General features: G+C 36.3%; 1 protein-coding gene across 4 annotated transcripts; it reads left to right on the top strand.

The window, feature by feature from the left end:
- Positions 1-2,090: 2,090 nt before the first annotated feature.
- Positions 2,091-90,833, top strand: CENPC (centromere protein C). Of its 4 annotated transcripts, none has more exons than XM_026508981.4 (19): positions 2,091-2,369; positions 6,981-7,027; positions 13,517-13,587; positions 13,927-14,021; positions 19,274-19,379; positions 23,949-24,234; positions 25,177-25,389; positions 27,979-28,502; positions 35,665-35,856; positions 42,158-42,449; positions 50,148-50,291; positions 51,438-51,520; positions 66,376-66,435; positions 75,628-75,732; positions 76,485-76,613; positions 78,088-78,183; positions 79,886-80,040; positions 86,947-87,037; positions 87,912-90,833. In XM_026508981.4, exons 1-19 carry the CDS (start codon positions 2,352-2,354, stop codon positions 87,980-87,982), a joined length of 2,778 nt encoding a protein of 925 aa, XP_026364766.3. In that variant the 5' UTR covers positions 2,091-2,351; the 3' UTR covers positions 87,983-90,833. The 4 variants fall into 4 exon arrangements, with proteins under 4 accessions (XP_026364766.3, XP_026364767.3, XP_057165835.1 ...); XM_026508982.4 differs by having other exon boundaries at positions 2,101-2,369; positions 50,151-50,291; XM_057309852.1 differs by lacking the exon at positions 66,376-66,435 and having other exon boundaries at positions 2,101-2,369.
- The last annotated feature ends 22,508 nt before the right edge of the window (positions 90,834-113,341 follow it).

Raw genomic sequence — 113,341 nt, 5'->3', positions numbered from 1 at the left:
TTTATTATGAATAAGGCAAATTTTAAGTTTTAATAGCAGTTGTGTTACAATTTCTAGAACAAATTCATTTTTAGAGTGCCATTTTTAAGGTCTAAAATATTCTTTAAAATAGTTTTAACAATTACCAATTTAAAATTGTCTCATAGAATCCTAAGTAACTAAAAGTTTCTAGTACCCCTCAAGTTAAATTTCTGGATACTTTATTTCCCATATATACATCTAATATACATACTTCCATAGACTGGTACACATACACACATACACACACACTCCTTACCTAGGTTAAGTAGTTGTGATGGAAAACTTCAAGATTTAGTCAGTTCATAGAAGTTCATAAGGAGTGATCTGGATGCATTTTGGTGGGAAGGTTTTATAAACATCAGTCAATTAACTAGCAACTCTATTTTTGGATGCTAAAAACATGGTGGAGCTATTAAATAGTAGGACAGATGCAGAGGGAACTAAAAAGTTTGTTTGGGAAAAGTGGTGTCTCCATAACTTTGGTTTTCATAACGGTGCTGCTCCATTTTCTCTGTAGAACAGACCAGTTCATCACCAACACCCCTTGTGCCCGGCATTTTACACCATGTCGCGTTTCTCAAAATACCTCTGAGAGTCACTGTCTCCAGTGGAAATCATTTTACATGTGGAACTTTAACACATGTAATTGAGCTTGCTAAAATTTCTCACTGAGAGGTAAAAAGAGTGTAGCGATTAAGTGCTCAATTCTAGAGTCAGAACACCAGGGTTCATCCCCAGTTTTGCCCTTTAATGGTAGTGCGATTTGGGGCAGGTTACTTAAACACTGTCCCAGTTCTGTTGTCAGTAAAATGGGGGATATTAGTCATCTTCTCTTAATAGGAATGTTCTAAGAATTAAATAAATTATTGCATGGAGAGCATTAAGAGAAAAACTTGGCATACAATGTGAACTGAGTAAATGATAGTTTTTATTATAATCTATTCCAAATGTGAAAGCAGCAAATTATATTATGTGGTCTGATTGGCAAAACTTCTGCTAGATCAAGTAAAAAACTCCGTAATAATACCAAGCATTATTTATTGAATTCTTACTACATTCCAGGCATTTCACTTAGATATCAAAAGGAATTAATCCAATATCTCAGCAATTTTACAGACATTTTACAGACAAGGGACTTGAGAAAGAAATAGTTTAATTGACTTGCCCACTATGGCAGAATTTGTGGAGTAGAATGGAATCCAGCCTGATTGCAGAGTTAATATATAGCCTCTCTTCCCTACCAAAAATAAATAAAAAACTCTTAGCAGGTGATAACATTTGTTAAATCATTACAAGTTTAAAAAGCTTATTAGCTCAACTCTTGATTAATGAATTTATTCAATAAGTATTTTCTGTTTAAAATTATGCAAATTTTTATTAAATCACAAAAAATAGAACACAAGTTTCATAGATTCATAAAATGGTCAAGTCTTCAGAGCATCTAATTTAACTCTTCCATTATATAACTGTATTAAGGAAACAGCCAGAATGGTGCCACAATTTGTCCTGGATGAGATTGCTAATGGCTGAGTAGATTTCAAGACTCCTGATAAGGACTCCTTTCAGGACATTATACCTAAATGATATATATTTACCTAGGTCATTTTGTTGGCAATGCTTCATGAAAATATTATCCACATATTTGAAAAAAGAATACATGGTCATCATCATTATTATATTATTATTACTTTCAGAGTTGATGCATAGATGCGCTTGAAGTGGTTGACAAGTCTGCACAGTGAAATATTTCTCTTCAAACAACTGCTGCAATTTTTACCTCTTATCCTTCCAAGTATTATTTTTTACTGTATAATAGAACCCTTGACAAGTTTTACATCGGGCTCATCGGCAAAGGCTGCTCTCGAGACGGTGTCTAGCTAAGTAAAACTCCAGCTTTAAGCTCAGTTTCCGCTTGGCTGGGCAGCGAAGGAGGATCAGGCGTTAAGAGAAAGGGAGGGCGAGGCTACGGGAAAGATGGGGCGGGGCTTCGGTGGGCGCTGCGAAGGGCGGGACTGTTGGAGCGCCCAGGGAAGGGGCGGGCCCGTAACGGCTTTCTATTGAGTTGCGACGCTCGTTTTGCGCATGTGTGGACCGTTTCAAACCGCGGAGTTTGTTGGGCGCGGAGCCTGTGAAGGGCCGAGCCAATGGCTGAGGACCGTCGGTAGCGCGCTTAGTGGCTCGCAGGTCCCTCGATTTTGCCGTCTCCCTCCTCAGGAAAGCTCCTGGGGAGCAGTATAACCGCTCCTCCCGCGACTTTTGTCGGTGCTAGGCTTCTTCGAGTTACCGCCCGCGAGGACTTGTGTGCCAGACTCCCGGGGCCGGGTCGGAACATGGCTGCGTCAGGTCTGGTAAGTGCAGGCTCTTGCCGCTTCCGGCGAACGCGAGCTCGGCCGCACCTGGCACGGCGCTCCGGGCGGGGGAGAATTAAATGTTTACACGGTGCTTTGGCTTCTTGGAGATTTCAGTGGGAAAGCTCGCGAATTTTTTGAGATCAACACTGATCGTATGCCGATAGCTAGAGTTAATTTCCTTGTATTGTTTCCTCAGGGTTTCTTTTAATTTCGGTTGTCATGGCATCTTTCTCTTCAGAGAATTTTGTGATTTCTGCTTTTTTTGGCCTCTTACTTCTTAGTCACCCAAATAATTTTCTGTCCATAGAAGTATTGGGATGCCTTAAAAGTGTGGACTTGATGGTCTGGAGAAGCAGACTATTTGTAGATAGGTATCTGTTATTGATAAAGTTTTCTGAAAGGAGCTGTTAAAAGGTGCTTAAGGTGGGAATGACTGAAGGGGGCGGGCACTCATTTTTTGTTTCCGTTTCTGAACTCCCTTGGTATTCAGTATTCTATATTTCACACTTTGCTTATGGTTTCTGTATATTATAAAACCCATATCAGCCCCTGCCCTAGTGTATTTTCTACCTTATCTCTCCCCTTTTAAGAAAATCTTCACCAGTGATCTCCCATTTATGTAAAGTTATAAATGTATGCTTGTTTGCATGAAGATGTATAAAAGGATGCCGCATACTTTTTACTGTGAGCACATACATTGTTTACATTACGTAGAATTAAAGGGAATAAAGCCATTGTCATTGAGGAAGAGGAGGGGAATAAAATTTACCAAATGCCCACGGTTCCTTTTTTAAAAGAGTTTATATTTTTAGAGCAGTCTTAGGTTCTTAGCAGAACTAAGCAGGAAGGTGCAGAGATTATCCATATCCCCTTTCCCCCACACATGCCTAGCCACCCCTATCATCAGTATCCCCCACCAGAGTGGTACATTTATTACAACTGATGAGCCTACATCAACACATCATTATTGCCCGAAGTCCATAATGTACAATAGGGTTCACTCCTGGTGGTGTACGTTCTGTGGGTTTGGACAAAATCTAATGACACGTATCCATCATTATGGTATCATGTCATGAGTATTTTCACTGCCCTGTATATCCTTTGTGTTTTGCCTTTTTACTCCTTCCTTCCCACACAGCTCTGGTAACCAGTCATATTTTCACCATCTTCATAGTTTTGTCCTTTCGAGAATGTCATATAGTTGGAATAATACATACGTAGCCTTTTCAGATTGACTTTCAGATTGGTATTACATATTTAAGGTTCCTTCATATCTTTTCATGGCTTGATCATTTCTTTTTAGTGCTGAATAATATTCCCTTGTCTGGATGTACCACAGTTTATCCATTCACCTAATTGACATCTGGTTGCTTTCAAGTTTTGGGAGTTATAAATAAAGTTGCTATAAACATCTGTGTGCAGATTGTTGTGTGGACAACTCCCTTGGGTAGATACCAAGCAGTACGATTGCTAAGTCATGGTAAGAGTCTGTTTAGTTTTGTAAAAACCGCCAAACTCTTCCAAAGTGGCTGTACTATTTTGCATTCAAAAATAAATGGGAGTTTCTGTTGTGCTATATCCTTACCAGCATTTGGAGTTCTCGGTGTTCCAGATTTTGGTCATTCTAATAGGTACAATGGTATCTCATTGTTTTATTTTGCTTTTCCCTGATGACTGATGTGGAGCATCTTTTTGTATGCTTATTTACCATCTGTACATCTTCTTACTTGAGGTGTAAGGTCTTTGGGCCATTTATTTTTTAAGTGGGCTGTTTGTTTTCTTATTGTTGAGTTTGAGGCATTGTTCCTATATTTTGGGTAATAGTCCTTACCAGATGTGTCTTTTGCAAATATTTTCTTCCAGCCTGTTGCTTGTCCTCTCATTCTCCTTTTTAATTTTTTTTTTAAACCATGATCAGTGTTTTATTTGGATAAATGTTGGCATGGATTTAAAATCTGTGATTGATAATAGCATCAGTGATATTAATAAATATATTTCCTCATTGTGATCTGTGCCTTTCTTTTATGAATTTCTTCTTTCTTGAGGATGTTGCTGTTCAAAATTTGGGAAGCTTACACTGGTTGAAATTAGTCTCAGTTCTCATACTGACTGCATTTCTTGCTTTTCATGCCCTCAGTCAACCTTCTATAATCATTATCCTTGTATATCTCACCTTCTTTAAAGAAAGACATTTTTATCTTCTAAGTTTTTGGTCTTACTTATTTGGCATATCGAAAACATAAAAAAATGGTATTTGTGTGGTGTATAATGTACTAGACAAGGCTCTGGGAAGAATATAAACTAGCTTATTACAAAGTTTCTGCTTTCAAGTTTTTAAAAATCGAATAGAGGTCTTCATCTTGTTGAATAATTCAATCTAAAAACCTTTAGGTGGGGCCAAGCAAGGTAGGGGGTCCTCGTGGGTGGGAAACTACAATGGCCCAGAGTCCTGTGTTGGAGCCTGAGTGCAGTCAGGAGGGTGGCTCATCTCAGGATGTCAGAGCATGAGTGGGGTAAAGAGAGTGTTTATGTGTGGTGGGGTCATTTCTATCCCATTTGAGCCAAGTAAAAGTGAGGCTCAATAAATATTTGGTATTGATAATATTTTTTAAAGCATGCTGTTCATCCTATTACCCGGTTTTCAACTAGAATTGATTTTACAATTAAAAGATAGGACCCTAAGTATCTCAGATACACTCTCGACTTCCAAAATCAGCATGTCTCTGTGTTTTATTTTCCCTGTTTTTCCCAGTGATGGGGTTGCTTCCTTGTTGGATTAATGATTTTTTTCTTTCTGGAAGCATTCTAGGATTTTTCAGAAATTTCACTATTATGTCCCAGGTGTGGATCCTCTTAAATTCATCATGCTGGCTATTTATACCCTACAGATTTAGGGAATTTGTGTATTTTCTTAGTGTATTTCTCTTTCCTTTTTCTTTGTTCTTTCTGGAATAACAGTTGGTCAGAAGTTAGATTTTTAGATCTTCTTTGTTTGATTCTTTCTCCCATTTTCTACTTTCTCTTCATTTTTTGTCTTTTTTTTTCCCGCTCGTAGAGATATCCTTAGCTTTTTCATAATTATTGCATTTTTTATTTTAGGCATTCATGCTTTTAATTATTAAGAATTTTTCTTGGTCTCAGTGTTTATAGTATACCACTTTTGTTTTATGAGTCCGGTATTTCAAATCTCTCTTGAAGGTACTAATTAGAGTTTTGTTTTTTGTTTTTATGTTTTCTTTCTCTCTCCCTTTTGTTTTTTAATAGAAGCCTAGTTGAGGGGCACCTGGGTGGCTCAGTCAATTAAGCATCTACCTTATGCTCAGGTCATGATCCCGGGGGTCCTGGAATCTAGTCCCACGTTGGGCTCTCTGCTCAGTGGAGGGCCTACTTCTCCCTCTCCCTCTGCCCCTCCCACCTGTTCGTGCTCCTCTTTCACTCTCCCTCAAATCAATCAGTCAGTCCATCTAGGCACGCCTGGGTGGCTCAGTTGGTTAAGCATCTGCCTTCGGCTCAGGTCATGATCCCAGGATCCTGGGATAGAGTCTCTCATTGGGCTCTTGCTCAGCAGGGAACCTGCTTCTGCCTCTGCCTGCCCTTCCCTCTGCTTGTGCTCTGTCTCTTTCTCTCTGACAAATAAATAAATAAAATCTTTAAAAAAAAAACTAAAAAAAAAAAAATAGAAGCCGAGTTGGCACTCAATGTTACATTACTTTCAAATGTACGACACAATAATTCAACAGGTTTATATGTTGGGTATGCTCTTCTTTCTCATTCTTGGTTTCCGTTTTCTTTTCGGCCTTTTTTTTTTCCATTTTTAAAATTTATATCTTGATTTCCCTGTGTTGTTTAGGGACTTTTAAATGTCTGGTGATCCATAGATGCTGGTGATATTTAAGACTGAGACAATAGAATACAATTTTTTAGATTTGTGTGTTTTTTTTTTTTTTTTAATTTAAATTCAGTTAGCCAGTTAGCTCTGTATTTATGGGGTAGGAGATAGGGGGTTTGTTTTTCTGTTCATTCCCTTTCTCACTCTTTCCTCCTTCATATTTCGAGTTTTCCTAGTTCTTCATTGTTATGGCTTTTTCCTGGGCAGATCAGCTTTACTCCTCATCAAAAACTAGATCCTCCGAGCTTACTTTTGGCTGCTACTGCTTTTATTCTGTTTCGTCAATTAACATAGTCCATTTGTTTTCCATCTTCTAGAAATTTGTTAAGTTTGTTTGTTAATAGATGGTCCTGTCTTCCATTCTCTTTTTCATTGTTGTTTTATGTCATTTTAGTGCTTAACTATTTTTAAGAGGGATCTGCCTGCAAGGAAAGGAGATAAGTAGATATTACTAGTTAACCAATTTGAATTATTAGAAGGACAGTTAGTTGGGATTTTGATGGTGGAAAAGGTATGGGGGCAGGTGGAAGAAAAGGAGAAAGACGGAATAAATCCCAGGGTGAGCAAAGATTTTGAAACAGTAGATACGAGGTAAGTTCTCTTTCACTTGATCCAGATGAATTCCTCTTTATACTATAATGGGCAATTACCAAAACTTGCTGAATGAATAAATGAAGAACTTAAATTTTCACCAGTTGGTTGATTTACTTTTCTTTTAGGATCATCTCAAAAATGACTACAGAAGAAGATTTTGCCGACCTCCCAGGTGAGTTATATATTTAAGCTTTTAAGGTCACTTTTATTTCTGTCTTCAGAAAGTGATTTTTAAATGAAAAGGGAAAAAATTACTTCTAATATAATGATTTCCATGTCCACTGATAAAGTATAGTCTACTTAGTGATTTTTATATTAACAGAAATATTAATGCAAGCTGTGTAGTGACTTAGCGGCAGTGAGAAAAGAAATTCAGCCGATAAATTATGGATCAGGAAGAGGCAGTCTTAGGGGCGCCTGGGTGGCATAGCGGTTAAGCGTCTGCCTTCAGCTCAGGGCATGATCCCGGCGTTATGGGATCGAGCCCCACATCAGGCTCCTCCGCTGAGTCTGCTTCTTCCTCTCCCACTCCCCCTGCTTGTGTTCCCTCTCTCGCTGGCTGTCTCTATCTCTGTTGAATAAATAAATAAAATCTTAAAAAAAAAAAAAAGGAAGAGGCAGTCTTAGTTCTGAATAAATGATAGCCATGGGGAAAGCACTCTAATTGAATGGTAATATTACAAAGGTGCAACTTATTTGGTGAGGCTAAAGGATAATGTGGGTGTAAGTTATAAAAAGGCAATAGTGGATCTTTGTAGTATGGAACTGTTCAGTATCTTGACTGTGGTAATGATGTCTGAACCTACAGATGTGATATATTGCACAGAACTAAGTACGAACATAAACGCGTAAACGAGTACGGTTGACCCTTGAACAACTTGGGGATTAGGGTTGCTGACCCCTATACAGTTGAAAATCCTCGCATAATTTTTGACTCCCCAAAAACTTCTAACAGCTTACTGTTGCCTGGAAGCCTTACCAATAGCACAGTCTACACATACTTTGTATACTGTATATTATATACTGTATTCTGTAATAAAATAAGCTAAAGAATAGAAAATGTTATTAAGAAAATCATAAGGAAGACAAAACACATTTACAGTACTGTACTGTATTGATGACAGTAAGTTTTTATTGTCTGTTTACAAGAGGAATCGTCTGTTATTACCTACATTAATATAGTCTTATATGAAACAAAACACTGTAGATGTTATATATATTACTAGCATTAGACATCAGACATGAAAAAATGATGTGAAAAAGATTCCTGTTTATTTACAGGTATAACAGGTATTGATAAAGCAGCAGCAATATGATTACTTTATGGTAGCCTGGTGTGATCAATATGATTTATGAATTGTTATAAAATTTTTACGGCATATGGTATTATAGTTGTATTCATAATATAGTTTAGAAACATTGTTACATTTTTATAAAACCCCTTACCTATAAGGAGAGACATATTGTATGGTAATATAATTCTTTGAAAGGAAAGTTATAAGGCAGTGAGATAACACATTATTAATTTTATATTAAATACCACTCACCTTATGCCTATGTAAGGATAGGCTATCCACTTCCATACAAGTTTTGCCCAAGATGTTCTACACAATGAATACGTAGACGATGATGATGACAACGACAAAAATGTCTTATACATTTTGCCATATGGTTACTAGATTTTCACATGAAGACATACACATATATGCAGTTTATTAATGGCATGCTGATTATTTACTGTTCATTAAGTGGAGGTGGATCATCATGAGGATCTTCATCCTCATCATCTTCACATTTAATAGGCCGAAGAGGAGGAGAAAGAGTTGAGGTGATGTTGTTTCAGGTGTGGCAGAGGCAGAAGAGGTGGAGGAGGTAAAAGGAGAGATAGGCATACTTGGTGTAACTTAATGCAATTATATCATAATTTTTGTCTGACTTTTGCTTTTTCGTTTCTCTAGAATTGGTTTTATATGGTACCAATCCTTCTGCTGTTTACCTTAGTTTCATTGTCTGTATGCCTATATCATAGAAAGTCCCTCTCATAAAAGAAGTCAAAAGCAGTCTTGAGTAACTGGAAGCCTCTATCAGATTGTCTGATGTCAGTTTGTTTTCTGGTGGTGCTTCTACATCTTCTTCCACATCATCTGGTACTGTTTTAGAAGCGCTCATCTGCATACAGTCATCTTCTGTTAATTCCTCTGGTGTGATGTCTGTTAGCTCTTCAATTTCTCCAAGATCCTTATTTTGAAACCCTTTTTTGCCATATTCACAATCTCTTTGATGATTTTTCTTGATTGGCTCTATCATAAATCCTGTGAAGTCGTATATAACATCTGCACACAGTTTTCTCCAGCAGGAATTTATTGCTTTAGACTTGATGGTTTTCATACCTTTTCCATAACAGTAATGGTATCTTCAATGCTGTAATCCTTCCAGACTTTCATGATGTTGTCTCTGTTCCATATTCCATAGCATTGACAATCCTTTCTCTAGAGAACCATGTGTAATGAGTCTTAAAGGTCCTTATGACCCCCTAATCTAGACGCTGAATTAGAGAAGTTGTGTTGGAAGCAAGTATACCATTTTGACTCCTTCAGTATTGAACTCCTGGGGTTTTGGGTGGCCAGTGGCATTGTTCGATATCATAAGAACTTTAAAAGTCAGGCCTGTACTGGCAGGATACTTCCTGACTTCAGGGACAGAGCATTGATAGAACCAGTCCATAAGAAGGGTTCTTGTTGCCCAGCTTTCTTGGTATAGTGCAACCCATAACCTGGCAGCTGGTGTTTATCTTTTTCCTTCAAAGCTGGGGTTTAGCAGCTTTGTAAAGTCAGTCCTAATTATAAACCTGACTGAATTTGCACAAAACAGTAGAATTAGCCTATCCTTTGCTTGCTTCTCTTCCTTATTAATAAATGTCCTTTATGACATTTTTTTCTAGAATAGGACAATTTTGTCTGCATTAAAATCTGTTTAGGCAGATTTCCTTTCTCCTCAGTGATTTTCTTTTCCTTCCTTTAAAAAAAAAAAGCTTTATTTATTGTAGAGAGAGAGAGAGAGCGCATGTGTGTAAGCAGGGAGAGGGGCAGAGAGAGTGGCAGACAAGCTGACTCTTTGCTGTGAGGGGAGCTCGACTAGGGTCTTGATCCCAGGATTCTGAGATCATGACCTGGGTCAAAACCAAGAGTTGGACTCTTTTTTTTTTTAATACCAATTTACCATTTTATCATTTATTTTTTTTCTTATAATAATATTTTTATTATATTATGTTAATCACCATACAGTACATCCCTGGTTTTTGATGTAAAGTTCGATGATTCATTAGTTGCGTATAACACCCAGTGCGCCATGCAATATGTGCCCTCCTTACTACCCATCACCAGCCTATCCCATTCCCCCATCCCCCTCCCCTCTGAAGCCCTCAGTTTGTTTCTCAGAGTCCATAGTCTCTCATGCTTCATTCCTCCTTCTGATTACCACCCTTTCTTTATCCCCTTCTTCTCCTACCGATCTTCATAGTTCTTATGTTCCATAGATGAGAGAAACCATATGATAATTGTCTTTCTCTGCTTGACTTATTTCACTTAGCATTATCTCCTCCAGTGCCGTCCATGTTGCAGCAAATGTTGAGAAATCATTCTTTTTGATAGCTGAGTAATATTCCATTGTATATATGAAACTTGACCACTCTCTCACACCATACACAAAGATAAACTCTAAATGGATGAAAGACCTCGATGTGAGACAGGAATCCATCAAAATCCTAGAGGAGAGCATAGGCAGCAACCTCTGTGACATCAGCCACAGCAACCTTTTTCATGACACATCTCCAAAGGCAAGAGAAACAAAAGATAAAATGAACTCGTGGAATTTCATCAAGATAAAAAGCTTCTGCACAGCCAAGGAAACAGTCAAAAAAACTAAGAGGCAGCCCACGGAATGGGAGAATATATTTGCAAATGATACTACAGATAAAAGACTGGTATCCAAGATGTACAAAGAACTTCTCAAACTCAATACACGAGAAACAAATAAACAAATCATAAAATGGGCAGAAGATATGAACAGATACTTTTCCAATGAAGACATACAAATGGCAAACAGACATGAAAAAATGTTCAAAATCATTAGCCATCAGGGAAATTCAAATCAAAACCACACTAAGATACCACCTTACGCCAGTTAGAATGGCAAAAATTGACAAGGAAAGAGACAATTGTTGGAGAGGATGTGGAGAAAGGGGATCCCTCCTACATTGTTGGTGGGAATGCAAGTTGGTATAGCCACTCTGGAAAACAGTGTGGAAGTCCCTTAGAAAGTTAAAAATTGAGCTACCCTATGGATCCAGCCATTGCACTACTGGGTATTTACCCCAAAGATACAGATGTAGTGAAGAGAAGGGCCATATGCACCCCAATGTTCATAACAGCCTTGTCCACAATAGCTAAATCGTGGGAGGAGCCGAGATGCCCTTTAACAGATGACTAGATTAAGAAGATGTGGTCCATATATACAAGAGTTGGACTCTTAACTGACTGAGCCACCCAGGTGCCCTTTTTTTTTTTTGAGAGTGTGTGTGCAGGCAGGCATGCAAGCAGGAGGGAGGAAGGGGCAGAGGGAGAGAGAATCTTAAGCAGTCTCCATGTCCAGCATGGAGGCCAATGTGGGGCTTAATCTCATGACCCCGATATTATGACCTGAGCTGAAATCAAAAGTCGGAAGCCCAACCAACTGAGCCAGCCAGGTGCCCCTTTAGTGATTATTATTATTTATTTATTTATTTTGATAGAGAGCTCACAAGTGGTGGGGGCAGTGGATGGACAGAGGGAGAAGGGAGAGAATCTTAAGTAGACTCTGCACTGAGTGGGGAGCTCAATTTCATGACCCCAAGATCATGACCTAAGCTGCGGCAACTGGGAACTCGCCTGCTGCCTCTTGTTCGACAGAAGGTTCTTCTCATGTTATCTTGACTTTTTTTAAAGCCAAGTCTCTTTCTAAATTGTCAAACCATCCTTTTCTGGCATTAAATTCTCCAGCTTTAGATCTTTCACCTTCCTTTTGCTTTAAGATATCTTACAATAACTTTGCTTTTTCTCAAGCCATATTAGAATCTGTATTTATGCCTTTCTTATAACAAGTCCTGCAATCCACATAAAAGCTGCATTTTCGGTACATGATAAAAAGGTATTTTGCAAGATGCAAAGTTTTAGACCTGCTGGCATAGCTGCAAAGGCAGCTTCACAAATTTCCTTTTCTATTTTTACAGTAATCCTTATGCTGCATTTATTTATCTTGAAATGGCAGGCAACCACAGCTGCAGATTTCAATCTATGGTATATATCAAGTAATTCAACTTTTTCTTGTAATATCATGACATCTCTCTGTTTCTTGGGAGCATTTCCAGCATGACTAGTGGTACCTTGTTGGGTTCTCTGGTGTTATTCAGGGTTTATGGTATTGCACTAAACATAATGAAAAATGGGAGAACTGTGAGAAATCACTTTTTACTGCAACCCACAATTTACTGGAGAAGATGAACTCACTCAGAGATGATTAGTGTTAGATGGCATTTTAAGGGGTTACTCACTAACATTTGAGCTCACCACAATAGCAACAGGAGTGACTATAAAATTATTACAGTAGTACAGCATGTAGTATGGTTAATTTTACACCATTATGATTTAAACTGCATCTTTACATTTGTTCTTATCTCTTGACTACAAATACCACCATGTATGTTCTGTGTGGCTAAGTTTTGATAAATTTTAACTTCTAATAATAGATTTGTGTGTATCTTATGGTAGTAAATGATAGAATAGACTAGTATCTACATGTATTTTATGCATTCATGATATACTTAACTTTTTGTTAATGTTTGTTTTGTATTTCTAGGCTACGTGGCTCGTCTGCGATTTTTTTCTAATTGTTGCAAATATCCAAAAAATTTTCCAGTATGTTTACTGAAAAAAATCTGTGTATGAGTGTACCCATGCAGTTCAAACCCATATTGTTCAGGGGTCAACTGTATATGTAGAACTGGAGAAATCTGAATATGATTAGTGGGATTGTATTGATATCAGTATCCTGATTGTGGTAGTATAGGATATTTTTACAAAATGTTACCATTGGGGGGAAATTAGATAAAGTGAACAAGGGATCTCCTCTATATTATTTCTTACAACTGCATGTGAAACCACAATGAAAAATTTATACTGATTCATAAGCTGCTGTTAAGGTTAATAATATTAAATCAAAAATGCATTTGAGAACTTGAAGGGAAGACTGTTACTTGGAGCTGTTAGGACTTGTGATCATAGAGTTTTTATTAAAGAAGTGTTTTAGTACTGATTGGATTTGTTTAAAACCATCTATATTCTTGTTTAGATACAGCAATAGTCTAAAATGGCTTTAGATGTAGCTCTTCAATTAAGGAATATAGTTGTTAATGTAGATAACGACATACTGCTTCAGATACTTTTCTTGAAACTCTTGGACTCGCAAGTACTTGTTTTGTCCTCAGATAGTAAAGGTGGTATTTTTCCCATTAAGTAAAATAACATTTTATAATTAGATATGACATTTTCAAAGTAGATGGTAACATAAATAGCAGATATTTTCTGGAAATGATATATAACATTTTCACTTCATTCCTTCTTATTAGAGCACCTGACATTAATACGAAGCAAGGCCAGAACATACTGGAAATCTTACAAGACTGTTTTGAAGAAAATAGTAAGGCGTTCTCAAGATGGACTTTGGTGGTTGGGTTGGATGAAAATATAAATTTGTCATATTAATATTAAATTCAGCAAATGCATTCTACATTTAAATATATGTAAAATATTTTCCCAGAAATGTTGAGTACATGTGCAATCCTTTATGTACTTCTTGTTACACTGAGGATAATAGTAGCAAAAATGAGAATAATTTGTCATTTCCTTTACTTAATTTTAAACTAATTGTTTTTAAAGAGTTGACAGACTTCTTCATATTTCATGTAGGGCTTCTTTTAATTGTAACCAAAAGATTTTATACTGAATTTATTTAAATTTTTTTTTTGCTTTTTTTAAGGTCTTGCCAATGATTTTAGCACAAATGCTACAAAATCATTGCTTTATTCAACACCTAAAATAGGAGACATTTGTATTCAGTCACCAAGCAAAGAGGTAAGTCAAAAAGAAGAGCTGGTATAGCTTTAATATTTTAATGAATGAAGCATTACACAATATAGTTAAGTCTATTTTAGTTGTTTTTAAGTCTTATTCTTAAAAGGGAGTCCTATATTCCCACTCACTTTCTTTATAATTTAGAGGTGTTTTGTGAAAATTTTGACTTGACGTTTGAAATCGGAGGTCTGGGTGTGGAATTATCAAATTAACACAATCATTTTTCACCCCTCCTAAAATAATAGTTGAATTAGGTTTTTAGGAAAGTGGGCAACTGCTGAAGTTCCTAATCTAGGTTGGCAAATTTGGTTATTTTCTGAAAACAAAATTTAATCTATTGCCCTAAGGAGAATCAGTCTTTTATAAAAGGTTATATCTTAAGAGGATAGGTTGACCTAACTCTACAAAACAGCAAACTTTCAAATAGAGTTTGTGAAGCTAATGAATAAAGACAAGTTATTCAAAAGTACGATACAAATTGGAGAGAAAAATTATGTAGTGCTAGAAATAATATTCTTTAGAAACTTGTATAAACACCTAATTATATAGTTGACCCTTGAACAACACAAAGGTTAGGGTTGCGGACCCACCCATGAAGTTGAAAACACACTTATAACTTTTGACTCCCCAAACACTTAACTACTAATAGCCTACTGATGACTAGAAGCCTTACTGATAACATAAACAGTTGATTAACACGTATTTTGTATATGTATTATATACTGTATTCTTATAATAAAGTAAGCTAGAGGGGTGCCTGCATGGTGCAGTTGGTTAATCATCTGACTCTTGGTTTTGGCTCAGGTCATGATCTCAGGGTTGTGAGATTGAGCCCCACGTCAGGCTCTGAACTCAGCATGGAGTCTGCCTGAGATTCTGTCCCTTTCCCTTTATCCCTCTCCCCCCCTCTTTCTCTAAAATAAATGAATAAATCCTAAAAAAAAATAAAGCTAGAGAAAAGAAAGTGTTAAATTATAAGGAAGAGAGGGGCGCCTGAGTGGCTCAGTCGTTAAGCGTCTGCCTTCGGCTCAGGGCATGATCCCGGTGTTACGGGATCGAGCCCCACATCAGGCTCCTCTGCTGGGAGCCTGCTTCTTCCTCTCCTACTCCCCCTGCTTGTGTTCCGTCTCTCTCTGGCTGTCTCTCTCTGTCAAATAAATAAATACATAAATCTTACAAAAAAAAAGTTATAAGGAAAAGAAAATAGATTTACATATTCTTTCTATAGAAAGATAGAAAGAAACCTAATCTCCTTTTAGTCAGATTGGAATAAAGTTGTGAATTGTGGATAAGTGGACCCTCACAGTTCAAATCCTTGTTCATGGGTCAGCTATATATAGCTTTTTGGTTTCAAGGAATGAAAACAGATCCATTTCTTTCAGAATTGAGAGACCTTCTTTAATGTGATAAATTATATAATACTGTTTTTTGAAAGTTAAATCAACTTTAAGTTTTCTGGGATAAATTTGACTTGGTCATAAAGTATTAACCTTTTTTGATTTAGTTTGCTAATATTTGAAGTACTTGCATCTATGTTCATGAACATTATTATCTTTTATTTCTTTGCCCAAAATGTTTTTATAGGGCTTTGGTATCAAGGTTATGCTAGAGGTTTCACTTCTAGGTAGGATGGGACAGATTGCAGTAGGCCAACATTTCTGCTGTAAAAGCTAGTTAAAAAAAAAAAAAAGAATGAAATGCAAACAAATTCTATTTTTAGAGCCATGGGAAGCTGTGGAAAGAACAAAGGCTAGATAAAATTCCAAAGAGAGAAGAATCTTGAGATGAGTTGATGATTATTAGTCATTTTCTTCCCTGAGAGTATTAGCTCAATTGGTGCAAAAGCTGAGGGTTTTTTGCTGGCCCACACAGAGAGAGTCCATGTGGGAAGGCACAGTTTTTGTCAGCTGTGCTGGGATGGCATGACAAACTGGATTCCAGGGATGTTCCAAATGGATAGGCACTTTCCTTAAAGAACATTTGTAAGTTCTGGGGGTGGCACAGAATCCTGGACCAGAAAGGTGGAGTGAAATATATAGTCTTGCTTTGCTAAGAAGGCAAAATCCTGTTGCAGGCCGGGGGCCCACCACAAGTAGGCACTTGCCAGATTTTGAAGCAGTCTGAGGCAAGAGGCTAAAAAGTTGAACAAAACCCCCCAAGGGACAGGACTGATGTCTCCTAATATTTAAGGGCTAAGGTGACTCACCTGGCTCTCAGTTTCCCAGGAGACCTCATTCTGAAGAATAGGGCAGACTAAAATTTCATCTCAGACTGACCCAGCTCAATCCTTGACAGTGTGAAGATCTGTTCATTTCAGTCCAATCTGCCTAAAAGGAGATTTCTATAAAATGATTTTGGAAACTCTGCTTTTTTTTTTAACTGAGCTTTTTGTTTTGAGATAATCATAGTTTTATAAGCAGCTGTAAGAAATAATGGAGTGCAAGCCCATGTACCCTTTACCTAGTTTCCTCTAAAGGTAACATCTTGCAAAACTGTAGTGCAGTATCACAACTAGGATATTGACAGTGATACAGACACGGGGCTCAATCTCACAACCCTGAGATCGTGACCTGAGCCGAAATCAAGAGTCAGACGCTCAACCGACTGAGCCACCCAGGTGTCCCCGCTTTTAGTGATTTGAAATTTCATGATATTCCTTGATGTTAGATTCCTCTAACTCTTCTTATTAAGATTTCTTTTTATGGTTTCTGTTTCCTGCAAGTACCTTTTTTGCTTACTTTGTTTATTGCCTTTTTGTACTAGAGTCCGATGTCCAGTGAATCTTAGTGGTCTCTTCATAGTTAAGAGTGGAAAACTAAAATGGTGATAGGAAGTTCTATTTGCATAGTAAAATTTGTGCCTTGGTAGATTTTACTGTGCTATGATCTGTCTGGGCGATGTCATTGTGAATGTCCGGGTATTAATATCTACAGGTTTTTTTAAACTTGGCTTGATAGGTTTTTCTGACAAATGTCTCCTGCTTGGGAGTCTGATTCTAACTACAAATGTTCTCAGCCAGGTGGGGCAGAGGGAAGGTACAATTTGAATGCTTCCACTTAATATCTCTGTTTTTACTGTATCAGTCTACCTTAAGCTGGTGTGAGTCTATAGTCTCTCTGATCCTGAAATTCAAGAGAGTAAGCATCTAATATGCCAGGATTGGAAGAGGAGAGGCTCTGTGACTCTGACTGCTTCTTGTACTTACTTTTAACAACTTCTGTTTGTAGGCCTCACTTGGAACCCCTCTTTTAGAGGTGCCTTACACATCCCATTAATGATCTTATCATTTCCTCCATAAACATAAATCTTTCTCCTTCTGCGTTTTCTCCATTGCTAGCATGTTTCTGCTCTCTCTGGACTGATTAGTTGCTGCTGATCTGCTTTCCAATGTAAGAAAAGTTTGTTGACATCTCCCATCTACTCCCTTCTCTTTCTCCTCATACTTCTGGGTTTATACATTTTAAAAAATCCTAATGAGGTTTTAAGAGGAATAGAATATAGTGAAAGCTTGCTTTTGTTTCTTTATGTAATTGAGTTCCATAGTGTATTCACTGAACAGCGGTGCAGTGGCTTCCTTATTTATATGTACCCCTACTGGTAGATTTGTTTCCATCTATTCATTATTACAGTGATGCACAGTGATATACATCTTTGTTCATGCCTCCTCGCGCACATGTTGTGAACTGAATTTCTCTAGGATGTGCACATTTCAAATGAAATTGTTAAATATTGTCAATTTTTTCTGCAAGATGGTTTACCAGTTTTCTTTCCCACATGCAATGTATGAATGAGCGTTCCCTTGTCTAGATTTTTAAAATTTATGACTTGATATATTTCAGATTTACAAAAGAAAATATATATTATGTAAGGTATTAAAAATAATATAAATGAACACTTCTGTACCCATCCCTCAGTGTAGGAAATATCCATACTTCTGCAGCATCAATGTGTCCCTTTTTGAACCTGTTCTTCTGCCTCTTCTCCCTGCATAAAGGTAACCACTATCTTGAATTTTCTGTTCATCATTCCCATCCTTTATTTTAGTTTTACCATTCCTCCCCTACCTCTGACAGAGGTCCCACTATTATCCACATGTTGGGTGCTTCACTAGAAGGACTCATGAGACTCATCATATAGTTGTATTTGTGACTGAGATTTATTATAGCCATGTAGTCAAGATACACAGCCAGATTGGTAAAGGAAAAAGACACATCAGGCAGAGTCTGGAGGAATCCTTGTCAGGCTTTCTACATTCCCAGCAGAGTCCGACAGAGTGCACTTGTTGCTTCCAGCAGTGAAACGCGTACTGTCTTTCTGCCCAGGGAAGCCTTCTGAGGCTTAACCCATTTTTACTGGGGGCTGGTTACATAGGCACCCTCTGCCCACCACGATCCTATACTCCCTAAAGGAAAAAAAAGCAGGTGTTCACTATAAATAACATTTTTACACAGTCTAGGCAGCTGGCATAGTAGGCACAACCTTATCAGCTAGTAATGGAGGAAACCTTCTGAAAGCCAAGTCCCCAGGTACCAGCCCAGGGCTAGCCCTGTAAGCAAGTTCTTTAGATGATCAGCCCTGCTATATTAACTCCTCCATTGAGTGACTCTCTAAAAAATATATATATAGTTTCACATGCATCTACTTTGAACTTTATGTAAGTGTGATTATGACATATTTCTGTGACTTGATTTTTTTGGTTAACAGTCATTTATTTCTGTTGTTGTAGTTTAGTCATTTTACTGTTGAATGCGTGATGTTGTTATAGGACGATACAATAATTTATCCAATTTACTGTCAGAATAGGTTTTTTGCGGGGCGCCTGGGTGGCACAGTGGTTAAGCGTCTGCCTTCGGCTCAGGGAGTGATCCCGGCGTTATGGGATCGAGCCCCACATCAGGCTTCTCCACTGTGAGCCTGCTTCTTCCTCTCCCACTCCCCCTACTTGTGTTCCCTCTCTCGCTGGCTGTCTCTATCTCTGTCGAATAAATAAATAAAAAAAAATCTTAAAAAAAAAAAAAAAAGAATAGGTTTTTTGCTGTTCACAAGCAGCATTGTTTCCGTGTTAGGTTATTTGAAATTTTAACTTTACCAGATAATGCCGAATTGTTTTCTAAAGTAGTTACTTCAGTATGCAGCCTTACCAGCTGGTTTATTGTTTTTAAATACTTGGTTTTTTTTTTTCCAATTTAAAAACAAATGTATTTAATCAGAATTACTAATTTTTAATAGATCTAATGTTATATATCTTTTAGGCTCAGTGCCAGAAATCTCATCCGAAGTCAGTTCCAGTTTCTTTAAGGAAGAAAGAAGCCTCTCTGCAGTTCATTGTAGAACCAAGTGAAGTTGTCAACAGATCAGGTCAGTGGCATCCCCATGGATGTTATTTGCTTAATATAATTAAAAAGAGATGTTGAAGGTGTTGCATGTGTTGGCTTGAATGACAAACTCACGGGTCAGCCTAGGCAGAGTGGTCAGTGTTTGTTTTTTTTTAAACATGAATAATGAACTTTATTTGAATATTCGCTTCTTTGTTTTAGTGGTAAGAACATTGATTATTAGGATACGGTAAGAGACATTAAATAAGAATTATTAAGGCGCTATAGTTTTAAGAGTTTTCAAATAGATGTCTTTTTTTTTTAAATAATAAATAATATCTTACATAGTTTCTGTGGATCAGGAATTGAGAAGCAGCTTAGTTAGATGGTTCTGGCATGAAATCTCTGATGAGGTCAAGATGTTGGCTAGTGTTGCAGTCATCTGAAGGCTTGATGGGGGCTAAGGATATATTTCCAAGATGACTCATGTGCTGCTGGATTTGAGCAGGAAGCCTCAGTTCCTTCTCACATGGCATTCTCCATGGGCTTCTTGAGCATCTTTTTTTTTTTTTTTTTTTAAACTGAGGTACAAGTGACATGTAACATGTTAGCTTGAAGTATACAACATGATTTCAATATTTGGATGTACGTGGTTAGTGTTCATTTCCTCTCTTATTTCCTTTAGTTATATGTTGCTGCAACTTTTAAAAGTTTATTTACATTTTTTAAATTAGAAAAGTCCTTCATTTGAAGTAAGCCTCAAAGATTTAAAAAAGTAAAACTCCTAATTATTATTCCCATTGTTCTGCTGAGGTAACCTTTGATGAAAACATATATAAATGTATGCATTCATGTTTGTGCATGCTTTCAGAAGAGGCTTTACAATTTTCTTATACACCAGCAATGTAGGGAAGTACCTTTGACTTCATAGATCATTTACTATTTCTTTTTTGCCAGTTTGATCAGTATTACATGATCTCATTGTCACTTTAGTGTCTGTATCTGTGATAGCCTCTGAATTTGAGCACTTTTTAATATATTTGTTGGCTATTTGAATTTCCTTTTATCTGTCTGTTCATATCCTTTGTCCATTAGTTATTTCTTGTTAATGAAAGGTCTTTGAATTGAGTATCTATAACTATTGATCTGTAATTAGTGTGACAGATATTTTTCCAAATGATCCCTTGACTTTTACAGATTTTGTTTATAGTATCTTTAACCATATGATGAGTAAGATTTTTTATTTTAATTGTCAGATGTGTGACTTTTATAGTTTTTGACCTTGTTTTGGTTAAAAGGTCTATTTTATTCTAATGGTATATGTAGAATCTTAGATTTTCATCTTTTTAAAAAAAGTTTTTATTTAAATTCCAGTTTAACATACAATCTAGTATTAGTTTTAGGTGTATAATATAGTGATTCAGCACTTCCATACAACACCTGGTGCTCATCAGAGGTGCCCTCCTTAGTCCCCGTCACCTATTTCACCCATCCCCCTACCCATTTCCCCTCTGGTAACCATCAGTTTGTTCCCTGTAGTTAAGAGTGTGTTTCTTGGGGCTGGGTGGCTCAGTTGGTTAAGCATCTGCCTTCGGTTCCGGTCATGATCCCAGGGTCCTGGAATTGAGCCCCACATCAGGCTCCTTGCTCAGTGGGGATCCTGCTTCTCCCCTGCCTGCCACTCCCCCCTACTTGTGCTTACTCTCTCCCTCTCTTTCTGTGTCAAATAAATAAATAAAATCTTAAAAAAAAAGGTCTGTTTCTTGGTTTTCCTCTCTTTCCCCTCTACGCCCCATATGTTCATTTGTTTCTTAAATTTCACGTGTGAGTGAAATCATATGGTATTTGTCTTTCTCTGACTGATTTATTTCACTTAGTATTATACTTTCTAGATCCATCTGTTACTACAGTTTGTTTTATTCATTTATCCATTGATGGATATTTGGGTGCTTTCAACTTTTTGTCTGTTGTGAATAATGCTGCTGTGAATGCGAGTGTACAAATATCTCTTGCAGTCTCTGCTTTCAATTCTTTTGGATATATACCCAAAAAAAGGAATTATTGGATCACATGGCAATTGTATTTTTCATTTTTTGAGGAACCACTAAACTATTTTTTGAAGTGGCTGCATCATTTTACATTCCTACCAGCAGTGCATAAGGGTTGCGGTGGCTCCACATCTTCACCAACACTTGTTGTTTTCTGTGCATGTGTGTGTGTTTTGTGATAATAGCCATCCTGATGGGTATGAAGTAATATCTCATTGTGGCTTTGATTTGTTCATCATTGTCATTAGGGATTTTTTTTTTTGTCATTAGGGAATTTTAAATTAAAATAATAATTAGATACCACTGCACACCTAAAAGAATGATTAAAATCTAAAAAACTGGTTTTCCTTGTAACTCATTTCTTTGAGAGTTTAAGTCAATTTATAATTGATTGCTAAAACATTTTTATGATGATGCTTTAAAATTCTTACTAAATTTCAACATTCGATTCATCTTGTCTGTTTGTGTCCATTGATCATATCGTTCTTGTTCAGGTTGTGTTTTTCTGGTTTTTGGTATAATCAGTCATTTTGATTGTATTCTTGACATTTTGGTTATTATTTTGGGAGACTCCTGATTGTATTTAAATTGTTTGTTATAGTATGTAGTTGCCTTGTTTTGGTTAATATGTAGGTTCTTGCTTACTTTTGTGGATTTTATTTCCATTGACAGTTAAGTGTTTAGAGTCCTAACCAGTGGTATTTTGGTCTGTTTCGTTTCCTTATGCTGCTGAGATTCCTCATCAGTTCTTGCTGGTGCTGTGTCAGATGAATGGAAGGTGCTTTCCTGAGTACCCCATGTCCTCATTCACTCAAATGGGGGTTGGGGTCAGAAGCTGTTGGATCTTCTTAAATGACTGAGTAGAGGACAGGATGGGGGAGGTAGCGTTCTTTTATGTTCTTCCTGCCTTAGATTAGACTGCCCATTGGGGCCCTCATTGTGAAGTAACACCTGGGTTGTCGATACTAACAGTGGGTGAGACTGTTACTTTGGTCTGTGAAACAGTGGCTGGGGAGGTCAAAGCCTTCACTACTTTGCAGCTGTTTGTGGATCATATGACCTGCTGTCTTTGATTGTTGAAGTGGGGACTGGGTTGGTCCAGGGACAAGGTTAGTCTAGGACTTTGTTCCTCTGCTATTGCTGTCCTGTAGAAATTATGGAGTGGGGCCTGGCATGGCCTAAGGCTTTGCTGCTCTTACAAGGCCACGGCAGAATGGAGTATTTAGTGGCCCAGGTTGTGGAATGGGAGTTGGGGTTCCCCACTAGGTCTCTGTTGTGTTTCCCTTTTCTAAGTCTTTTTGCCAGAGAATGCAGGGTATTTTTTTCCCCTATGCTTGTTTGTGGTTCTGGATTGCACACCCCTCTAGATCTCAGTCTGGGGATACATGGGAGATAAATGGAAAACCCAGAGGATTTACTGTACTGTCTTTTGTTGCTTAAGGCTTGAGGTTCCTAGCAAATATACCTCTTTCCTTCCAGCTTGTAGAGTTCTGTTATTGTTGTTTGATGGATAATTACCAGGAATTTAGTTTAGTTGTATTTAGAGGGAAAAGCAGAGAAAACTAAGTATGCTGTCTTGTTCCATAACCTTCCAAAAGCCCCTTTTTAATTTATTTAAAATTTTTAATCTGTGCTTTTTTTTTTTTTTTAAAGATTTTATTTGAGAGAGGGAGAAAGGGAGAGTGTGTGTGTGGGGGGGAGAGGGGCAGAGGGGGGGAGAGAGAGAAACCCAAGCAGACTCTGTGTTCTATGCGGAGCCTGACTTGGGGCTTGATCTCATCACCCTAAAATCATGACCTGAGCTGAAATGAAGAGTCAGACGCCTAACCGACTAAGCCACTCAGATGCCTGTAATCTTTGCTTTTTAGTAGTATGAATCAATATGAATACTCCCCAACAGTTGTACTTTTTCTTTGATATTTGAAGGTAATAAGGCTTAGAGAATATGTGTATTCTTTATATATATATATATATATATATACACACACACACACACACACACACATATAAAGGTACATATATATGTATGTATATGTATATAAACTTTTATGTCTAAAGAGTATTTTTATATGTATACCTTTACATATATATACACACATATAAATCTTTTATATATCTCTATACATATCTGTTATGTCTCTATATGTGTATATATATATGTATAAATATGTGGCTGTCTAGCCACCTTACTGGTTTACTGACTCTTAACCTAAAGATTAAATCTCATAATTTCTCTAGCATTACTTCATTATTTTAGCTGTGTATAGATTTATTTAAATCTTGGGTAAATTGACTATGCATAGAATTGTGAATTTTCTGTTTGAAAATTTTTGTCATTTCAAAACTTCAGAGCATGGAACAAATACGTCTTTATATTCATTAATTTCATGAATTAGAACTTTTAAAGCACTTACGTATTTTAATCATAGGTCTTTGTAAACTTAATGAACTGTGAGTCTTATGAAAACTATTTCTAGTTATTGCTGCTGAATTTTAAAAAGCACATTTGGTTCTAATATTATTATTTTAAAAAATTTTAATATCTTCATATAATTTTCTTCTAGTTCAGGGCCATGAAGTTCATCAGCAAATTTTGGCAGCTGATGTTGGTTCTAAAAATACACCTGACTTGAGAAGAATGTCAGGTAAAAAAAGAAAAGATCATCACAGTGAAGCCCATGAGGAATTATACTTATCTGTTGGCTCACCTTATGTTCTTTTGGATGCAAAAGCTTGTATATCACAAAATGCAAGTCCATCTATTGCCCAAAAAAAAGAGACCTACACTTCTGAAAATTCAGTAAATACATTGTCTTCAAGTACAGAGATTTCTTTTAAAACCAGAAAAAGGTGAATTTTTATTTATTGAAATAATATGAATCCTACATAAAAATTTTTAAGTTAGTTATTAATTTATTAATTTATTTTTAATGTATTTTATGGTAAGTATTAAGGAATATTAACATGAGAAGGGCATAACAGTTCAGTTTATATTCAGTTTATATTTAATAAGGAAGGCTTGAAGTATACTTCAGAGAAGTTTATCGGTAAACATTTCTATAATCTATGGGAAAAAAGTATTTTCTTCTTATAATATGTTTTCTGTAACTTCCTAAGAGTATTTTCTCTATGTCATTTGTAATTACAGTGGTAGGTATATATCGGGTCATTTATATGTAGCAAAGAATAAGTATTTTGAGGATAAGTTGTGGTAAATTCATGTCTATTTCTTGGGGCTCATTTTGGCCTTTAAGAAGCAAAGTAGATCATTCAAAGACCTTTGCTATTGGGGACTTTTGCAGTGAGTATAATTAATGTCTGTCTAGTGTCTTGTGTAATTCTTGGAGCCAAGGAGTTAAGTACATTCTAAGATTTTGCTGTTCAAAATGTGGTATGCAGCTCAGGATCAAGAGCAATGCATTATCTGGCAGCTTGTTAGAAATATAGAATCTCAAACCCTATTCTAGACCTACAAAATCAGAATCTACATTTTAATAAGATTCTTCAGATGATTCAAAATCATACTAAATGTTTGAGAACTAGTCTTCTATGCTACAGATTTCCTTGGTCTTTTCTCTTACTTTTTTCCATTGACAAATGAGAAATGTAATTATCCTGAGCAATTGCCTTGTGTATTTTAAGAGATTTCAAATCAGAATTTATGGGCTTTAAATAAAGGCCTAGAGAAAAATTTTATAAGTGCTCTGTATTATTACTGAAAGGGAGTTCAGGAAAACTCCTGACTTAGCAAACTGTGAGAGTATTCAGCTTGCCTTCTTTTTAACCTTTTAGGTTAAACTTTGAAGATAAAAATGCGTTGAAGAAAGTAGAAATAGCAAATAAAGTATCAGAAATAGAGGATAAAATATCAGAAGAAAAAGAGAGGAAATCGTCAAGAACATCTGAGAAAAGAGTACCAGATTCAGAAGATGAAATTCAGCCACAAACTAAAAAGAGTTTTTCAACATTATTTTTAGAAACTGTAAAAAGAAAAAGTGAATCCAGGTGAGTTATTAAGCAACTGTCTTTTGAGACATTTTTCTTTTATGTTCTGTGAACAATATCAAGGATTCTTAATGCTATTTAACTAAAAGTTCATCTTAATTGGTGCAAATTTTAATTGCAATTATGCCTAACCCTAAGGAGAGTGTAGTTTCTTACCAGCAAATCACCCCCAAAGCCATCATTAAATACTTACTAAATTAAACGTGAAAGAAAGTTTATTCAGCATTCATTGCTTTCATTGCTTATTCAGTGCTTTTGCTCATTAGCACTTTCTAGTCTGTATGATATCAAAGAATGAAGGCAGTATTTAGAAATAGAATTACGTCAGGGTGTATTTCACTGTTAAGAGCTTTAAATCTTCTTTCCTTTTCTTCCGCTTGTGTTAATAAAAGTATAGTCCTAAAATAAACTTTAATCTGTTCTTGCCTACTTAAAAACCTTCAGAGGTTCTACAGTGTCCACACAGTGATTCTGATCTGTAGCTCAAATTGCAGTTAACTATAATTAATGGCAGCTAGGGATGGGAACCATTGGCCTATAGAAGCTTCAGGTTTGTCTGCTGGTATTTATGGCCTTTGTGTTCCCTAGTTAACTGTTTCTGCCAACTTGGTCATACACATTTGCATTTGTCCCTGTTTTGGCATACCATTTTCCCTTGTCATATGCCAGTCTCCTTTTTCTTTTCTGGTGACGTCTGCTTCCTGGTTCATGGATGGCTGTCTTCTTGCTATATAACCACATGGCAGAAGGTGGCAAGGGGGCTTCCTGAGGCTTCTTTTATGAGGGTATTAATTCTATTCATGAGTGTTCTACCCTTATGACTTAATCACCTCATAAAGGCCCCACCCCCCAATACCAGCCCATTGGGGATTGGGTTTCAGTTTATGAATTTTGGAAGTATATAGTCATTCAGTCTGAAGCAAGTGTCAGCGTTGTTTCCTAAGGATATCTTCAGTTTGAATAATCTTTATGTTATGGAAGTCCCTTGAAGTAGAATAGAGGAGCAGATTTAGAGACTTCTTTTATTTATTTATTTATTTATTTATTTATTTATTTATTTATTGACAGAGAGCGAGAGCGTGCACAAGCACAAGCAGGGGGAGTGGCCAGCAGAGGGAGAGGGAATAGTGGGCTTTCTGACGCGGGGCTTAATCCCAGGACCCTGGGGTCATGACCTGAGCGGAAGGCAGATGTTTAACCAGATGCTTAACCGACTGAGCCACCTAGGCACCCCTAGAGAATTCTTATTGGCTGGTTTAGGAAGGCTTAATTTTTAAATTCTTAGCATTACTTCTTTATATATAAAAACTAACAGATATAAAATTATGAGTTATATACAGTAAAGCACATTAAACCTATTTATAACAGATTGGCTATTTCTTTAAATGTTGAAAAGTAACATTTCTGTTTAAGCATTCATTCATTGTGGTTTTCTGTTTATATTGACTTTGTTTTTCATTAGATTTTCTAGAGTTTTCTAATTAAATAAACTTGCAAAACTCTACCTATTAGAAGATAGTGTATTTCTTAGTGTGTGTGTGTGTGTGTGTGTGTGTGTATATATATATACACACACACGTGTGTGTCTGTGTGTATGTATGTGTGTGTACTGTTTTTACATTATAACAGTTATCAAGGGTTTGAGATTAGGGAAGTAGAGAAGGCATTTTCACTTCATAATCTTTTTGTATGTCTTAATTAGTAAAAAGACAGAAAAAGCAGACACAATGGTTAAGCATCCTTACTCAAGCGGAAAAGGCAGAAACAGGAGTGCATATGCTAGCTTTAGAATTTAGGTGTTTACCCTGAGTTTTTACTTATGCATATCTCACTTCAGTATGTGGTTTGCTTGAGGCTGTTGCTATAAAAAGGAAGGGAATGCAAGAGTCCATCAGATTACTATCCTTTAAATAATTCCTTCCTTCTCTAGAAACCTTTCCCAACTAATTGGAAGAGATGCTGTTTAATCCCAATTTGCCTGCCTTTCTAAATACTTTCAATTTATTTCTATACCATGATTGTAATATTAAAACTTTTTTGAAAACGTATGTGAATTATTCAAACTTGGAATGAATTTTTACATAATATAATTTAGTGCATAATTTAGTAGAGTTTTCTTAGAATATTAGACTTGAAGATGTTTTGGAAATAACCTTGTTTTGGATGTGAAGAAATCTGGCCCTTAAGAGACATCTATACGTCTAAACAAGCATATAATTAGTATAACATATATAATAATGGCATGCATTTTTGGACCATCCGTCAATGTGTCTGGGCCATGTTTAACACATTTCTGGGTTTTAGCTGTTCAGTATATATAATGGGTTGGGTGGGTATTACATTAGTTGATGTCTAAGCTTCCTTCCAGCTCTAAATTTCTGTGATCTCGTTAGTGTTAAAAATGAGTATAATCAGGTATTATAGAAATGTAAAAGAAGAGGAGGATTTTCAAGGTAAGGGAAAATTGAGATGTGCATTGTTCTTTAAAAGATACATAGATTTTATTTCTTACATAGATTATTTTCTTCACAAAGCAAAGGTAAAAACTTTATTTTTTGAGCTATTATTTATTATAACATCCTGTTTTAGTCCTATTGTTAGGCATATAGTGACTGCTCCACTTCATTCATCTCCTTCAAATGACCTAAAGTTGTTAGAGGATGAATTTATAATTGATGAATCAGAGAAAAGTTTTGCCAGTCGATCTTGGATTACTGTACCCAGAAAGGCTGGGCCTCTGAAACAATGCACAGTATACCCTGCAGAGAGCTCTGCACTCCTTCAAAGTAAGAAGTCAAGAGAAAAACATCACAATGTATCACCTACAACTTTGACAAGTGGCAAATATTCTGACACAGCTTACCCAGTAGAGAAATCTCAGCCCTCTGAACAAAAAAGACTGGGTAGGAGTTGTGCTTTGACAGATGAACTAGAAAATCGTGATAGATCTACAAAATATGAAACGAATTATGAGAATGTAGAGAAATCATCTGGAAAGCAAAGGACTATAAAACAAAAACAGAGAAGAAAATTTAAGGACAATGTACTTGAAGAACAGATCGATATGGAACAATCTAAAGATAAAAATATAAATATGTCACATATCACCCAAGGTAAGTTACAGAGAAATTCAGACAAATATGGAAGAATGTGAAGAGATAATAAATGTTGATATTTCCAAAAACAGATGCTGCCTGTGGGTAAGTGTTTTATATTAAGTATAACTGTGAACATTATTCTACCACTTTATGTTTTTGTAATATTTCTATTTAGCTTTAGGAAGTAGGCAAGGTAAACCTAAATTTATAGACTGTTTTCTAGCATCTCTATTTTACATGTAATTCAATTCTGAGTTACTTGAGTTTTGTGTAGCTTCTAAGGTGGCAGCGTATATAAAGGGAAAAGTGAAGGGAAAAGGCTTGTAAACCAGATGGTTACCAGAATATGAATAGGACATCATATGTTCTTTGAGGTTTATTAAAATATAAACTGGGGGGGAAAAAAAACCCCAAGATAGTATGGGGCTATTTCTTATAGGGTAAAACTTCATACTGTTCTGTTCCTTCATTTACTCATTTATCTAACATTCAGTAAATTGCCAGACACTGTATTAGGCACTGAAATTACAAAGATAACTAAGACACAATTATCACCATTAAAAAAAATCAATCTAGTAGTGTCTGTAGACTAGCAGATATACACATGTGTTCGCAGGATAATAATAGAATTACAGAGAACAGTTATCTAAGTAATATCTCAATAGATCTTTTTATCTTGGATCACTATATTATTTATCATCCAAACTGGGACACTTGAGAATGAGAGGAGATGTCAGGACAGGAAACATAAACTGGGATTGTCTCAGACAAAGTTGGAGTATGGCTGCGCTCTTTATGTCATCATTGTAGTGATTGAGGTTTGTAATGATGACACTGTCATGAAGAAAAGATTCATTTACGTTCTTTGTACCACTTTTTAAGTAATAGAAAGGGTAGTTATTCTTACAGAATTTCTTTGGAATACATTAACAAATGTATTAGATGCTTTATTTGTACAAAATATAATTTAATCCTTTTTGACAATCCTGTAAGTTAGGTGATGACACTCAAGGTTCAAAAATACTGGCTCAGGATCTGTCCCCTCGTTAGAGCCTATATTTTTTCAGCACTATCAAGAAGTTTTGAAATAAGTGAAAGTGTTTTCGATACTGATTTGAAAAAACTATTAGCTAACCAGAAAACTTTCTTCACTAGAATTGTATTTGTACTTAGAGGTTCTAGATGACTATAATATAATATAATATAATATAATATAATATAATATAATATTGCTGATACAGAAAGGAGAAAGAGTATATATTAAAGCATAGTATTTAAGGTAGTTTTTATGAAAAGAAATTCCACTTTAGTTATTACTTATTCAATTATTTTAGCTTTCTTTTTGTGTAATCTACAACATAGACTTTATATCACCTGAAATAGCTGTCAGACTTCAGTTTTGTCTGTGTGTACCTTTGTGTATTTGAAAAATTCTGCTTAAAATAAAGGGGAAAAAAGCCACCTTTTCTATTTTTGGACCTCTCTTTGTAAATGTCTGACATGTCCCATATTATTATTATTTTTTAAAAGGTTTTTGTTTATTTGAGAGAGAGAAAGCACGAGCAGGGGGGAGGGGCTTATGGGCGAGGGGTAAGCAGACTCCCCACTGAGCAGGGAGCCTGGCAAAGCTGGTCTTGATCCTAGGACCCTGGGATCATGACCTGAGCTGAAGGCAGATGCTTAACCGACTAAGCCACCCTGGTGCCCCCCATATTATTTTTATTGGATTTCTTTCTCTTTTTTCTTTTCTTTCTCTTTCTCTCTCTTTCTTTCTTTCAACTTCCTCATTAGCAGCTGACAATTTTAAGAAAATATAAAGAATCTGACCAAAGTGAAGTTATGTTATAGGAAAGTTTTTTTTTATTAGTCCTTTAAGTAGAATATTAATTCATAAAATTTAAAGGTTTAAATTTTGCTTTATTGTAAGTTCTTAGGAAAAAACATTGTATCAAGAAAGTATACTTGATACAAGTATACTTATTAATTATACTTATTAAGTATACTTGATACAAGTATACTTATTAATTATAAATGTTAAGCATTTATTAAGTACCTGCCAAATTCTTCACACTGATTTTCAGATATATTAAATTCTTCTTAATCTAGATTGGTTAGTGAATATAATGTCTGATTAATTACCAATTGTATTAATTTTCTGTCACTGTCATAAATTACCACATACTTAGTGACTTCAAACAACACACATTTATTATCTTGTAGTTCTATGGGTCACAAGTCTGAAATAGACCTCACTGAGCTAAAATCAACGTGTTGACAAGGTTGCTTTTCTTTCTGGTGATTCTAGGAGAGAATCTGTTTCCTTGTCTTTTTCTAGCCTCTTGAAGTTGTTTATATCCTTGCATCATGGTTCCCTTCTTTCATCTTCAAAGCCAGAAATACCAGCCTTCTCACATTTCCAGATTCTTTTGCCTCTTCTTCCATTGTCCTGTCTTTCTGACCACTACTTTTAAGAACACATATAATTAGATTGGACCAAGTCTAGATAATTCAGGATAATTTCCCTATTTTAAGGTTTATACTGTTAGTCAAATCTGCAGAGTCTCTTGCCATATAAGGTAACATTTTCACAGATTTTGTGGACTAGGGTGAGTACATTTTTGGAAAGATATTATTCTGCTAACCATATCGGTTTTCAAAGACTAATATAAAAATAATTTAATTCCAAGGGTATTTTTACTTTGAAGATATTTTTTCTTTAATTCAAAAGGCACTTGACAAATTTGGAATGCCTAAACTAATGGTTTATGTTGAGGCAGTGAACTTTTCCACGTCCCCTGTCTCTTAGGCTTCTCAAAGTGGATGTATTAGAAACTAAATTCTTCTAAAATTGCTCCTTCTTTAGTTTTCCTATCTTCATAAATGGGACCATAGTAAATTTAGTAGCTCAGGAAAGAAACCCAAATCATCTTTGACTCCTCTTTAGCAACCTGTGTAAAGTTTGACTTTCACATCTGTAGCTTTCATATCTGTTACTGCTCTCTATTCCTCTTGCTGTTCTCCTTGCCAAGTTAGAGTCATTTATTTCTTAGATTATTGTAGCAGTTTATGCACATACCCTCTGTTTTCTCTCTACTCTCCAGATTTATCTCCTGGTTACTTTATAATGAAGTTCTTCCAGTTCCATGAACAAACTCCTGTTTCAACTGTGGGCCATTTAAATTGCTGTACCTTTTGCTTAGAAGAATTTTCCTAAATGTTCTCTTTCCCCTACCAAGCTTTGTACTCAGTTTAAATATCACTTTACTTGATTATTACTCCCTATCCCAGTGTGTTCCTATATATGTTCCAATAGCATCCTTTTTATTTTATCAAACATATAATTACTTGCTAAATTTCCATCTTTCCTTCTGGCAGTTAGACGAAAAGTTCTATGAGAACAGGAGCTATATCTGTCCTATTCCTAAAATATCCCTCAGATCTTAGCCTTAGCAATTATCTCTATGGGTCATTGGAATACATTATTATTAATGACAGAAGTATTACTCTATTTTGGATGAATAATTTTGCTGTGTTTATTAAAACAAGTCCCCCCTTGAGAATGATACTCCTTTACATGTAAATATGCAAAATTTGATATGCATAATAGGATACATAATATGATACCTTTCTACAGTAATAGAAATGTATCACTTCTAGGTCACCTCTTTTTCTGGCCATTGCCCTACTTAGGACATATGTCCCCTCAGTTCTAAGTCAGCTCTCTCCACATACCATCTGTTCATACATCAGTTGTATCTTTATGTGTTCTTATTTATTAGTTTTCTAAATTGTTTGTCATTCGGTTTCTGATCTTCCCTGATCTGGAATTATTTTCTGAAATAATTAATTGGTTTGTTTTCGACTTTGTATGATATTCTTTTTCTGTGTCACTGTCTGAATAAATCTTTCATGATAGTGTTTTCCTCCTCAGATTCTTTTCCACTAAATTATTGTTCACAATAATTTTTTTTTTTAAGTTTATTCATGAACATGGGCAATTTCTGTCATCACGAGCACCTCTCGTTTGTTAGAACAGTTCCTGAGGGGGTGCCGGGGTGGCTCAGTTGGTTAATTGTCTGCCTTCAGCTCAGGTCATAATCCCGGGGTTCTGGGATCAAGCCCCACGTCGAGCTCCTTGCTCACTGGGGAGCCTGCTTCTCTCTCTCCCTCTGCCGATCCCCCTGTTCTCTCTCTCTAATTCTGTCTCAGATAAATAAATAAAGTCTTTAGGATACTTTTGATAAGATAAGGGAAAGAAAAAAGGGGGGAAATAGAAGAAAAGGAGTTGGAGAAGAGAAATGAGGGTGGACATACAGGAGGCCTGAAAATGATGCTTACTGGTGAGGATTCTTGCAACTGTACAGATAATTCCTTAAACCCACTAATCAGTGGCAATCATGTTGAAAATTCTCTGTCTTTGCTTTAGTGTTTTGTGAACTGACCTTTTATTATTATCTATATTCATTCCCTAAAATGTGTTCTTTATTGTCGAGTTTTTGCTATCTGTGGTGGCTATTCCAATATCTTCCATTCTCATCACTTCTAGCATATTGATTGATTCCCATATTAAGCACAATATTGGTAAAGTATATTCTTTCTTTTTTCATGCCTGGTTCAGATCATTAAGGCTAATATTTTTCTTTTACTCCTTTTATAAGCATAAATCATTCTCTTTATCTCAAATTCAGAGTTGCCAAATCTTGTAACTTATTCTCAAACTGGACTCAGAGGGTTATACTGCTGTAAGGGATCTCAACATAATTTGTCTCATTTTCTATCTCTCTACTCCTTAATCAGATTTAACTGGGAGAATGACTAAAACAGCAGAACAGTACTTTTCAGACTTGCATATGCATTTGAATTCCCTGAGAATTTTCCTAACATTTTGATTCATAAACTAGCTTAGTAGATCTCAGGTGTTGCCCAAGATTGATTGATTCTTTCTCTCTCTTCCTTTCTTTTCTCTCTCTTTGTCTTTCTTTCTTTCCCATTTTCTTTCTTTCTTTCTTTCTTTCTTTCTTTCTTTCTGTCTGTCTGTCTGTCTTTCTGTCTTTCTTATTTGGAAGACAGAGAAATAGAGCAAGCAGAGAGAGGGGGAGGGACAAGCAGACTCCCAGCTAAGCACAGGGCCTGACACTGGATTTAAGCTCATGATACTGAGATCATGACCTGAGCCAAAATCAAGAGTTGGACGTTTAACCAACTGAGCCACCCAGGCACCCCAAGATTCTGTATTTCTTAACAGTCTCTCCCAGGTGATGCTGAAACAGCTGATCTGTGAAGTGTACTTGGTGTATCAAAAACTTGGATCCTATCTAAAATAGCTTATGCTGGGAAATACTTTTGCCAATTTCATTGTCCATTATAACATTGGTTCACCTGAATTCATATTTCAAGCCTATGTGCCAAACACAATGATATATGCTACATACTGTAAAGATGACAAGATGTAGTTTTCATTATAGCCTAATTAAACGCTAGCTAATTTCTGATGCTGTAATATTCTGATTCTCCTGTTTTTTTGTTTGAATTCCTTCTATGTCTTTATGGATTACTTTTCCTCATTTCATCTACAGATTTTGGCGATTCTTTCCATATTCCCCATTTAATAGTTTGCCCTTTGCTCTTTATATTCATGCCTTGAGAAAATTATTCCTTTGCTTTAGATATCATCTTCATCTGAATTATTTCCCCAAATTTACCTTCTTAGTGAAAGTCTGGTCTTGTATTTCCCATATTTCCAGATTTTAACCTGTGTTATGATCTCCTTTCATCTTTTTAAGAAGTTCTGTATAGTTTCATATTTAATTATGTGAGTATATATAATACCTGCTCTATTGGTCTTACATACTTTTATGTATTTGTTTACTCCATGAATATTTCCTACTTGATATGAATTTAATTCCTTCTTTGGACCAGAAATCTTTGTCTCAGTTGCTTGATAAATGATGGTTTTGTTTTTTTTTTTAAAGATTTTATTTATTTATTCGACAGAGATAGAGACAGCCAGCGAGAGAGGGAACACAAGCAGGGGGAGTGGGAGAGGAAGAAGCAGGCTCATAGCAGAGGAGCCTGATGTGGGGCTTGATCCCATAACGCCAGGATCACGCCCTGAGCCGAAGGCAGACGCCCAACCGCTGTGCCAACCAGGCGCCCCAATGGTTTCTTGATTTATTTGATGATCAAGAAAATTTTCTGTTCTGTTTACAAACACCTAATATTTTAAACCTATTTCTGAGAAGAAGAAATTTTCCATTTTGGTGATTGTGCCCCTCTTAGCTGTAATATTTGTATTGAAATATCTTGTATTTATTTCCCTGATTTTTTTTCTCCTGGTTGTCAGCCACAAAAAACAACTAGAATTGATTTCACCCTTCTGTTAGATTATTTTTTTACCCATTTGTCATGGTAGTGAAATGAGGTTATTGCTGACACCAAACCTTTCCATTATCTACGTATTGCTTGCCATATTCATTGTTTCATCTCATTCTCTTTTCTTTTTTTTTTTTTTTTAAAAGATTTTATTTTATTTATTTGACAGAGACAGCCAGCGAGAGAGGGAACACAAGCAGGGGGAGTGGGAGAGGAAGAAGCAGGCTCCTATTGGAGGAGCCTGATGTGGGGCTCGATCCTAGAACGCTGGGATCACGCCCTGAGCCGAAGGCAGACGCTTAACGACTGCGCCACCCAGGCGCCCCTCTCTTTTCTTTTTTTAAATTCTATTCACAAAAATAATGTTTTTCCTTCATACAGGAACATCTCTTTATTGGAACCTCGCTTTAAATCTCTTCTTTCAAAAGTTATATTGACAAAATAATGATTTAATTCAAAACAGAGAAGCAGTGGTTACCTTTTTTTTTTTTTTTTTTTAACTTGGGACACTGGGAAGTAGTTGGAAGAAGCCATGTATTTTTCCTTTTTCAGAGTATATTCAACTTTTTGGCTCAGGAGTATATGTTAGTTATCAAGCAATGTGAGAAGTTTACATTTAACTGACAGAAACAGATCTTATCGAGAACATTTGACTTTTAAAAAAAGAGAGATGAAAGAAGCCCACAGAATAGATTTAAGACATTCCTATAAGTGAGAGTTTTTTTTTTTTAACCTATTGTGATTTTCTGAAAACTCTTTGGTTCCATAGATTGTAAATTCTTTTTTATGGTTTTCTTTAATTTAGGAAACAAGAAAAATAGCACTAATGGTCTTTATACAGAGAATCAGAAAAAAGATAAGGAATATAAAAAGAAGCATTTTCCCAGTGGGTCCAAGAAGAATAAACTTGTACCTGACGAAGTGACTTCAACTATTACAAGAAGTCGAAGAATTTCCAGGCGTCCATCTAATTGGTGGGTGGTAAAGTCAGAACAGAGTAAGTATTTTATTTAAATGATGTTCATTGAGAGCTCCAAAAAGTCGTTCTATAAGAGGCTTTATGTTTGTTTTATACTCCATTTTCCGTAGAAAATCTAATGACAAAGTTAAATTGGGTCATTAATAGAAATATTAAAACAGTGAAGTGTGAAGATATTGGGCTCTGCTATATACTATATTCTAGGTATAGGGATATAGCTGTGGAAAAACAAAGCCCTGCTGTCATGGGACTTATATTTGAGTGGAGGAAGACTAGCAGCATAAGTGTATAATTCATGCAGTAATAGGCAATAAAGAAAAATAAAGCAGATAAAGGATATAGAAGAGAAGTAGATGGTAGAAATGGGAGTGGATAAGAAGATAGAACAGAATAATGTTTTTATAAAAGGTAGTAAAAAGAGTCCATTTTGATCTTTCAGAGCACATATCTCAGAAAAATGAAGAGGGGAAACATACAAATAACTTGGTGTGTAACATTTCAGACCAAAGGAACAGTATTTCTAAAGGTGCTGATGGAGCATACTTGGCATGTTTGAGGAATTCAAGAAGGCCATTATGGCTAAAGATGAGTAAGCCAGGAGAGATGAAGTCAGAGAGGCTGTGATAGTTTAGATAGTGTATTGGGAAGCCACTGGAAGATTTTAAGCAATAAAGTGACTTGATTGAGTCCTCTTTTAAAAGAATTATTCTTTTTTTTTTTTTTAAATTGAGACTTTTTAAAAAAGATTTTATTTATTATTTGAGAGGGAGAACACAAGTGGGGTGAGGGTCTGAGGGAGAAGCAGACTCCCCACCGAGCAGGGAGCCCGACTTGGGGCTAGATCCTGGGACTCTGGGATCATGACCTGAACTGAAGGCAGATGCTCAACCGACGGAGCCACCGAGGCGCCCCTGAAAGAGTTTTTTTTACTGTTAAATAGAGAGGAAACTAGGGCATGGGCACTAGTTAAGAGATTGTTGGAGGGAAGAGATGAAAAGTGGTTGGATTTGGTACAAACAGATTGGAGTAAAAGAGAACCAGAAGTCTCGGATGACTCAGATTTTTTTTTTGCCTGAACAGATAGAATAAGGGAGCTCTGCTGTTTACTGAGATGAGGGAAAGTATGAAAGAAGCAGATTTGGAAAGGATGTTAAGATTTCAGGTTATAATAAATTAATTAGATATCAAAGTAGTTATATTGAGGAAATAGCCTGGTAAATGAGTTTAAAGTTAGGGGGAAAGATTTGGGAGGACATATAGTTAGGGACTTATCAATATATAGGTGATATTTAAAACTTTAGGACTCCCTGAAATCACCTAGTGATAGCCTAAACTAGAGAAGAAAGCAAGCCAAGGATTGAGTCCTGGGAGACTCCAATGTCAGGAGTCGAGAGGGGAAGGAAGATCCACCAAAAGAAACTAAACAGGAGCAGTTAGTAAGGTTAAAGGAAAAGAAGAGAATTTAGGGTTACAGAAGCAAAGTAATGAAAGCATTTTAAGAATTGAGTGATGAACTCTTAAATACTGCTGATGGCTTGAAGTAGATGAGAGTTAAGGACTGACTATAATTTTGGCCATATGGAGTTGTTGGTCACTTTGATAGATATGGTTTCTGTGGAATGATCAGACCAAAAGCCTGATTGAAGTGGTTTCAAGAGTAGGACGTGAGGAAGGAGAGATAGTAAGATAAGGGAACATAGAGATGTGGGGTCAAAGGAAGGTCTTTTTTTTTTTTTTTTTTTGTAATGTGCAAAATGTTATGTCAGTTTATCTGCTCATTTAAAATAACCTCATAAAATGTGGAGAAGAGAGAACCCTCTTTCTTGTACTGTTGGTGGGAATGCAAACTGGTGCAGCCAGTGTGGAAAACAGTATGGAGCTTCCTCAGAAAGTTAAAAATAGCTGTGATCCAGTGATTGCACTACTAGATATTTACCCAAAAAATATAGAAATGCTAATTCAGAGGGATACATGCATCCTGATGTTTATAGCAGCATTATCTACAGTAGACAAATTATGGAAACAGCCCCACTGTCCTTTGACAGATGAATGTATAAAGATGTGGTATACACACACATACACAACAGAATATTACTCAGCCATAAAAAGAATGAAATCTTGCCATCTGCAATGACATGGATGGAACTAGAGAGTATTATGCTAAGCGAAATATGTCAGTCAGAGAAAGACAAATACCTATGATTTCACTCACGTGGAATGTAAACAAAACAAATGAGCAAAGGGAAAAAAAAGGAGAGACAGATAGGCAAACCAAGAAACAGACTCTTAACTATAGAGAACAAACATATAGTTACCAGAAGGAAGGTGGGTAGGGGGACAGGTTAAATAGGTGATGGGGATTAAGTAGTGCACGTGTCCTAACGAGCACTGGGTGATGTATGGAAGTGTTAAATCACTATATTGTACACCTGAACAAATATACTGTATATTAACTAACTAGAATTTTTTTTTAAAGATACCATTCATTTATTTAAGAGAGAGAGATAGCAAGAGAGAGCACAAGCAGTGGGGAGGGGAAGAGGGAGAAGCAGGCTCCCTGCTAAGCAGGGAGCCCCAAGCTGGGCTCTATCCTAGGACCCTGGGACCATGACCCAAGCTGAAGGCAGATGCTTAACTGACTGAGCCACCCAGTGCCCCTCTTAACTGGAATTTAAATAAAAACTTAAAAAAGACTCCTGAATTAAAAAAAAACAACAACAAAAAACCCCCACAAAAACCAATGTCCTAGAAAGTTAGAGCATAAATATAGGATCACAGTCCTTAGATAGGTAAGGAGGGGCCTGTGATGCAGTACACAGATGGAAGTACTTTGGTAGAGTTGATGGTGAGAAGATGAATATGTATTCTTCTGACTTTTTTGTTTTCTCAGTGAAGTAGTAAGCAAGGCCATCAGGTGAAAGTGAAGTGAGAGAAGTGATAATGGAAGTCTGAAGTTTCCTTACTACAAGAGGATACAAAGCAAAATCGGAGAAAAAGTACATTGGCAAAGTCTGAAGGAGTCCTCAATGGATTCATACCAGAGACACTTAGTTCTTTTGGCAATAAATACTTATGATGGGTGTGTGAAATGTTACCTACTAGGGAAGCTCATTAGAGATTTAGTGCCCGAGACTTTTACTGGAGGTGACCACCTAGGCACCCTCTGCCTAGCAAATACTAAAATTCCAGACTCCTTGAAGGAAAGCAAGTCTTTGACATAAATCATATTTTTTGCAAAGCACTTTAGGCACACTAAACCACATTTATCAGTTAGGAAACGATGGGAACCCTCCGAAATTAAAGTTCCCAAATGCTAGTCAAGAACTAACTTTGCAAGCAGGTCTAACATTCTTATGTCTGCCATGCCAACTCTTTTCTGTACAATGTGAAACATTTATTGTTTTGGAAACATTTTTCATCTTTTAAAGGAGGTAATCATGAAAAGATGGTAGATGATAAGGTGACATTTACATATGCAGATACTGTTTACTCTGTGGTGTTTAGATCAATAAGTGAGAGTAGAACAAATAAGGCACTACATCTGAGGCCTTGTTGCTATGAATTTTTGAGTCACTGGGATCCTTGATTGATAGTAGAAAGAAATATTCTGTTGTAGCCTTCCTTGGATTTTGGACTTAGATCTGAGTTTAAATTATGAGTTCTCCACTTTGGGTAAGTTGTTTTGTTCAGTTTCTTATTCTGTAACATGATTACAAATCCTTCTACCTCATTATAAGGACTAAGTGGCTTGTAATTAGTATATAAAATATTATCTACTCCTGTTACTGCTTTGAGGAACTCACCTTTCTGCCCCAGGTGCCTGAAACTGTACTGTAGCAGATGAGTGTGTAAATATATGGGTAAATAAAAATCTTACAAAGCCTGGATAAGCTTTCTAGGACTCTGAGACTTACTAAAAAAGACTTATGTAGCAGTCTTGAAACAGATGTTGAGTTTCTGATCAAGTTAGGGAGTCACAAAAATAGAGGAATGCTTATAGATCTCATAGTTAAAACATCCTTCATCTGCTAGAAAAAGAAAGTCTGAAGCTCAAAAAAGCAACATGACTTGCACCCTAAGGTCATAGACCTTTGTGCTAAAACTGGAAAACAGTAGAACCCAGGTTTCCTGACTGTTGATGCGTTGTTTATTTCCCTAATATGCAAGCAGGCTGCCTATAGTAGATGTGTGGCCCTATTGCTTTTTCATGTATGTTCAGAAACATTTATGCTGTGAGGCAGGAATGTGGTGATAGGCAGGGCCAGTACTAGAATGGGGCAAATGAGTAACAGAGAATGAGAAACTTGAGGAGGCACCTCGTCTCAGGGTTGTGTGAATTCAGGTTCAGTACTTGTATGACTCTCTGAGAGTGAGCACCTTCTTAAATTTCTCACTCTAGTTAAACTTTTTTTTTTTTTTTTTGGTGAGAACTTTTAAGATTTACTCTTTGGTATTCATTTTGCAATACATACGTATATATAAAATTATTATGTTGTGTACCCTAAACTTATACACTGTTATATGTCTTTTTTTTTTTTTTTTTTTTAAAGACTCTATTTATTTATTCGACAGAGAGAGACAGCCAGCGAGAGAGGGAACACAAGCAGGGGGAGTGGGAGAGGAAGAAGCAGGCTCACAGCGGAGGAGCCTGATGTGGGGCTCGATCCCACAACGCCGGGATCACGCCCTGAGCCGAAGGCAGACGCTTAACTGCTGTGCCACCCAGGCGCCCCTATACACTGTTATATGTCAATTATATCTCAGTAGACTGGAAAAAATTGCTTCACCACAGTCCTGCCCTTGGTGTTAGGCATTGGGAATATAGATAGGTAAAAGAGCAATCTTGGTCTCAAGGAATTGTCAGTCAGCTGGAAGAGAAAGATAAGTAAACGGATGATAAATATTTTTAAAGGGTTGAGAGAGAGCTACTTAATTTAGGCATGGGAATAAGGGAAAGCTTCCTGAAGGATGAATTAGAAATCAGCTGAGTGATTGGGTGGGATGAGGAGGAAGGATGGGATGTTTCCAGTAGAGTAGCATGTACAGAGATCTGGAGCTGAGAGTTTAACGTTTTAAAAATTGTTTTATCAGAGTTATTTGGAGGGCTTGTTAAAACACAGGTTATTGGGCTCTCCTCAGAGCTTCTGATTTAGTAGGTCTGAAGTGAAGCCTGAGAATTTGCATTTGAAACAAATTCTCAAGTGATGCTGATCCTGCTGGTCTAAGGACCAACAATTTAAGAACCAGTGCTTTAGAGAAATGCAGGTAGTTCAGTATTGCTGGCTTTTTTGGGTTTTTATTTGGAGGAGAATGTTGAAAATTTTGATTAATGAAGTAAATACTCTAGGTGTAGAAATAAATTATTGAAAATATTTGGACTTAATCCTTAAGTTATAATCACTAAAAGATTTTAGCAAGGTTGTCATGACGCACCTTGTGTTTTCTTAAGATGATTCTTGAAGCAGTGTGAAGAATGGATTGAAGAACAGCAAGGCTAGAGAAAGGGAGACTAAGAGGTGCTTTAGTAATCTGGTTAAGAAATGATGAGGGTCCGGGGCGCCTGGGTGGCACAGCGGTTAAGCGTCTGCCTTCGGCTCAGAGCGTGATCCCGGCGATCTGGGATCGAGCCCCACGTCAGGCTCTTCCTCTATGAGCCTGCTTCTTCCTCTCCCACTCCCCCTGCTTGTGTTCCCTCTCTCGCTGGCTGTCTCTATCTCTGTCAAATAAATAAATAAAATCTTAAAAAAAAAAAAAAAGAAATGATGAGGGTCCAATGATAGAGCTTGAAAGAAGTGGATTTGAGAGGTATTAAGAATGTAGAAATGACAGGATTAGGGGATTTGATTGTGGATAGGAACAGGAGTCTTGGATGACTCAGATTTCTGATGTAGGTGTCTGGGTAAATAGTTATACTTTTTATTAAGATAGGAACTAAAACCAGAGGGTCAGATTTGGGGGAGAGTGGTAGGTGAATATTATGACACCAGCATCTACATGGTAATTAAAGTTAAGAGTAGAAGGGTCCCTCAAAGTAGGTACATATAGAGTGAGAAACTGAAGCTGGAAGCTTGGGAAATGACAGAATCTTAAGGATGGCCAAAAGAGTAGTGGGCAGAGACACAGAGAATGGTTTTGGAAGCTTGTGGTAAATTTAAAGGTGTTGAAAAGCTGCATAGTTTATGAATTTAATTTGAAAACAGAGCCTTTGAGATTGGTATGTGTGTGTGTTTACATGTAAATAAATAATGTTGGTATTTCAGTGAGCCCGATAATCTGGATAAACATTATGCTAACTTTAGGTTATCATTGAATCCTTCAGGTCTTATTTATAGCAATTCTTCAAGAAGAAATGAATTGTCAGTGTGTCACAACAGTAGACGAAAACCTGCTGAAAAATCAAATCAATCATCTAAGAATATTGAGGAAAAAACTATTCCATTTAAAGGGCAGAAGAGAACTACTTCAGGCAGCTCAAGAGCACAGGAGTTTTTAAATGCTAAAGATTCTGGAAGAATTATTGACCGTGATGAAATTTCTGGTTGTTTCCAGAATGAGTCATTGGAAAATAATGAGGAAAACCTGGCTAAGAAGAAAAATCTTGATCATTCTGGGTAACGTCTGTTAGTTATACAATATAGTTATTTTTGCTATTCAGCATTTAATAGTTTGTCAATGTCATTTAATCATTTATGGAGAAACAGTATTAGCATAAAGGTCTCTGCCGTCTGGCAAACCTGGTTGTAAATCCATACTCAACTGTTAGTTGGAGGATGCCCCAGGGCAAAATAGTAATCTGAATTTGGTTCATCATATTAAAAAGGGGAATAATATAGTACATGGGATGTGAGTGATATATTTAATAAGTATTATCATCACTTAAGAGTTATTTTCTTTAAAAAAGTGGTAAAAACACATAAAATTTACATTTTAGTCATTTTAAAAAATGTATTTAATTTTTTAATTTCAGTATCATTAACCATCTTAGTCATTTTTTTAAAAAAGATTTTATTTATTTGGGAGAGAGAGAGAGAGGAGAGTGAGAGAGAGACAGTGGGCACAGGAGCTGGGGGAGGGACAGAGGGAGAGGTAGAAGCAGGAGCAGACTTCAATCCCTGGACCCTGGGATCATGACCTGAGCTGAAGGCAGTTTCTTAACGAACTGAGCCAGCCAGGCACACCTTAGTCGTTTTTAATTTATAGTTTGATTTGCTTCCTTTTAAGTGAGGTTAATATGATTTCAATAATTAAGTATACATCTTAATACTTCTCCCCCTAAGATGATAATAGTTAACATATTTTGGGTGCTTGTTATGTGCCAAGTATTTGCTAGGAACTTTCAATGAATTTTTATCAGTCCTAACAACCTAGTGAGTTAGGTGTTGTTCTTGCATATTTTTGCTTATTGACATAGTATTTATTCTTTCATTTACTCAACAAATAATACATATTATATGTGAGAAACTGCAAGGTGTTAGGTATGTATGGAAATAAATTATAGTGCCCTAAAATATAGTAGTGTATGTCATTGTAGTACAGAAAAAAAATCCCATACACATTCTCTCTAACTTTTTCACACCATTTCCATACCACTTTCCAGGTTTACAAAATATTTCAGGTTTACAAAAAAAAAGTAACACCTGATTCCCCCATGACCTCACTTAAGAAATATAATATAGTGACCATTGAAATCCCATGTGTACCTTTGCTGAGCTCATTCTTCTTTCCTGTTAGCGGTAGCCTATATACTAAATTTGGTAGTTACCATTCTCATGGATATTTTTATACTTTTCCTATGTGTGCATGTATATATGAACAGCATGTGGTATGGTTTTAAAAGTTTATAAAAATGGTTTTATTAGTATACACATCCTTCTGTGACTTGCTTCTTTTCCACAGTTCATTTTTGAGATTATTCATGTTGATAAATTATTTATTTTTATTCCTTTATAAAGAGTGGAGGTTGACAAACTTTTCTTAAAGGACCAGATAGTAAATATTTTAGGCTTTGCTGGCCAAAAGGCAAAATGGAAACAGTTATGTCTGTAGTTAAATAATCATTTAAGATGTAACCTTAGAAGATACACAAACCATTCTTAGCTCTCAGTATATATAAAAAAACAAGTGGCTGGTTGAGTTTATAGTTAACACCTTGTATGGCTATATGAAAATATTTAGTTTCTCTCTTTTTTTAAGTACTCATTCCTTTTTATAGCAAATAATATACCACTTTTTATCCATTCATTAAAGGGTGAGCATTTGGGTGGTTTCCACTTTTGCTATTATTCTTTTAAATGGTAATTTTTATTTATTTCTAAATGCTACTCTTCCTTTTCTTCAAGTATTATTAACATAGTGTTATATTTTCAGGTGTACGATGTATTTAGTCTCGACAATTTTTCACTATGAAAAATGATTTTTTAAAAAGATTTTATTTTGAGAGATAGAGAGCAAGCATGAGCAGTGGGAGGGATAGAGGTAGAGAGAGAGGCAGACTCCCCACTGAGCAGGGAGCCCAATGCGGGACTTGATCCCAGGACCCTGGTTATATGACCCGAGCCGAAGGTAGATACTTAACCGACTAAGCCACCCAGCCATCCTGAAAAATGATTTTTGAGTGGACATTTTAGACATATTTCCTTCTGCATATGTGTGAGAGAGTCCTTGTAGTATTACATATACAGGAAGTACAATTGCTACATTTTAGGGTATGTACATGTTAACTTGCCTAAATACTGCTGCATCACTCTCCAAATTGGTTGGCCTGATTTATAATGACATAGCAAGGTGTGAGAATTCTTTTATTCATTTGAGAGAGAGCGAGTGAGTGAGTGAGAGCATGAGCAGGGGTCAGTGGGAGAGGGAGAAGCATACACCGTGCTGCGCAGGGAGGCCGATATGGAACTCAATCCCAGGACCCTGAGATCAGGACCTGAACTGAAGGCAGACACTTAACTGACTGAGCCACCCAGACTCCCCAGATAGCATATAATTTGTGTTGATTTTACCTTCTTAATAAATTATAAGAATTGATTTGATATATAAAACATATTCATTACTTTGTGTATGTTATTTATATTTTTCTGTAATTGTTTTATTTAGTGTAGTCTCAAGTATTTTCAACCTCTAAGCAACCAGCTTTTGTTTCCTTTGGAAATTAGGGATATCAAAGTAGGTAATCAAGAACTAGATAGCTATTGCTGTGTCCAAGTACATATTACATAAACCTTTTAACATTGTTTTTATAGTGGCTAACGTGAATTGTATATTAGCATCTGAAGGCATTGATATGTTTTTAGTCTGTTTGATGGTCATTTTAAAATGTGTGAGACAGAGGTAAATTAGAACTATGTTTAGAAACCAGTTTTGTATTTGTTTAGCTTGGGAATTGTCCACGTATCCAAAGATTAATTATTAACGTAATTTAATACTAATATAAAGTCTTAAAGTTAACTAAAGGTTTTGAAAACACAACTTAAGGTTATGCATTGAGTTCTTATAATTTATGGCACTGTAAGAATTAATTCCCAGGCACCTAGGTGGCTCAGTTGGTTGAGCCTCCAAATCTTGATTGGGGCTCAGGTCATGATCTCAGGGTTGTGGGATTGAACCCTGCATTGGGCTCTGTGCTCACCGGGGAGTCTGCTTGAGATTCTCTCTCTCCCTCTGCGCCTCCCCCCACTCGTGTGCCCTCTCTTACCTCTCTCTCTCAATAAATAAAATTAAAAAAAAATTACTTTTTTAAAAAGGACATTATGGGGGAGTCTGGGTGGCTTAGTTGGTTGATTGTCCATCTTGTGATTTCAGCTCAGGTCATGATCTCATGGGTTGTGGAGTTGAGCCCCACATGATGAACTCCCGCTTGGTGGGGAGTCTGCTTGAAATTCTCTACCTCTGCCCCTCCCTCTGTGCTCTTTCTTTAAAATAAATAAATAAACCTTAAAAAAAATAAAGACCTTAACTGTATTACCTATTATCATTATTATTATTTAACTTAGTTGGGTACATAATTTTATATTTTATAATGTTCAGAGATGTTATTGTCACCATTAAAACCAGTAGAGGAATTTTAGAAATTAAAACTTAGTAGGTTTTTTGGGAGAAAATAAATTTAAACCTTTTCAATACTAGAGTATTATGTCTCACACCACACACACACACACACACACACACACATGTTGAAATCAGGGAGGAAATGGATAATAGTATTTAAGCCAAAACAGATAATTTGTTTAAGGAGTGTTCTTTTTTTTTAAAAAAAATTTTTAAGGCATCTTCCTGATTAGAAATGTTACATGAGTTACTTCTCTCTGCATGTATATAACAGATATTGAAACTTTTAACTTGTTTAAAAGTGATATTTTTTGGCTTTTTTATAACCATGAGCATTAATTAAACTACAATCTAACTTCCTTTTCCCCTGTTAAAACCTTTTGGGAACAAAATAAACCAAACTTTAAGAGCTAGAGCGCTTAAAGTGTAAGCAATTTCCACTGAGTTTCTTTCATTCAAATTTATTCACTTAATTTCTTTATTATTTCTATAAGCCAGATGGAACAGAAGCTCATTACGGTAGATTTCTTTTTAAAAAGTTTTATGAAGGATACTTCACATACCGTACAATTCAGTCATGAAATGTGTACAATTATGGTTTTATAGTATATTCACAGGTGCAAACCATCAACATAGTCAATTTTAGAGCATTTTCAGTACTTCACAAAGAAGCCAGTACCCTTTAGTTAGAATTTCCCTATTCCTTCTCCCACTGCTCTAAGCAACCACTAATATACTTTTTGTTAGTATAGATTTTACATTTTGGATTTTCACCTGAATAAAATCCTACAGTGTGAGTTTTTTTGTACTGGCTTCTTTTCTCTTTCTTTCTTTCTTTCTTTCTTTCTTTCTTTCTTCTCTTTCTTTTTTTAAGATTTTATTTATTTATTCGACAGAGAGACAGCCAGTGAGAGAGGCAACACAAGCAGGGGGAGTGGGAGAGGAAGAAGCAGGCTCCCAGTGGAGCAGGGAGCCGGATGCAGGGCTCGATTCCAGGACCCTGGGATCACGCCCTGAACCGAAGGCAGACGCTTAATGACTGAGCCACCCAGGCGCCAGTGTATTGGCTTCTTTCCGTTTGGATATTTTCTCTCCCGTCTTCCCCCCCAGTGGGGTTTAAACTCATGATCCTGAGATCAAGACCTGAGCTGAGCTAAGAGTCAGATGCTTAACTGACTAGGCTACCCAGGTGCCTCCTGTTTGGATATTTTCAAGTTTCCTTCATGTTATAGGATGTTTCAGTAGTACTTCATTAATTTTTATGACTAAATAATATTTTATGCTTATACCATGTTTTGTTTATCTGTTCATTCATTGATGGACATTTGGGTTGTTTCTACATTTTGGCTCTTTTGAATAATGCTGGTATAAACATTTGTGTACAGGTTTCTATGTGGACATATGTTTTCATTCCACAGGAGTAGAATTGCTGAGCCATATGGTAATTCTATATTTAAATTGTTTGAGGAACTGCAAGACTGTTTTCCAAAGCATCTGCACCATTTTACATTTCTTTGAGCAGCGTATGAGGGTTCCAGTATCTCTACATCCTTGCCAACGGTTGTTGTTATCTGACTTTGATGTGAGCCATCCTAGTTGGTATGAAAGTGGTATCTCATTGTGGTTTTCATTTGCATTTCCCAGATGACTAATGATGTTGAGCATCTTTTCATGTGTTTATTGGCCATTTGCAAATCTTTGGAAAAATCTTTGGAAAAAGATGTGTTCAGCCTGTTTTTAGTTGGGTTGTCTTTTTGTTTTGTTTTTTAATTGTGTCATTAGAGGTCTTTATATATTTTAGATACAACTTCCTTGTCAAATAAGGGATTTGCAGATATTTTCTCCTATTCTGTGGGTTGTCTTTTTGCTTCTTAATGGTGTCCTTTGAAGCACAAAAGCTTTTAATTTTGATAAAGTCCAGTCTGTTTATTTTATCTTTTTATTGCTTATACTTTTGATGTCATATCTAAGAATCCAAGTTCATGAAGATTTGTCTCTATCTTTTCTTCTAAGAGTTTTATAGTTTTATCTCTCTTACATTTAGGTCTTTCATCCATTTTGAGTTTAATTTTTGTGTATTTCTGAAGTAAGGGTTCAACTTTTCCATATGACTATCCAGTTGTCCCATAAATGTTTATTGAAAAGACTATTTTTTCCCCATTAAATGGTCGTAACACCGTTATTGAAAATCAGTTGACCATACATATATGTTTCCTTCTGAATTCTCAACTTTTTCTCTTGATCTGTATATCAGTTCTTGGTCCAGTACTGTACTGTCATGATTACCGTTCATATGATAAGGGTTTGAGATCAAGAAGTATGAGTCCTTTTTATTCTTCCTTTTCAGGATTGTTTTGACTATTCTGGGTTCCTTACAATTCCATATAAATTTTAGAATCAGCATGTCAATTTCTACAAAGACATCAGTTGAGATTCTGATAGGGGTTTCATTGAATCTATATATCAGTTTGGGGGATATTGCTATTTTAACAATAAATCTATTGATCCATGAACACAGGATGTTTTTCCATCTGTTGAGTTTTTTAACTTATTACAACAATGTTTTCAGAACATAAGTTTTATACTTCTTTTGTTAAATTCATTCCTAAACATTTTATTTGTTTGGATGCTATTATGAATAGAATTGCTTTTTAAATTTTATTTTTGAATGTCCATTGCAAGTGTATAGAAATACAATTGGTTTTTGTATTTGATCTTGTATTCTGCAACCTTGCTGAAGTCATTTAGTTTTGATAGCTTTTTAGTGTATTTCAAGGGTTTTCTGAGTATAAAAATCATGTCATTTGTGAATAGAGATAAGTTTTACCCTTCCTTTCCAATCTATTATTTATTTGTTTTATATTGCCTAATTGCCCTGGCTAAAATCTTTAGTACAGTGTTTAATAGAAGTGGCAACAGCAGACTTCCTTGTTTGGTTCCTAAATTTTAGGAGGAAAGCATCTAGTCTTTCACCATTTAGTATATTGCTAGGTGTAGGTTTTTCATATATACCCTTTAACAGGTTGAGGCTGTTCCCTTCTAGTCCTAGTTTGTTGAGTTGAGCATTTTTATCATAAAAAGGTGTTGGATTTCGTTAAATGTTTTTTTTTTTTTTTTTTTTTGCATCTGATATGATGATGTGATTTTTGTTTATTATTGATCTGATATATTAATTGGTTTTTGGATAGTAGACCAAACTGCATCTCTGGTGTAAATCCCATTTGGTCATGATGTATGTATAATTCTATTTATACATTGTTAGATTTCTTTTGCTAGTATGTTGTTGAGTTTTTTTGGTTTGTAGTTTTCTTATGATGTCTTTGTCCAATTTTGGTATCAATATGATCCTGGCTTCATAAAGTAAGTTGAGACGTTCTCTTCTGTTTTTTGAAAGAGTTTGTGAAGAATTTGTATTTTTGAATGATTGGTAGAATTCAGCAATGAAACAATTTGGGCCTGGCTTTTCTTTCTGGGTAGTTTTTGATTACTGATTCATTCTCTTGTTACAGGTCTTTTGAGATTATTACTTCTTCAGTCAGTTTTGGTAATTTGTGTGTCTTTAGGAATTTATCCATTTCATCTAGGTTGTCTAACTTGTTGACGTATAATTGTTCATAGTATTCTCTTATAATCCCTTTTATTTCTTTACGCTGTGATTATAGGACCAAAGTCTGCATGTTCTTTAGTTATGTTGCATGCAAATTATTTTTTCACATATGATAAGGGTAGGCTGGTAACTGAGTCAAGAAACAAATTGAAACATAGGACTTATAAGAGAAATGTGAGAGAAGAGAAAAATTATACAGTCTGGGAATAGTGTGTCCTATTTGCATATATTGGAGATAAACTGATTAGCTGTTAGCTATTAAAGAGATGAGCCTGAGTCTGTTTTAGTACCCTGTTGTTCCTCAATAGGCTGACTAGGGGTGTCAAAGAAAACAATTTCAGTTGTTTGTGGATTTCAAAAAAATGATAGGTTAAATGTGTAATCTATATCATATGCTGTCTGTAGGTAATGTCTCCTTGCGTCCACCTGTCATCACCTCTATCTTAGGCCAGGTCTGTAGAATTTCAGAATTTTTCTTAGTGGGTCCTAGAATCAGATTTTCTTCCTAAGCTAGTTGTAAGTCCTAGGACCTGAACAGGGTTTTCTAATATTTGTTACAGCCAGTATTATATTGTCTACTCAATGTGTATTGTTTCTGGAAGAAATATTTTATGGAGAAATGAAAACAGTTTTATACTTTACATTTTCACAGAAGTACAGGAAGCACAAAAGATCAAGATAATATGACTGGACAGAATGTTCATCTGAAGTCTCAGATCAAGGGATTTACATGCAAGACGCCAGCAGAATCTAACTTGGATTCTGAAGAGCCCAAGACTTCAGTTTTGGAAGGAAGGTATGCTTGTGTTCTAAGGATAATTGGATTTACTTATTATATGAGTCACTCATTGCTGTGTAACAAATTACCCCAAACTTTAATAGTGGCTTGCAAGCATCTATGGTTTCATAGTTTCTGTGGCCCAGAAGTCTGGGTTAGCTGGCTAGTTCTTACTCAGGGGTTCTAATGAGGTGTAGCATTCAAGATACCTACCTGGTTTGCGGTCCTTTGAAAGCTTGGCTGCGACTGGAAGATCTACTTATAAGGTAGTTTGCTCCCATGGCTGTTAGCTGTAGGCCTTCCTTGTCATGTGGCCCTCTCCATAGGGCTGTTCAATATGACAGCTGGCTTTTTACAAAGCGAGTGATCCAAGAGAAAGTGTGACTGTGATGGAGGTTAAAATTGCCTTTTAATGACCTAGTCTCTGAAGTTGCATACTGTCACTTCCACTTCGTTGTGTTTGTTAGAAACAAGTCATTAAGTCCAGACCACATTCAAGGAACGGGGGATTAGGCTCTCTCTCTTGAAAAGAGGAGTATTTAAGAATTTGTGGTATGTGTTTAAAACAGGTACACTCAGTGAACAAACCAAATTAACCTACTCTTATAATATCTGAAGTCATATACCCTTTTTTAAAATGAAGGAATGGTAAATTATAACAGATTCTCAAGACTTTTAAGTGATGGCTAAGATTTCTTTAAGGTGGGTTATGACTACTAGGGCTATCCTGGGTTCATAATAGAAGGAAAGGAATCTAGGACTGGAATAAGCTGAATTATCTCTGAGCAATTTTTGGAGTATATTTTAAATTCCACTTGTTTTTTACTGTATTTTTAAATTATGACAAGCTGATGTATTTCTAATATTTTTATAATTTGATTTTTATCAAGGGGTGTTACTTGAGGTGATTTAAAATTTATAATTGACTCATGAAGTTTAAAAGGTTATAAAATTCAGTATTTGTTCTGTTTGACAGTTATAGGATTAAATTATAGATTCTTTGTTTTATGTAGCATGTAAATATATTTTTGGTGATCTATAACATCACTGTTGGTTTTATAAGAAGGAAACCTTTGGTAGTTTTGGGGGGAAAAATTAGGGTAGATAATTAGATACATGTATTATAAAAGCACAAATTTGATGGTTTACTTTTTTATCTTAAAGTGGACCTTTCAAGTTGAAGAATTATTTAAAACCTGGAAAGAATAATTCTGATGTGGATGACAAGGAATTTCAGGAAAGTTCAAGTAGGTTATTATTTATTGTCTGTTGTCTTGATGTTTATGGCATTATGCATACAAAGTAAGGTGTGCTGTTTTATATAAATTATCACCAGTTGCAAATGTGTATTGAGTACTTACTCTTAAGAGCCTTACTATGTCTTTAGAGATTTGTAAGACCTTACACCTATGTGATAGAGGGAGGAAGAGAAAGAGAAAGAATGACAGAGTGACAGTCCTTTCTTTGAGGTAGAACATAATGAAATAATTGACATTTAAAGTATCTACTCTAGTATTGAAAAATGTTAAGGGGCGCCTGAATGGCACAGTTGGTTGGGTGCCTGACTCTTATTTCAGCTCAGGTCATGATCTCAGGGTTGTAAGATAGGGCCCAGTATTGGGCTCATGCTCAGTGCAGTCTGCTTGAGACTTTCTGTCCCTCTCCCTTTGTCTCTGACTGCCACACACTTTCTCTTTCTCTCTCTCTCTCAAATAAATAAATAAATCTTTAAAAAAAATAAAAGCGTTAAGCTGCTAAGGGTATAAACGAAGCAAGATAAGCCATGTATTGATTACTGTAGCTGTATGATGGGTATATCAGTTTCATTATATCATTTTTTCTATTTTAAATATGTTTGAAACTTTACATAGTAAAGTTTTTAAAATGCCTCTTAATAGTTTTGTAATTTTTATGCTGCTAAAGAATGTGTGCTTGGAATTTAATCTGTTACACTGTTTTTTCTTTCCTAATTCACTAATTCATTTTCCTTTTATTTTTTAAAATTGGGATCTCTCTCTCTTTTTTTTTTTTTTTTTTTTTTGAGAGGAAGAGAGAGAACACACACAGGTGTGCCCATGAGTGGGGGGTGGGGTGTCCAGAGGGAAAGGGAGAGAATCTTAAGCAGATTTCTTGCTGAGCTTAGAGCTGATCTCACAACGCTGAGATCATGACCTGAGCCAAAATCAAGATTTGGACACTCAACTGACTGAGCCACACACCGCCCCTCTTTTTCCTTTTGATTTGCATCTCTTGAAATGCTAGGAATGTGGAATTTGTTTTTTTAAAGATTATATTTTTAAGTAATCTCTATACTTAATGTGGGGCTTGAGCCTACAATCCTGATAAGAGTTGCAGGCTCTATCAACTGGGCCAGTGAGGAACCCCCTTTGTTTTTCCTTTTAGATTATTTTTTTCTCCCTGTATTTTGATTTATTATTTTTCTCCTCTAAGTTGAATGCTTTCTCTAATTATTTTTCTATTTTTTATTTGATAAAAAATTTTTTATTTGAAAAAACAATGAATTTTCCTGAGTACAGTTTTGGCTTAATTTTACAGCTTTTTATTTATTTGTTTTAAAAAATTTCTAAAAAGATTTTATGTATGTATGTATGTATTTATTTATTTAGAGTGTGAGTGGGGTTGGGGCAGAGCGAGAGGGAGAGAAGGAGTCTGAAGCAGACTCTCTACTGAGTGTGGAGCCCCACCTGGGCCTTGATCTCCCTACCCTGAGATCATGACCTGAGCCAAAATCAAGAGTCGGACTCTCAACTGACTGAGCCACCCAGGTGCTCCAATTTTATAGCTTTTTAAATGTTGTGTTCTTTTTTTTTTTTTTTTAAGATTTATTCATTTATTTTAGAGAAAGAGAGAGAGAGCGTGAGCAGGGGGAGGGGCAAGAGGAGGGGCAAAGGAGAGAGAATCTCCAGCAGGCTCCAGCAGAGCCTGATGTGGGGCTCAGTTCCACAACCTGGAAATCATGGCCTGAGCTGAAATCAAGAGTTGGATACTAAACCAACTGAGCCACCCAGGCTGCCCCAAATATTATATTCTTACAGTAGTATACCCTAAATTACAGTGATTTTTCTTTGAGCCAGGAGTTTTTTAAAGACTATATCAGCCAAGAGCTTGGTCTCCAGAGTCCCTGGGGTTGAACCCAGCTCTACTACTTACTTATTATGTTATCTTGAGTTAAAAACTTCATTGCTCTTACCTTCAGCATCCTTATATGTAAAATGGAGATATCATTTCCAATCCCATAGCTTTCTTGTTAGTTTAATATCTGGCTTATGTTAAAACATAATGTTGCCTGTTATTCTGAAGTGTTTTGTTCTTTAACAATTTCTAGTTTCGTTTCATTGTTCTAGGGAACTTTGGCTTGTATTATTTATTATTTGAATTTATTAAGAATTTGAATTTATTTGAATTTATTATTATTTGAATTTATTATTTTCTTTGTGATCTATAGTATGCTTAGAACATATAAAATTCAGGACCCTGAGATCATGACCTGAGCCGAAGGCAGATGCTTACACCCAGGTGCCCCAGAACTCTTAAAAATTTGTTGAATATTATGGAATACTTACTATGTATCCTTCTAGAGCCTGCAGATATGGTAGTGAACAAAACTGACAAAAACTTCTGTCCACCTGGAGCTTACTTTCTGGGGGACCAGGATAGAAGACAATAAAAAAAAGATAGCAAAACTTATGATTTGCTGAATTGAAAGTACAAAAATAAAGCAGGGATTTTGTGGTGGGAAATGGCAGTTACATTCTTAGGTAGATGGGCAGAAAAGTCCTCACTGAGGAAGTGATCATTTGAGCGAAATATGAAAAAGATGAGGAAGCAAATCGTGTAGCTGTATGAGGAAATAATGCCTTAGCTAGAGGGAAGACGAAGGGCAGTTGTTCAGATACGATAATGAGTCTGATGGCGAAACACCAAGGAGACTGGGTAGAGCAAAAGAAAAGAGGGATAGAGTAGTAGGAGATGATGTCACAGAGATAACAAGAATGGAAGATCACATAGGATATTACAGGCTATTTTAAGGATTTTTGGCTTTTCCTAAGAGAGATGATAAGGCGTTGGAGGGTTTTGAGCAGAGGAGAGACATGATGGACCTATAAACAGAATGACTGTGGCTGCTGTGTTAGGGGAGGACTGGTGAGTTTGAGGGGGCTGGTGTAAGGTTGGAAACAGGGAGACTGGTTGGTGAGACATTAATAATCCCAGTGAGAGTTTGCTTTGACTAGGGTGGTAGCAGTGAAAGGTGGAGAGCAGTAGTAGGATTTTGGATTTTTTTTTTTTTTTAAGATTTTATTTATTTATGTGACAGACAGCGAGAGAGAGAACACAGCAGGGGAGTGGGAGGGGAAGAAGCAGGGCACCCCTGGATATTTTTGAAGATAGAATCAACAGGGTTTCCTGATGGGATGTAGGATGTAAGAGAGATGTCAGGGATAACTTTAAGGCTTTTGGCTTGAGCACCTGAAAGAATGGTGTTGTCCTTACTTGATTTGGAGACTACTGGGGAAGTAGCAGTTTTTGGGGAAAAGAACAGGATCTTAGAATTGAACGTGTTACATTAGATATTAATTTGATCTTTTATATCCTTGCTTGTGATTTGTGAAATCTGCTGAAGACTGCCAGAGTTGAAGTGAAGTGTTTTCCACTGCAATGGTCTGCTTTTTTTCTCCTATTTTCTGCAGTGTTTGCTCTGTACCTTTCAGCACTGCTACTAAAGCATGTAAGCCTTTATATGGAATGTACCTGCTTTGGTCAAATTTATCTTCTTGATCCTGTTACAGTGCTTTTACCTTGCAGTCTGTTTTGTCTAATATTAATATTGTGACCCCTGCTTTCTTTTGGTTCATTGTTCTTTTTAATATTTTTATTCATCTTTTTACTTAACCTTTCCTACAGAACTAAAACAAAGTGGTTTAGAAACAGTACGTGATTGAATTTTTATTTTTAACTTTTTCTGTCAGTATTTTTGCCTTTAATAAATGTTTAACACATTTATACTTACAGATAGCCTTGTTACTTCCTTGTATAGTTGGTAGACATTCTCACATATGCCAGCAAGAACTCAGGAATCTTTTTTTTTTTTTTTTTTTACAACCAGTTTAATAGTAAAAATAATCTTTGAGTCATAATCTTTTTTCCTTTAAACTAGCTGGCTATTTATCTTTTGCCTCACAATAGCTAATGCTTATGAGCAGAAATTTAAAGGCAGACTTATTTCTTGTTTTCTTTGTAGGTAACCTGTTTTCTTGTATCTCCATGCTTATTAGGATTCTTTAGTATTTGAAATTCAGGAGTTATCTCTGTTGCTGTTTTTAAAAATAATTTTTTGGGGGGCGCCTGGGTGGCGCAGTCATTGGGCGTCTGCCTTCGGCTCGGGGTGTGATCCCGGCGTTCCGGGATCGAGTCCCGCGTGGGGCTCCTCCGCTGGGAGCCTCCTTCTTCCTCTCCCACTCCCCTGCTGTGTTCCCTCTCTCGCTGGCTGTCTCTCTCTGGCAAATAAATAAATAAAAAATCTTTAAAAAAAATATTTTTTTGGAAATTATTAAATTTATTAATTAAATTATTAAATTTTAGAAATTATTAATTTTAAACTTACCCTGAAATCCCATATCTGCTTTACCCAGATTCCACAGTTGTCAGCATTTTACAACATTTGTTCCATCTCCCTCCCTGCCTCTGCTACATATATGTTCATACAAGTTTCTTATCATTAGCCTTTAAAAAAAAATTTTTTTTTTTAATGTAGGCTCCACACCCTGTATGTATAATTAACATACAGTGTTACATTAGTTTTAGGTATACAATATAATGATTCAGCATTTTTATACTTTATTCAGTGCTCATCGTAAATGTACTCTTAATCCCCTTTATCTATGTCACTCATCCCTCACCCACTTCTCCTCTGGCACCCACCAGTATGTTCTCTGTATTTAAGAGTCTGTTTTCTTTGTCTCTTGTTTTCTTTGTTCAACTGTTTTGTTTCTTAAATTCTACATATGAGTCGGGTGCCTGGGTGGCTCAGTTGGTTAAGCATCTGCCTTCGGCTCAGGTCATGATCCTGGGGTCCTGGGATTGAGTCCCGCATCAGGCTCCCTGCTCAGTGGGGAGTCTGCTTCTCCCTCTCCCTCTGCCCCTTCCCCCTGCTCGTGCTCTCTCTCATGCTCTCTCTCTCTCAAATCAATAAATACAGTCTTTAAAAAAAATTCCACACGAGTGAAATCATATGGTATTTGTCTTTCTCTGACTGACTTGTTTCACTTAGTATTATACCCTCTAAGTCTATCCATTCCATCCATGTTGTTGCAAATGGCAAGTTGTCACGGTTTTTATGCCTGAGTACTATTCCACTGTGTGTGTGTGTGTGTGTGTGTGTGTGTGTGTGTGTGTGGTTTGTATACATACCACATCATCTTTATCCATTCATCTATGGATGGACACTTGGGTTGCTTCTGTATCTTGGCTATTTTAAATAATGCTGCCGTAAACAGAGGAGTGCATATATCTTTTCAGGTTAGTCTTTTCATTTTCTTTGGGTAAACACTGAGTAGTGGAATTACTAGATTACATGATAGTTCTATTTTTAACTTTTTTGAGGAACTTCCATGCTGTTTTCCACAGTGGCACACCAATTTGCATTTCTGCCAATACTCATGAAGGTTCATTTTCCTCTATATCCTCACCAACATGTTTCTTATCTTTTTGATTCTAGCCATTCTGCCAGGTATATGGTGGTAGTTCATTATGCATTATTTGCATTTCCCTGATGACTGATGTTGAGCATCTTTTCATGTGTCTGCTGCCCACCTGGATGTCTTCTTTGGAAAAATGTCTATTCGGGTCCTCTGCCCATTTTTAAATCGGATTATTTGGTATTGCGTTAAGTTCTTTACATATTTTGAATATTAACCCCTTGCTGGATATATCATTTGCAAATAATCTGCTCCCATTCAGTAGGTTGCCTTTTCATTTTGTTGTTGGTTTCCTTTGCTGTGCAAAAGCTTTTTATTTTGATGTAGTCCTAATAGTTTATTTTTGCTTTTGTTTCCCTTGCCCAAGGAAACATATCTAGAAAAATGTTGCTACAGCCAATGTCAGTGAGATTACTGCCTCTGTTTTCTTCTAGGAGTTTTATGGTTTCAGGTCTTACTTTCAGGTCGGTAATCCATTTTGAGTTTTTTTTTGTGTAAAGTATAAGAAAGTGTGGTCTTTTCTTTTTTATTTATTTTTTTGCATGTAGCTCTCCATTTTTTCCAACACCATTGATTGAATATGCTATCTTTTTCCTGTTGTATATTCTTGCTTCCTTTGTCATAGATTAATTGATTATATAAGGATGAGTTTATAGCTGGGTTCTCTCTTTTATTCTATTGATCCGTGTGTCTGTTTTTGTGCCAGTATCATACTGTTTTGGTGTACTACAGCTTTGTAGTATATCTTGAAATCTGGTATTGTGATACCTCCAGCTTTGTTCTTTCTCAAGATTGCTTTGGCTATTAGTATTAGCCTTTTCTGTACTCTTTGAGAACAAGTTGCAGACATAGTGTTATGTGTAAGTGTATGCAGATATAATGTAAGACAAGAACATACAGTGTTGGGACACTTGGACACTTTAACCAAATCAGCATTAATATAACACTAATATTCCTTCACTGATCCATGCAGATTTCACCAGCAGTTCCATTAGTGTTCTGGTTCAGGATCCAATTAAGGATCATAGATTGCATTTAGCTCTCCTGTCCGTTAAGTTTCCTTCAATAAGGAACAGTTCATTAGGCATTTTCTAACTTTCCTGACCTTTATATTTTTTTGAGAGAGTGCAGATTTTATTCTTTAGAATAACTTTCTACTTGAGTCTTTCTGATGTTTCCTCCTGATCAGATGCCAGCCATGCACATGTGACAGAAGTAGTACAGAAATGATGCTATGTTTTGTGCATCACATTAGGAGACACAGTATTTACCCATCTCCTGCTGGTGATGTTAATCTTGATTACCTGTTCAAGTTATTATCTCTACTCTAAAGAGATGGTTATTCTCTTTTATAATTGGTAAATTATAAAATTATATAATTTTATAATTTGGTAATTTGTGGTGTGATATTCTGATGCTATAAAATAATGTGTTCCTTTTCAAACCTTCACACCAATCTTGGCATCTTTTAAAGACTCGCACTCGAATCATCGGCCCCTAATGATGATACCAAATTGTGCTGTTCTATTTTCGTAATTCCTGCCTATTAATTAGTGGCATTCTGTAAGAAATAGCTTTTCTTACCCCTTCTCTCATTTGTTTATTTATATAATTATGGGCTGCTACTGGGTTCCTGTTTATTTGATGGTTGTAATCTCTTTCATTTATTCTGCTACTCAAATTGTGCCAGATTTGGTCCTTTCAACTGGTCCTTATGTCTTTTTATTATATTTCTGCCATTTTTTGAATATTCTCTCTTTTTTTTTGGCTTAAGACGTTCTGGTCTACTTCCCCAGTTTCCATTCTCGAATCACTTACTTCTAAGGAACCTGGTTCTTTTTAGTGGAGAATGGCATTTAGAAACTGAGATCTGGGTGCTTGGTGTGCTCACTGTTACTGGGAAATCATTGCTTCTAGGCTCTCTCAGTGGACTGTCCTTTGTATATTTACTTACTTGCTTCATTCCTTCTCTGATCCCATCAGCTGCTTCCCACAGCTCAGTGCTATGGGAGAATTTTCAAGCAGTGACTAGCCCTCTACTTTTTCTAGTGGGGATTGCATGAGAAATTAGGTGTTTTTTGGTAACAGCTTTATTGAGATATATATTGAGATACTCACATACCATAAAATTTACCCCTTAGTGGGATATGATTCAATGGTGTATAACCATCACCACAATAATTTTAGAACATTTCTATCATCCCCAGAAGAAACCCCATATTCTTTATCTTTAGCAGGCACCTTTCATTCCCTCACCTCTCATACCTCCTATGCCTACAGCATCCACTAATCTACTTTTAATTTGTATAGATCTCTATAGATTTGCCAGTTCTGGACAGGGAGATTAGATTTTATGATCACTGAAGTTTCTTCTTAGCCAGCAATTTTATAATGTATCTAATTCAGTCATTTAATTTTAATTTTTTTTTTTTTTTTTTAGAGAGAGAGTACATGCATGCACAAGCAGGGTGGGGAAGGGCAGAGGGAGAGAGAGAGAGAAAGTCTAAAGGAGGCCCCATGCTCAGAATGGTGCCCAACTCGGGGCTCAGTATCATGACCTAGAGATCATGACCTGAGCTGAAATCAAGAGTTGGATGCTTAACTGACTGAGCCTGCCACCCAGGTACCCCGGTTCAGTCATTTCAAACAGTCTTTTGTGAGAGGGAGGAAGATGGCGGAGTAGTAAGGGATCCTATTTCAACCGGTCTCCTGAATTTAGCTGGATCTCTCCCAAACCATTCTGAACACCCATGAAATCAGCCTGAGATGTAAGAATATATAGCTGGATCTCTACAAACAGAATACCTCCTACGGTCTTGAGGTATGAAGGGTGGAACCATGATTCTTCAGGCAGATATTGGAAGATAAACAGAAGGGGGAGGGAGCCGCCATAAGCTGGCACTGGGAAGGTGATATAACACTGGAGTGCAAAAGTATGCTGCACTGGGGATCAGGCACAGACTCGCAGACCCGAAGCGGCGGGGAAAGGACTTTAGTCCAGCCCCCTGACAGGATCTAGGAGCTGCGGGTGGGCACATGTAAACCGGGGACGGCTCGCGGTTTTAGAAGCATAAAGGGTAAGTACAGATGTGCCCAGCCCTGGGATCAACCTCAAGGAGTGTTGGTGTGGAGTGCACAACCAGGGAGGCTCCAGTTTTTAGCAGCGTAGACAGAAATGGAGACTGTATGTCCTGGAGAGCTCAGTGAAAAGCAAACTACTATTTCTCTGTTCTGAGATAGAGGTTTTGGATACGGTCACTTCTACTCTGACTCTCGGAAGAGACATGGAAAGCCGCCAGACAGCAAAAGCCCAAAAAACTGGTTTTCAGTGAGCCCCCGCAATAGGGGGCAGGGCAACTCTGCTCAAGCAGGGCTGCCTGAGTAACAGCATGGCAGGGCCCTCCCCCAGAAGAAAGGCTGGAAGAACAAGAGGACAACAACCCTAGGGTCCCTATAAAACAGATGCATCTTACTTGGGTCGTAGTTAATACTTCGGACTCTACATTCCCTCAACCACCTCCCAATAGAATGATTAAGAGGAGGAACCCCCAACAAAGAAAAGAATCAGAGACTGTGGCCTCTGCCATAGACCTAATGGATATGGTTATAAGCAAGATGTTAGAAATAGACTGCAGAGTAAAAATTATGAAGTTGAGATTTAGGCTTGAGAAAAATATTAGTGACAATATAGACTCTCTAAGGGGACAGAAATGAGATCTATCAGGCCAGACTTAAAAATGCTATGAATGAAATGCAGTCTAAACTGGATTCTCTGACTGCCAGGGTAAACGAGGCAGAAGAACGAATTAGTGAGCTAGAAGATAAGAAGATAGAAAAGAAACCAAGGAGGCCTGGGAAAAACAGCTTAAAGCCCAAGAGATCAGACTGAGAGATTAATGACGCCATGAAACGTTCCAATGTCAGAATGATTAGGATCCCTGAGGGGGTGGAGAGAGAGAGATGTCTAGAAGATGTATTTGAGCAAATCAGAGCTGAGAACTTCCCTAATCTGGGGAAAAAAAAAGCATTCATGTCCAAGAGGCAGAGGGGACCCCTCCCAAGATCAATGAGAACAGACCAACACCCCAACATATAATAGTAGAACTCGCAAATCTTAGATCCAAGGAAACAATTCTGAAAGTGGCAAGGGGGAAAGAGATTTCTTACGTGCAGAGGGAGGAACATCAGAATGAGGTCACACCTGTCCACAGAGACCTGGCAAGCCAGAAAGGGCTGGCAAGACATTTTCAGGGTACTAAATCAGAAGAACTTGCAGCCAAGGATACTTTATCCAGTAAGACTGTCATTCAGAATGGAGGGAGTGATGAAGAGCTTCCAAGACCAGCAGAAACTGAAACAATATGTGACCACCAACCGGCCCTGCAAGAAATATTAAGGGGGTTCCTATAAAAGAATAAGGACCCCAAGAGTAATACAGACCAGAAATTTACAGAGACAATCTATAGAATCAAGACAATCTATAGAAACAACATCATGGCACTAGAATCGTATCTTTGAATAATCATTCTCAACGCGAATGGCCAAAATGGTCTCATGGAATGGCACAGGGATGCAGATTGGATAAAGAGACATGACCCCTCGATATGCTGTCTACAAGAGACTCATTTTGAACCTAAAGATACATCCAGACTGAAAGTGAGGGGATCGAGAACCACTTTTCATGCCAACGGACCTCAAAATAAAGAGGGGATAGGAATTCTTATATCAGACAAATTAGATTTTAAGCTAAAGACTATAGTAAGAGATACAGAAGGACACTATATCATTCTTTTTTTTTTTTTTAAAGATATTATTTATTTATTTGACAGAGATAGGGACAGCCAGTGAGAGAGGGAACACAAGCAGGGGGAGTGGGAGAGGAAGAAGCAGGCTCCTAGTGGAGGAGCCTGATGTGGGGCTCAATCCCATAACGCCGGGATCACGCCCTGAGCCGAAGGCAGACGCTTAACCGCTGTGCCACCCAGGTGCCCCGGACACTATATCATTCTTAAAGGGTCTATCCAACAAGAAGATCTAACAATTGTAAGTATCTATGCCCCCAACATGGGAGCAGCCAGCTACATAAGGCAACTGTTAACCAAAATAAAGAAACATACTGATAATAATACTTTAATAGTAGGAGACCTCAACACTCCACTCTCAGCAACAGAGAGATCATCTGAGCAGAAGATCAACAAAAAACAAGAGCTTTGAATGACACACTGGACCAGACGGACTTCATAGATATTCCACCCTAAAACAAGAATACTCATTCTTCTTGAACGCACATGGAACATTCTCCAGAGTAAACCACATACTGGGTCACAAATAGGTCTCCACCAAGACCAAAAAATATTCCCTGCATATTTTCAAACCACAGCTTTGGAAACTGGAACTCAATCACAAAAAATTCGGAAGGAATTCAAACACTTGGAAGCCAAAGACCATCCTGCTAAAGAATGTTTGGGTCAACCAGGAAATTAAAGAAGAACTTAAACAATTCATGGAAACCAATGAGAATGAAAACACATTGGTCCAAAACCTATGGGATTTGCAAAGGTGGTCCTAAAGGGGGAATACATAGCCATCCAAGCCTCATGCAAAAAAAGTAGAAAAATCCCAAATACACAGACTAACCTTAAACCTAAAGGAACTGGAGAAAAAACAGCAAATAAAACCTAAACCAAGCAGGAGAAGAGAAATAATAAAGATTAGAGCAGAGATCAATGATTTAGAAACCAGAAATACAGTAGAACAGATGAACGGAACTAGAAGCTGGTACTTTAAAAAAATTAATAAGATCGATAAACCACCAGACAGACTTATCCAAAAGAAAAGAGAAAGGACCCAAACTAATAAAATTAAGAATGAAAGGGGAGAGATCATGACTAACACCAAGGAAATAGAAACAATTATTACAAATTATTATCAGCAACTATATGCCAATAAATTAAGCAACCTGGAAGAACTGGATGCCTTCCTGGAAGCCTATAAACTACCAGGACTGAAACAGGAAGAAATTGACAATCTGAATAGACCAATAACCAGTAATGAAATTGAAGCAATGATCAAAAATCTCCCAAAAAACAAGAGTCCAGAGCTTGATGGATTCCTAGGGGAATTCCACCAAACATTTAAAGAACTAATACCTATTCTCCTGAAACTGTTTCAGAAAATAGAAACAGAAGGAAAACTTCCAAACCCATCCTATGAGGCCAGCATTACCTTGATCCCAAAACTAGGCAAAGACCCCATCAAAAAGGAGAATCACAGACCAATATCCCTGATGAATATGGATGCCAAAATTCTCAACAAGATCCTAGCCAATATAATCCAACTGTACGTTAAAAGGATTATCCACCACGACCAGGTGGGATTTATTCCTGGGATGCAAGGGTGGTTCACCATCCCGATCAAAATACCAATGGCATTTTTCAAAGAGCCGCAACAAACAATCCTAAAATTTGTATGGAACCAGAAAAGACCCCAAATCACCGAGGAAACGTTGAAAAAGAAAAACAAAGCTGGGGGCATCACGTTGCCTGATTTCAAGCTATATTACAAAGCTGTGATCACCAAGACAGCATCATACTGGCACAAAAACAGACATATAGATCAATGGAACAGAATAGAGAGCCCAGATTTGGATCCTCAGCTCTATGGTCAACTAATTTTTGATAAAGCAGGAAAAAATATCCAATGGAAAAAAGACAGTATCTTCAATAAATGGTGCTGGGAAAATTGGACAGCTTTATACAGAAGAATGAAACTAGACCATTCTTTTACACCATACACAAAGATAAACTCTAAAAGGATAAGTGACCTTGATGTGAGATAGGAATCCATCAAAATTCTAGAGAACATAGGCAGTAACGTCTTCGACATCGGCCACAGCAACTTCTTTCAAGACACGTCTCTAAAGGCAAGGGAAACAAAAGCAAAAATGAACTTTTTTTTTAATTTTTTTTTTTTTTAAGATTTTATTTATTTGACAGAGATAGAGACAGCCAGCGAGAGAGGGAACACAAGCAGGGGGAGTGGGAGAGGAAGAAGCAGGCTCATAGCAGAAGAGCCTGATGTGGGGCTCGATCCCAGATCGCCGGGATCACGCCCTGAGCCGAAGGCAGACGCTTAACCACTGTGCCACCCAGGCGCCCCATTGGGACTTCATCAAGATAAAAAAACTTCTGCACAGCAAGGGAAACAGTCAACAACATAAAGAGGCAACCCATGGAATGGGAGAAGGTATTTGCAAATGCTACTACAGATAAAGGGCTGGTATCCAAGATCTATAAAGAGCTTCTCAAACTCAACACCCAAAAAACAAATAAGTCAAATGGGCAGAAGGCATGAACAGACACTTTTTCAAAGAAGACATATGAGTGGCTATCAGACACATGAAAAAATGTTCAAAATCATTAGCCATCAGGGAAATTCACATCAAAACCACACTGAGATACCACCTTACACCAGTTAGAGTGGCAAAAATTGACAAGGCAGGAAACAACAAATGTTGGAGAAGATGTGGAGAAAGGGGAACCCTCTTACACTGTTGTTGGGAATGCAAGTTGGTATAGCCACTTTGGAAGACAATATGGAGGTTCCTGAAGACATTAAAAATAGAGCTACACTATGACCCAGCAATTTCACCACTGGGTATTTACCCCAAAGATACAGAGGTAGTGAAAAGAAGGGGCACATGCACCTCAGTGTTCATAGCAGCAATGTCCACAATAGGTAGACTGTGGAAGGAGCCGGATGCCCTTCACAGATGAATGGATAAAGAAGATGTGGTTCATACATACAATGGAATATTACTCAGCCATCGGAAAGGATGAATACCCACCATTTGCATCGACAGGGATAGAAATGGAGGGGATTATGCTAAGAGAAATAAGTCAAGCAGAGAAAGACAATTATCATATGGCTTCACTCATATGTGGAACATAAGGAATAGCATGGAGGACATTAGGAAGGGAAGGAAGAGAAAAATGAAGGGGGGGGGGTGGAATCAGAGGGGGAGATGAACCATGAGAGACTATGGACTCCGGGAAACAAACTGAGGGTTTCAGAGGGGAGAGGGGTGGGAGGATGGGTTAGTCTGGTTATGGGTATTAAAGAGGGCACGTATTGCAGTGAGCACTGGGTGTTACATGCAAATAATGAATCATGGAACACTACATCAAAAACTAATGAAGTACTGAATGGTGACTAACATAACATAATAAAAAAATAAAAAATAAGCAGTCTTTTGCTATTATGGACTGATTTGAGAATATAATGAAAGCTTAGACTTACTTTTCAGGAAATGTATATTACATGTAAAATTGTGTCAAAAGTTTTAGGTCATTTATGGACGTTAAGTATCCCAGTTACATGTTGCTCCATAACAAACACCCAAAACTTAGTGGCTTAGTACAATTGATTTATCTCTAATCGTTATGTGGGTTGACTTGCCTTAGTTGCGTAATTCTCACTTGGGCGCTCTCTCATGCATTCAACTTAAATGCAAGCTGCTGGGGCTGGAGTCATTTGAAAGCTCAACTGGGTTGGAAGTCCAGGGTGACTTTTTTCTTACATATTTACTACTAAGCTGGGGTGGCTGGAACAATTGAGGGCTGGCCAAGAGTATCTTTTTTCTCCACATGGCCTTTCCATGTGGTTAGCTTGGGTTTCCTCACAGCATGGCAGTCTTGGGGTGGTCAGACTTCATACATGGTGTTTTTCTCCAGAGTGAAGTTCTAAGAGACCCAGGTGGAACCTGCATATCGTCTTAGGACTTAGCATTTGAAGTCCCAGAATGTCATTTCTGTTGTGTTCTGATAGTCAAACAAGCCATTAAGATCAGCAGAGATTCAGGGAATTAAGGAATTCAGAGAAAAGGGAATTAGACTCTGCTTGATAAAGAACGACATTTGTGCAGAGGAAGAAAAAGAATTAATGGCAGCTATGTTTAGATGCTGTTTCAATAAGAAAGTTGAAAAATTGGCCTAATTGGCACACTGCTAAATTTAGTATACTTGTACTATTTTAGAACTTGAAAGATCATATATTACATTATTAGCATATTGATTGTTCTGTATTACAACCTACATTTTAAATCTAAGTGGCTTATTTCACCTGAAGTCCGGAAAACTTGCTAATTTTTTTTGTTATTTTTAACTGTTAGACTCTTTAGACATACACATTGTAGCAAGATCTAGAGAAATGTTACACTGTTTTTCATTAGTCTTTATTCCTCAGCAGTAAAAAGTAAAAGAAGTAATAACATGATTGTCAGGTTAAACTTAATTAAAATACTTACATTGAAACTGAGAACTAACACAGTTTAATTCATCGTGGAATTAGCAAACTTTGCTCATGGTATTATCATTTGTATTTTGCAGGTGACTCAAGAGTAAAAATATCTACAGTAATACCAGAGAATAAAATACATCACAAGTTAGGTAAGATTATTTCTCTCTTTTAATATCTTCATATTATAAAACCTCTGTTACTAAATAGGACTTAATTTTTCTCACATAGGGAGGAAGTATTTGGATTAATTGGCAGATAAATTAAAACTATTTGTTTAGTTCTTATGAATTTCACAGTAAGTCATCACAGGCCAATGATGATCTTTATTGTTCATTTATAAATCTGTGTCCCTCTCACTCTTTGCCCCATATTAAGGAGCATGATTTCACCTAGAGTAAGAAGTCAGGGTGGAGAATTCTGTAAATAATAACTGCTAGGTACATAACATCCCTGACAACTCCCATTTTTATCCAGTTCACTTGTAAACAAGCAGTAGCTGGAATAAGTGGGCAAAGATGGGAGCTAGGGAAGCCATGGAGAGGCCGTGGAGGATTAAAACTCTCTGGTTCCCAATGGTATATTTGCCAGTCAGGATTCATGGGACCTCTCACCTATGTGGGATTGCAGTGGCCTTTTATGTTTCTCTCTGTGCCTGAAGTTGTGAGTGCTCCTGCACTTGTACCTGAAGAGAACCACTAGGAGTGAAGCTTCCTCAAATTGCTTCAACCAAAAACTCACATTTTGTCAATATTTTCTGGGCCCATATGAAGAAAGACTGTTCTACCTTAGTGCTTAATGCCTTCTTGAAGTGGAATGATAACTAGTCAGAAGTAGGGAAACAAATAAAAATGTTCCTGAGCAGCAGCTTTAGCAACTAGAGACAGGAAAATCAAGCATCATGCCTATGAACAGTAGTCAACTGCTGGTGAGCTAGAATTTTTGTAGTAGATGCGTAACAATTTTAACAATAAAAGAAATATGAGCATTTTCAGAGTTTCAGTTATAGCATAGAAAACTTTCTGGGACTGAAAAATCCAATTTTTTAATTTAAAAAGTTAGATGAAGTGAAAGTAAACAGTAATCACTTGCTGAGAGCTGAATTAGTAGCTGGTGTTGATACGGAAAAAATTCCTCAGAGACGAAATATGAAAAGCTGGATATCGTTAGGAAAAAAGGTATACAGTGGAAATAATATGGAGACAGCTGAGAAAACCTGCAAATAATAGGATTTCCAAAAAAGAGAAACAGGTGAAGGAGGGGAAAAGAGTTAAAAGAAGTATGTTAAAGAAAACTTCCCTGTATTAAAGATGGCTTAAATCCGCAATTTGAATGAGTTTGCCAATGGCCAGTCAAAATTATTGAAAAACATAAACTTCTAGACATCAGTGAATAAAATTCCTAAATTTCAAGAATATAGAGAACCTTCTAGACAGAAAAAATAATATATAAGGGAGAAAAAATGACTAGTACTGTTGATCTGTGTAATATTGGAAGAATAAAATAACATCTTTAGTCTATTTTAAGAAATGTATTACAGTCCAGTCCAAGATAGTTTCCTTTCTGATAAGTGAATTTTACTTTGCAGATAATGCAAAAATTGAGTTGACTCTAAATCCTCCTGGTAAAATACTCATGTAAGGTATTCTGTCTAATCAAGTGTATAAACAAAACTGACTCCAAAGAGGAAACAGTGGTGAGGAATAATTCTTGTAATGTATGTGGTTAAATTTAAATAATGTGTATTTTTTTCTGTTGCTATGTATTAAATTACCACAATTTTAGTGGCTTAGACAACACACATTTATTTGTTATCCATATTTTCTTTGGGTCAGAAGCCCAGGCACAGATTAGCTGGGTCCTCTGATCAAGAGTCACAGGCTGCAATCAACAGTGTCAGCCTGGGTTGTGGTCTCATGAGGTTTGAGGTCTTATTCCAAGCTCATATGGTTGTTAGAATTCAGTTTCTTGAAACTGTGGGACTGAGTTACCTGTTTTCTTGCTGTCTGTCAGCCATGGGCCATTACTTTCAGCTTCTAAAGGCTACTTGCAGTTCCTTGCCACATGACCCTTTCCATAGGCTCCTTCCTAGTATGGCCCCTTGGTTCTTCAGAGTCAGCAAGGAAGAATTTCTCTCTGCTTCTGCTAGATCATGTCTTATATGTATAATGTCATATATTGTCATATATATAATTATGATGTAATCATAGTGATTCCCTGTCACTGTTGCCATATTCTGCAGATGAGAAAAAAGTCACAGTTCCCACATCCATCTTAGGGGAGGGGATTATTACACAAGGAAGTGAATCATTGCTGATTACCTTAGGGTGTAACTACTACCTAATGCTAATGTGAATGGGAATTTATAGGTGCTAAATAATGACTTTTGTAATAATACCTTGAAATCCGGGGCGCCTTGGGTGGTGCAGTCGTTGAGCGTCTGCCTTCAGCTCAGGGCGTGATCCCAGCGTTCTGGGATCGAGCCCCACATCAGGCTCCTCCACTAAGAGCCTGCTTCTTCCTCTCCCACTTCCCCTGCTTGTGTTCCCTCTCTCGCTGGCTGTTTCTGTCAAATAAACAAAATAAAATCTTTAAAAAAAAACAAAAACCTTGAAATCCATACTATCTTTAATTAAAACTTCATATGGTAGGGAAAAGAGTAGGGGCAGAAGAGTGGTAGTAAAAGTAGTCTAAAAGTTTTATTTTATTGAATGAGAAAAGGAGAGATAGCATATCTTGGTAAGGAATATAGTTTTTAATATAATCATGGAGAAATGAGAGTTTGATTTTTGAATGTCAAGAATGGAAATGTGACCAATATTAGAGTGAAAAAGCACAGCAAAATTTTGAAATGACCAAGGGAGGGGAGGAAAAACATATGGTCATTTGCTCAAATGAGAAAGAAGAGGTACTGATGTAAAATAACTAGTTAAATACAAAGTAAGATGGAAGGAATAAAAGGAAATGTGTTACTTGTTACACTAAATAATGGATTGAATTCCTCTAATAAGGTAGGGAATCTCAGATTTGGTTAAATAGTACAAATTGATATATGTGTTTATAAGAAACACTTAAAACAGGTTAAAAAATAAAAGATTGTCAAAAAATTAGGTAGACTAATGAAAATAGTGTGATTTTAATATTAGGCAAAGTGGAATTTAAGGTAAAAATGAAAGTGCTGAACAGAATAAAGAAGGACATGTGATAAAAAATTAATGAAGTAGTTAGAAAAATCATAAATGCTTATAAAATGTATAAAGGAAAAACTAAAAAAACAAGATTTTCACTTAAACAGTAGTTAGACTGGGAGATTTTAATAAATTACTTTCAGAATTGGAAACTTCTAGCAAACAGAAATAGTAAAAGCATAGGAATTTGATTATATAGCCAACAAGGTCAGCTTAGTATATAGAACTTTGCATTGTTCAGATAAAATGAATGGGTTTATGTGTATTCACACAAACACATGCACATATAACTACCCCGATTGTAAGTTTCCTATTGTGAAGCATTTAGATGGTGTTCAATTTGGTTTTTGTTTTCTAAATATAAATAGTACTACCATGAACATTCTTATAAATACAGCTTTATCCATTTTTTTTAAAAAAACAGTAATAGTGGGGCACCTGGCTGGCTCAGTCAGAAGAACATGTGACTCTTGGTCTTGGGGTCATGAGTTCGAGCCCCATGTTGGGTGCAGAGATTACTTAAATAAGTAAGTAAGTTAAATAAAGTTAAAAAAACAGTAATAGCTAATGTTTAATGAATTGCTATATATCAGGCATTTTACAACATATTAATTTACGTCTCACAAAACTCCATGAGGTGGGTTCTGTTATTTGTTATTTTTTATTAGGCAGATGGAAAAAACTGCAGTTCACTTTAGAGAGGTTGAGTGGCTTTAGCTTCTGTGATGTTTCACAACTAGTGTATGGTAAAGTTAGTATGTAAATTTGACTCCAAAAACTAGCTCTTGAGAATCCAGGAGAAATACTTCCAACAGAAAATCAGCTAGATGGTTATGATAAACTGTAACAACCAAAGTATTTTACAGCCAAAGTTGTAATGATTATGAGAGTTTCAGTTCGTTGATACTACTTTTTTTTTTTTTTTGCTGCTGCTGCTTTTTTAAAAAATACGTTTTTCTTTATTTTTTAAATTTTATTTTACTTAAATTGAATTAATTAACATAGTGTTTTATTAGTTTCAGAGGTAGAGTTCAGTGATTCATCAGTCTTTTTAAAAATTTTTTATTTAAATTCAATTAATTAACATATAATGTATTATTGGTTTCAGAGGTAGAGGTCAGTGATTCATCAGTCTTATATAATACCCAGTGCTCATTCCAGCACCCTAAGATGCCCGTCACCCAGTTACCCCATCCCCTCATCCCCCTCTCCACTAGCAGCTCTCAGTTTGTTTTCTATGATTAAGAGTCTCTTATGGTTTGTCTCTCTCTCTGATTTTGTCTTGTTTTATTTTTTCCTCCCTTCCCCTATAGTCCTGTTTTGTTTCTTAAATTCCACATATGAGTGAAATCATACAATTATCTTTCTCTGATTGACTTATTTTGCTTAGCATAATACCCTCTAATTCCATCCACGTTGTTGCAAATGGCAAGATTTCATTTTTTTGATGTGTGCATAATATTCCATTGTATATATATACACCACATTTTCTTTATCCATTCCTCTTTCGATGGTTATCTGGACTCTTTCCATAGTTTGGCTCTTGTGGACATTGCTGCTATAAACATTGGGGTGCAGGTCCATCTTTGGATCACTATGTTTGTATACTTTGGGTAAATACCTAGTAGCATAATTGTTGGGTTGTAGGGTGGCTCTATTTTTAACTTCTTGAGGAAACTCCAGAAGTGACTAGACCAGCCTGCATTTCCACCAACAGTGTGAGAGGGTTCCCCTTTCTCCACATCTTCACCAACATGTCATTTCCTGACTTGTTAATTTTAGCCATTCCGACTGGTGTGAGGTGGTATCTCATTGTGGTTTTGATTTGTATTTCCCTGATGCCAAGTGATGTTGAGCATTTTTTCATGTGTCTGTTGGCCATTTGAATGTCTTCTTTGCAGAAATGTCTGTTCATGTCTTCTGTCCATTTCTTGACTAGATTATTTGTTCTTTTGGTGTTGCGTTTGACAAGTTCTTTATATAGATCTTGGATACTAGTCCTTTATCTGATATGTCATTTGCAAATATTTTCTCCCGTTCTGTTTGTCTTTGGTTTTGTCAGCTGTTCCTCTGCTGTGCAGAAGCTTTTTATCTTGATGAAGTCCCAGTAGTTCATTTTTATCTTTGTTTCCCTTGCTTTTGGAGACATGTCTAGCAAGAAGTTGATGCAGCCAAGGTCACAGAGGTTGCTGCCCACGTTCTCCTCTAGGATTTTGGTGGATTCCTATCTCACATGTAGATCTTTCATCCATTTTGAGCTTATTTTTGTGCATGGTATAAGAGAATAGTCCAGTTTCATTCTTCTGCATGTGGCTGTCCAATTTCCCCAACATCATTTGTTGAAGAGACTTTTTTCCATCGGATATTCTTTCCTGCTTTGTTAAAGATTAGTTGACCATTGAGTTGAGGGTCCATTTCCAGGTTCTCTGTTCTGTTCTATTGATCATGTGTCTGTTTTTGTGCCAGTACAATACTGTCTTGATGATTACAGCTTTGTAATAGAGCTTGAAGTCTGGCATTGTACATTGTGATGCCACCAGCTTTGGTTTTCTTTTTCAACATTCTTTTGGCTATTCAGGGTCTTTTCTGGTTTTATACAAATTTTAGGATGATTTGTTCCAGTTCTGTGATAAAAATTGATGGTGTTTTGATAGGGATTACAATGAATGTATAGACTGCTCTAGATAGCATAGGCATTTTAACAATATTTGTTCTTCCAGTCCATGAGCATGGAATGTTTTTCCATTACTTTGTGTCTTCCTCCATTTCTTTCATGAGTACTCTATAGTTTTCTGAGTACAGATCCTTTGCCTCTTTGGTTAGATTTATTCCTAGGTATCTTATGGTTTTTGGTGCAATTGTAAATGGGTATCAACTCTTTAATTTCTTTCTTTTGTCTCATTGTTAGTGTATAGAAATGCAGATGATTTCTGTCTATTGATTTTATATCCTGCCACTTTACTGAATTCCTGTATGAGTTCTAGCAATTTTTGGGGTGGAGTCTTTTGTGTTTTCCACATATAGTATCATGTTATCTGCTAATACAATTCTTTTTTTTTTTTTAAAGATTTATTTATTTGAGAGAGAGAGAGAAAGAGAGAGAGAGAGCGCGCATATGCATGCACAAGTAGGGGGAAGGGCAGAGGGAAGGGGAGAAGCAGACTCTCCACTGAGTAGTGAGCCCGACATGGGGCTTGATCCCAGGAGTCTGTGATCGTGACCTGAGCCAAAGGCAGATGCTTAACCCCGTGAGCCACCCAGGCACCCCTGAAGTCTACTGCTGTTGTATTACTGTCAGTTTCTCCTTTTGTGTCTTTTAATATTTACCTTATATATTTAAGTATTCCTATATTGGGTTCATATATACTTACAACTGTTACATCCTCTTGTTGGATTGATCCCACATAATTATGTAATTCCCTTCCTTGTCTCTTGTAGTCTTTATTTTAATGTTATTTTTGGTTTGATGTAGTTATTGCTACCCTAGGTTTTTTTTTCACCTCCATTTGTATGGGCTCTTTTTTGGTCCCAACTTCAGTTCGTATGTGTTGTTAGGTATGAACTGAATTTATTCTAGACGGCACATTGATGGGTGTCATTTTTTATCCATTCACTCACCCTGTGTCTTTTGATTAGATCATTCAGTCCATTTACATTTAAAGCAATTATTGATAGGTATGTACTTACTGTGATTTTTTCCATTGTTTTCTAGCTGCTTTTGTAGTGTTCTGTGTTCCTTTTTTTTTCTCTCGTGATTCGGTGACTTTCTTTAGTGTTATGCTTGTATTCTTTTCTCTCTTTTTTTGTTTTGTGTTTCCATTACAGGTTTTTTATTTATGGTATTAACATGAGGTTCATATATACATTCTACGTATATAGGAGTCTATATTAAGTTGATGGTTGATTGAGTTCCAACACATTTTGAAAGCACTATGTTTTTGCTCCCTCCTCCACATTTTATGTACATGATGTAAAATTTTACATCTTTATTTGTGAATCCCATAAATAATTTTTCTAAATATAATTGATTTTTACTACTTGTGTCTTTTAACCTTCATACTAGCTTTATAAATGACTGATGTACTACCTTTTTCATATGTTTGCTTTTACCAGTGAAAATTTTCCTTTCCTAATTTTCTTACTTCTAGTTATGGATTTCTCTTTTCTGCTTAAAGAAATTCTTTTAATATTTCTTGTAAGGCTGGTTTAGTGGTGATGAACTTCTTTAACTTGTTTGGGAAATTCACATCTCTCCTTCAATTTTGAATGATAACCTTCCCTGGAAAGAGCATTCTTGGTTTTGTTGTTTTGGGTTTTTTTGTTTTGTTTTGTTTTTCCTTTCAGGACTTTGAATATATCCTGCCTCTCTCTTCTGGCATGCAAAGTTTCTGCTGAAAAATCAGCTGATATCCTTATGGGTTTTTCCTGTGTAAAACTATCTGCTTTCTCTTGCTGCTTTTAAGATTTCTACTTTATCTTAACTTTTGATATTTTAATTATTATGAGTGTTGGTGTGGACCTCCTTGGGTTCATATTATTTGGTGCTCTCTGTTCTTCCTGAACTTGAATGTCTGTTTCCTTTCCCTAATTAGGGAAGTTTTCAGTTATTTCTTCAGTTAAGTGTTGTGCCCTTCTCTTTTTTTCTTCTTCTTCTTCTTCTGCAGCCCCTGTAGTACTATGTTATTACACTTGGTGTTATCCCAGGGTTCCCTTAACCTATCTTCATTTAAAAAAAATTTTTTTTTTTTTGCTTTTCAGCTTAGGTGTTTTCTTACTACCCTGTCTTCCATCTCACTGATCCATTCTTCTACATCCTCTAATTTGCTGTTAATTCCTCTAGTCTGTTTTTCCTTTCAGTTTTGTATTCTTTAGCTCTGATTGGTTCTTTTTTATATTTTCTGTCTATCGAAGTTCTCACTAAGTTCATCCATTCTCTCAAGTTTGATGAGCATTTTTATGATCATTACTTTGAATTCCTTTTCAGGTGGACTGTTTATCTGTATTTCATTTAGTTTTTGTTGTTGTTGTTGAGTTTTATCTTACTCTTTCATTTGGAACATGAGCATGAACATGTCTCCTTATTTTGTTCTGTTTCTTTCTATGAATAAGTTGGACAGTTACCTCTCCTGGTCTTGAAGAAGTGGACTTGTGTAGGAATATTCCCTATGTAGACTCTGTGTGCTTGGCGGTTTTGGGTGGCCAGCTAGACCTGGAGTGTGCTGTGGTCACCCTGGTGTGATGTGGCAAGGCAGGTGGGGTGTTATTCTATGGGGATGGCTGGAGCTTGGGTCCTGGGTCTGGCTGTGGTAGCCCTAGCATGCCAGCTAGAGCACCTGAATTCTGCTCCCATCTGCATTATCAAGGTAGAGGAATGTAAACAATGGTGCTTGCCAGCACCTGTGACCTGGAGAGAGTTCCAGTAGCTGTGCCACTTTTTGGCAGATGCTCTAGGGTTAGTAAATGGATTTTCTTCAGTTATAGTCTAGTTACCCTTTAAACCACTGGTTTTTTGTTTGTTTGTTGGGGTATTTGTGCCTCAGGGTAGGTGAATCTGTGCACTTCTCAGTGACATCCCTCCCTTCTGCTGGTCATCATATTGGGGTGGAGTTTCAGATGCTACTGTGTCTTGTCTCTCCTACCTTTCTCTCAGTGGTCCCTCTGTCCTTTGTTGAGCAATTGTTCAGTCAGCTCTCAGTTCTTTATAAGGAATTGGTCTATATGTAGGTGCAGGTTCAGTATGTCCATGGAGGATGTGAGTTCAGGGTCTTCCCTATGCTACCATCTTGGACCACCTCTAGCTTTGCCTCTTTTTGTGAGTATTTTTGCAGATTTGTTTCCTATAAATTAAATTCTGAATCAAGTTATGGCTAAATTGCCTTCAGTCAGTTTACATTTCTACTTAAATATATTTGAGTTTCTGTGTGCCTTTTATATCATTCACTCTGGATGTTACCAAGTTTTTTAATCTTTGCCAATCTAGCAGTTTTTCATTGGCATTTCTTTAACTATTAGCACAAATATATTTTAAAATTTTGTTTTTCTACTGTTTTGTCTAGAAACATTAGTGTTGTAGAGGGTAATATCAATCTTTCCATTACAAAGACCATCCAATTAAACATTTATGTGTGTACATTTTTCTGTAATATATTTTTACAGTATTGCCTTCCAACACACCAAATGTTCGCAGGACCAAGAGAACACGATTGAAACCTTTGGAATATTGGCGGGGAGAGCGAGTAGATTATCATGGAAGGCCATCAGGTAAATTCCAATCTACACTTTAATATCTCACAATAAAGAATAATGAGGATGCAACAGTTTATTTATGTATATTATGTGCAAAGCGCTGTCTTACATATTTACATAAATTATTTCATTTTATCATCCTCCTCCAAAAATGAGGCCAGAATAGATTCAAGTACAGATTTGTCTGATTGCTATAGAAATGTTTATCTTTTTCTCTCTTTGGTAGCAGTTTGAGGTGTGAGTGTGGCTTGAGAGTGTTATTATTCCATACTATTGAACAAGGTTTTTAATTGCATAAAATAAGCCATTAGATCAGAACATGAGAAAATTATAAGAGGCAAAGATTTAAGTATTCCCCTTTACTATTCTCATCCCATTTGCTCATCATATTTCTATACAGAAATATAGATAGTGGGCAAGAAAGTTATTTCCTTTCTGTGATGGATATATGTAAGTCAAAGAACTAAACTCACATGTGAATTATTATAAATATTTCATTGCTGGCTTTTGTGTTCTTTGTTTTTCAACCTGACTTTTGATTTCAAGCAACAGAGATCATTCATCAGTGCATCCAAATTTAGGGTAGTTGAAACATAAGTGGAATTGGTTGGTATTTGTGTTGTTTGAGTTCCTGGCTGTAGAATATAGTAATAGTAAAATATTCTTTGGTAGTCTGAAAGGAAATGTGCTAAAGTAATTTAAATTTTGTTTCAGTATCTTTACTTTCTCAGGTATGATACTTTACCTTTTTTGTTCTTAACTTTCAGGAGGATTTGTGATTGGTGGAATACTGTCCCCAGACACAGCATCATCTAAAAAGAAGTCAAAAGGAAACATTGGAACAGTCAGCAAAATGGTTAATAGGAAAAGGATCTGTCTTGATAATGAGGAAAGAAGTATGAACTTATTCCTGAAAGTAACTTTTAGATTTTATTTTAAATCATAGTGCTCTGAGAAGTGGCTCTGTACAAATTTTGAAATTTATTTATAAAAACATTAGATGTAATACATTAGAGTGAATTCACTTTTTTCTTTCTTTTATTTTTTATTAAGTTATTTTAATTCCAGTATAGTTAACATACAGTGTTATATTAGTTTCAGGTTTACAATATAGTAATTCAGCAATTTTAAACATCATTACTCAGTGCTCACGAAGATAAGTGTACTCTTAATTCCCTTCACCTACTTCACCCATCCTCCCACCCACCTCCCTTCTACTATGCTTTGTTTTAAATGAGTACTCTCAGTGAAAGTTATTTTTTTCAACAAGAACATTTTTAACTTGAAGCATATTTCAGAGTATATGGTTCTAAAAGATAATATATAAAACATTCCATCCAAGAAAAATAGAATACACATTTTCTTCAAGTACACACAGAAGAATCCCCTGGTTAAACCACATAAAAAGAGACATAACAAATATTACAAATTTACGAAGACTGAAATCATACCAAGTATGTTTTCTAACCACAGTGGTTCAAAACTAAAGATCAATAATAAAACAAAGCTTGAAAATCTACAGTGTAAACTATTAAATAATTAGTATATAAATAATAAACAATACACCACTGCACAAGCAAGCATTGGGCCAAATAAGAAATCAAATGACAAAACTGCTTATTACTTTCAATGTTATGTTATTGTTTATTCTGGTCTCTACTTTATTTATTTCTAATTTTTCTTTGTGGTTTCCTTCCTCTACTAAGTTTCAGCTAAGTTTTCTAGTTCTTGTGGTGTAATGTTAAGTCGTTTCTTTGAACTTTATTTCTCAATACAGGCATTTATAGCATAAATTTCACTCTTAACATCTGCTTTTGCTGCATCCTATAGGTTTTAGAATATTGTATTTTCTTTTTCTATTTTTTTGAATTCACTTTTTAATGTCCACTGTTTTGTCCAAATTCTGAAAATAAACAGATTTTGCTCTTTAAAAAAATCATTAATAGCATAATATAAGACACTTCCTCACGAGTATTACCCTGTCATTGAAACTCACTTTTCCCATGCTCAAATTATGATTATAATAGACATTTTAATGAATTTTTTCCTGAAGTATATTACATACTTCTAGCTCTCTTGAGAGAATATTCAAAACATTCTTGATGATGCAAGAGTACCAAAAGTTGTCATAACAGGTTTACAGAAAAAAAATTTAGTATGTTTGCTTCTATATTAAATCATTGTGGTTTTTGAATTTTTGTTTATCAGAGTGGTCATTTATAAATAGAAAAATAGGAAGAGATTTTTATGCCTGTTGCAGTCTTTTTTTTTTTTTTAACCAACTTGTCCATAGTTGTATTTCATACTAGACTTTTTTTTGAGAAGAATTTTAAGTAAGTGATTTGTATTACAGTGATATTTCTTTTGCAGAGAATAAATTCTTGGTAAATCTGAGTATACCTCTGGGAGATCCATTGCAGCCAACAAGGGTAAAGGACCCAGAAACAAGAGAGATTGTTCCCATGGGTAAGATTAGGGATAATGAAAATGCTTAATTTAATAATTAGTAAGGACAAATTGCTGGCTTGATGACTAGCCTATCTACTTTCTCTTTTTCTTCCCAGCTCTTTTAGAGCCAAAGTCCAGTAGAGTGTCTAAATCCAGTAAGTAGCCTATGTGAGGACTACTCTGGGAGAGCTTTGATAGCAAACAATGTCTAGGGGACACATAGAACAATGCATTTATCCTCTAGGGTACAGGTGCTATCATCAGGAGTGTTGCCTCCCCCAATAGGGCCTAAGCCTTCTGTAACCAAGATGACACATGGGAACAGGGGTTTTTATGGGTAATTGTTACAATTTACCTAGTAGATCCCAGAATACACCCTTACTGTGAGTCCAGGCAGGGACTGTGGGCAGGATTTAGACAGCCTTCTGGGCCATGGGATGCCAATAATAGTACCTGGGAAATTGGACCCTTAGGGTGATGACTAGCAAGGACATTGATCTGCCACACAAATGCCAGGCTTAACCTTAAGGCCAGCAGAGGCTTCTAGAGGCCTGCTGTTGTATCTAATAGGCATTAAAAGTACATTGTCCATGAGCCCATGATTGGTTCTGAAGGATGGGCTATACTGTGGTAAGGGCAAGTAGGGGACACTTAGCTATTTACCAACAGGCAATATTTATATACAGGAAATATTTAAATGTTTTAGCTGTTTTGACTATACTGGTGAGTACTGAGGACTATTTATCCTAAGTCACTAAACAAATAGGTCAAACCAGAGAGTCAGTAATCGTATTCCCAATTAAAATTTTGGCTGTGAAATAGGTTCCATTTAACATCTTAAGTAGTAAAGTTATTTTTATAATCAAATTATTTATTTGGAAACAGGTAGACAGAAAATTTTGTTTAGTGTAGTGTCTTAACTAAAAACATTGCTATATTGTATCAGGTTAGAAAAGTTGTGAGTGTTGTCAGGAGTTCATAACTTTTTGTCTGTTTCTTGAGTCTATGTATTTTCTATATCCTGTAATCTGTGAGATTACTAACATTCCCAAATATCCAAGGAAACAGAAGTTGTTTACAGAAGAATGTATTAACTATATATTTGTAAAGGTTTATAAGTAAAAGGGAAATTCAAAATAGAGATAGTGATTTGTGAGCAATAGTAAGTACTCTTGCTTTACTTGATAAAAATCTTGCTATTTAATAATCAGTCAAGCAGGTACAAAATAATCTATTATGATGATGCGTTTGTCAATTGTGGGCTATGTTAAACTTTTTAAAGATGTGGAATTCTTGTTTCTTAGCTAATTTTGTTTTCTGGCTGAGCTATAATAGAAATAATAATAATTCTGCCATTGTTATTATTAGTAGCTAAGACTTACCTAATGCTTATTTTGTGTCAGACAGTATTTTAAATACTTTATACACATTAATTCATTTGATAGTCACAACTCTAACATAGATAAACTATTATTGTCCCATTTTACAGAAAAGAAAACAGAGACACAGAGAGAAGTAACTTGCCTGGTCCCACAGCTTGTGAGACAGACAAAATTTGACCTCTACCATTGTAGCTCAAGTAAACAACCTTAATCACTTCTGTCTTTGTAAGGCAGGTTTATATCTAGGAATAATTCTATTGTATATATGTGTGTGTATGTATTATATCATTGAACATTATTGTTGTTGCTTTATATTTATATTAGTGTTTTTCCCTTAGATCTTCTAAGGCCACGAGATACATTTCAATTTTTTGTTGAGCATGGTGATTTGAAAGTGTATAAAACACTGGATACACCTATTTTTTCTACTGGAAAATTGATATTAGGACCACATCAAGAAAAGGGAAAGCAGCATGTTGGCTCAGATATATTGGTGAGTGTATTTCTCCATATGTTAATGTTTCTCTATTAGTATAACTGTGATTTATTGGACTTGATGAGGCATTAAAAATGCTCTTTTCTCAGAAATGATATTATTGTAGTGCATAGAGAGTTTTTCTGTTGAATCTGTTTAGAGTCAATCAGCCAATGGTTATTTAAAAGTACCTGTTCTGTGCATAGCAGTGTAACCTTGAAATTCAAAAGTTTAAGGAATATTCTTTACTTAAAAGAACCGTAGAATGTAGGTTTGCAAACAAATCATTAGAGCTGGTGAAAATTAAGTCTAAATTTCATTTCACTGATCATGCAGCTTAGCAGTAATGAGGTTTTAAAAGTCTTCTTCAGAATCATGTGATTAACAGTTGTCTGAGAAGTAGGAGCTAGTTACTTCAGTAAGTACTAAATAATGTATTACTGTATGCGGCAGTATTAGTAATGGCTGAAATTATAATGAGGTTCAAGGTGAGTCTTTTTCTTTCTCTCTCTGTCATTGGAGACACATGCCCCTACACCATTGATGTGAGATATATATATGTTATATTTGTACATTTTGTATTTGAAAATTATAGAATTTGAATATCACCAAATTTTGATAATATTTACTCTTTTACTGCCATTTAAAAATACTGAGTCTAAGGCACATTTTTCAGTAAGTAACATTTCAGGAACCTGTGATATCATGGGTTACTGGAGTATTGCATTCAAAACAGTTATTTTTATTGACAAAATTAAAGTAAACTGAAGAAAGAAAAAAAGAACATCAGGGCCCTTGAGTTTAGATTACCAAAGAAGGGCAAATTGAGGCAAGAAAAGAAGGTGCACATGAAAGTCAGAGTAATTCATTAATACATTATTATAACTAGAATCGGATTTAAAATACTTTAAAATATGCTTTAATCCAATCTTAAAATGTTAAAGATTTCCAGGTGCTATTAAAACAGTAAAAATAACACATTTAACTAAAGTATTGATGATTTCTGCATAATCATTAAGGAACAATTAATAAGATAAGCATTGTGAAATATCATCATTGAAATAATAGCAGTTATCCATTAAACTGTAATGCCTTTATTATACAAAAGAAAATTTAAATAGTGAATGTTTGAAAGTATTTAACCTGGCTACTATTCAAAGGAATCCACATTAAAAACAAGAATATTTTATATTTACTGAGCTAGTAGAAATTATTGGAAAAATATTTGTACCTTTTGATTTATGAATCTCATTTCAGAATGTTTTCCCTGGAAAATAATTTAAAGGTTGGGGAAGCTGGACATATATAGGTGTTTATTGTAACATTGATAGAAACTGCAAAAATTAGAAACCATTGAAAAGTGTTGCAGAAAGAAATGGTTAATATTTTATATTTTGACTTAATAAGATGTCATTATATAATAATAAGCAGTTATATAGCACTTAGATGTTCCAGGTACTGCAATAAGTATTTTTATATCAGTTTCAGCATATTATTTTTGAAGAATAGCTGTATAAAAAGACCTTTAGGATAAATATTTAAGCAAACTTATGGAAAATAAAAAACTCTATTTTATTCTGATTAGAATTTAAAAATGAAAATTGAAGGAACTACAGAAAAATAACATGTTATCAGGTTATTATAGTTTTTATTTCTTCTAAATATTGCCTTTAACTTTTTATAATGAAAATTAAAGGTTTTTTTTTATAACAGAGTATTTTTACATTTTTTAAAATATGAAGCACACTTTTGAATATATGCTTTTGAGAAATAAAAGGGACCAGATGGAGAAACAGCACAGGCTGTTAACTCTTTCCTTCAAAGTCAGTGTTAAGAATCTGTATGAAAGGGAGATAGTAGCAGTAGTAGATTTGTTAAAATCAAACCACAGAAGAATTAACAGATTAACTGTGGAAGTTCCTTGTGGAGCTCTCCCAAAAAACAAGAAGAGATTAAGAAATGGAAAATATAAAAGTTAAGTGATGTGGAGAACAGAAAACAAAAAGCAAAAAACAAAAAAACCAGGAGAAGAGAGGAAAAAACACAAATGAGTGAAGGGGTGGAAATATTTGAAAAATTAGACAATAAATGTTCTGGAACTAAAAAACAAAAAAGTGAGAGCAACATACTTTAAAGAACCAGAGTTTCTTAGAGAAATGTCTGAATGTAGGCCTGGAGCTGAGCTCGAAACATATATATATATATATGTTATTTATTTATTTATTTATTTATTTATTTATTTATTTATTTATTTATTTATTTTAGAGAGAGTGTGGGGAGGAGGGGGAGAGGGAGAGAGAGTCTCAAGCTGACTCTGCACTGAGCGTGGAGCCTGACACGGGGCTCAGTCTCACAACCCTGAGACCATGACCTGAGCCGAAACCAAGAGTCAGAGGGCCTACTCAACTGCGTCATCCAGGTGCCACTGAGTTTGAAATGTTTTTTATCATAACCGCTAGCAAACTTAGCAGAGACCATTAGAATTGGATGATAAGGTCTCAGGATCCAACTTGAAGATGCTCTCACTGCACAAAGATGTGACAGCTTGAGAATCATAAAGAATAACAAGTGGATTGATACATAGCCCTTATATCTAAATTCATGAATTTGAAAGACTACTACAAAAAGAAAAGCTAATTCACTGCTTTTGGAGAATTCTAGGAGGCTAACTTATTTTGACAACGAATACGGCAAATAAAGGGAAATAATCAAACATTTTTTCTGCCCTTTTCTTATAAACTTTACTATTATGTAACCAAATAAAAATGAGGTGAAGTTTGTTCTTGTTAGAAATATTCCAGGGGCGCCTGGGTGGCTCAGTCATTAAGCGTCTGCCTTGGGCTCAGGGCGTAATCCCAGGGTTCTGGAATCGAGTCCCGCATCAGGCTCCGTGCTCTGCTCGGAGCCTGCTTCTTCCTCTCCCACTCCCCCTGTTTTTGTTCCCTCTCTCGCTGGCTGTCTCTCTTTCTGTCAAATAAATAAAATCTTTAAAAAAAAGAAAAAAGAAATATTCCAGGGATGCCTGGGTGGCTCAGTCAGTTAAGCATCTGCCTTTGGCTCAGGTCATGATCCTGGAGTCCTCGGATCGAGTCCTGCATCAGCCTTCTGCCTGCCACTCCCCCTGCTTGTGCTCTCTCTGTCTCTCTCTCTGACATATAAATAAATAAAATCTTAAAAAAAAAAAAAAGACTCCAATCAGGGGTGTCTGGGTGGCTCAGTTGGTTAAGCATCTGCCTTTGGCTCAGGTCATGATCCCAGGGTGCTGGGATTGAGCCCCACATCGGGCGCCCTGCTCAGTGGGGAGCCTGCTTCTCCCTCTCTGATGCTCCCCCTGTTTGTGCTCTCTCTCTCAAATAAACAAATAAAATCTTTTAAAAAATATTCCAATTAATAGGGGCGCCTGGGTGGCTCAGTCATTAAACATCTGCCTTCGGCTCAGGGCATGATCCCAGGGTCCTGGGATCGAGCCCCACATTGGGCTCCCTGCTCCACTGGGAAGCCTGCTTCTTCCTCTCCCACTCCTCCTGCTTGTGTTCCCTCTCTCGCTGGCTGTCTCTCTCTCTGTCAAATAAATAAATTAAATCTTAAAAAAAATATTCCAATTAATAAATGAAAAAGGAATGGTAGAATGAAATATTACCATTTTACAACCCCTGATAAACTGTTGGATCTGTCTAGGCATTGAGTATCAATCTTTAAAAAGAAGACAACCCCAAAAGTTGAAAATAGAGCTACCATATGACCATATGACCCAGCAATTGCACTACTAGGGATTTACCCCAAAGGTACAAATGTAGTGATCTGAAGGGGCACCTTAACCCCAATGTTTATAGCTGCAATGTCCACAATAGCCAAACTAGGGAAAAAGAGCCCAGATGTCCACCAACAGATGAATGGATAAAGATGTGGTATGTGTATATATGTATGTGTACATACACACACACACACACACACACACACACACACACATACATACAATGGAATATTACTCAGCCATCGAAAAAATGAAATCTTGCCATTTGCAATGATGTGGATGGAGCTAGAGGGTATTATACTAAGTGAAATAGGTCAGTCAGAGAAAGAATTATTGCATGAGCTCACTCATGTGGAATTTAAGAAACAAAACAGAGGATCATAGGGGAAGAGAGGAAAAAATAAGATGAAATCAGGGAGATAAATTATAGGAGACTCTTAATCATAGGAAACAAACTGAGGGTTGCTGGAGAGAAGGAGGGTGGGAGGCTGGGGTTAAAAATTAATTAATTAAAAAATAAATGAAAAAATAAATGAAAAAAAAAGAAAAAAAAAAAGACAACCAGACATTATGTGCCTCCTAGTGGCAGAATACCACACTATGTATGAAATAGTCTTGCCTCTCCCATCTCCTTTAAAAACAAACAAGCAAAAAAAAAAAAAAAGCAAACAACAAAAATACCTGAATTTGGTCAAAACTCTTAATATCTAACTACCAATTTATAGGAAATAAAGAATAGATGACCTTTCAAATGATACCCTGGGGTTGTAATCAGCAAAATTCAGCTACGCAAAGATTTTTACAGCAAAATTTGCTTGATTTCTTTAGTAAATAAGTTGCAAGGAATAAAAAAGAACCAAGTAGAACTTAATAGCTCAGCGTTTCTCAACCATAGCACTATTGACATTTTAGACTCGATAATGCTTTGTTGTAGAGGGGCTTCCTGTGCATTGTGGGATGTTTGGTAGCACCCCTGGCCTCTGCCAGCTAGATTCTATTAGTACTCCTCTAGTTGTAAAAATCAGAAATGTCCCCAGACATTGCCTCTTGTCTCCTGAAATTGAGAAATCACCCCCAAATTGAGAACCACTGTAGCATTGAGCAATTTAAGAGGATAAACAAACTCTTAAAAATACATTTAAGTGACAATTGGAAATTTTAATACTGACTGGGTATTTGATATTAAATATTCATTTATGTTTAGGTGTGATAAAACTTGTAGTCGTGTTTTTAAAAAGCACCTTGAGGGGTGCCTGGCTGGTTCTATTGGTAGAGCATGTGACTCTTGATCTCCGGTTGTGAGTTCAAGCCACATGCTGAGTATGGAGATTACTAAAGAAAATAAACAGAACTTTAAAAAATAAATAAAAATTTTAAAAACACCTTGATTTTTTTAGTACACACTGAAATATTTACAGATGATGTATGATGCTGGGTTATTTATTGCAAAATGACATGGAATGGAGGAAGTAAAGAGATGGAACAGGGAAGGTTATTGGTATTAGATATTCATGGGAGTTCATCATTCATTTCTGTGTACTTCAAAAGCCTTCCTACTAAAATGTTTGCAGAACTGGAAAGAGGTGTACTTAGCTAAATAGAATAGATAAATAAAAAAAAATCTAGAAATATATGCTTGACTTTCTGGGTAGTATATTTTTATCTTTTTGTCTTTTAAATTGAGGCAAAATTTTTTTAGATGTAATAATTTTTTTAGATGTAATAAAAATTTTTTTAAATTAAATTATAAAGTACCTTTGGAACCATTTAAAGAACTTTTTTCCTATTTAGGGAATTAGCATATCATAGTGGTTAAGAGCATGGATTCTGGAATCAAAGTGCCTGAGTTCAAATCTCATTTCTGCCATTTACGTTGTGAACTTGGAAAATTACACCCATCTGTTGCCTCATTTTCTTCATTTGTATAAAGCTATTAAAACAGTACCTGTCTCACTGCTACTTACATTAAATGAATACAAATTAAGTGCTTAGAATAGTGGCTGGCAAGGAGTATTGTTTTTCTGGTATTTTAGGCTCATTTTACAAAGTGTTAAGGAAAAAAAAAAGAGGTGGAAGAGGAGGAGTAATTTTCTGAGGCAAAATATTTTTGATGGCTGAATCTCAGAATTTGAATCTGAATGTTTGAAGGGTTTATGTTTTTTTAGTTGCCCAAAAACCAGATCATTGCCATGGTGCTACCTATGTATAAGATGCAAAATTTGCCATGAATATGAATGTGGAAGCCTTTGTGATTGAGAGTTAGATTTATCCTCTTTTACTTTCTTAATGTTGATGCTTGTTTAAATGTATCATTTGTTTTGCTTTTTGTTCTTTCTTTGATCTGTCAGGTTGAATTACTTCTCCCAACCATGTAACCTTTAAAAAGGTGTATATAAAACCTAGCTATTTTGTAGTATAGCTAAGTGATGTTATTTACAGTGGTTCTGAATTTTCGTAAGCTGGTAAATAATAAGAACAAAAGAAATTTCTTCTTGTATTAGTTTTCTGTTGCTGTTTTAACAAATTACTATAAATTCATTGACTTAAAAACAATACCCACTTACTATCTCACAGTTATATTGCTTAGAATCCTGGTGAGCTTGGCTGAGTATTCTGTTTAGAGTATCACAGGGCTGGAATCAAGTTGTTGGAAGCTCTGTATCCCTCTCTGGAGACTCTTAGGATGAATCTGCTTTCAGGTTTATTCAGGTTGTTGGCAGAATTCAGTTCCATGTTGTTGTAGGACTGAGGCTCCCATTTCCTTGCTGGCTGTTGGCCAGAGTTCATTCTCAGTTTCTAGAAATAGCCTATATTTCTTGGCTCATGGCCCTCTAATCTTCAGTGCCAGCAACAGTCTATGTCCTTTTCGTGCTTTGAATTTCTCTGGTTTTCCTCTGCTTCATTTCTCTTCTGCTTCCAGGAGTTTCTCCACTTTTAAGGGTTTGTGTGATTTGAATAGGCGCAACTAGATAATCCAGACTTACCTATCTCCCAATCTCAAGGTCCCTTTTCCCATGTAACAAAACAAATTCTGGAGATGAGAGTGTGGATATCTTTTGGATGATCTTTGGAGGGTCATTATTCTGCTTACTACATTCCTTTAAGTTTCTTTGTAGTGTGCTGTTGTGGTGGTTCAATTTGAAATGAGATTTTAATTTTTAATTTTACAGGTTTTTTATGTTAACTTTGGTGACCTTTTATGTACCTTACATGAAACACCTTATATAATAACAACTGGGGATTCGTTCTATGTTCCTTCAGGTAAGAAAAATAAAGACATCTTCCTTCATATAGTTAAAATATTATATAGTTGCTCATGAGCACCATGCTAATGGAAGGCACTGTAGTCAAAATGTCATGTGACTCATGCCAGTACATATTTTGATTTTATCATTAGGTAAGTATGTTAGTATTTGGGTACATAAAAATTGAACAAGAATTGCTTATCGTAAAATGTAAAAATATTTAGTTGTATCCAAGGTAGGAGGAAAATTATTTCTGCTATATTATCTAGAAGACATTATGTAGTCAAGCAATTTTTAGTAGGTTATTTTAAACATACAGAATAGTGTGTTTCATTGGCTATTAAAGAGCACAAGCCTCTGGAAAGAGGACTTTTAATTTGTTCATTTATTTATTCAACATTCATCAGAAGTCTGTCAAGCACTGCTCTAAGAGTATAGCATACATAAGTGACCAAAACGGGAAAAAATCCCCACCTTCATGGAGCTGACATTCTAATGAAAGGTGACAATAATAATAGCAGTGTTTATATAGTCCTTAGTGTGCACCAGGATTGTTGTGAACACATTATATTTATTATAACTCAGTTAATATGTGTCAATTTCTGATATATAGAAATTTTCTCTTTCTTTCCCTTGTCTAGTTCACCTTTGCATTCATTATCACAATGATGTGAGATTTTCATTTCTTTCAAAGCTTATATGGATCACAGATGATGGTTAGCTCTTGGATTTTTTAGTTCATGTAATTAAATAAGACTTTAGGTTAAGTGAACTGATTTTAAAAATTTTTGGTACTATATACAGTAACTGCCTTAGTGATGGCTAAACATTTAATAAAAGGAAATGATTCCTATGGAAATAATTTTTTTTTCTTACCACTTTACTTCTAGGTAATTATTACAACATCAAAAATCTCCTGAATGAGGAAAGTGTTCTTCTTTTTACTCAGATAAAAAGGTGAAAGATGAAGCAAAGTTTAAATATGTGTGTGTGTGTATATATATGTGCCCACATACATATATACACATACACACACACATATATATATATATATAAAACAGCTTGTGCAGTTGAGACATTATCTTTATAATTATTTGTGATATTTTAAAATAAAAATTTTATTCAGCTTTGTGTGTTCTTTTATCTGATAAACATTTCAAACGCCCATGTGTTCTGATTTTTCTCCAAATGTTCACATAGTCTGTAGTGATCCCCATATTCATAATATTTTAATAACATGAAAAGAATCACTGCTCTCTCAGTGAAATGTAGGATATTTCTTTTTTTAGAAGATATTTGATTAATATGTTCATTCATTGAATCTTTTCCAAATGTTTTAAGTCACTAACAAAATAATTGAATAATAGATAATTGTGGTACATATAAATAGTATATCTGTATTACATTCTTAGGGCTTTGTAACAAAATAGTACATACTGGTGGCTTAAAAACAAAAATTTTTTGTTTCATAGTTCTGAAATCAAAATGTTGGCAGGACCATGTTCTCTCTGAAACTTTTAGGTTTCACAATAATGCTTCTGCTTAGCGCTCATCTTTTTATTAGAAGGAGAGTCAGTGTGAAAGATCATTAAAAAATAACTCAGGCTTTCTTCTTAATGTTACTAGATGCACTAAAAATATGTTGATTTAGGAGAGAAAATGGCTGAATGTCATAAACAAATTGTTAGCATCTATTCCTGAAGTCATTTTAATAAGTATTTTCATACTAACCCGAAAATCTTAGTTTCATTTGTCATTGTAATTCAACAGTATGTGTTAACTGTTGCTTTTATTAAAAAAAAAAAATCAGTGCAAATTTATTTTCTTGTGAGGCTTGCTAAGACATTGTCTATTAACTTCTCAGGGTCTCCATAAGAAGTTGCAGAATTTAGTATATGAATAAAATTTTTATCGCTAGAGAAACTGGTTATATTTGCTTTCCCAGGTCAAAAGTTACAGGACTAGATGTGCTTCTTTACCTAGACTGGCCAGAGTTTTGTTCAGTCATCTGCAATGGCTTGATTATTTTTTTTTTAAGTGAAGCATTTATTTTATTGTTGTAACTTACAAATAATCAAATGCATAGATCTTACAGTTCAATGAGTTCTTGGCAAGTACATCTTATACATAAGTAACCCACAAAACTTAATGCCACTTCAGGAAGTTCCTATTCTGTCTAATTCAATTCCTGTCAACCTGACTTAGGCCCTTGGGCCAGTATTTTTTATTGTGGTAGAGAGGTTTTGCTTGTTCTAGAACATTATGTAAATGGACTCATAAAATATACTTTCATTCAACACCGTATCTAAGTTTCATCCACTGTGGTATGTATATAAGTTGTTCATATTTTATTTCTGAGTAGTATTCCCTATGAACACTGTTCCTTCTTTTTGTAATCCCTGGAAAAGTTTATAAAAGATTGGTAACATTTCCTTCTTAAATGTTAGAAAGAATTACCAGTAAACCATCCAGGTCTGGAGTTTTCTTTATGGGAAGATTTTTAATTATGGCTTTAACTTCTTTAATAAGTGCCAGAATACCCAGATTTCTTGTCTCTTTATTTGGTAAGTTTATTTTTAAAGAATTTGCCTATTTCTAAATTTTCACCTTGTTTGCATGAAATTTATAATATTTTCTTTCAAAAGCATTTTGAGATTTGACATACAATAATCTTAAAATATACATAAATTAATATAAAAATAGTACAGTATCTGAAGCACAAATTTTGCTGTATAATTATTTCTTTTTTTTCTTTTTCTTTTTTTGGTCATTTTTTGCTAAGGTTTTATCAGTTTTGTTCTTTCAAAATAATTTTGTTTCATTGATTTTTCTCTCTGTATTTCTATTCCATTCATTTTTCATCTGATCTTTATAATTTAGTGCATTCTGGGGCACTTGGGTGGCTTAATCGGTTCAGCATTGGGAGTCTTAGTTTCAGCTCAGGTCATGATCTCAGGGTTGTAGATCGAGCTCCTCATTGGGCTGGCCTCCATGCTCAGCTGGGTGTCTGTTTCTCTCCTTCTCCCTCTCCATCTCCCTCTTCCTTTCCTCTCTCTCTCATAAATAAATGAATCTTTATAATTTAGTGTATTCTACTTTGTGTTTGATTTGCCCCTTTTTTCCTAGCTTCTTAAGGTGAATGTTTAGATTGTTTATTTTAGAATTTTCTTCCTTTCTAATTCAGCCATTTAAAGCTTCACTTTGATATGTCATTGAATTCAAGATATTTTAAATTTTTTCTTGTAAGGTCTTCATTGACCAGTGGGTTATTTGGAAGTGTTTCTTGTAAATTGTGAATATTTGGGAGTTTTCCAGATTTGTTTTTTCTGAACTAATTCGGAGATTTGCTAAGTTTTTCTGCAGTTTCAACTTTTCCAGCCATATGCAGAACTCAGTTCTGCAGCTGAAACATGAAAGCATCAGTAGATGCTTATTCATAACTAAATGAATAGATGTGGTTATGTTGCAATAAAACTTTATATACAAAATGCAGTGATCTGTATTCAGCCTGTGGGTGTGATTTGTTAGCCTATGATGTATATGGAAAACATACTTTGTATACTTTCAATCCTTTAACATTTATTGATACTATTTTATGATCGACAATATGGTCTGTCTTTAGAATGTTCCTTGTGTTAGAAACAAATGTGTATTCTGTTGCTGTTGGGTGGGGTATTCTATGTCTCTTGGTTGATAGTGTTGTTTAAGTCTCCCATATCTTACTGATTTTTGTGTAGTTTTTCTTTTTATTACTGATACAGGAGTGTTGATATCTCTGATTCTATTAAATATTTCTTTTTTATATCTGTCAATTTTTGCTTCATCTGTTTTGATTCTATTGTTAGATTCATGTTCGTTTATTGTTATTTTACTGCTGTATTGAACTACTTATCATTATGAAATATCTTTTAATAATATATTTCATTTTAAAGTTTATTTTGTCTGATGTTAATATAGCTACCTCAGCTGTCTTATGTATACCATTTGATAAGTATCTTTTTCTGTCCTTTTAACAATTAATTTATTATGTCTTTTAAGATGTGTCTCTTATAGAAAGCACATAATTGGATCTTAAGTTTTTAAAATCCAGTGTAATAGGCTCTGCCTTTTGATTGGAATATGTAATCCACTTATTTAATGTAAATATTGTTAGATTGAATTTGTGTCTGCTGTTTTGTGTTCTATATGTCTTAAGGGGTTTTGTTGTTTTTATTATAACTGTTTCTTCCTGCCTTATTTTGGGTTAGCAGTCTTTATAGCATACCATTTTAAATCTTCCGAAGTTATATTTCGAGTTATTATTTTAGTGGTTGCTATAGAGATTTCTATATTCATCTATATTTATCTCAGCCTCTTTCAGGTTACTACTGACTTCATTTCAGTAAAACTTAGCAGTTTTGCATTTCTTTAGCTTCATTTGTTTTCCCATTTTAATTTATACTATATCATTGTATAAATTACATTATAATATGCATCTGTTTGACTATGTGTATTTATATATTCCAACAATTTTGTGTTATAATTTTTGTTTTGAAGTGTCCTCTTTTTTAAGAAAAGAGAGAAAACATATACAGTCTTTTATATTTACCGTCTTTGGTATTCTTCATTCCTTCCTGTGTATTTAATTTACTACCTGGCATTTTTCCTTCCAGCCTGAAGAACTTTAGTGCCTTTTACAGGTTAAGCCTATTAGCAACATATTCTCTTAATTTTTATGTATTTGGGAATGCTTTTATTTTGACTTCATTTCTGAATGATAGTTTCACTTGACAGATAATTTTAGGTTTAAGTTTTTTGTTTTTTGTTGTTTTTTGTTGTTGTGTGTTGTGTGTTGTTGTGTGTTGTGTGTTGTTCAAGCACATTGACTTTGTTTTTCCATGGCCTTTGTCCTCCATCATTTCTGATAAGTCCATTGTTAATTATATTGTTCTGTGTGATAAGTCATTTTTCTCTGGCCCCTTTGAAGACTTTTTTAGTCTTTTATCATTTTGACTCTTGTGTTTCTAGATTCTCTTTGTATTTATTCTGTTAGGGATTTGGTGAGCTGTTTGCATCTGAATATTAATGTTTTTAATCAGATTTGGGAACTTTTGGGCTATTACTCAAAAGCTTTTTCTCCTTTTTCTTTCCTCTCCTCCTCAGACTCATTTTTTTCAATCTTTTTTCTTTTAATTCTTTGGATACTTTCTATTGATATGCCTTGAAATTAATGATTATCTGCTATCTCATATTTGCTGTTGAGCCCATCTAATGATTTTTATTTTTAAATTGAGTAATTATGCTTTGTTTTTTTTAATGATTTTTTATTATGTTAGTCACCATACAGTACATCCCCGGTTTCCGATGTAAAGTTCGATGATTCATTAGTTGCGTATAACACCCAGTGCATCATGGAATACGTGCCCTCCTTACTACCCATCACCGGTCTATCCCATTCCCCCACCCCCCTCCCCTCTGAGGCCCTCAGTTTGTTTCTCATAGTCCATAGTCTCTCATGTTTCTTTCCCCCCTCTAATTAACTCTAGAATTTAAATTTGGTTTTTTTTATAGTGTATATAGATTTCCTCCTTTGTTGATTCATTTTTAACATACTTACCTTTAATTCTATAAACATGTTTAATACCCTATTGAAGTCTTTGTTAATCTAATATCTAGGTCCATACAGACTCAGTTATCATTAGTGACTGCTTTTTTTTTTCCTTTAGTATGTTTCATACTTGTCTGTTTTTTGCATGTCTAATAAGTTTTGGTTGAAAATTAGACATTTTAGGTAATATATTGTAACAGTTCTTGGTTATGTTTTATATATAAGGTTTCTTTCTTCTTTTTTCTTTAATTTATGATCTTTCCTGGACTCAAACTGTGGAATCTATTGCTCCTGTGGTGTCTCCGCTCAGTTTTTAAAATTCTTTATTTCAGTTTTTATCCTGGCTGCCTAGGGATAGCCTCTATCTCTATATAGTTTAGTAGTCAACCAATCTTTAAACAGAGGTTGACATCAAACACTTTTGAGTCTGTAACCTTCTACCCTCTGCTAATTGCTCCCTGTATGGGATGGGGGAGATACATTCAGTATTGCAGCCAGTTCTCAAAGTCTTCCTTGGCTTTTACTTTTTGCCATCCTCTCTTTGGTCTCTCCTGTGTTTGCCTCATTTCTGAGTTAGACAGGCTGTGTACAGAACTAATCTTAGCTCTTCTGTGTCTGTCTTGTTTCCAGGATCATCTAAGTAAATTTCTGGCAGCTGTGTTGCTCTCTAAGAACTGGGACTATAACTTTTGGCTAGTAACTACAGGTTTTCCCTGGCCATTCCTAACCTAACTGGTTTCCTCCACATTGACTGACAAAGCTATAGATTTACAGTGCTGCACTGAATCAGGTCCATTCCCTCTTAGGGCAGAGTTGTTGGTTTTTGTAGTTAGCCATAGTCTGTTAAAGATACAATCCTTACTGACCAACTTGGATAGAATGAGAACCTCACTCAAGAATCCCACAAGCTCCAACTTTTGTTTTTTTCCCCAAAGCTCTAGCAGTTTTTTTCAGAAATAAATAGTTCTCAACTTATTATTTACCCTAGGTTGGTTTCTCGTGCCTTGAAATTATAGTTTTTGACCATTTTGTCTAGCTTTATACTTTTTGTTTTTAAGTAGGGAAATTGTTGACCTTCATACTTGTAGTACTGGAAATAAACTTTCATTTGTTTTATTGTTGAGTTTCTTTTTTTTTTTTTTCCTTTCCTTTAAAGAAATTTTTTTAGGGGGTTAATTTATTATTGCTTAGCATGATCCTGTTGAGAATTTGTTTTAGTCTGTTAGGATAGTTTTAGATTGGCTGTTACTCTAGAGAGTGATTCTCACCTAGGAGGGATTTTATGATTCAGTGGACATCTGGCAATGTTGGGAAATGGTTTTGGTTTTTCTTTTTAAGATTTTATTTATTTATTAGAGAGAGAGAGGGAGAATGGGGGGTGAAGGGGCAGAGGGAGAAGAGAATCTTAAGCAGATTCCACGCTGAGTGCAGAGCCTGACACGGGGCTCAATCCCAGGACCCTGAGATCATGACCTGAGCTGAAACCAAGAGACGCTTAACTGGATGCTACTGGCACTTAGTATGTAGAGGCCAGGAAGGGTGGTAAACATAGTACAATGAACAGACCCTCTCACTTCCAACATTGCATGCCAAATAATTACCTGTTAAAATTTATCAGTAATGCTGAGGTTGAAAAACCATGTTCTAAAGGCAGAGTAGCTTTCCTAAAGTGTGGCCTTTCTGTGTCTAAAGTAAAAGCCTGGGTTGTTCAACAAGGGCTCTCTACTTTGGTTGTTGAGAACCATATCTACATTTTGCCACTTCTTTCAGCTCACAGCTCCTGGTGATTCTGTCAGGCCTCACAAAGTTTTTTTGTTTGTTTGCTTTTAATAAAAATTGTATATATTTGAAGTGTATAACATGGTGTTTTGATATATATAGTGAAACAATTACTGCAGTCAGGCTAGTTAGCATATCTGTCTCCTCAGTTTCCATTGTGCATGTAAGTTTGCATGTGTAGCAAGAGCACCTAGAATCTGCTCTTTTAGCAAATTTCCAGTATATAATACTGTATTAACTGTAGTCATCATACTGTACAGTAGATCTCCAGAACTTATTCATCCTACATAGCTGTGCCTTTGTACCTTTTCAGCAGCCATCTCCCGATTTCCTCCAGTTCCCTGCCCCCAGTAACCACTGTTGTAGTCTGGTTTTATGAGTTCAACTTTTTTAGATTCCACATATAAGTGAGATAATTTTCCAGAGAAGACATATAAATGACCAACCAGGTGTATGAAAAGATGTTCAATATCACTAATCAGGGAAACGCAAATCAAAACCACAGTGAGTTATCACATCTGTTAGGATGGCTGTTATCAAAAGGATAAAGTAAGTGTGGATGAGGAGATGGAGAAAAGAGAACCCTGTTGGTAGGAATGTAAAGTGGTACAGCCTTTATGGAAAACAGTATAGAGGTTTCTCAAAAAATTAAAAATTGAACTACCATGCAATTGGGTAATCACTCCTCTGGGTATATATCCAAAGGAAATGAAATCAGAGCTATTTGCACTCCCATATTCATAGCAGCATAATTCACAATAGCCGAGATACAGAAACATACTGCCAACAGATGAATGGATAAAGAAATTGTGGCATATAGATATTAGTCCTAGTATCTACAGAATAGATATTAGTCCTAAAAAAGGAGATCATACCATTTCCAAAAACATGGATCAATCTGGACTATATTATGCTAAGGGAAATAAGCCAGATACAGAAAGACCTCACTGAATTTTGCTCTGCATATTTGCAATTTATTCAGCCAAACTCTAGGGCAACCCACATGTTGTAGCTGTTTAAATTTAATTAAAACAAAATATTTAGCTCCTTACTTGCACTTGCCACATTTTAAGTGCTCAGTAGCCACATGGTACTGGTGGCTGTCATACTGGACAGCACATTAAATATTTCCATTTTTGCACAAAAAATATATTTTCATCATTATAGAAAGTTCTATTGCACAACACTGTTCTTGGGCACCATGCAGGTTTCTGGAGCTCTATTTTCAATGCAATTTCCTCTTTGGTATCCCACTGCAATTCCAGCTCTCTCAACAGCCCATATTATAGTGTGTTTTCTCTGCACCATGAGACAGCTGCTCTGTTTGAATTCCACTCTCTGTGCTCAGTTTTGGAAAGTGCCCCTAAGCATGATACCAGGTGACTGTGGAGCTAACCTTATTATGCCTTTCAAGAATTGCAGCCCTGCACTGTTGTCCAATGCCTGCACATAGTTATGTTTAATATTTTGCTAGTATATAGTTGTGCAGAGAGAATAAATTCAGTATCCATTAACACATCATGGCCATCTCCCACAAAAGCTCATGATGCTTGTAATTATTTTTATTGCTTAATAGTAAGTATTCCAGTTTTGTTATTCATTCGCTTGCTGAATGGATGTACCTTTCATCCAGTTCCCCCAATGGTTACATATTATATAACTGTAGTACAATGTCCAAAACAAAATTTGCATGGGTACAATGTGTATGATTCCACATCATTTTATCACATGTAACCACCCCTGCAATCTTGATTTGAGCTATCATCAGAAAGCTCTCCTTTATGCTGCCTCTTAATAGTTATATCAGCTCCCCTCTTCCCACCACCCTGTCTTCTAGTCTTAATTTCTGGTAACCGCTCATTTGTTTTCATTGCTATATCAATCACCTACAGATTGTTATATCAATGGAATCATGAAGAATATATGACTTTTGGCTTTTCTCACTCAGCATAATGCTCTTGAGAGCCATCCAAGTTGTTATATATACCAATAGTTCATTTCTATCTATCATGAGTAGCGTCCTACATATAAGTTTTTTTAAGAAACTGCTAAACTATTTTCCGAAGTGGCTGTACTGTTTCACATTACCACAATCAGTATATGAGATAACCAGTTTCTTCACATCATTACCAGAATTTGCTATTGTTACTTTTTTTTAAGCTATTCTAATGGGTAAATAGTGATACCTCATAATTTTTATTTGTATTTCTCTAATGATGTTGAACATCTTTTCATATGTTTGTCATCCGTAGATCTTCAGTGCAATATCTCTTCATGTCTTTTAACCATTTTCTATTTGGATTTTTTTAATGTTGAATTTTTCTCATTTAAAAAATATATACACCTAGGGGTGCCTGTGTACCTCAGTCAGTTAAGCCTCTGCCTTTGGCTCAGGTCATGATCTCAGGGTCGTGGGATCGAGCCCTGCGTCAGGTTCCCGGCTCAGCGGGGAGTCTGCTTCTCCCTCTGCCCCTCTCCCCTGCTTGTGCTCTCTCTCCCTCTCTCTCTCTCCACCAAAGAAATAAAATTTTATACACACACACACACACGTGTGTGTGTGTGTGTGTGTGTGTGTGTGTACCTAGAACTACTACAATATTATGTGTCAATTATATCTCAGTAAAACTGGAAAAATGTATTATTTCTAAAATTTTTTTCAAAGATTTTATATTTTTAAGTAATTTCTACACCCAACGTGGGGCTCAAACTTAAAACCCCAACATCAAGAGTCGCATGCTGTACTGACTGAGCCAGTCATGCACCCCTGGAAAAATGTATTTTAGATATGAGTCATGTGTTGGCTATGTGGTTTGCAAATATTTTCTCCTAGTCTGTGGCATCCATTTTCATCATTTTAATGGGGTCTTCTGAAGAGTGAAGTTTTAAATTTTGATGAAGTCTAATTTATGATTTTTTTCTTTTATAGATCATGCTTTTAATAGCAAACATGTTATTTTATTATTAAGGTATACAACTTGATAATTTAACATGTATACATTGGGAAGCAATTACCAGACAAGTTAGCACATTCATTACCTCACATAGTTACTGTTCTTTTGGATGTATGGTAAGAGCACTTAAGATCGACTCTCTTAGTAGATTTAAAGTGTACAATACAATATTATTAACTATAATCATGCTGTACATTAGATCTTCAGATCTTATTCATCTTATAACTGACATTTTGTACCCTTTGACCAACATCTTCTCATCCCCCCCACTCCCTGCAACCTCTGGCTACCACCATTCTACTCTCTAGGGTTTGACTTTTTTAGATTCTACATATAAATGAGTCATACAGTATTTGTCCTTCTGTGTCTGGTTTATTTCACTTAGCACAGTGTCCTCCAAGTTCATGTTGTTGCAGATGTGACAGGATCTCCTTTTTTTCAGTGCCTGAATGATATTCCGTTTGTGTGTGTGGTGTGTATACCATAATATTTTTGCCCACCTATTCATAAGTGGATACTTAGGTTGTTTCAGTATCTTGGCTACTGTGAATTATGCTACAATGTACATGAGAGTGCAGATATTGCTTTGAGATCTGATTTCATTTCCTTTGGCTATTTACCCAGAAGATGGATTATTGAATTGTATGATAGTTTTATTTTTATTTCCTTGGGAATCCCCATGCTGTTTTCCATAAAAGCTGTACAGTTTTATATTCTTACCAACAGTATACAAGGATTTCCTTTTCTTCACATTCTTGCCAACACTTGGCAATTCTTATCTTTTAATAATAGCAATCCTAACAGATGTGAGGTGATATCTGGTTTTGATTTGCATTTCTCTGATGATGGGTGATACTGAGAACTTTTTCATATACCTGTTTACCATTTGTAGTCCTTTTGGAAAAATGTCTCTTTAGGTCCTTTGCTCATTTAAAAATTTATTTATTTATTTTTTAGTTTTGCTATTGAGTTTTATGGGTTCTTTGTGAATACTTTTTCTGTAAGTTGCTTTTTATTTTGTTGAATTTTTCCTCTGCTGTTCAGAAGCTTTTAAGGTTGATGTAGTCCTATTTGTTTATTTTTGGTGTTGCCTGTGCTTTTGGTGTCAAATAAAAAAAAATTGCTGCTGAGACTAATGTCAAGAAGATTTTCCTGTTCTCTTCTAGAAGTTACAGAATTTCAGGTCTTACATTTAGGTTTTTATTTTTAGTTAATTTTTGTATATAGTGTAATACAAGGTTTTAACTTCATTATTTTGCACATGGATATTCAGTTGTCCCAACACCATTTATTGAAGAGATCAGTTTTTCCCCATTGTGTATTCTTGGTACCCTTGTTAAAGATTAATTGAGTTTATATGCATGGGTTTATTTCCTGGTTCCTGTTCTGTTCCATTGGATTATGAGTATTTTTATGCCAATACTATACTGTGTAGATTACTGTATCTTTTTAAGACAACTTGAAATCAGTATGAGGTCTCCAACTTTGTTCTTTCTCAGGATAGTTTTGGCTATCTGAGGTCTTTTGTAGTTCCATATGAATTTTAGGGTTGTCGTTCGTATTTCTGTGAAGAATGCCATTGAAATTTTGATAGGGATTGAATTGAATCTATAGATGGCTTTGGGTAGTATGGTCATTTCAACAACGTTAATTCTTCCAATCCATGAATAAGGAATATCTTTCCATTTATTTGTGTTTTCCTCAATTTCGTTCATTCTGTGGCTAAGAGGGGCTATAGCTAGGTTATGGACTATTTCAGGATCTGCCACTGGACTGAATTTGGAAGTGTATGCATGTGTCTGTGTCTGTTTTTTTCTCTTTTATAAGAGTTATACATTTGATTAGGTTTTATATGTAAATGCTATGGCCAGAATTATCAGAACAAAGTTTTGTCCCTGATTTTAAAAGTAATGTATCTAGTTGTACATTGTTAAGACCCTGGTTTAAGATAGTTATTCTTAATATTCTTTACAGTATTAAGAAATATTCTTCTGTTCTTCATTTTAAAGATTTATGAGGGAAGTGGGGCTAAACCGTATATCATGTCAAGCTTCTTGGCTTATATTAAGAAGTTTAATAGGTAAAGGGGGGAGGAGTTAATATGGCAGAGGAGTAGGAGACACCTTTTTCAGCCGGTCCCCCGAGTCGAGCTGGATAGGTACCAGACCAGCCTAAACAACCACGGAACCAGCCTGAGATGCAGGAAGATGCATCTGGATCTCTACAAATGAACATCTCCAGCGCTGAGTATTGAGGTACGAAGCGGGGAGCCATGAAACCGTGCACAGATATCGGAAGATAAACGGAAGGGGGAGGGAGCCGCCGCGTTCGGGCGCCGGGAAGCGGTAGCCACTTGCACGGGAGAGCGGGCGGGGCTCGCGGACGGGGCTCGCGGACGGCACCCGCAAAACAGCAGACTGAGACTGTGAGCCGGGTGTGCGTGCCACCAGGCATCTCGCGAAACACCGGAATCCCAGTGCGCTCACTGGATCCAGACTGAGACCAGGAGCTTCCGGAGCGCGTGCGGGGCGGCTGGCGGCTGGCCGTGTTAGAAACACAAAGGACAGAGACGCACCGGCCCTGGAAGTGAGGGCTGGGACGCCGGGTGTGGGGCTCACATCCCGGGACGCTGCAGGGTTGAGCAGCACCAACAGTAACAGAGTTAAAGTGGCCAGAACATTAGTAGAGAATGGGCCGCAATCCCTCTGTTCTGTGACAGAGGCTGAAATTCGGCTGTTGCTGCTCTGAGTCTCAGAAGGGGCACAGCAAACCGCCAGGGAAAGGCGCCAGAGAACAAAAGCCTGGAAATACCGGCTCAGAGAGTGCCCATCCCCATCCCCCTTCGCAGGGGACACAGAGACTCTACCCAAACAGGGTTGCCTGAGTATCAGCGCGGCAGGCCCCTCCCCCAGAAGGCAGGCTGAAAAATCAAGAAGCCCACAACCTGGGCGCCAGGGTGGCGCAGTCATTGAGCGCCTGTCTCCGGCTTGGGGCGTGATCCCGGCGTTCCGGGAAGGAGTCCCTCATCGGGCTCCTCCGCTGGGAGCCTGCTTCTTCCTCTCCCACTCCCCTGCTTCTGTTCCTTCTCTTGCTGATTGGCTGCCACATAAATAAATAAAATCTTTAAAGAAGAAGCCCACATCCCTAAGATCCCTATAAAACAAGGGGAACGGCCTGGGACCCAGTCAATAATTTGGGCTCTGAACAACCCCGCAACCTCTCCTCATCAGAATGACAAGAAGGAGAAGCCCCCCCCCCCCAGCAAAGAAAAGACAGTAAGTCTGTGGCCTCTACCACAGAAATAATGGATATGGATGTAACCAAAGTATCAGAAATGGAATTCAGAGTAACGATGGTCAAAATGATGAGTAGAATTGAAAAACTATTAACGAAAAGGTTACTGAGAATATAGAATCCCTAAGGACAGAAATGAGAGCGAATCTGACAGAAATTAAAAATTCTATGAGCCAAATGCAGGCAAAACTAGAGGCTCTGGCGGCCAGGGTCACAGAAGCAGAGGAACGGGTTAGTGAATTGGAGGATGGGTTAATAGAGGAAAAAATGAAAATAGAAGATGGTCTTAAAAAAATCCACGCCCACGAATGTAGGTTATGGGAGATTACTGACTCAATGAAACGATCCAATGTTAGAATCATCGGCATCCCCAAGGGGGTGGAGAAAAACAGAGGTCTAGAAGAGATATTTGAACAAATTGTAGCTGAAAACCTCCCTAATCTAGCGAGGGAAACAAACATTGGTGTCCAAGAGGCAGAGAGGACCCCTCCCAAGCTCAACCACGACAAACCTACGCCACGTCACGTCATAGTGCAATTCACAAATATTAGATCCAAGGATACAGTATTGAAAGCGGCCAGGGCAAAGAAATTTCTCACGTACCAAGGCAAAGGCATCAGAATTACGTCAGACCTGTCTACACAGACCTGGAATGAGAGAAAGGGTTGGGGGAGCATATTTAAAGCTCTTTCAGAGAAAAACATGCAGCCAAGGATCCTTTATCCAGCAAGGCTGTCATTCAGAATTGATGGAGAAATAAAGACATTTCAGAATCGCCAGTCACTAACCAATTTCGTAACCATGAAACCAGCCCTACAGGAGATATTACGGGGGGTTCTATAAAATTAAAAAGGCCCCAAGAGTGATACAGAACAGAAAGTCACAGCCAATACAAACAAAGACTTTACTGGCAACATGGCATCATTAAAATCATATCTCTCAGTACTCAGTCTTAATGTTAATGGCTTAAATTCTCCCATAAATGCCACAGGGTTGCAAATTGGATAAAAAGAAATGACCCATCCATTTGCTGTCTACAAGAGACTCATTTCAAACCCAAAGATGCATTCAGACTGAGAGTAAGGGGATGGAGTACCATCTTTCACACAAATGGACCTCAAAAGAAAGCTGGGGTAGCAATTCTCATATCAGATAAATTGGATTTTAAACTACAGACTATAGTTAGAGACGCAGAAGGGCACTATATTATTCTTAAAGGAAGTATTCAACAAGTGGATATGACAATTATAAATATATATGCCCCCAACAGGGGAGAAGCAAGATACACAAGCCAACTCTTAACCAGAATAAAGAGACATATAAATAGAAATACATTAATAGTAGGGGAGCTCAACACTCCACTTTCAGAAAGAGACAGAACACCCATGCAAAAAATCGACAAAGAAACAAGGACTTTGACTGCCATACTCGACAAGTTGGACCTCATAGATATATATAGAACACTACACCCCAGAACCAAAGAATACTCATTCTATTCTAACGCCCATGGAACATTCTCAAGAATAGACCATATTCTGGGTCACAAAACAGGTCTCAACCGATACCAAAAGATTGAAATTATCCCCTGCATATTCTCAGACCACAACGCTCTGAAATTGGAACTCAACCACAAGGAAAAATTTGGAAGAAACTCAAACACTTGGAGACTAAGAACCATCCTGCTCAGGAATGACTCGATAAACCAGGAAATCAAAAATCAAATTAAACAATTTATGGAGACCAATGAGAATGAAAATCCAACAGTCCAAAACCTATGGGATACTGCAAAGGCAGTCCTAAGGGGGAAATACATAGCCATCCAAGCCTCACTCAAAAGAATAGAAAAATCTAAAATGCAGTTTTTATATTCTCACCTCAAGAAGCTGGAACAGCAACAGAGGGACAGGCCTAATCCACGCACGAGGAAGCAGTTGACCAAAATTAGAGCTGAAATCAATCAAGCAGAAACCAGAAGTACAGTAGAGCAGATCAACAGGGCTAGAAGCTGGTTCTTTGAGAGAATCAATAAAATTGACAGACCCCTGGCAAGACTTATCCAAAAGAAAAGAGAAAGGACCCAGATTATTAAAATTATGAATGAAAAAGGAGAGGTCACGACGAGCACCATTGAAATTGGAAGGATTATTAGAAATTTTTATCAACAGCTATATGCCAATAAACTAAGCAATCTGGAAGAGATGGAATCCTTCCTGGAAACCTATAAACTACCAAGATTGAAACCGGAAGAAATCGATTCCTTAAACAGGCCAATTAATTATGAAGAAATTGAGTCAGTGATAAACAACCTTCCAAATAACAAAACTCCAGGCCCGGACGGTTTTCCTGGGGAATTCTACCAAACATTCAAAGAAGAAATAATACCTATTCTCCTAAAGCTATTTCAAAAAATAAAAACAGAAGGAAAGCTACCAAACTCATTCTATGAGGCCAATATTACCTTGATCCCCAAACCAGGCAAAGACCCCCTCAAAAAGGAGAATTACAGACCGATTTCCCTAATGAATATGGACGCCAAAATCCTCAACAAGATACTTGCTAATAGAATCCAACAGTACATTAAAAGGATTATCCATCACGAACAAGTGGGATTCATACCTGGGATGCAAGCGTGGTTCAATATTCGCAAATCAATCAGCGTGATACATCATATCAACAAGAAAAGACTCAGGAACCATATGATCCTCTCAATCGATGCCGAAAAAGCATTTGACAAAATACAGCATCCTTTCCTGATTAAAACCCTTCAGAGTGTAGGAATAGAAGGTACATTTCTCAATCTCATAAAAGCCATCTATGAAAAGCCTACTGCAAATATTATTCTCAATGGGGAAAAGCTGGAAGCCTTTCCCTTAAGATCAGGAACTCGACAACGATGCCCACTCTCACCACTATTATTCAACATAGTACTAGAAGTCCTTGCAACAGCAATCAGACAACAAAAAGGGATCAAAGGTATTCAAATCGGCAAAGAAGAAGTCAAAATGTCTCTCTTCGCAGATGACATGATACTCTATATGGAAAACCCAAAAGAAGCCACTCCCAAACTATTAGAAGTTATAGAGCAATTCAGTAACGTGGTGGGATACAAAATCAATGCTCAGAAATCAGTTGCATTTCTGTACACGAATAACGAGACCGAGGAAAGAGAAATTAGGGAATCCATCCCATTTACAATAGCACCAAAAATCATACGTTACCTTGGAATTAACTTAACCAGAGACGTAATGGACCTATATTCTAGAAACTATAAATCACTCTTGAAAGACATTGAGGAAGACATAAAAAGATGGAAAGATATTCCATGCTCATGGATTGGAAGAATTAACATAGTTAAAATGTCCATGCTACCCAGAGCAATCTACACTTTCAATGCTATCCCGATCAAAATACCGAGGACATTTTTCAAAGAACTGGAACAAATAGTCCTTAAATTTGTATGGAAACAGAAACGGCCCCGAATCTCCAAGGAACTGTTGAAAAGGAAAAACAAAGCTGGGGGCATCACAATGCCGGATTTCGAGCTGTACTACAAAGCTGTGATCACAAAGACAGCATGGTACTGGCACAAAAACAGACACATAGACCAATGGAACAGAACAGAGAGCCCAGAAATGGACCCTCGGCTCTTTGGGCAACTAATATTTGATAAAGCAGGAAAAAACATCCGGTGGGAAAAAGACAGTCTCTTCAATAAATGGTGCTGGGAAAATTGGACAGCTACATGCAAAAGAATGAAACTTGACCACTATCTCACACCATACACAAAAATAAACTCCAAATGGATGAAAGACCTCGATGTGAGACAGGAATCCATCAAAATTCTAGAGGAGAACATAGGCAGCAACCTCTACGACGTCAGCCAAAGCAACCTTTTTCATGACACATCCCCAAAGGCAAGAGAAACAAAAGATAAAATGAATTTATGGGACTTCATCAAGATTAAAAGTTTCTGCACAGCCAAGGAAACAGTCAGAAAAACTAAGAGGCAGCTCACGGAATGGGAGAATATATTTGCAAATGACACTACGGATAAAGGACTGGTATCCAAGATCTACAAAGAACTTCTCAAACTCAATACCCGACAAACAAACAAATCAAAAAATGGGCAGAAGATATGAACACTTTTCCAATGAAGACATACAAATGGCTAACAGACACATGAAAAAATATTCAAAATCATTAGCCATCAAGGAAATTCAAATCAAAACCACACTGAGATACCACCTTACGCCAGTTAGAATGGCAAAAATAGACAAGGCAAGAAACAACAATTGTTGGAGAGGATGTGGAGAAAGGGGATCCCTCCTACATTGTTGGTGGGAATGCAAGTTGGTACAGCCACTCTGGAAAACAGTGTGGAGGTCCCTTAAAAAGTTAAAAATTGAGCTACCCTATGATCCAGCCATTGCACTACTGGGTGTTTACCCCAAAGATACAGACGTAGTGAAGAGAAGGGCCATATGCACCCCAATGTTCATAACAGCAATGTCCACAATAGCTAAATCGTGGAAGGAGCCGAGATGCCCTTCAACAGATGACTGGATTAAGAAGTTGTGGTCCATATATACAATGGAATATTACTCAGCTATCAGAAAGAACGAGTTCTCAACATTTGCTACAACATGGATGGCACTGGAGGAGATAATGCTAAGTGAAATAAGTCAAGCAGAGAAAGACAACTATCATATGATTTCTCTCACCTATGGAACATAAGAACTAGGATGATCGGTAGGGGAAGAAAGGGATAAAGAAAGGGGGGGTGGGTAATCAGAAGGGGAAATGAAACATGAGAGACTATGGACTATGAGAAACAAACTGAGGACCTCAGAGGGGAGGGGGGTGGGGGAATGGGATAGACCGGTGATGGGTAGTAAGGAGGGCACGTATTGCATGGTGCACTGGGTGTTATACACAACTAATGAATCATCGAGCCTTACATCATAAACTGGGGATGTACTGTATGGTGACTAACACAATATAATAAAAAATCATTAAAAAAAAAAGTTAAAAAAAAAGTTTAATAGGTAAAAACTCAGTGCATAACATTAAGATAGTAGTTGGCATATGAAGTTGACAAACTCATTTCCTTCCCGCCAAATCTTTTTGTTTTCCTTTGCCAAGGTTATGATGGATGAAGATGAGAACAATCTCTAAGGCTGTTAGAGTGGGCTTTTTTATGCACACTTTTACTACTTCAGTTTTCCCAGGCTTCGTATTATTCTGTTATTCCTTGCCTTTCTGGAACTCATAGGTAGTTATTTTTTGGGCATCCTTATTACTTTGTAATCAGGCCATAACACGTAGAACATATATGAAAAGAAGAGGATGATAGTTTCCTTATTTTACTATTGCTGTATTTTTCCTCTAGTGGTCTCTTGAGAATAGGACACAACACAGCAAAAGTTTTTTCCTCAGCAATCAAGATACAGACCCTTTTCCCACATTGTCACGTGAAGTTCATCAGAGGTAAGGGCCTCAGACAAATAGTAGTTACAAAGTGTTAGGCTATGAAACTCTGAGCTGTCATTGCAGTTGGATTTCTACCCAATGAAAAATCAGCTTTTAGATCAGCTCTCTATGAGTGAATACTTTTTGTTTTCCCTCAGTCCTGCACACGGGAGCAGAAAATGCAGGTTATAAACCACTGATGCTATTTATATGGAGGATTTACGTAGCATAAGATGTCGTATTAGTCTTTTAATATCTGAGCATTTTCTTCCTCTGGTTGCTCCCTAAAATCTTAGCAAAAATATTTGCTAGTTAGAATATACTTTTTTCTTAGCACAGAGTAGGTCTTCAAAAGCAGTGTTTCACATAATTCAGATATTGGTAATATAAAGAATATATTTTTAATAAAACCGTTTTAATAACGTGTCACAAGGTTACTACAATTAGTGGAGTTGTAAAAACAATATTTCAATAAAGTATGATTTTAGGTATTTTTTATTTATTTTTTATTATGATTATATGCTTAGTCATGTTGCCTGGTGAGCCAGAGGGAGGGAATATTCTAGATACCAAATTCTCACTCCAGTGAGGCAGGTCAACCCTATCAAGATACCAAGGAATTAGTAGTAGTCTGGAAGATGTAATTTAGCAAATGATAGATGCTGAACTTAAAAAGAATAGTTATTTTAATATTTTTTGTCCTGCCATCTGCATTTGATTACAACCCAATTGTAGCTCATACACAGCTGTTTAATTTATTCAGTGATCCAAAAGTATTTACTGGACACCTGCTTTCTGATGATTAAATAAGTAAAGCTTTTTGTAAACAGTAAAATGCTATAAAAATGCAAGGTAATGGTATATGACTCAATAGCAAAAACCCACATAATCCAATTAAAATGGGCAGAGGATCTGAATAGACATTTTTCCAAAGAAGACATACAGATGGTGAACAGGTACATGAATAGGTGCTCAAATCATTAACCATCAGGGAGGTACAAATCAAAACTACAGTGAGATATCGCTTCATGCGTTTAGGATAGCTGTTTTCAAAAAGACAAGAAATAGATGTTGGCAAGGATGTGGAGAAAAGGGAACTCTTATACCGTTGTATACTGTATACTGTTGGTGTGGATATAAATTAGTTCAGCCACTAGGAAAATCAGTATGGACTTTCCTTTAAAAAGATTAAAAACAGAACTACCATATGATTCAGCAATTCCACTTTTAGTATTTCTCTGAAGAACACAAAAACACTAACTCAAAAAGATATGCACCCTCATATTCATTGCAGCAATATTTATAGTAGCTAAGTTATGGGGAAAAAACAATGTCCATTGATAGATGAATGGATAAAGAAAATGTGATATATATATATATATATATATACACATTCATATACAATGGAAAATATTTCAGCAAAAAATAAAAATCTTTCCATTTGTGACAGACAACATGGATGGACCTTCAAAGAAATACCGTATGATCTCACTTAGAAGTGGAATCTAAAAAACCAAAAATAGCCAAAACCAAGCTCATAGATGTAGAGAACGGATTGGTGATTGCCAGAGGTGGTGGATGGGAGGTGGGTGAAGTGAGTGAAAGGGATTAAAAGGTAAAAATTTCCAGTTATAAGTAATGAGGATGTATTGTGTAGCATGGTGACTATAGTTAATAATACTTTATTGCATAGTTGAAAGTTGCTAAGAGTAGATCTTAAAAGTTCTCATCACAAGAAAAAAGATTGTATGGTGACAGGTGTTAACTAGACTAATTGTGATCATTTTGCACTACATACATATATTGAAACACTATGTGGTACACCTGAAACTAATATATGTCCATTATACCTCAATTTAAAAAATGCATGGTAATGGTTCATCAGCTGTAACAAATGTAACACTAATGTAAAACATTAATAATAGAGGAAACTGTTCTGTCAGGAGAGGGGGCATATGGGATTTTTTTGTACTTCACACTTAATTTTTCTCTATATCTAAAACTAAAGAATAAATTCTCTTCATGATGATGATGATAAGAAAAGCAGCAGCAGCAAGGTAAGTTTGTTGTAGCTGTTGAATATAAGACAAAGTATCTGAATATTATCTAACTTTAATCATGCCTACTAGCTAAAAAAGAATTGATAAGGTTTAAGAAACTAACTTAGAATTTCTGGTTCAAGATAATAGACTAAGCACCTTATTTTTCCCCAAAATAAAGCAGATTGTTGAGCAGTTCCTGGTTTGGGTATTGGATCCTGAGAAGTAGAACAGAGTTTGTGTCCTCAAAAATAGATACAGAGGAAAATTAAAAGAATAAGCAGCTGAACTCATGGCTTAAAATGCTGAATACATTGTGTCCTTATTTTTTCAAATGGCAGCCCTGTCTGCCTGTTGACTAGTTCCCAGACCACCCACCCTGCAAGGAATCCTGCTTATTGACAAGTGTCATTCCCCTACATGAAACCCACCCTCCCCTTCAAATGAAAGGATTACTAGGGAAACGGCACAACCAAACTGCAGGGGAAACCCACACAGAAGGGAGAAAAAGTATGAAAAAGACCAGGATTAACTGACACAACAACCAAGAGACAGAAACGATTCATGTTGAGAGAAGAAAATGCAAAAAAAAAAAAAAATTCTAGTTAGTGTCTTCATAAGTATTAAAGAAGAGATTGGATCCATAAAACAAGTATCACTGTTGTCGAAAAAAGAAAAAAGGCTGTTAGGCAATAAGAGGTCGAAATTTAAGTATTCGGTAGGTATGGTAAATGATAGAAAGGACATGGTTGAAAAACCAATTGGCAATCCAAAAGATAATAAGTAAACTAAAGAGAAATATTATAGAAAATTTAAGGGACATGGTAGATAGATTTAGCAGGTAAAGCATTAGTAGACTTTCTATGAAGAAGGAGCAGAATCTGGAAAGGAGAAAAAAAAAATAATGGAAGACAATAGATTGAAAGAATCCCCTAAGAGCCAAGAAGAAGAAATTTGAGAAGATGCACCTGGAAACATTTTGATAACACTTTCTGAACTCTTAAGGATAAAAAGGAAATCATAAAAGCTTTCAGATAGTAGAACAAGATCCTTACAAAGGAACAAGAATCAGCTCAGACATCTTATCCACAATAGTGGGCTGTCTAAGACAGGACAATTCCTTCCAAGTATGAGATAAAATGACTTTGAACTTAGAATCCATACCCAGCCACATAAGCGAAGGTAAGATAGATTGTCAAAATGAAAACATTAAAAAAGTTGTGACCAATGGACATCATATGAAGAAAATTGAGAATGTACTCCACAAAAAAATTTTTTTTACAAAGATGAATTCAGAAGATACTGGAAATAGTAAGGATTGGTAGGTCCCAAGAGACACATTTCTTTGGCTGTTACTCTAACTTGATCCTACTCTGAAAATTGTAGTATTCATTAAAATTATATTGTAAGGCTGTTTGTTTTTAGTTTTTAAATAAATTTATGTAGAAGGCCCAGAGGTGTAATTTTAGTTACAGATCATAGTGTAAACTATCATAAACTTAACTATGCAAGAAGGTATATCACTAATACAATTTCAGTTTATAAATTCTCATTAAACCCACTGGTTCTGGGGGACTGGGTGGTTCAGTTGGTTGAACATCTACCTTCAGCTCAGGTCATGATCCCAGGGTCCTGGGATTGAGCCCCATATCTGACTCCTTGCTCAGTGGGGAACCTGCTTCTCCCTCTCCCTCTGCCTGCCACTCCCCCTGCTTGTGTTTGCTCTCTCTGTGTCAAATAAAAAAAAAAAAAACAACAAAACCGCACTTGTTCTGTGTGCCTTTCCCCTAGGGCCTGTGTTGGATAGACAACAGACAGGTGTTACCCACCCAGATTGCTTCAGCCATCATCTTTATCCAGATAAATGTTGAATCTGTATTTTGAGCTCTTACTTCTCACTCCTGGACTCTATATTTCACACTGCCAGTTGAATGTCTTACTCTGGGTGTCCTACTAGAATCTCAAACTCAACATGTCCCAGTCTGAATCCATCATGTATTTCTGGTTAATGCCCAACAAACTTTTCCTTATGACTACCATATCTCTAATAAACAGTACCTAAAGTGCTTAGGCTTGCAAACTTAGTCTTCCTAGATGCTTCCTTTCTCTTGGCCTACTGTATATGATTATTATAAAATTCTGTATTTCTATGTTTGTCATGCATTTCATATGACAAGATAGAGCCCTTTGTATTCAGCCTTATCCCAGCCTTTATTGTTTTCTGTGTAGACCGTTGCATCAGCCTCCTAAACCTATCTCCTGCCTTGTCTATAATATCTCCTTTATTATAGCCATACTACTATTAATTCTAAAGTATAGACATAATTTGGTTATTCCCTTGCTCAAAAAATTTTAGAACCCTTTAATAATTTCCTACCACCTATTGCAGTGGTTCTCAAATTTTAGTGTGACAACACATGGGGAGATAGCTACAAATGCACATGTGGGAGACTCACTTGTGGAGATTCTGATTTATTTAATCAAGAATATGGCTCAGGAAACTGTATTTTTAACAAATATCCCAGGTGAGTTGTTGAAATGCTCTTACCCTTTGAACAAATATCCAAATTCTTTAGCTTTATAATCTTCAATAATTGGTTTCTAGAATACCCTTTTTACTTATCACCTTCCTACACATACACATGCTTTAATGAAATGAGATTATCCCAAGTTCTCCAAACACCAAATATTCCAGACTTCATTGATTTTCTTAATCTTTTATTTCCAGCTAGAATACACTGCCTATTAATTGCTGCTGGTTCCTCTCATTGTTAGGAGTCTGTTTGAATACCACCCCCTCAAAGGAACATTCCCTACCCCCTCCCCCGACCAGATGTGAGCTCTCCTTTCTCTAAATTTCCATAGTAACAGAACAGTGTAACCCTGCCTGAGATTAGACCTAGGGATTTTTTTTGAATCTCTCTGAACAAAGACTGAGAAAGAAAAATGCAAAGTCAAGGCTAGTGTTCTACATCCTGAAAGGTCCAAAGGCTTAGATTTATCTCTAAGGCAAAATTCACTTTGTTCTGTATACTGGGCTCAATGAAGCACCAGCCATGTATCCAGATTGTGCTTACATTACAATCCATATAGTGTTTCACAGAGAATAGTTCTTGATTTTAAGGAAAGAGAAAAATCTGAGTATGTTCAGATTTTAAGGTGATATATAAACGAATGGCAAATGGATCAGTTCGCTAGGGCTGCCATAACAAAGTAGCACAGAGTGGTCAGCTTAAAGAAGATAAATTAATTTGCTCACAATTCTGGAGGCAAAAAGTCCAAGATCAGTGCAGTGTCTCAGCAGGACTGATTTTTTTATGAGGGCTCTCTTGGCTTGTTGATGGCTGTCTTCTCCCTGTGTCTTCACATGGTCTTTCTTCTGTGTGTGTGTCTGTGTCCAAATTCATCCTCTTATAAGGATACCAGTTATATTGGGTTACAGCCCACTCTAATGACCTCATTTTAATTTAATTACATCTTTAAAGGTTTATATTCAAATGCAGTCACATTCTAAGCTACTGGGGGTTAGGGCTTCAACATATGAACTTTTCAGGGACACAGTTCAGCTCACAGAAGTGATTATGAGACACTACCATTTCAAACTTACTATTTATTTAGAGGAAATAAATTCACAACAGGATTTGAAATGAGAGATTAGCAAAAACAGTTTTGATGACACTGATAACGCCATTAATTGTTTTAAATTTTGTTTTATTATTTAAATTAACCCCTTCAAGTATGTATTTCAGCAATATATTCATTATCTTTATTAGTCTAAATTACCTAAGGACCAAAGTATCACAACTTTTAATATTAAACTGTTCAGAATATCTTAAACCATGAAGAGTCCTCTCTTTCCCACTACTTGATTTTCCTCACTTTTTTAGGTGTGTTATTAGACATGTTTAAAACCATATCCAAATATTATGACAGAATATAATTAACATTTCCAGTGTTAAGACCCAGAGAGGCATGACTTGCTAAGATCACAGAGTTAGAAAGAGGCAGATTTGGGACTTTGAATCCAAATCTGAGGCCACGGCCCATTCCTCTCATTAGTGTACAAGGTTGAATAGTGTCCCCTGAATTCATGCCCACTTGGAGCCTCAGAATTGATCTTATTGGAAATAAGATATTTGCAGATGTAATTAAGGCAAGGATTGAGATGACAGCGTCCTAAATTAGGGTTGGTCCTAAATCCAATGGTAGTGTCCTTCTAAACGATAGAAAATGACACCCAGGGGCACACAGAGAAGGCCATGTAAAGATGGAGGCATAGATTGGAGTTATTCTAGTTAAGCTAAAGAAAGGATGTCAACAGCCACCACAAACTGGAAGAGGTAAAGAAAGATTCTCCCCTAGAGCCTTCAGTGGGAGTGTGGCCCTGATGACACCATGATTCCAGACTTCTAACCACTACAACAGTGAGAACAAATTTCTATTGTTTTAAGTCACCAAGTTTGTAGTAATTCGTTGCAGCAGGCTTAGGGAGTTACCCAGTTCCACTGCTTTCAATTTTTTTGAGTATATAAGAGTGGAATTGCTGGGTTATTGGAAATTTTGTGTTTATTTAATGTTTAACTTTTTGAGGAACCACCAAACTGTATTTCCACAGCAGATGCACCGTTTTACATTTTTACATTCCCACCAGCAAAGCACTAGAGTTCCAATTTGTCTATATCCTTGCCAACACTTGTTATTTTGTGTATTTTAAAAAATTATAGCCATCTAAGTAGATGTGAAGTGGTATCGTTGTTTTCTTAGCTGTGTTTTTGCATCAAAACAATTAATTGCAACTGGACAACAAAGTTAAAGAAACTTTTTGATAGCCAGTGGATCAAAGTTAAGGTGGTTTGTAAGGTAACTTTGTTTATCAAAATATTAGCTTCTGTATCTCCACTGACTCACTGAGAAATCACACATCCAGACTCCCCACCATCTTAGAAATGTGTTCTCCCAGTGGCAGTCCACTCTAATAACATGGATGCTGCTTCACCTCTAATTCCACAGGGTGCTCCAATAAGAAAGCACCAACATGTCTAATCACTTTTACTTCTAGGTGACCCCAACCTAATTCTAGTAGAGTAAGAAAAAAATATCGGCTGATGTTATTGGGAGGAATATTGCAGTAGTTCATTAGAAGGAAAAGCTACAGGAAGTAGAGACTCAGGACTAGAAATTAAGATTCAGCTCTGGCAAGA

Source organism: Ursus arctos, unplaced genomic scaffold (genome assembly GCF_023065955.2).
Source record: "Ursus arctos isolate Adak ecotype North America unplaced genomic scaffold, UrsArc2.0 scaffold_9, whole genome shotgun sequence".
NCBI lineage: Eukaryota > Metazoa > Chordata > Mammalia > Carnivora > Ursidae > Ursus > Ursus arctos.
This window is presented reverse-complemented; position numbering and strand designations above follow the sequence as displayed.

What these genes read in the sequence shown, in the direction of transcription:
- CENPC (XM_026508981.4), top strand. An exon ending in AGATTTTGCCGACCTCCCAG is followed by an intron (nt 7,028 to 13,516) that starts GTGAGTTATATA and finishes CCTTCTTATTAG; the next exon opens with AGCACCTGACATTAATACGA. An exon ending in GGTGGTAAAGTCAGAACAGA is followed by an intron (nt 35,857 to 42,157) that starts GTAAGTATTTTA and finishes TGAATCCTTCAG; the next exon opens with GTCTTATTTATAGCAATTCT.